Raw genomic sequence first — 144,179 nt, forward strand, 5'->3', positions numbered from 1 at the left:
TGAAGTCAATGGGTTAGAAGAGTGCCGCTCTGCTTAGGATTGCACTGCCCTTGCAAGAGTTGTGATGCTAAACAAGACAGGAAGAAAAACAAGGTGGAAATAATAAATTATGCCAGTTCGTTCCCCCCAGGAATAAACTGCTCCAGGAGATAGAAGGAAAGAGAATGCACACTGTCACTGATCCAGTCCACAGCTTCATCCATGTTTGTTTGTTTTTTGCTGATGAAAGAAACTTTGCTGAGGATTATGCTAAGACTTGATGTTCTAGTATCTGCTCTTCTTCAGTGCAGAACTCCCTACCAACATTTTTTCTACACCACATTCTTGGCTCTTGTGTTATTCTCAGCTCTAGTAATGCCATGACATTATTCAAAATAGATTAGTTCCCCATGTAGTCAAGGAGTGTGCACATATAAGAACAAGAGATGGTTTGGATACTGGAGTATAGGTCCTGGGTCACTGCCACAAGGCAGTAAACTCTTCAGCTAACAGATATCCAGTCTTTTCTTGAAAGCTGCCAAGGGAAGAACAGTCCTCCTTAGGACACTCTCTTCTTCCTCTCATAAAAAAGAGAGAAAGGGTGAGATGGAGACCACTAGCTTCTAAGAATGTTGTTTCTGCATCAATCAAGTGTGCTGTATCCAGTTCTTCAACATGTTTACACTGACAGACAAAATAGGAATTCTGGAGATCACTGAGCAGCTACCATTCCATATATTTGCAATTCCCCGAACAGCTATATGATCAACAGTAGGAATATACTTTGTAGTATTATTAGTTGATCCCAGTAATAACATTGTTCATGTTTAATTTGTAGAGTGAGTAATTATATTCAGGTTTATATTTAAAGCCGGGGGATCCACATATCAAGAAATCTGTTACACCTAATTAGGGTGAAAATAATATGCCCCTACTCTCCTATGCACAAATCCACCTTGGAAAAATAACGAATGTTTGAGCTGTCATTTGCATCCCAGTTATATATGCACGTATATCCAGAAATAATTCCCATCAAGTTCAATGGTTTACAAGTCATAGGACTGCAGCCTTAATGTCCTATCTATAATTCCACTTCTGATCCTTTTGAGAAAAAGTCAATGTTAATGTGAATTTTAGTTTCTCTTTATGGCTGAGTGGAATGTTTTTCCTTTGATGTGGCAACTTTCACAGTCATAACTTTCCCAGACCTCTTTAGTGGGAATTTTTTTCTTTGCCAGGGATCACATACTAGACATGATGATGTCACAACAATATGCAGCCAAACAGATTTGGGATCATCTAACTTTTGGATACTTTTGCAGCCTGTTCAGTCCTGTGAAGAGTTTTGCAAAATGATTTTTCTCACTTTCATTTCATCCCCAGTTACTATAGTAACTATTTATGATTAAGGAATGTAAGGATAGGAGCAGTACTTTGTACTAACTTGTGGGTGTATTTACATGTTCTGAATTTCTTCTGTTGCTGGTTGATTAAACTATAATAGGCCTGAGGTTGGGGCCTCTTCATGATAGTTTTATCATGATATCCATGAAATACTGTTTCTATTGGCAGTCATTCAGATCTGCTAATCTGAAGACACAGCAAAAAACTCAGTTCTGTTCAAAAGAACAGAAGTTAATAATGTTAGTTTTGTTTATTTTGTGAAATAAATGTTTATTTTGTGAAATAAATGCAGCATTCCAAGAAAAAATAAACCAGCAAAACGCAGGAAGAAAGCTCCATTGCAGGTTACAATGCAGTATTGTCTGTCTGTAGGATGAAGGAAAACAAAGCTGGGTTTGCAGTAAAGCACCAAAGTTTGCACCAAAGTAATACTGGGAGATTAACATTGTAGTTGGTAACTGTGGAAGTAAAAGAGTTGAATTATTCTGGAAAACAGGAAGGCGATAATAATGGTTATTAAAAGGAGCAGCAGTGGCGTAGGAGGTTAAGAGCTCATGTATCTAATCTGGAGGAACCGGGTTTGATTCCCAGCTCTGCCACCTGAGCTGTGGAGGCTTATCTGGGGAATTCAGATTAGCCTGTACACTCCCACACACGCCAGCTGGGTGACCTTGGGCTAGTCACAGCTTCTCGGAGCTCTCTCAGCCCCACCTACCTCACAGGGTGTTTGTTGTGAGGGGGGAAGGGCAAGGAGATTGCAAGCCCCTTTGAGTCTCCTACAGGAGAGAAAGGGGGGATATAAATCCAAACTCCTCCTCCTCCTCCTCCTCCTCCTCCTCCTCCTCTTCTTCTTCTATTTTCTACTTTCAAAGTTGTCTTAAATATGTGGCACAGCATCATCCTCACATTGTAGCTGGATATTTTTCTGAAGAATACACAGTTGTCTGAAAGGGATGAAGATGGCCATCATGGCCAACATTGTTTCCAAGCTCTCACCCAGAAAAAGCACATCTGACATTGGCCATAATTATTCAGACTTGATGCATCTACTTCTGGTTTCTGGCCTCATCCTCAGGTTACACAAACTGAAACAAATCCATAGAAATCTGTCCAGTTGAATCCTCTGCAGGTAACATAGAATCCATGTGTTTTATATTCTTTTTGCTGGTTAAGTTTTGGGCACAGGAACTGAAATATTTCTCCTTAAGACAAGGCCTGTGTTATTCTGCTTTATGTATAAACTCTTTTGCTTTTACCACATACTACAATGCTTTTACTACATGATGCTGATCTCCATGACAGCTCCTGTACAGGGTTCAGTAGAAAAATCATTTGCAGAATAAAAGTCTCGCTTTTCTACTAGTGGCTGAATACAAAGAAAATTTCCTGCTCCTTGTCATGAGATTGAATCGGAAAATGTTGCAATCATGCTTATTAGTGAATTTCAATGATGAGGAAATGCTCAGAACACTAAGCTTTGTTTGCCAAATGTCCAATATTTAATTATTCCTTTGCTTAGTAACTCAGGACAGAGCTGCTCCCAACCATTACTGAGATACTCCCTACCTTAACTGCTTCACAATTCTGTAGCTCCACTAGATGGCACCTCTCCTTTTCATCATCTTTTCATTGCTCATCAGATGATGGAAGGAAAATAATTAGCCCAGGAAGTATTGGAAAGTGGAAGACCCATTTATTATGCAATCCTTGGGCAGTCATGAAGCAAGGCAATACAAATCTTTCTGATTTGGTGTTTTGTGCAAACTCTTCTGTAAATGCTGTGAACAGTAGCCAGGGGCTATTACAGTGGTGGGATTCAAATAATTTAACAGCCGGTTCTGGTGGTGGGATTAAAATAATTTAACAACTGGTTGTTTACAAGCACCATTTTAACAACCAATTCTGCCGAAGTGGTGTGAACCTGCTGAATCCCACCACTGGGCTATTATACTTATTTAAGACAAAATTGTTATCCTGCTTGATTTCATAACCAACGTGATTTAAAATTTTTTAATGTTATTAGAAAGTTCAGATATACCCTTATGTTACTAGAAACTTCAGTGATTAAAAAGTTACCTGGCAAAGTTGCAGCACATTTAAAAATACACTTAGAGGTCATTTCAGGTAGCCAACTATGTTGGTCTGCAGAAGAGCAAGTTCAGTAGCACCTTAAAGAGCAACATGACTTCCAGGATATTTGAGAGATCTTGCAAGTAGAGCTCTTTCAAGAGCTTTAACCCTCAATAGAGTATGCCCTGAAAATGTTTTTGGCTACTGGACTCAATCTTGCTCTATTCCCTTTCTGATCTACATGTTATAGATTACTCAGTCTGGCTGTGGGTTCTCCACCCTGCATTAGATATGAGTCAAATGAAACTTATGGGATTTCTCCCAAATTCCTGTGTGCATGTGCCGTCCCGGAACAACCATCCTCAGTACGTTTCGCCACACACCTGCTTTACTACAATCTTTTAAGAAATAATGCATTTAATGCACATAAGCATGCTATGTGGAAGGAATGGTGTACGTTTTCCTACTCAGTAAAGGCCCCATTCATGTTGGTGCCATCTTTCTCTCAACAGCCCCTCATGCCTGCAGTTTCCCCACTGTACCATCAGAGGGCTCTAAAAATGGTAATTTGTATTGCTATAGCAGTTACTTTTGTGGCTTTTTAAGCCCTCAAAAAGCCCTGTAGTGGCATGGCAGGGTCAAAATGCAAGGAAAATGGCAGCTGCAAAGAGCTAATAGGTTTGCCAAAAACTCTGGGCAGGAGCTCTTCTTCATTACACGTGCTTTTACATTTGCATTGGCGATGAAAGCAACAGAGTGAATCCTCACCATGTGAAAGGAACCCCTTAATAAATATTATCTTAGCCCACAAGGGCCTAGCACTGTGAACTGCATGGGGAGGATGGGGGGATAAGGCTAACAACAGTGGTGGGATACAACAGGTTGGCACCACTTCAGCAGAACCGGTTGTTAAAATGGTGCTTGTAAACAACCAGTTGTTAAATTATTTGAATCCCACCACTGGAACAGGTTGTTAAATTATTTTAATCCCACCACTGGCTAACAACCAAGAAGCCTGTCCCAGGATCTCATCACTTTAATCCCATAAAAATACCATAAACACACAGGAAAACTTATAATTAAATGTACAAAAGAATGTAAACCTCCAATAGTTATACTTAACTCCTTAACTCAACAGTATCTGACAAATTATTCTAGCAACAGCAGAAAACTTTGGAGTATGAACCTTGACTTTTGAGTTTGCATCTACAAGAAGCATCTTAACAATCACCATACCTGAACAGCCAGGATAACTGTTTAGCAAAGGAGTCATAAACTTAAAAACTTTTGATAAACGGGGCAATGGAATAGAACATGTTCCAAACTTCCAATTTCCCCCTATTTACTGATACATACCCTACCTTCTATGGGGAACCTTTTCATAATGTCCATTCAGGACTGCAGACAGGAGTGCCTGGCATGCTCCAAGGGTGAATGCCTCATCTTGAAAAAGATCAGCGACAGGGGAGACTACATATCTGGTATTGTCTAGAGATAGGAAAGCAGGTGATTTCGCTAAATATGCCTGCTGCTCAAGATCCATCGCCCTTTGCTTAGAGTTTGCTTTGCTTGCTCCAACCCCGCTGACAGGGTAGAATGGGAGGAGAAGCCCAAACTTGTCAGCTTGCCTCGGACTGCTTTTAGCTGTACGGACTGAGAATTATCTGAAAGAATTCAAGCCTTGAGGATTGTAATTTAGCTTAAGCCAGAGACTGATAGAGACAAGAAACACTCTGGCCTCTACTTTGACCATGCCGGTTTCCAGGCACAACATGGCATTTGACACACATCAGGGAAGTTGAAGAGCAGCTCTCAAAAATTTTGATTGAACCTTCTTGAGTGGAGCAAAGCAAAATGATGGCGGCCCAATCATGGTCCCATATGGAAGTTAGGCCATTGTTTTTGCTTGGAATAATTTCAGAAGAAGAAGAGGAGGAGCTTGGAATAATTTGAGAGCTGCTGAAATGTATTGTCCACTCTTTCCCCATCGGCTAACTGGGTACAAGGGGTTCCCTAGAACCATAGACCTGCATAACAACCCTGTGACTTGAAACTGGCCACCTGCTCAATCTTGTGGCCACTTATGCACCATGTCCTGGTGTTTGATTTCTTGCCAAATGCCATTATTTTGGTTTTTTGATAGTTGACTGTAAGATGATCCTCCCTGAAGTAATGGACCAATGCCCTTAACGCTCCTTTAAAACCTATTGGAGTCTTTTGATGGAATTACCTGGTTATCCGCATACAGCAACACGGAATGTTGCATTAGCTTGGGAAAATGGAAGTTACAGCTGATTGGGTGGCTAACAGTGCTGCTGATATAAAAGATAGAAAGTGAAGGGGCCTTGTTTTATTCCCCTTGAGGTTCTGATTAAATTTGCAAGTTGTTCTTGCCTGCTGCACCCGATTTTAATTCTAGCAATATTTAGAAGAATTTTGGGGTAATTACTGCATCTTGCATTTGATCATTAGAGATATATGAGGATTGCTTTTGGCTATTTTCTACTATGCCATGTCCCATGAAAATTTGCACACACATTTTTCTATTCTTAACCTGGCTGGGATCACAGTTTCTGTAACTCCTATAGGTGATTCTGTTGCAGTATGATCAACCATGTAGGACAACTGCTGTGATAGAAGAATGCCTGATTTAATAGAGCAGACTGATGGCAGGCTGATCGAAGCACTATTTGACAGTGTTAATCTGCATTATGTAGGATTAGTCAGACACAGTAATTAAATTGCATAAGATATTTAGCAACATTGAGCACTTGGAACTGCTATGCGTTCTTTATATTATGATTTAATGAGTATATAAAAGCAGTATGCTGAGGTATAAGAATGAAAATGAAGATTAAATTTCCACCAGGAGAGAAGAAGCGCATTAGATTCTATGGGCAAAACAGATAATAACTGATAATAGCAGATTAACAGATTCAGATATTTCCTGTTTGCGAAATCAACCCTTCCTGACTCTGCTTTCCATCTGATGAGCTTGTGCCTCCTGAACCTAAAACTTAGCGCATTCCACTTCATGCTGATTTAATCCAAATATATGTGATGTTGAAAGAAGTATTTTATAAATAGTAAATTAATTGGTTGTACTGTAGAAAGAATGGGCCAAGTTCTTGCAAGTTTCCCAAGCATTACAGAATGAGGCCATTTGATCCCCAGAGCATTCATTTACAGTTAATAGGGAAAAAACCATACTTAAATTCACAAGATAAATTGCACTGTTTGCTTATGAACTCTCACAGAACTTTGTCTCAGAAGTAAACACAAGTCCATTCTATGTAAGTACCACTGAGAGGCCTTTTTCTGATTTTTTTAAAAAATATACCACATCTAACTCCAAAGAACCTTGTGAACATATCCTCCTGACAATCTCAGACCTTAGGCATATCATGGTTGTGACCATGCTATTATGAAGAGAACCAAAATTCAGGATGAGAACACTTACGAAAAACAAACCAATCTAAAAAAAAATTAACTCCCAAACGAATCTAAAAACCAAATTAAAAGCACATTTTTCTAAAACAAAAGTGTTTAAATTCTCTCCCACTCCCTCCCTCCCTCACTCACACACACACATGCACTCATACACAATGAGATTGGCTCATACAGTATACAACACAGAAGAACTACTCTGTGTTTACACAATCTTTCCAGGTAAATCTTCAAATGAAGATTTAATTATGCACATTCTTCTTACTTTTTATTACTATGCAATATGAACATCTGCATGGGCTTCACCTAATGATTTTCTCTCTCTTAGAACCACCATTACTTTCTTTGATTCTCTGTTCACAGTAGAAAGAGGAACTGCTTGTAACAGATGAAAGTTACCAGGAACAGTCAGAGCTTAAGAAATTTCGCAGAGTTCTGGGGAAACATCTCATGCATGTTCACTGTCAGTTTTGGCTGAAATACTATGAACTCTTTGCTGGGAGTAAGCCCCACTGAATAGATGGGATGTTTAGAATTGCCCTTTTAGAGTACCAGTATAATATTGTAGGAATTCTAGCAAAACATGTTCTATATTTTTGCCATTATCTGTTATGGCAAAAATTTGTACCATATTTGCTGTTAGCATTCTTCTGTATAACCATTCACAAACACTGAGTAGAATAAAGATTGTGTACTGAATGTCTTTAACCAATGAAATGAAAAGGCTCAGTGGGCTGATAGTCTGGGAGAAGAAGCAGACAGCTGTTCCCTAAGAGAGCATACAGCTGTTTCTAAAGTTGCATGGACTAATAGTATTCATATGTGGTTTTAAAAAAACCCTACTTCTGTGTGTAATTTATAACTGCTATATGTTTCTGAGAGCCAATGTGATGTAGAGGTTAAGGTGTCGAACTTGGACCTGGATAACCCAGGTTCAAATCGCCTCTCACCCCCTGAAAGCTTGCTAGGTCACCATGGGCCAGTCACATTCTCTGAGCTCTGACTGTGGCTAGTATTTGGTTAGGAGATCTTCAAGGAATAGCAGAATTATGACATGGAAGTAGGCAGTGGAAAACTACTTCCAAACTTCTCTTGTCTTGAAAACCCCATCAGGGGTTGCCATAAGTTAGCTGTGACTTGGCACCTAAAATAAAAGTTTCTGAATTCTATCCCCATTCCCACCTGCTGCAAGATCCAACACTTCTCCTGTCTTCTGAAAATAAATCATATTACAAAACATTAGAAATGGTTCTTAACTGCAGCTCAAACACCATGGCTGTGTGATCCAAAGTTTTAAGACATGCACCAAAATGTCAGGGGGAAAGAGTAAGATCCGATTCCTTCTTTCTCACATCATAAGAAGCCTTCTGCTAGCATTGGAGGCTGCACTTACACAAGAGTGGGGTAAGTTCAACCACTTCCTCCTCCTTACTGCAGTTTTCTCTTTTGCATGGTTTTTTAGTGCACGCAAGCTTCTTCCTGCCCCCCAAAACACCCAAATCTCTTTTTTCAATGCTTACAGGCAACTTCTTAGAGAAAGTGATGGTAGGAAAACTTTTCCTTCATCAGCACCTTCTGCTAGTGGCACACAGGATCCAACCCTGTGAGATCAGATTTGACTTATGAAAAGTACAAATGTACTTCCAGCATGCCCCATTCATACATTCAAGAATAATTTTAATATTGTCTCTGTGGTATTTTAGACTCATCAGTAAGAGACCAGCAGCATAAGTAAAACACAGCATTCTTACATGTTATACACTGATTAAAAATCAGTTTTACAGACAAATTCAAATCAGGTTTGATCAAAAGATATTCCCATTCATTATTTTAAAGTGATTGTTCATTGTTATTCAACAACTTTTAGCATGAACATATGAAACTGCTTTATACTGAATCAGACCCCTTCCGCACTTGCAGAATAGCGCACGTTCAATCTACTTTCACAATTGTTTTTAAAAAGTGGATTTTGCTATTCTACACGGTAAAATCCAGCTTCAAAGTGCCCTGAAAGTGCATTATTCTGCATGTGTGGAAGGGGCCAAAGTCAGTATTGTCTACTCAGATTGGCAGCGGCCCTTCAGGTTCTTGGACAGAGGTCTTTTGAATTCCCTACTGCTTGGTCCTTTTGGCTGGAGATGTCAGGGACTGAAACTGGGACTTTCTGCATGTCAAGTGGATGCTCTACTAGGAGGGAGTCTCAAAATGACTTACAATCTTTTTCCCTTCCCCTCCTCACACCTTGTGAGGTAGGTGGTGCTGAGAGAGTTCTGAGAAAACTATAAATAGCCCAAGGTCACTCAGCAGGTTTTATGTGTAGGAGTGGGCAATTAAACCTTGTTCTCCAGATTAGAGTTCACCCTCTTAACCACTAGACCACACTGGAGTAAGAAGCTGATGAACTGCAGGCCAATAATAATTTAAAAAAAAACAGTGTTCAATTCAGTCTGGTTTATTTTTAATAATGATTTTAATGCTCACATTTCTCCTAACAGAAAGAATATGGCACCATGAGAAATGGTAAAGTGGGAAATTGTATTAACCAATATTGTTTGAATGTTAGTATAATTAGGGATTTGAGGTTCAGTGAGAAATGTAGTGTTTTAGGTCTTTAGTTGATTTTTTTTGGTTCCACGTATAAATAACTAATTAGCAAGAGCTGTACCCGCATGATGGCTCAGCGCTCCAAGCCAGGGTGGGGAGATCTTAGCTTTCTTTCCATTATAGCTTTCTTTCCATTACTAAGGATACATTTTCCATAATCTGGTCAGTTTTAGAATAACTAGTTTGTCAACTGCAAAGTAATTTAATAGTTCACTGTGTGCCATTACAAACTATGCTGAGGTTTAGCATAGTTTCCTAATCTCATGGGGCAGGGGAATAATGTAAAACAAGCATGCAGAGAAACTTTGCAACAGATGAGTGGACTTCCGTGTCATGGGCGTTTTGCTAGTATAAATGAAACACACAAAGCTTTTTTAAATTAAATGTGAAACCCATCCCTCTGCAAACAGCATATGGAGCAGTTCAGTAAGAAAAGAATTATTACATAATCACACAGTTGACCACATGGTTTCTGTTTTTGCAGTTGGTGATATCACCTGGCTGTATTCAGGAAAACAGCAATACCAGAACTTTCACTATAGAAATACGGGCATATTCAGACATGCCCTTTATTATGCTGTTCCGGGAATATGCTCTGGGCTATGATGAACTATTCTGCAACTCCTGTAATAATGACAGGGAAATTAAGGAAGGAAGAGGCAGCGTGTTTCATACTGAAATAGTTTGAATGCTTTAACCCAAAGTGGTGGAAGAAATTTTCTGTCCTTGCTAAAGATAAGTATTGGTAAAACAAGTTGCAAAATGCACAGTGACATAAAAATTAAAGACCTGAATATTTGATTTTAATTTCCATTAGGCCACTGGCACCTGTTTACTGAGATTCTAACAACTGAAGACCTCTTGATCTAGCACAGTAGGGCAAAGTGGGCCATAATCCAGCAAAGGGCCCATCATTGATCAGATGGGCTTGGCCTCCCAGTAATGGAAGATTGCCCTGGGAGGCCTTCATAATTCTTGAGCGATCGCCCAGGAAAGGCTCCTGGAGGGAATGAAGCACAGCCCATTTATATTCCTTTTGCTGTCTTCAATGAGACTTAAAGGAGCATGAAAAAGTTATATTATGTTCCTCACTCTAGGAGGAAGTGTGTATGTGCATGTGAGAACTTAGTGAGAACGGCTTCTAACTCAAGAGTCTTTAAAACCTGGAGCTAGCACTGTCAATGGCTTGGATCTAGAAGTATTTACAGAAACAGCATCTGTTTGGGGCAATGTTTGGGGCAATGTTTCACATGCCACTGATGATAAATAAACATTTAATTGCTGTGATTATGATGTACCTACATAAGAACACAAGAACAAGCCAGCTGGATCAGACCAGAGTCCATCTAGTCCAGCTCTCTGCTACTCGCAGTGGCCCACCAGGTGCCTTTGGGAGCTCACATGCAGGATGTGAAAGCAATGGCCTTCTGTGGCTGTTGCTCCCGAGCACCTGGACTGTTAAGGCATTTGCAATCTCAGATCAAAGAGGATCAAGATTGGTAGCCAGAAATCGACTTCTCCTCCATAAATCTGTCCAAGCCCCTTTTAAAGCTATCCAGGTTAGTGGCCATCACCATCTCCTGTGGCAGCATATTCCAAATACCAATCACACGTTGCGTGAAGAAGTGTTTCCTTTTATTAGTCCTAATTCTTCCACCCAGCATTTTCAATGAATGCCCCCTAGTTCTAGTATTGTGAGAATGTACCTGTTCAGTACATTTTTGTCACCCTTCCCCCAAGAAGCTCAGGGTAACATACAATGTTGTAAAGGGGCTATGGTTCAGGGTGGGTCCCTGGCTCAGAGGTAGAATATCTGCATTGCATGCAGAAGGCTCCAGTTAGAGGCCCTGGCATCTCTGGTTAAAAGCCTTACATAGTAAGTAATACAAAAGACCTCTACTATCACTCTTGAGAACTGCTGCTAGTCAAAGCAGAGAATACTGACTTTGAGAAGTCAAATGTCCGACTCAAAATAAGGCAACATCATGTATTCATGTGTGTTCGTCCTTCCCCATTTTATTCTCACAAAAAACCTGAATTTGTTAGATTGAGAGCGACTGTACCAAGATTATTCAGTGCTAGGGTTGGCAAGTCCCCTCCAGCCACTGGAATGGTTGGGGGGGTAGGGTTGCTAGATCCAGGTTGGGAAACACCTGAATATTTTGGGGTGAATCCTGGGGAGGACAAGCAATTCGATTGAAAAAGAGGCACTTAATTAGCAGAGATACAGAAGCAGCCTCCAGTAGGAAAGAAGAGAGCCAGATATACTTTGAGTTGCTTTATATAAAAAGTTTATTAACTTAAAAGGGAGGGTTGCATGAGATAAAAACAAATAAATGCTGTACTCCTCTGTTACATATTTACAGTACTAACTATACATTTAAGACTACATCTTGCTTTATTCTCACATGTTCTCCTATCTGTCCATGTGTTCTTCTGTCCTGTTCTTCTGTCCTATTCGTCTGAAACAAAGAAAATAAGTTAACTTTATAGGTTCTGATGTACATGCTCACTAATATGCAAGAAATGGCTACCTGACTGACCAATAGGTAATCAATAGGTCATCTCGTTACAATATCTTATTACAATATCACCTCAGCATCCTGTTTACATACAAACAGTTAACCCTTTTAATAAACAATCAAAGGGAACAAAGGCCAGACTACTTCTATTCTGATGCCCTCATTTATTGACCTTGCTATCTCCATTGTTATTCACATGCTACACTTCATTGTTACTCGCTTGCCAAGCCACTCCTATTCAGATGCCCTCACCTATTGACCTTTACTCACAGGTATATATACTCCACTTGCTTTCCTTTCCTACTATCAGAACCTCTGAAGATGCCAGCCACAGATGCAGGCAAAATGTCATGAGAGAATGCTGCTAAAACACGGCCATACAGCCCGGAAACCACACAGCACCCCAGTTAACCCTTTTATGACTGAGTGTGGCAGACACTTGCAAATGCCAACAACTCTCAGTCGCATCCATTTTCTCCAGGGAAACTGATCTCTGTAGTCTGGAGAAGAACTGTAATTCAGGGAGATCCCCAGCTCCCACCTGGTTGCTGGCAATCCTACTCAGAGTAAGGATTGGATCCCAGATCCTAGTCCAACACTCTAAATCCCACATGGCATTGCACCTGTAACAGCAGCCCAGTCTCATCCCTATTATCCCCATCCCTATGTTCCTCTTTCACACTGAATTCTATCCTCTCCTACTCATTCTTCTTCATTGTGCTGCATAACATAGTTACCTTAACTAGCTTCCGCCAATCAGTCTAAACAGGCACAGTCAACATAGCACCACCCACAGTTCTTTTTTTTCCTGTTAGATGATTTAGGGATTATATCTGTCGCACCTTCAATATTATTTTGTGGTAGTGGAAATTACTGTGGCACAATCAGTACCTTTGGTAGAAATGTCTCACAGTAATACACAGTTGGCTTTCTGCCACATTAGGGATCACTGTGTGCACATATTTTTTTTCAACTAATGGAATATAATTATAACTCCAGTTCTTACTGTACAGTTGCCAAATTTTATACCAGGATAAGCCATATTTATATATAACTCAAGATTTATTAGCATACTTTTTTAAAACCCTGTTTTTGGAAGATTTTTCTACCAATGGAAAATGTGAAGTTTAAATAAATTGGGTGATCTTGGACTGATCATACACACTCAGCCTAACCTACCACACAACCTTGTTATGAACATTAAATGGAGAGAACAATGTAAGTCATTCTGGGTCCCCACTAGGAAGAAAGGCAGGGTATAAATGAAGTGAAGAAACAAATTAAATAATCTCTCCTGTGGAACACTAATGTCTACACTACAGGAGAGGTCCCACAATCATATGCTTGTTATATTGTCTGCTCTTCTCCATCCAACTTGTCTCCTCTTCTCCATCCATCTTGCTCTTCCACCTAGTAAATAGGATGATTTAGTGATGAATAGTTATACAGCATAGATTTAAAGTAGCTACTGGATGGTGGATAGTTGTAGGTGAAAAACTAGGCTGATCACTCTCAGGATTACTCACCAACTGATGCTATCTTGATAAAGCCTGAATCAAACCAATAGTTCATCAACTCCAGCATGTTCTTTTCTCACAGTGACCAGCCAATGGCTCCTAGGGACACTGCACTTAGGGCAAAAGGCAACAACATCCCTAGCTGTAGACCCAAAACTGGTATTCCCTGGCAATACTGTCTCTGAATGCATAATTTAGCCATGATGGCTAACGGCAACTGATAGTCTTTGAATACTTCACCAAATAAACATATTTTCAGCTACCACCAAAAGATTAGGAAAGGAGACATATGGTCTGCTATCAGGAGGGCATTGCAGGGATGGGTATAATATCAGTAAAGGTTCTGTCTCTTGTAGCAGTGATCATTACCTCACTCCAAGAAGGAACATGAGGGAAAACATGCAGTGATGACCAATGTTCTCAACAGGCTTTCTATAGTTGCCAGATGAATGTCATGAAATCTGCCCTTTGGCATTTTCTGTGAAGCTAACCTCAAGTTGGTTTTAACTATGTGACAAATTATATCCTGTGGCAGCAGTAATTATAACTGTGTGGCATTGAGTGTTCTAAATTATGCAGCAGTGCAGTTTGTAAGAAAGTAGGATTGTATGCTACAGATTCTCTTTCTAAAAAGATGTGATTTATAAAGGGGATTAAACCACATGTGATGCTCAGTCATATGAATGTTTTCTTCGACATCTGTTTGTGTATCCAAAGTAGTTGTGGTGCTTTACAGTCTTGAGTAGAAGTTCAAACTGTGGAAGAATGATTACATTTTTTTTCTAGAGGACAATTTTTTCATATAAAATTTTCCCTTCTAATATGTTTTTTGCCCTGTGGAGGAAATTCTAGAGAATATATACTTTTTTTCTTGCTGGGCAAAAAAGAGGGAGCAATTTTGACAAGAAAAGCCACCTGCAAGGGAAAAGATCATCACCTCCTCCCCCTGAACAAACTATGATTGCAGCTACCCATAACGGCTTTGGATTAAAAACATGGGCAAAACATTCCCACAAGTGAAGTGTCAGGTGTACTTTGATCTGTACGATCCCATTTTAAAGGGCAGGAGGTGCGGGGGGGGGGGGGGGGGGGAGTTCATGCTGGCTGTTTTGTTTACAGTATGTTCCCATGATACAAAGTTTGGACAGAGATTTCTCACAGAGCAAAGTTTCTGTGCATTTTCAGTTCTATTGTGCTGGCTCAGTTTATCATAGCAGCTTTAGGATCAATGTCCAGATCTGGGCACAGAGATTTTGCTTCTGCCCTGAAAAGTGGAGGAATGACAGTCAGCTTGGTTCAAGGCTGTGGTTCCAAAATGAAGTTCCATTCCCATCACCCTTGTGTTGCCAGTCAAACATATTACCAACACACCTTCATCAGCTGCCACAGAATACAAATAGAAAAGCAAAACACCCCTCCCCCCGCCCTTTAGGTAGAATCTTAAATGCAGGGCACTTCCTTCATATTGGCATATATATTCTTTCTACCATCACTGATCAGATATTATCTTGGTAGAACCAAATATCTTGGAAAAATATTATGTGGACTGTGCATGTAGTTGAATTTTTATCATATATTGCATCATACTTTTTCTGTTTTTGTGGGTTCTCAACATTTTTTGGTTTTTCTTATTTTTTGTTTGTTTGGGTGTTTCTCCTTTTTTGTGGTGATCCACTTAACATACTCTGCTCAGTCAAACACAAATCTCGTGTGACGTACCATACATGGGGTTGAATCCATGGTTAACTGAAGGGATTTCCTTCAGCAGAACAGAACTTTCTCTCTTTCTCTGCCCTGCTGTAGCCTAAAATACTCACCAAAATGCTGCTGCCAGGGGTCAGAGATCCACATGTTTGGCATTTTGTTATTATATACTTTAATTATGTATCTAATTAAGCTGCCTTGAGCCATGGGAAAAGGCAGGACGTAAAGGCTTTAGTAACATAAATGTTAAAAAGTAACTGAATGAAGAATGGACTAAGGGCCTGAGGGAAGGAAGGGTGATCTCCCTCCTTTCATCAGTGGAACACTACTGCTGTACCTAACCCATAGGGTTGTATCCGCATTGAACTGGAAATTTCTCCCAATTCCCCTTTCCCGTTATGTCATTCCTCAGGACATACTAACTGCTAGGAACAACATTTTGTGGAGATCAGTGGGATGCAGTAGAAGGTAAAAGGGAGGAAAATTCTATTCTGCCATTGGCAAATTTAATCTGAATCCAGCCCATGGATAGGAGTTGGCATAATGATTCACAATATCTGCCCACCATTGTGTTTCATATTCAAATCCCAGTAGGTAAAAGATTCCTAGTTAAAATGAACAGCATAATTTAATACCTGTCTTACTCGGAATCAGTCAATTTCAATTACATCAAATCAGATACATAGTATTATAGATGAGTCATTGTAAGAAAGAGTAAAGAAATAGAGTACAATTAGCGAGGTTGACTAATACCTATCAGAAAATTTTTAGGACCAAAATAATATGTGTATTGTAAAGCCCCAACCTGGATAATGCAGGCTAACCAGAGTTCACCAGATCACAGAAGCTAAACAGAGTCAGTCCTGGACTGTATTTCTATGGGAGACCATCGAGGAAGTCCAGGACAGTTATGAAGAGGCAGGTAATGGCGAACCACCTCTTGCCTGGAATGATAAGTGGGCTACGATTTGTTGGCACTTTTGACCACCACCAAAGGACAGAAATGTTGACGTGTGTTTGTAAATCAACTTTCATGCTGGCCTTCAACCAATCACAACAATGCAAAAGCGCATTGAAAATTTACTTGTTTTCACACATACACACCAACAGTGAAAGAAGGGCTGCAATCATGTTAAATAGAATGAGTAAATGCAGCATAATGATTGTTTATCCTATTTCAGAATTATGTTTTTAAAGCACCAGCACAATACACAGACCTGAATGGAGATGGAATATAGACAGCACAGAGAGATAGAACAACATATTGCCATAAGCCCACCTTGTGTGTGCTTACATCTGTGTTGCATGTTTGTGTGCATGCAAAGCATGTTCCTCTTCATTGTGCCACCACCCCAAGTTAAAAACCCAGACTCTGACACTACCAGTGGTTTGGGAACCCAGGTAATGGTTGCCTTTAAGTGAGCAAAAGGGCAAAACTTTCCAGTTAATTCAGCCTGTCTCATGAGCAAGCATGTGCGCAAGAGTAAGCGATCTAAGGTATATATGAGAAGCTGAATCACAGTATGCTTTCTTAAACAGAAAAAGAGTTTATTGCTAGAGATTAAGCTATGAGAACACATAGAGGAAATAGTTATCATGCCTAATGGTTACAGATTTCTGAAAAGAACAGAAGTAACTCTAACTTCAACAATTAGAGAACAGTTAGCACCGACATTCCCTTCTGGATGTCTGTGGAACAAATACACCTCCAGACATCCTGCAGAGGTGTCTGGCCCCAAGCATTTGGACAAAGCATTTGGAGAAAGACTAATGGAAGTTACAGCCCTTTATTTCTTCTTGCCTTTTGTTGGTGGAAGCCTCTCTTACACCATGATCACACATGGTGTAAGTCTGTTTCCTTATTGGAGTTGTCTGGGTTGCAGCGAGGGATTTTTTTTAAAAAAACCTCCGCTGCTTTCTGTGCCACCAAGACCTCCATTGGAGGTGGCATGGTGGTGCCTTCCCTGCACTGTCCCAAGCCACCACTGAGCTCCCCCCTCCATTTGGATTGGGCTTTTAGAAATTGTTCTTACTTTTCAAAAATTAAAAATATTGGTGAGAGGTCTGAAGGTGAAGTGAAGAGCAAGGAGGCTTCCCACAGTAGGACAAAATTCCAAGGGAGTGAGCCACATTATTCTGCATCATCTCATCAAATGGACTCTGACTTAAGAAACTTTGTACCACAGTAAAATTTTTAATCATTAAATTTGTTGATTATCAAGGTGTCCTTGGCATTCCCCCCCCTTTGTTCAAGACTTCAGTCTAAGAACAGCAGGTTGGGGGGAAAGTGTGGTATTCCTCCCTACAAATTTGTCTTTGGTTGCTTTATTTTAAAATTACAGCAACTACAATAATTGGATTTATATTTCACCTTCCACCTGCCAAAGCGGTTTGAGGAGGGGAGGGATTTCAGTCATGTATACTATACAGTCCATCCTCCAGGTCATTTTCTCCAGGGGAATGGATCTTTGTTGCCTGGAGATTGGTTGCAATAGCAGGAGACCTCCAGCCATCACCTGGATGTTGGCAACCTTCTCCAGTAGGGCCTGCATCTCTTTGGACAAACAGTTCCACCAGGCAGGGGTCACAGGCAAAAAAGCTGTGGCCCTGGCTGAGGACAACTGGATGGTCTTTGGGCCAGGGATCACCAAGAGATTGTCCGTGGCAGAGTGCAACACTATAGGAGGGGGAGATAATGGAAGAGGAGGTCCCACAAAAAAATAGCTCATCTGGTAAGCCCCTAATTTTGGTGTGACACAGAACCACTTTTTTATTTAAAAACCTTTTTTAAAGGAATAATCTTATGTCATTGCAATTTTTTAAACATCTAAGAATGTGATCACATATGCATATGCCTGTCTGTCTGCCCATTCATCCGTCCATCATCTTCCCTTACCCACATCCTGCCCATGGCTAGAATTGTCCAGTTTCTTCCTTTTTCGGCAACATATTTACTTTTGAAAACTGTGTCCTGTCAATCCCAAGATTTCCAAAAGTAATGAACCGGGCAATCCTTAGAATGCTTTCCTGGAAGTAAGCCCCACTAAATAGGAGGGTGGGTTTCTGAGTAGACCTGCTTTGGAGGGCACTGTTAAGTCACCTTGGTGTATCTCCTCTTTATCCCAACATCCCATTACTGCCTCTTCCTGTCCCAGCTTGGTCAGGTGATTGTCAGAGAACTCTTCTCTGATCACGCCAGGATTTGTTCTTTGTAATTACAGATAACAAAACAGTGCCTTACAAACAGACCACTGACAAAAGGGCAATAGATAACACCAGCTCAGAACTGCCTGGCAAGTGTTACTTAATCTATTGACTTTGCTGTGTCTGCTCATTTTATGCTCTCTGTAGACTTTACCCTGTCTGCTGATCTTTTCCCTATCTATTACACATTACCAAACCTTTTGGCTGGCTTTTCCTCTGCATTAGTTGCCTCTTCCTATCCCCTTTCCCCCAAATGGAGAAACATTGTGTCAAAAGAGTCATTTTAGCTCCAGTCCTGCTTGGAAAATCTGAAGTATCTCAGCTTTGGCAGGATCCTTTTTACAATGGACTTGGCGGTGTATGTGTGTGTGTGTGTGTTGGTGCTGCAACATCTTTCTTCAAGAGCGCGTTTATCTCTGGTTATGGTTGTTACAATGGTGCAATTCTTTTTAGGAGCAATATAATGGACCTTTGTACTACTAGATCTATGCAGGTGAAAGAGCAAATTCCCTTTACTCCCTCCTCTCTCAAAGAAGTGTTTGACCTGTATTGATATCAGGTATTGAACAGCCAAAATAATACCTAAAGTTAATGTCCATCAACTGTTGTTTTTTGCAAGATCGTCTTTATTTATTTATTTATTTAAGATGTTTGCATCCTGCCTTTCCTCAAGGTTTGAAGCAAAGGAAAACATTTTTAGTTTAAAACAAAAAATAAAATAGCAAACCTCAAATCTCTCCTCCCTTGGATAAATCTTGAATAAATTCAAGAATGAATCTTCAAACTTTGCTTTAAACCCATCCCATCCATTCTCCCAAAAGTCTGAAATGGTGCCTTTGTGTATTAGGTAAGGGCCATGACTCACAAGGAGTTATGGCCCTCACAAATATCCTCTTTGCATACAGAAGATCTTAAGTTCAGTCCTTGGCATGTCTATTTAGAGGATCTCAAGAGTAGACCCTGGACTTGGTCTGCCCAGGACCCTAGAGAGGGACTGTCAGTCTGATAAAGGAACTTCATCTACTTTGCTGTTCAATGTGCTCCCAGGATAGAAAAGACACTGTAGTAGCCTTTCTTTATTCTCTCAGCCACATGAAACTATACATGTTTTTCTGAATCTGTCAGCTTCTTGGTATTCATGAAGAAGTCAGGGACATTGGTGGAAAAACAGAAACACACAGGGAAGGATTTTTCTTCTGATGAATAAATGAATTTAATGTCCAAATGAGTCCATTTGTTATACGTACCTATGATGGCACTATTTTAAAATTTTGAACACTTATTGTGCAGCACAGACTTGAATCCTTATTGTTGTATACACGGTTATTTAACTACTATTCAGAATAATTGATTTGTTTTTTTACTAAGCACACACTACCTATGCAAGACAAAAGGCGTGAGATTAGAGATATTTCTGAGAATAAACAGTGCAGGCTACCACCATGCCTTGTTTTGTCACAGCCAAAATCTTACCAATTCTTATCGATAAGAAACAACTTTAGTAAGAACCTAGCAGGGACTCCAAGCGTCTTTGAAATCTTAACAATGACATCTCCTTGTTCCATGGAATATGCAACTGTTTGACTTCAGTTCACAAATTTCTGGTGTAGCTTCTGAGAAGCCTCATGAACTTCTATGGTAGTTCTTCACTGTTATGCCAATTCAGTCTCTTCCTTTCCCCACAACAGTTTGTAATATATAATCCACTGTAACAAACATGTCTGAATTTAAGGCAACATGTGTTGAGTGGAACTGAAAAGAGAAACTGCTGGAGGTCTGATGGTTCCTGCTAGGCTTATCCAGGGTTGGCAGCTCAATCTTGGAAAATTCCTGGAGATCTGAGGACAGTGCTTAGGGAGGGTGGAGATTAGAAATGAGCAGGGACTCAGTGGGGATGTGACACCATACAGCAGACCTGGGCATTATACGGCCCGAGGGCCACATCTGGCCCGCCGGATGACCCTGACTGGCCCCCCTGCCGTGCTGGGGAGCGAGGCGCCTTTGAAAGCCCCGAAGAAGCCGGCAGGTTTTACTTGGCTGCACGGCTTCTCGCGAGGTTTTCAGCGCCTGCCCTATGCACTGAGGGAAGCGGCGCTTTTGAAAGCCCGCCCGCGAGAAGCCGGGAAAGAAGCATAGTGAGCTGAAGCCCCATATTGCCAGGGGAAGCTGAGGCGTCTTCTACGCTTCATGAGGCTTTCAAAAGCCAGACTTGCCTTGGCTTCCCGGGCTGCAGCGCCTTATACAGCCACTGGCCCTCCACAATATTATCTGTTTCTTATGCGGCCCCATGGAAAAAAAATTGCCCACCCCTGCCATACAGTCTGTTCTCTATAGCAGGGGTCCCCAACATGGTGCCAGTGAATGCCAGGGTACCCATTGACAATTCCCTGCCACCTGCCAAGTGTTGTAAGAAAGTGAGTGAGACCAGGTATGGCTTCTGATCACTTTACTTTGGCAGCAGCTGCCACTACAGCAAAGGGCTCTTCACTGGATGGCTGAATGTAATCTAGTTCTTTTATAGGTTTTAGAATTGTTGTTTTCATAATGTTTTATTTATATCATACACCTTCTTGCGTTCCAGAAAGGCAAATGGTTTCTTTCTTTTATCTACTTAATTAACAAATTTATCTAACAAATGGTTTATCTATTTTATTAAACTTTTATGCTGCCTTTCCCCTTGCAGGCTCAGGGTGGCAGAAAATAAACAAAATAAGGAAATGTAAGCTGCAGCAGCCATTACGAGGGTGGTGGCAGCCACTTTGTGTTTGTGCCTATCACGCGGTGCCAGAATTCCATAGGTGCTCAAAAGTACTAGCGACCTCTGCTCTAAAGCTACCTTTTTCTGCAGGGGAACTAATCTCTGTAGTCTGGAGATCAGTAATTCTAGAACTCCAGTCCCCAAACCCAGGGCTGGTAATTCTACCTGTGGCTGTATTGCTTGGTGGACTAGTAAAGGAGAATTCTAGTCTTTCTTGCTCCTTTTGGAAAATGTCACATTTCAAACATGATTTGCGTGCAGAAGATCCCAGGTCAAGTGCCTGCTATCTCCAGGTAAAGGATTTCAGGTAGTGGGAAAGTCCTTTCTTGGCTTGATACTATGAAGAGCTACTGGCAATCGTGATAGACAATGATGATCTATGCAGGGGTCTGCAACCTGTGGCTCTCCAGATGTTCATGGACTACAATTCCCATCAGCCTGGCAGGGGCTGATGGGAATTGTAGTCCATGGACATCTGGAGAGCCACAGGTTGCAGACCCCTGCTAGAAGAACAAATGGGCAGACTCCAAGTAAGACAGCTTCACATATTCGTATTGTTTGTCAGTTGTAATTTCAACATTGTGAAAAGTAGAAATATATATCAGGGAGACCATTATTAACAAATTAACGGGTAGAACACAGTTCTAAAATATCCAGTGTTTTCTTATGAACTTGAAGAAGAACTGACCAGGCATCTCTGAAGACCTTGTGAGGCTTTTTCAGTGTTGCATCTTCGCTAGATATATCAGGCCTTCCATTATTAACAGGTTTACACATCAACAGAATTTGAGCATAGTTACTGTAAGGTGTGTGATGCAATGGAAGTGTTAAGATTTTGTGCTAGCACATACATACTTACCTCAGTGTATAACAGCCACAGAATGAAAGAGAGGCTAGACTCAAAAAAGTGAAGAACTTAAAATGAAATCAGTTGTAGAAAATCTCTACAAATCAATGTACTATTGAAGACTTCCACAACCAGCTGTTGTCGGTTTTCTGGACTGTGTGGCCATGGTCTGGTAATTTTTGCTCCTGATGTTTCGCCCGCATCTATGGCAGGCATCTTTACATAAACATATCTTAGTGTGACATGCCCCTGAAGATGCCAGATGTAAATGCAGGCATAACATTAGGAGCAAAAACGACCTACAGCCTGGAAAACCCACAAACAGCCTCTACAAATCCTTCAAAATGTGTAAAGGATACTGAGACTGGCTCTCACTTCACCTGATGATTGTGTTTGCTGCTGATACACTTGCCATTTCAGCAGAAGCATATAAATACAAATTATAGGTGCTTATCTTTATACACTCACTTATATGTGCTTGGAACAGCTGGAGTTCTATTAGGCTTCCAGGCATGTTTCAGGATATTCACCTGTAATCCACGTGCTGTTGCAAGACTTGTGGCAAATAACCTGCCATGTGGAGTTGCTCTAGGCAGCAGAGCGGCAAGTATGAATTCATATCCACAGGCAGCAGCTTCCTGTGTTGCTTATATGGGGCTTTAGTGCAAAACTGAAAAGGTAGGAAAAATATTTGCAAAGGAAGTTGCCTATTCCATGACCATTTGCGCAGTGTTCCATAACAGACTGGGACAATGAGACTGATGCAATTGATCTGCATCTAATGAAACCATCTTGCAGAGCCTTGTGAAGATCTATTAGTACTTATTGCCAGATGTTTGCAACTTATATGGGACCTGCACAGTTGCCCTGCAGTTTGTAAAGTCTGGCTGTGTGAAAAGCATGCAACTCTTGAACAAAGCATATTCTATTGAAAGCAAAGATTGTGGGGCTTCCTGCTTGTTGCTAGAAGTTAATTCCTTTTTAAAACAGCAATCTTCATTTTTAGTTCAGTACATTTAAGGATATGCTTGGCTGCTGAAATCCTACTGAGTTACACATCCAGAAGTTTAGAATGGCATAACTCTTTGGGACAGAATTAGAAATTGTAACATTAATGACAATAATCTTTGGGACAGAATTAGAAATTGTAACATTAATGATAATAATAAGTGATAAATAAGAATATGGGAGGGGGAGAAAATGCCCTTCCTTATTTGAAAAATTATGTTTTCTAAACGAGTTAAAACGTCAACGTGTGATTTTACGTGCTCCATTCAACTTTTTCCAGCAGGATGCAAAAGGGTTTAGATAGCATTTGGGATTATGTTATTACGTAATAAATAATAACCTGGTGAGATTTTGGAGTTAAACGACGGCGGGTCACCAGCCAGCCATACTGATTTGCATAATGAGAAGCACATCAGCGCTTGAATGTACTTCCAAAATAATAAAGCCCTGCAATAATCCCAGCGCAGCATATAGTTAGTGGGAGCTGATGAGGATGCTGGATTTATGTAAGTACGAAGATATCTACCTCTCTACCATCAGCACTCGGAGCTTCTTTCATGTTATTTCCTCCCTGCAGCCCTCGCCCACTGTCTCTTGCGAGATCCACAGCCTCCGCCTTCGCCTGTGACCCGGACCGGCGTCTGACCGATAGTAACCCTTGTACAGCTCGCGCACACGCTTCCTCTCCCCCCGCCCTCCCCGCAGTCACAGCCGTTTAGAACGTAGCAGGGCCAGTCCCTCGCGCGCCACTCGGCGCGGGCCAATGAGGAGGCGCCGCTCCTGCATACGGAATGAGGATGCTAGGCGGTGGAAGCGAGGAGCGCGAGCTGGGAGGGGACAGCGGGGAGGGAGGGGTCAGGACGGGAGGGGGGGACACCAGCCACCGGGGCCCGCTATTGGCTGCGCGGCGCTGGCCCGCATGACGTGAAGGCTGCGCTTCGCCAGGCCGAGGTCTCTGGGCGCACGCGCCGGCTTGGCTCCCCTCTGGCCGTGGCGGTGAGTGTGGCGGAGGTCCCCGGGGGGTGAAAGCCTGCGGGGGAACCCGAGCGGTGGCTGAGTAGGAGGGAAGGAAGCTGGGAGGGGATCCTCCAGGTTCTGGATGGGGGGCAAGCCCGTAGACCCGCCCGGAATTGAGGTGGGGGAGAGATCTCGGTTGCACGTGGGAGCGGGAGGGTGGCTGCACACTGTGGGTGCAAGCAGTAGCGGGGCTGTGATGTCCAGCCGGCGTGATTTTGTTTCGACTTGATTGATCCTGAATAATCGTACCCTGAAGTACACGTAGGCAGTTTTATTTTTCTTGGGGTCGGTCGATTCGCTCATGCACCAGTTCGATGTTGAATATGTGATCTCCAGCATGTCAGCAGGCTTGTGCTGGATTAAGGGTGGCGCTTTTAGGTGTCTCTCACAGGACAGCCCTAAACAGAATGGCCCCCTTCTAAGTATGCTGAAGTAAATTAGTTTATAAAAGCTGTAACTGTTTAGGACCGCTCTCCAAACTAATCCAGGAATCAGTAGGCAAGTGTGAACCTGCATCTATCTACCCCTTGATGATCTTTCGCTTGCTTGTTTGTCACAGGACGGTGAAAGGGTGGGGATTCTCCACCCTGTCTTCTAATGTAGATTCAGATCTGTTACAGAACCAGGAATGAAAGTGGCAAAGCTGCATGAATGTGTGTGAAGCGCTGGTGCAATACACACCCAGACTGGTTCTGTAGTCGTAGTCATGTTCATTAATGTAAATTTGATTTTCAGTTCCATATACAGAGTGGTAACGCTCTGTATACATGCCATATCACCAGCGGGAACCTTGACTGAGAAACGGGAATTCTAGTTCAGTATATAATGAGGTGCTGAATGTGAACAAAAGGTCTGCAACTAAATGCAAACATGCTCAGAAGGAATACGGTATGTGTTTGCTTTCCCTAGCACAAAAGGTTGACTAAAGTATTCTGTATTTGAATGAGTTCAACTCTCACACAAACCATACTTACTCAGGAGTATGCACATCTGTCAATATACAGTGATGAGCGTCAATAGCTCATAGGCAGTAAATGCAGATGCGGTCCAATAAACTTAAGAAGAGTTTGCAGGAACTTGTGGGTGTTACTTCTACAGGATCCTTAGACTGTGATGGTCTTACACAGCATTGAAGCCAGAAGGTGGCAGTACAAGAAGGACAGGGTAAATATGTCTTCTTTGCTTAGGCAGTGATTGTAATCTGTGCTGCTTCTACCAGACGCCAGTAAGTGGAACTAAGAATCAGTTCATCATCATTATTTAATTTTGCTTACTATCACAGCTACCAGTTCTTTAGCTGGTTGTTGGCCTTTCATTACAATTCAAGCCCCACCCGGATGCAAAAGACATAAGATATCAACCTAGTATTTTTGTGGATTCTGGCAGGGCTGCTTTTGAATCTGACAGATGTTGATTTTGTCAATTTGAAGGGTGTTTTAAGTGTTTTTTAATGGCCCAGGGTGCCAATTACCACTGGAACGACCTCAGCTGGTTCGTGCCATAGATGCTGAATCTCAGTCTTCAAATCATGATATTTAGTGACATTCTGATATTCTTTTTCATCAACCCTGCTGTCACCAGGTATTGCCATATTGATGAGGGTCACTTTCTTTGCCTCAATCACTGTGTGGTCCAGGGTGTTATGCACCAACTCTTGGTCTGTTTTGGACTTGAAAGTCCCACAAGATCTTGACCTTCTCATTTTCTCTGGATGATGTTCCCACCAGTTTTTAGCCATCCTGGTGTAAATTCTGGCGGCTCATCTTGGCCCCTGAATTGTGCCTCTGTTTGAACTCAGTCTGGGAGATCTTTATGCAGCAACTGAGGATGTCATCTACACTTTTGTCAGTTTCCTTGCACAATCTGCACTTTGCATCATCTGAGGCCTTGAATTCCAAAGAAAGGGGCTTTTGACAACAAAACTTTATATTGTTCATTTGGAAATTTCCTCTGAATATGCTGCGGTTTAAAAGCCTATTAATGCTAGTTGTCCAGAAAACAACTAGTTGCATCAGGTCCCTGGCACTAAACCAATCTGACTGTCCTTGTCCAGAGCCTTTTTCACTCTAGTCCAGGTGTGGTGGAACTCTTTTCAAGTAAGACCCAGGCCTTGTGGGGCCTGGTGGAGTTCTGCAGGGTTTGCAAGACTGAGTTCTTCTGCTAGGTCTATGACTGAGGGCAGTGATAATTTCCACCTTGCTGGCTTCCCCTCTCCCTCTCCTTATTACTGGAATATCCCAATTTCATTACCTCATTCCCTTCTTTATGAGTGGGCTTGGCACCCTTGCTTGGCACCGTTTAGTTTTTAGCTTTTATTACTGGTATTTTAATGTATTTGCACACTTAAATTCTGTTTACTGTATTGATGAAAGCTCAACTTGTTGGAAAAATAAATAAATAAAGTAAGCAAAGGTGATAGTTTCCACTGACTGATAAGATATTCATTGAATCTGTGTGGCCAAGCTGACTCTTATGGCTATATAAACCCTTTCTTCTGGTTCAGTATTAGTTTCTTGAGAAGTGAAGTTGCAGCTCATTAATATTTTGAAATACCAGGCTAATTTAACAGCAGTTTGGATTGTAAAACGCTATCATATAATTGTCATTCAAAATTTAGCTGCAATTTCTTTATGTGATTCACATCATGATTGTGTTCCATCTGTAACATTTCTTTATCAGGAAATAATTCAGGCATGTTGAATACCATGATGAATCCTATTTGAACTTGCTGAATTTTTTTTGCAGATAGGTAACTTTATGCCTTGCTGTTATCAATCCCAAATACACACATTAATGAGTAACTATGTTGATATGGACTTCTGAATCATGAGACTTCAGAGCAAAAGGCCACCAACATCTATGGGGGAAGGAATACACCATAATTTCTCCCCCACTGTTTTGGCTTTTCTCCCTGACAACAAGGAGAACTGGAAAGCATCAAAGAAAATAAAATGAGAATACTAGTATTATTATGGGCATCAATAAGCATTTTTAAAAGGAAAAATGCACTGTAATTGTCTATTAAACATTTGTGTAATTCTTTAGACTATTTGGAAAAGAAACTGTAGCTTGTTAAGATTATCACACACATAACTATGCTAAAGTTTTCTTTTACTCAAAAAAGAAAATTTTTAAAGGTGGAAGAACTCCATGAGTGACTAGGAGCTGCTATACCTGCAAAGGCTTTCTCAGTTGGAGCATGTGTTAAAACAGTGTTTGTTTTTCAGGTTTTCTGTTCTCAGGAGGCACTCTCACTATCAGCTTGTCTATTTAGGAACCCTATCATGCTGCAAAGATTTCTTGGAAGTACTTTAGATCATTTTCTGTGGTCAGGTCTGTTGGATTTCACTGTCAGCCCACATAACTTTGGAAGGCATCCTAGAATTCTCCACCACCAGCTATGCATCATAGAGGAAGATGCTTAGTGGTAGGAAAGTAATTTGAAAATTCATGTACCTGAAAGATGAGGGAATAGTATACATAGTTCCGATATAATATACATATTAACTGATTCATAATAGCTCACTTGTCAGAAATTGGCTGTGAGAAGCAATATTTTGTTTTATTGTATTACTTTGCTTTCACTTCAGTTGTTTCAATCAAAATAACTTATAGTATATATGAGCCAATAAAAATTCATACCAAATCACTTAAAAACTTTAGCAGTGTATACTTTCTTTAGCAGCTTATACTTCCTTAAAATAAGTTCACCCAGCTTCAACCAACTTCTCTTTCATTTATTAACTAGACTAGAAATGACCCATACAAATTCTAGTAAGAATGATTGTTCAGAAATTAATGGTTCTATTTCATTTACTAGAATATACCATCTCTATTGCATTGTTTTAAATTTTGTAATCTACCCTGAGTCTCACTGGGAAAGGCAGAGTATAAATAAAGTAAATAACGTAAAGGAGTACGGTTGGAATATAGTGACAAGTAGCAATACAAATAAACAGTTCATATTGAAACATGAAACATAGTTTTCAGAACTTAGCTGTTAGGAAATACAGCAGTTACTTTTAGATATTCTTTGCACTTTGGTATTGGTAAAGTTATTAGACACTAGCTTTAACTCTCCTACCCCCAAAAAGCACACTATTACTTACAAATCATGATATGCTTTTCTCTTAGGCCGTTTCCGCACGACAGTGTTGAAGTGGCCGAGTCGGCGCCATTTACTGACGCCTGACCCAAGACAGCTGGGACCGGTCCTCGCTTACGGATCGCAGTCCTGGAAGCACTAGCCGGGCAGCGAGCTGCGGTCGCCGGCGCCCGGCTGACCCGACATCCCCGAGCCTCCAGCGCGTGCCGGAGGCCCGGGACAGCGGGGTGGGGGTGCCGGTGGGAAAGGCGTTAGCGGCTAGGCGGCGTTTCCCCAAAATATGAACTGGGGAAACGCCGGTTTTGCGACGGGCGGGTGGCGCAAGGGCGGCGCGGCTGCGATGCAGCTGCGCCCCCTGTGCGAATGGCGGCCTGGAGACGGCATTTTTACTGTCTCCAGGCCGCCATTCATTGCCCATGCGGAAACGGCCTTAGTAATTTGAATACAATGGACAGAGGGGTATTACAGGCAGAAGGCTTGCTGTGTTAACCCAAGCCAGCAACAGTGCTACTATGCAAGGAAGAGGGTACAAGGGAAGAAGATTCAAGTTTTATCTTTCATTGCTGCTGTTCTAGTTTCCTTCAGGCATGTCTTTCAGCTGAAGGTTTAAGTATTTTTCTAAACATAACATGGTCTGAATCCAGATCAAGTTGGGAGTTTCCACAATTCCCCCTCTCTGCTGCAGACACCCTCCATATTGTTCCTTGGGATCCCCTGTACCCCAGAAATGGTACTTCAAGGAGTGGAGACAGGTGGGAAAGTTCTTTGTGCTGTTGAAAAAACAATGTTGGGTCCTATACAATATCTGGGAAAATCCATTGTCAAATCTCCTGATAGCTCACATTTTATTTGAAGTGGGGTAAGAGTCCAAATTAAATTGGGATTCTAGTGCTGAGAAGCTAAGCAGGATTAGTATTTGGATGGGAAACCACCAATGAGTGAGCAGGCTATGTCAAACCACTTCTGAATGTCTCTTGCCTTGAAAAGTCAAGGTTCACCATAACTCAGCTGCAACTTGATGGCCCTTTCTACCACCACCAAGTTGTTACCATGGTAGACAACAGCAAGGAGGTACATTCATGTATTCCTTCTTTCAGCAGTTTTGGACCTTCTGTGGTTGCTTTAGTTAAAGGTGCTAGGAGTCTTGGACACTGTGTCTTATAGCTATACTTTGACTGGTATACCAGTGGGGGTGGGATAGGAGAGAATGATTACAAGGCAAAATTTCAGTTGTGAGAAATATACTTCAACGAGTTATGTGAGAGTTTTTATATATATCTAGAATACATTTCCCTGGCATGCATGGGTAACCACTAAGCTCCTGACATTGTTTTTGAGATACTTTAAAAGTAGAAATTAAGTTAATATTTTAAAGGTCAATTTTCTTTGAAATTATTTTTTCTAAGGATAGGTAACTTTTTTAAAAAATTTAATTTAATATACCGCCCCATCCCCGAAGGGCTCTGGGCGGTGTACAACATAAAACCACAGATAAAAACATAACAGACTGCCAAAATTATAACAAAACAACGGTTGTGTCCTAAGATGGCCTCTTACTTAAAACCTAGTCCTCCTAGGAGGGGGTAGGAGGGGTAGCGGGTCCTGGTAATAGTGAGGACCCATACATCCCAGTAACGGGTCCCGATGGTATAGGGGAGGGGGCACACTCAGCGGCTGGTTTTGAATACACCCTAACCCATTCCCTGAGACCATGTAGAACATTGTGTACATTGATACCACTACATCTAAATAATGATACCTATGCATTTATGTTAGACTTTCCCAGACTTTTTGAATTTAGTGTAGTGGCACATACATACTAATTATTTCTGTCTCTCCATCCCTATATAATCTGTAGCTTGAGGCTAGCTGCAGTTAAAGGGCAAGGGGATCCACAGAAATGAGAAGATATGTGGACTGCAACACCTAACAGCTGCTCATAAGGTCTTGGAGAGGCTTCTCCCTATTTATAGACTTGTAAATATAGATGCAGGAAAGTGCATAGGTGGCTCTTCATATGGCTGCAGATGGTTTTTTTTCTCCAGAAGTCGTGCATGTCAGTCCTGTTTAGCATCAAGATCTGTTCTATAAGTAATAAGATGACAAATTATCCTAGCTGTAAATGAATCTTGTTTCTAAAAAAAATGTATTCATGTTTGCATTAAATGGGATTGCAGCCCACATTTTTAGTGTATGGGGATTTGAGCCTGATAAACTAACTATTTGCTGAATCATGGGCTACTCTGTGTGCTGGACAGGCAACATGCCTTTTTTGTTTGCCTTATGTTACAAAATTTAGGATTCAAAATTGGCGCTATAATGTGGATTCAAAATTGGCGCTATTACGTGGATTCAAGATTGGCGCTACTACCATGCATAAGGTAGGATCTATCTTGTCTCAATTTGTTAATTAGGAAAATAATTATACCTCAGCTTAGGCCAGAGGCATGTCCTCTGAAGGCAACACTATACACTGAATTCAAATGAGATATACAAGATTACTTCATTTCATCAGTTTGGCATATGCAGTATCCTCATGCTGCCTCTGAACCTGGCATTAGGAAGCAAGGTGCAGACACAAACCCTCATTCACTGGCATGCGATCTGAGATTGAAGGAGAGCAATCAGCAACGCCTGCTTTGCGTGGTCATAAAGCCCAAGTTATTCACCATGTAGGATTGTCCACATTGTGAGGGGTAAATCAAATGTGTGTCATGCTGTAGGAAACTGCTTTTCAGATCTTCATCATCAGAGCGACTGACCCACATTCACAGACATTGGCTTTCATTGAGACAAATTAGATTGTTGCAACATAATTCAAACTTGTACAGATACTGTTTAAAATCTCTAAAACCCAACAGACACCTTCAGACCTTTAGAAAAATGACTCAACCTCCTCCTAATTTAAAAGAATTTTACAACATGTAAATGTAAAAGCAGAACTTTTCTAAGAAAGAATCTGAAGAATCCTTCACTATCCAGTTATGTATAGTTAATACCGTGGGATCTTTTTTTAGATTGCTGTTTTAGGTGTGACTCAGTCAGAGGATGACAAAATTCAGAATTACTGCATAATGTTCTCCTCTTCATAACGATCACAGAATCATAATGTAATATTCATTACTAATCTAAAAGTTCTAAAGTATGTCATCATCTTCCTTATGTTCATCTATAATCACTGATTGACAAAAGATATTATTATAATTCATTCAGATATGGTATCTAATTTCCTAATTCAGATATGGTATGTTCACTAGGTCAAAGGTTTTAATCATGTTAGGGCATATAACTCTCTAAGATGCCACAGGGAGGGAATTCCAAGTTGTAATGTCAGATGATTATAACCATCAGAATTTGCCTTTATCTCCTGCACACTGTCCTCTATATCTAAATTTTCTTCAGGATTTAAAACTTATGATGAAATGAAAATGTCATAGTACCAGTTTTCATCAGTACTCACAATCCTGATGCCATTTGTTTAATTTAATTCCTTGAAGCAAATAGGCATAGGGAGGAAGTCAGCATGCTTGGTCATGAGTGGGACTAAAACACTAATTCTTGCTCCCCTTTACAGACTCTAACTTTGTATCTATGTATGTTATATGTATATTGGACTACTTCTAAGTTAATGTTATATAGACTGGGTTAAAGAATCCCTTAAATAAGAGAGATTATTGTCTCGGAAAAGAGATGAAGATAGTCTTTTCTGATCTGTTGGCTAGATAATATTTTAAGGTAATTGTGGATTACTGCAGACATTTTAAAATAAACTTCTTGTGACATGGAATTGTCAGGAAAAATAAAAAATGCATTAGTGAAACCATTGTGTAACCCAAATATTAGGTAGGACTGTCCCATGATTCCGTATCTCATTAAAACAACCTATGTCTAGACTGTATCATTCCAAATTGCTATAGGAATGTTCCACACCCTTCCCACCCCTCCTGCTAACTGGCACATTAGGCAAAAAAGGCTGTACTAAATCCCTCTCTCTGTCTTGCTGGTTTATTTTATTTATTTATTGAAAAATATTTAAACTCACCTTATACCAAATCTCTAGGCAAATTATACAATAAAATATCACAATAAAACATCATAATGTATAGCAATTAAAAGAAATAAAAAACATATAACAATTAATCCCTCTCTCCATGACCCTCCCCCACTCCTCAGACCAGCAGTTCCAGAGGGGGTTTCCAGGGAAGCTAGCACAATGCCTAGATGAAGAGAATGGTCTTTGCCATTCGCCTAAACCCATAAAAGGTAGGTGCATAACTAATTTCCGATTGGAGGCTTTTCCAGAGCCTGGAGACAATCACAGGAGAAAGCCCTCCCCTTCGCCCCCTCCCCCATTTTTGTTGGAAGGCGTTATGTCACACTTCATCTGGATATTAAACTGTGCCTTCACTTCCCCAAACTAATCTTAGAACTGCTACCTGATAAAATGACACTCATTCTGTAGACAAAGGATACCTGCTGTGTATTGTTGAAGGCTTTCATGGCTGGAATCAGCTGACTGTTGCGCATTGTCTGGCCTGTGTGGCGGTAGTCTGGTAGTTTTTGCTCCTGTTTTGCCCGCATCCACGGTTGGCATTTTTAGAGGCATGCCACAGCAAGATGTATTTCTGTGGCACAAGATGTCAGCTATAGATGGGGGTGAAATGTTAGGTGCAAAAACTACCAGACCACAGCCACACAGCCCCAAAAAACCATAACAGCCAGATATCTACTGTACCCAAAGTACACAATGTAATCTTTTGCCTTTGAGGATGTTTTAAAAGTTTATTAATCACAACCAAAATGACAATAGGATACACTGTTCCTAAAAATGCATCCAGGAACTATGGTTTAGCAGTGGTTTCCAGATAATTATCCTGTTTTCAAGACACTCAGATGCTCTTCAAACAAAACATAAGAAAGAGAAGGTCTTTTTATAGTGATGTGTAATGAACAGCTTAGTTTTGAAGTGTGCAACCACCATCTTTATGGATTAGGGGAAGGTACTGTAAGGCCAGACCTGAATAATAAATATTGTGATGAACAGTGACAGTTATGCTATTGTGGTGGCTCTCCTTGATTTGGCTGAGAAGATCTGCAGGCTCCCTTCCTTCTTCCTCTCACTCATTTCTCTTATGCATGTAGGTTCCTTCTTCTACTTCCTGGTTCAGGGTAACCATATTTTGTCATTGCTGAAGCTGGCAAACAAACAAAGGCTACCATAAGCAGGAAGCAGAGAAAGGAATTTATGTGCAAGGGGAGGAAGGGGTGTATACAGTTACATTACTTTTCTTGCAGTGACATCATTCAGCTAAAATTTCATTGCTTTTTAACAATCTAAAGTTAAAATGCATAGCAAGTTCCTATCTAAGTGCAACCCTGTGCACTGATTTATTTATTTTTTTGGACAGGGTTGCACTATAAAACGTTCATTTTTATTTTATACATCATCCTACCTACAAATTTGTCTTAAAAATGCATACTAATTCATTAATTCATTCATTATGGCATAGTTGAAAAGAGAAAAGAAAAAGATTTTTTTTACACATTTGGGTTCATAAAATAGAAAAACGGAGTTGCATAGCTTGTGTGTATACTGATTAAAAATAATTTTGTCAATCATTTTGAAAAGTAAACATCAATAATTTGGTTATGTAAATATTATCTGTCTAAATCGATCTATAAATTGATTAGGTACTTATAATAATTACAAGTATCATTAGACTATTAATTCATGTATGCAAAAGTATTTAATGATAGCAGCAATGTAAATAATATAATTACAGTATTTTCTCAAAATGTAACATTAACCCGGCATGTAGTCAGATAAGTATGTTAATAAATCATTTCATCAGAGTTTGTTATCTAGACAATGTTGCATAATACCCAACAGCATAATTTTTAGCTCCATTTGGAATTTAACTTTCATTTTTTAAAATTTCTGTATGAATTTCTTTCCAGTACTTTTTTACTTTTTTGCAAGTCCACCACATATGATAAAATTCTATTTCTTCTTGACATTTCCAGTATATTCCCTTGTACTTTTTGTCTCTCTTAATATCTTTTGGGGTGAGATGCCATCTGAGATGCCATTTTGTACAAGTTTTACTTCAGGGATTGACTTGTAAATTTTGTACCTCTTAGTCCACAATAATTCCTGTTATTGAAAACTAATTTCTTCTTGAAGATTTTGCATCAGCTTTATCATGCAGACATTAACTTGTTCTGTTTCAGTGTCATATTTTAAGTAGTAATTTATGAATTCTTCCTAATTAGTGTTGTTTCTGCTGAGTAATTTTCTTTTCAAATACCGACATTTCTCTTAAAGTACTTCCTGTTGTTTTTAGATTTCTTTTAAGTCTTGATAATATTTGAAAATACATCATCCACTGTATAGTCTTTCTGTCTTTGATATCCTGCCAAGATTTGATTTTTCCTTGATTGTTTATTATTTCTTTATATGTTATTATTCTTTTGGTTGGCAACATCGTAGTAAGCTTCAAATTGAGAACATTAAAGGCAAAGTTGATACGCTTACTCTTTGATATGTTTTTGCCCAAATTCCTAAGAGACCACTTCTTATTACATATATGTCTTTTCGATTTATGGCTCTCATCTGTAACATCTTTTTTGATCATACATAATTATGTATTCCCACACTCAAGTCCACTGTTTCCATTCTGTAATCCACACCAAGCCTGCTGCCTGGTAATATAACTTAATATTAGGCACAGCAAGACAACTTCTCTTCTTTTGTAAGACTTTAAATCTAATTCTAGGTTTTATATTGTCCCAGATAAATTTGTTTATTTAAGTTTGTTAGTCTTTCAAAGTATTGTCTAGTTTATAGACTGGTATCATTTGAAACAAAAAGTTTAATTTTGGTAAAATATTAATTTTAACTGTTGTTATTCCCAAACCATGGCCGTTTCCGCACGGCCGTAAGGGCGCCTCCACGCCGGCAGGAATTCCGCTGGCGTGGAGGCGGAGGCCGTTCGCGTGCAGGCATGCGGACGGCCTCTGGAGAGGCCGGCAGACGGCAGGCGGCTCCGCATGGAGCCGCCTCTTCCCCCCTTCCCTTTCCCATGTACCTCTCGTGTCGCCGTCCTGCTGGCCTCCTCAGCCCCGCCCATCGCTGTTCCCTCCTCCCACTTCAGGGTCGGAGGACAGCGAAAGGGAGGGACTTAGGAGGCCAGCAGGACAGCGACACGAGAGGTACATGGGAAAGGGAAGGGGAAACAGCGTGTTCCCGGTGGCGCGGTTCGCACCGCGCTGCCGGGAAGACGCTTTCCCCTCAACAACAACCCTGACGCCGCCCTGGGGGAGGGGGAACACAGTCAGGTCGGCGCTGCTGCGTTGCGAACAGCGGCCTGGGGGCGGCGTTTTTACCGCCCCCAGGCCGTCGTTTTTGGCCCGTGCGGAAAGGGCCCATGATAGTTTTAACTTGGTCCCTCTTAATAAATATTCCTGTATTTTTTTTCCATGTGACTGGGTAATTATTTTTGAATAATGTTTCATTTTGTCCATTCAAGCTTATACATAAATATTTCATGCTTTTGGAATAAGCATTGCAGTTCATAGCTTCCCTCCTTTCCAGTACTTCTTGTTGTGTTAAAGAATTTAAAATAATATTTGTTTTCCCATGTCTCAACGTTTTTAGCATAAAGTCTCAAGAAATATTGGCAAATGCTTTATCAGTATCCAAGAATATAAAGGTTGCTTTTTTTCCCTTTGATTTAACCCAGTGGTTCTCAACCTTCCTAATGCCGTGACCCTTTAATACAGTTCCTCATGTTGTGGTGACCCCCAACCCTAACGTTTATCCATTTTACAGATGGAGAACACTGATGCAGAGAGTCTTAGGCGACCCCTGTGAAAGGGTCATTCGACCTCCAAGGGGGTCCTGACCCCCAGATTGAGAATTACTGATTTAACCACTTCTGGAATTTTGAAAATGGCTAGTGGGCACCATTATAAAATGGCTGCCATAGGGGCAATCACAACATGTTTGGAGGTTGGGAAATTCTGGAGATTTGGAGGTGGAGCCATGGGAGGGTGAGGTTTGGGGAGGGAAGTGACCTCAATGAGGTATAATGTCATAGTGTCCACCCTCCAAAGCAGCCATTTTCTCTTAGGGAAATTATCTATCATCTGGAGATCAGCTGTAATACTGGGTGATCTCCTAACCCACCTGGAAGTTGGCAACCTTAGTTACTCCAGAGGAAGTGGCTGCTTTGGAGGGTTGTGTCTGTGATATTACACCCTTCAGAGGTTCTTCCTTTTCTCAAATTGCACCATCCTCAGGCTCCACTCCCAAAATATCCATGTTTTCCTAACCTGGAGTTGGCAGCCCTATTTCCTTCCCATTCAACAGCCAACTTGCCTTTACCTGTCCCCTGCCTTATGCCCTCCCCAACCCTGGGCAGCCTCTACCAAAACAAAAAAAAAGGATCCCAGCTGTGTGATGCAGGCTGCTGGACCAGACTTACTTGCATCATAGGGAACCTTTCAGGGCTGGTGGGATGGCACCTCACTTTCCCTGTATCCCCCAATCCCACTGGTTCCTCTTTCCTTCCTCCTGGCAACTCCCATTACCAACCTACCTTTTATCTGCCTCCCCATCTTCAGCTATATTTATTATTCATTTTATTTGTACCCCACTTTTCTCCATAGTGGGGACCAAAGAAGCTTACATTATTCTCTCTTCTCTTCCTTTTTTCTCCCTGCAACAGCCATGCAAGGGATTTGTGACTGGTTTAAAATCACCCATGAGCTTCCACAGAAAAATCAGGATCCAAACCTGGGTCTGGGTCTCCTAGAACCTATTCTGAAGCTCTGTTACATCACACTGGCTTTCACAGGGTGGCTGCTGTTGAACAGCAAGCAGCCAGGTCTAGTTGAGTCATGGAAGTCAGACTATATCAAGTCATTCAAAAGCTGCTTCCAGATCTAGTCTCCAGGTAGCATCTGGAGAGCTCCCTGAATTACAACTGTACTTTAGATGACAAGGATCTGTCCCCTTAGATAAAATAACTGCTTTAGAGTGTGAGCTCCTTGGCATTATATCCAGTTGAAGCCTCTCCCCATCTCAAACTCTGCCCTCCTCAGATTTCGCCACAAAATCTCCAGGAGTTTCCCAGCCTGGAGTTGGCAACCCTAGACCTGGCCCTGGTAAATTCTCCCTCAAATTCAAAACGGGCTGGAAAGGGTACATTTCCTCCCCTTGCCTTTTATTCACAGAAGGTGAAGCCTGGAATGCTGAGGTTGCCTAGTAACAGCCACTGAGGAAATCCTTTGCTTAAAGCTACAGATTCTCTTTTTATCATTTTTGTGTTTTTTAAACCCCACAATGTATGTTTATTTTTTAAGATTTTACATTTTTTCTGCAAACGTTGGGGCCCTTTTCAGATTTGTAGAAAGGTCTGTCTTGCCTGTTCACAGCTCCAGTTAACACAGTTAAATGTCCAAAGATTTGGTCAACTTTACTATTAAAGTATGAGATAGCTTTATAAAATAATTGGGAATGTTTCATCCCAATCCTTCATGTGTTAGTGATACAGTCTGCCAAGATAATGAGAAGGAATTCTGCATGTGAAATAAAGATGCCAGTGGGCACATTTTCCAAGGCTGAATTCAGACATTTCAAATTGTGTTGGATCAACATTATGTTCTACTACTGGTGGCCACTGTTTCTGACAGTGCAAACAGGGATGCTAGGCTGCCTTCGAGCACCCAAGAAGTTTTGAAAATGGGGCAAGGGGTGGTATAATATCACCAGACATGTTATGACATCAGCACATCAGCTAACACTTTGGTGTTGCCGTAGTTTCCAAATCAGCAGCTAACACATCATCTCTGGGTTTTCACCTAGATGGTGATGCATAGCACAGAGTCATTTATTTACCACCGCCACACACCCCTTGCTGGACTGGATACAGGGGTGGGAGATTGCTTGCCTGAAATAGGCACATGGCCTGCCTATTCTTGAAGCAGGAGACTTGCGACCATTTTTTTACACTGTCAATAGCTGTATGGATAGCCGCAGGTAGAGCTCTTTCACACATGAGTTACAGCAGTGATTCTCAGGCCCCTTCCGCACACGCAAAATAATGTGTTTTCAAACCACTTTCACAAATGTTTGCAAGTGGATTTTGCTATTCTGCACAGCTTCAAAGAGCACTGAAAGCAGTTTGAGAGTGCATTATTCTGCATGTGCGGAATGAGCCTCAGACTTGAAGTGGGACCCTCTTCTAAACTCACTGTATTTTCAAGGCAGTGAGAACCCTGGGATGGGAAAGAATGACTGGCTCGAGGCCACCCAATAAGTTCTTGGCATTGGTGATTTGAACCTGAATCTCTCTGCTCCTAGTTCAGCACTCTAAGCACTATACCAAATTGGAGCTAGATTCAGTAAGCACTTGTTGGTTCATTTGGAATTACTGGTATTTAATTCCTGCTGTGATTGTGATGTGATGCAGAATGGAATGGTACAGTATAGCCCAATCTCATCAGATCTTGAAACCTTATCTGTGTCAGTACTTGGATGGGAGACCACCGAGGAAGACTTTGCAGAGGAAGGCAATGGCAAAACTATCTCTACTTAATCCCTAGCCTTGAAAGCTCAGGACAGCTGCACCTTGATGACATTTTACACATACCATTTGATAAAAAGCTTCAAAGTTCAAGTCTAAAACCTAAACCAATTATGATGAAAGGGACCAGCAGCTAGAGTAGCGTTCCCGTCTAGGATTTTATGAGCGCAATGTATTTCCCGTTGACTTGACACTAATTTTATTATTTCATTACCGAAATAAACTTTGAACCGCAATAAACATTCAGTTCTAAAGACGGCTTATCTATATAGTAGACGTTGCAAAGTACAGCCTAGTCAGGAATCCTTTCCCTCCTTGGCCGATTCTCAACATTTGATTAAGAACTGAGAGATTGTACATACAGACTCCGTCTGGAGTGTTTGATGCCGACTGGAGAAATCTCCCGAGTGTGCCCAGAAATCAATGCAGCGGATGTCCGTCGCTTCCTTGAATGAGAAGTTGAGCATACCCCAAACCCAGTTCGGAACGAAATTGTTGCAGAGTGAAGGGAAGTCCCCGAGCTGCTTTCCCTTAGCGCTCCCATGCCCACCTGACAGCTGTGCCTAGAAGCACTGTTGGAGCTCACTGACCTCGAGGTAGCTGGTCGGTGTAGCACCTCCCGGAGTGCGCAGCCGGGGCGGGCTACTGGAGAGAGACCCGCCACCACCTTAGAGCTGGTGGGAAAAGCGCGAGCTTCCCCTCTTTGTCGGGGGTCACAGGTGGGGGGCGGAGAGCGGCGGGCGGCGCGTCACAAAGCGGATTTGCGGTTTCCAAGGGAACGCCTCCCACTCGGCGGCTGCTTTTAACCCCCGATCGCGAAGAACCGCATGGCAGTGGGCGCCGCCTGGTACACCTAGCGGTAGGGCGGGCGGGGGGGACAGGACAAGCCCTGGCCGCCCAGCCAGGCGAACCGCAGGTAAGCTTTTGAAAAGGGCCTGCCGGCTGCACGGTCTCCACAGTAGCGGGGCTGCCGGGAGCGCAGTCATCCTTGCATACTTTCGTCCAACTTACTTGCACAGTTTCCGAGGCAATGCATATACTGCAGGACCTAAGCAAATTGACTTTCTCATCAGTTAGAAATGTACGCTAGAGGGTGCATTTTCTCCGTTTGACTCTAGGGGTGTGTGCGCGCTTAATGCTTATTTCTAGGATTTTTTTTTTTTTTTGCTTCCTAGAACGTTTGCAAGTATTCAGCCATCATTTGGAATAGTATTTCAAGTCCTACGTCACCAGCAAGGTGGATCGGGTTAATAAATGGAGATATAAGTTTTAAAGTTGCATCTGCACCTATCCAGTTTTAAACCTAGACTTGCTAGATAATGGTGTTCCAGTGGTTCTGTTTTCTGGCACAATCTTGCACATTTAACACTTTCCCAGTTTCCCCTCATTCATTTCAGAATGAGGTTGGGGGGAGACTTTTGATTGGTAGAGGTATTATCAGTTCCTTCAGTATCTGCTGTTGCTGGTCATCTTTGCCTAAATGTGGACTGCAGCAACCATAGGGTGTATGCAGGTACCACAGATCAGTATTGTGTGTGTTCTGTCCACTTGGAACAAATAATCTGCACATTTTCTGAGAAGCAAATGTGCATTTCTGATTAGCTTAAGTAACTGTATAAAGTTCCCATTCCCCTCTTTTGTTTGCAGTAGCGTCCTGAAGTGCATCTGAGTAATACATAATTATAAAAATTTATCAGGCATTAAAATTAAGGTTTGAGTGATAGATTTGGTTAAAGGTCACCTAGCAAGCTTCCTTGATGTTGCTGGTCAGTAACTTGGTGTAGGTCACTTGGGTGACTCAGATCCTAGTCTGTCTCTTTAACCATTAGACCTTAGTACCATTTTTGGGGGGAGAAATATATAATTATTGTTATATTTTTATCCCACATTTTTTCCATCATGAAATTCAAGGCTGCTTATGTAGTGCTTTTAAGAAGTGTCCCTCCCAGCTTGGCCTCAGCAAGGCTTGCTTTTAATCATATAGGCTATTATGACTTTAAGTGTCTCTCTGTGATTGCTGATGGTGTGGTGGCGTGGGAAAATTACTTGGAAGTCTTGCCAGTGCCAGCACCCAGCCCATGGGCACTTGTATGTATCTACCACCAGAAAGAAGGATTCAGCTTTTAGCAAGCTAGCAAAAAGAGCTGTTGTGTTGTAGCATTGTGAACACTGAGATCTGCATGTGGCCATCTGAGGCTCTCAAGCATAAGTGATTGCTACAAGGGTCAGCAGCAATTGTATGAAGTGGTTGAATGTGAAATTGGTATGTGGTACAGCGTACTTAGGCAGGGGTTCCTTCCGCACATGCATAATAATGCACTTTCAGTCCACTTTCAATGCACTTTGCAGCTGAATTTTACTGTGTGAAATAGCAAAATCCACTTGCAAACAATTGTGAAAGTGGATTGAAAGTGCATTATTCTGCATGTGTGGAAGGGGCCAGGGAGAAGTAAATGTTTAACTAGCTGTGTGTGTCTCAGAATGCTTGTTGAATCATATTACTGGGATACGTACCCAAAGAAGTAAAGTGCCTACTGGATATACAGTAGAACCTTGGTTTTCATTTCCTTTGGTTTTCATTGGTTTTGGTTTTCATAGATTTTTTCAGTGAAAAATTTGTCTCAGTTTTCATCGATTTGCCTCGGTTTTCATCGATTTGCAGTAAGGTGCAGGGGTATGTGGAGAAAAATCACCCGGACAAAGCTGTTGCAGGCCATGTCTGCAACTTGTTTAATGACAATGTCTTGCCCCATTTCAGACAAATCTTAAAGAGGCGTCAGAAACAGACCTCTTTGGACCGCTTTCTGGTGCAACATTGGTCCACTGGCTCTGAAGCTGGTCCTAGTGTTATTGTTTGTTACTGTTTTCAGCATTAAACACTATGTTTATTCACCAAAAATGTGTTTTTGGTATGTTTTTTGGTGTGCCTAGAATGGATTAATTGGATTTACATTGATTCCTATGGAAAAGTTTGCCTCAATTTTCATCGGTTTCGGTTTTCATTGATTCTTTTTGGACGGCTTACCAACGAAAACCGAGGTCTCAGTGTAATCTTTTTGAACTGGCCTGATAAAGACTGTTTCTCTTCTGTATGTGACTGTCAGGATACTGCATTTGTTTAGGTAAAAAGAAGCTAGCTCTTAGTTACCTTTTTATGATTACTCTTTTTATCTTTCAGATTTTGACCAGTTCTACCTGTGGCAAATACAGCTGAGACGGAAAGATCTGAAGCTGTGGCCTCATCAATACCAACTACAACAATGAGAAGTCATTTAAGGTTTCGTTGACTAGACACTTTGTTGGTTTTTTGTTTGTCACAAGATTATCAGATCAGTTGGTGCACACTTTTGTGATGACCCCCCCTTTCCGAAATAACAAGTGGACTTCTGAAAGAAATGGGTAAAAATCAAAGATTATATTGGATAATAGGGATTAGCTCTAGCAATAATCAGGCTGTTTCTCAGAACTCCTGACTAAATTTCAACTGGTTTGATCTGTAGAGACGACTAAGAACATGAGGATTTTTTCCTCTCCCCACCTTCCTTTTTCGAACCTTGTTTCTACCAGAAACTTCAATGCATTTTCTCTTGCACTAAGTTTTACTGACTTTTGTGGAACTAAAGTTCGTTTAGTGTTGGAGATTTCATTAACATGTTACCAGAGAATGTACTGTTCACAGTGATGAAATGCAAAGCATACAGTTTTTAATTTACTTGCTTAGCACAGCAATCCTGTGATGTAACACCAGCCTCTTTAATTAAAGCAGAAAAATTGCATACTAATAGAGAAATCATGCAATGGGTGGTGTCTGTGTGGCCCCTGAGGTGGTGGCCTCCCTAAGGTTCAGTCCACCTGTGACCACTCTCCATGAGCACTAGTAACCCTAGTTTCTTTGAAACATATAGTGGTAATCCCAACAATGTTGTTAAAATACTTTGCTTTGTTGCAGTTTGATTTCGGATATATTCAAGAATGGGTGTTTCAGATAGCGAGGCTTTAAAGAAGAAGAGTTTGGATTTATATCCTCCTTTTTCTCGTGTAAGGAGACTCAAAGGGACTTACAATCTCCTTTCCTTCCCCTCCCCCCCCCCCAACACCCTGTGAGGTAGTTGGGACTGAGAGAGCTCTAAAGAACTAACCCAAGGTCACCCAGCGGGCATGTGTTGGAGTGCACAAGCTAATCTGGTTTACCAGATAAGCCTCCACAGCTCAAGTGGCAGAGCAGGGACTCAAACCCGGTTCTCCAGGTTAGAGTGCACCTGCTCTTAACCCTACACCATGCTGTTTCATGCCATGACATTATGCTACTGAACATGTACAGGCACTCCAGGGTGGAATTCTTTTGTGTTTTTGTGTGTGTCAAAAGTGATTTAGACCACGTAGACTGATGGCAGGCTTCTTAGAATTCAGTTCCAGTGTAGTGCAGTGGTTAGAGTTTCAGATTCGGATCTGGGAAAGCCGATTTCAAATCTCAACTCTGCAGTGAAGCTCGCTGTATGACTTTGGGCTGGCCAGTTTCTCTCAGCCTGATTTGTCCCACAGGACTCTTGTGAGGATACAGTGGGGTAGGGAGAACAATATACAATGCCCTGAGTATCTTGTAGAAAGGACAGGATAAAAGTTTACTAAATGAAAAATGCAGCTGGTCTTTCCATCTGTGCTCCAGAGCAAGTTACTTGAGAACTGAGCTAGTCTAAAGTTACAGGCCACAACAATACAGGTGAAGCAGATTTAAGCTTCTAATGTCTACAAAGAACTAACAGTTAATTCCTAACTCTGTGTTGGATTGTGGTTGCAGATTACAAACTATAGGCCAGTGTGCAGACTTTTAAGTTGCACATCCAAGAAAATTATCAAGTCTTTCATTCTACTCATAGAATTGAATTGCAACAGTTGGGACTAGATAAGGAAGCAATTTGCCAACTTATTTCAGGCTGAAATTTAATCGTGCAGTTTTTAGAATTCTTCATTTAAAAAGAAAATTTGCATAATAACTGGTTGTAGCTTCTATTTTTTTGTCTCAGATATGCAAGAAAAGCTTTATTTATTTACAGTTACTTATGACATTTATAGCTCACCTTTCTCAGTGAAACTGAAGGTGGATTACATAGTATAAGTCAATACTATCAACAGAATGAGACATCCAGTAAACAGTGAAATACCGTTTGGATTGCAGAAATCTGAACCACAGCTGAAATAAAGCATAAGCACTTGAACATTGAAATTGAATCCTTGAAAGAGGATTTGGAAACGAAATTGTCGGATGCCATTTTACAAATTAATTTTAACTATTATATTTAGTCTCTCATTTTACCGCTGCTTTTAAAGGTTTTATCTGTTTTATTTGTATATGATGGCTATTATGTTGTACACCGCCCAGAGCCCTCAGGGGATGGGGCAGTCTATAAAACTGAAAAATAAATAAATAAATAAATAAATAAACATTGCATGTTACACAATGCAGAAATTACATAGTAAGAGGGGCAGTAGTATAGTCCACAGTCCCCATCCCTTTACTAAAGCATCTTCAATTATTTCATTAGGGTACATTCCTATTGTTTTTGTGAAAGTGCTGCCAAGCCACAGCTGACATGACAATCCAGTAGGGTTGTCCAGGCAAGAGTCTAACAAAGGCGGCTTGCCACTGCCTTCCTCTGCATCGCTGCCCAGAAAAGTTCTTGGTGATCTCCCATCTAAGCACTCATCAAGGTTGACTCTGCTTAGTTTCTGATATCTGAGGAGACCAGGCTAACCTGGACAAAGACCTAAATCATTAAATTTGGCATAATTTGTAGAAAGCCAAAAGAACAGGAGCCTCCTTAACCTCATCAGGCAGACCATTCCATAAGAGAGGAGCTACAACTGAGAATGCACTTGATGATTTTGCCTGTTTGGAGGTAGCACTTGCTGAAAGGCCTGCCTCTGATGAGTGAAGCAGTTGTGAGTATAGGGAGAGAGAGAGGCAGTTCTCCTGATAGAAAGGGCTAATGCAAGTGCTTTTTATGTGATAGCCAATACTTGGCAATGCTCTTAGATCCTGATCTCACCCCTTACCACTACACCAGATACCCTTGCATTTGCTAAATGGCGTTGTGGATTTTGTATTGTACTGAAATTTCTATTTATTTACACTTATTACCCACCCTTTACCACAGCCTCATGTAATATTACAGTAATGTAATATTGTGTATCATCTGGATTTACAGCATATTCTTGATTATTCATTATATTTACGTTCTATTTCATAGACATCTTGTAAAATGGCTCACATTATTGAAAAAGACTTTTGTCCTCCAGTTTTCAGACTAAATTATAAGACATGCCCGGGGAAATGAGTAGAGGGGTAGCAAGGGTAGAAGAGTGGAGATCGGCTAGATAGTATCAAAATGAGATGGGCAGTTATATTCCATTGGGAGCAATCTCATTTTCTGTCAATGGGGTTCTTCCTAGTAGGGTAGAAGTATAGCCTCATGAGCCCTTGGGTAGGCTGTTGGCAGAGTTATTTATAAAAGTTTTATCCCACCAAATTATATCTGCTGTTTGCAATAACATTTGTTTTTAACACTTTTGAAGGGACAGCATTTTCTTCCAACAGATGAGTGTTTACAGGTTGGATTACTTTTCTAAAACATGGTGTTTTGTTGTTGTTGTTTTTAAGTACAGCTACTAGAGAAGGTGGCAATGCAAGTTCTGCCAATGAACAAAACAGACATTAAATAACTGCATCGGATAGCAAAATATGGCTTGGTAACCAAGGTGAACAAGATCTTTAAATACTATTAATTTTGCTGGGTTTGAGTAATTTCCTTGTGTAATAATCTTAGTATATATATTACAAACCAAGTCCTCCTGATCAAGCTTTGGGAGTAAGACATAAATTTACATGCTCCCCTGCCCCCTGACTCATAAGGGTTTCTTACTGTTCCCTTGTTTTGTTTCTACTAACACTGTAATAATTTCTAACTGTAGTTCTCCATATTGTCTGAATTGGCAAACTGGTTAAAATTAATTCAAACATCAGTTAGCAGAGAGACCCACCCATGAGAAGAGATAAAAGATTAGGTGAGGCCAAGACTTGTTATGCACCTATGAATATGAATTTTAAACAAGGTTGCACCCTTATAAGTTTGTTGACTTCAGTGGCATTACGGGGGCACAGCTCTGCTTAGGATTGCACTGCCATTCATAGTTTGGAGAACTAGGCTGTGATGTTCTGGACTGTCTTCTAATGGTTCAGCCACCCAGCTGGTCCCTAACCCTGATCTAAAGGGGATCTAGAAAAGTTTTGTCCTAGTCCTGTACTTAATATCTCTGAAGAAAGATGTGGGTCATGGCCCCAGATCTGGAAAAAAATGCTGAAATGTTTAATAGTAGTCCTCTTTTACCATTTGGCTTTCTTTTTATATTTTATATTTATGTTTTCCTTAAAATAAATGTGATTTCTTTCACCTGTATGTATGTGACTGGAGATGATCAAATAAGTGCTTTCAGTACATGCAAATATATTTTCTTTGTGTCTTTTCTGTTTCAGGACTTTGATCTTTATGTGATATATTTTTCCAAGCTGTTCTTTGTAGCTTATATTCTTCAAGAATGGACACGATGAAGCTAAAGCATAGTATCAACCCTTTTCTGCATCATCTTATAAAGTTTGTAGTCCTGATTTATACAATCATAACCTATATCCCATGGTATATATTTTCTGGATCAAGATATGCCATCGCCAAATCAAGGCAAATTAAAGCTAAACCAGTGAATGACAAGCCAGGTAGTGCATACAGATCTGTTAACAGTTTGCATTGTTTAGCATCTGTATTATATCCTGGATGTGATACTCTTGACAAAGTTTTCAAGTATGCCACAAACAAACTTAAGAATAAGAAACTCTTGGGAACACGGGAAGTCTTAAAGGAAGAAGATGAAATCCAGCCATCTGGAAAAGTTTTTAAAAAGGTACATTACTCCTCTTGTTTATTTTTATTTTACTCTAAAATGAAAAAAAACTTAAAGTTTCAAAGCATTGGCATTGTAGTGAATTAAAAGATCCTTTACCGCATACACAATGTAGGTGTAATGGATTTGTACTGTGCTGGAAGGACACAGGCGTGTTAATTTTCCAAGCTGTTTTGTAAATATGAAGCTGTGTTCTTTGGAAAGATCATCTGAGGGAAGCCTGCCTGAACTGGAAGTCTCAGAAGGCTTGGCTGTACATTGCACATTCTTGCAAGTATGAAAGGATGGAATTTCTTTCAAATGCTGTTCACAGTTGAACAATTTAATAGGTTACACTGTACACAAATTAGGTGTATTAACAAAAGAAAATGTATATTTTAGGATGTTTTCATGTTTACATGCTTAGGTTAAGAACAGATAATTTGCAATGCTTCTTTACTTGGATGTAGTAGCTGTCTCCAAGGCTTCCCATTTGGTGTTCCAATTCTCTGTTTCCCATTTTTATAGGGGTAGCTATAATAATGACTGATCAACTCCTTCCCTTGTCACTTACAAGGGTCTCTCAGGTACTGTAGAACATCTTCCCAGCCAGACACTTGCAAATTATATTCCTGTCTCTTGGTCTTACAAGAGGTTTGTCAGGCTGGAAGGGCAGGAACCAAAGAGTATCAGTGGCAGTAATATCTCAGATGATCACTTTGTCCATATATCCCATTGCAATTTTTATGAAAAGGAAAAGTATTGTGGGAACGGTTTTTCAGTTATACTTCAGTTTTGCTTCTACTTAAAAAAATAGAATCTGTGACTCTGATGAATGGCTGAACTGGGTTCCATCTTGCTTTCATAAGCAGTAATTCACATATCACCTGGAGCAACTATTCTTCCTTTGCCAGTGTCCCTGGCCAGTACAAAGATCCCCTCCCCCTAATTCTCCATGCATTACTGTAACCTTTAGAGAAGATCTCTGTTCTGCGTGTGAGAGACCAAACCTTCCCTTCTCTAAATCCTCTGACCTTTTCTCATACAACATTTTAAAAAAAGCAAGAAGTGGCAAAAATTGCTTGCCTTGCTTCTCTTCTTGTAAAAAACATGACTATTAAACTCCATATTTGCCCCTAGCAGGTACCTGATAGCATCTCCCTAAGTTTGCAGAGGTGGTGGGTGGTTGGGTAGGTCAGAGCCAGGGGAATGCCTAGGAATTAATATAAAAAGTTGACGTGTCAGCAACAGAAGCTTCTCCTCTCCTGTTTATTTTAAAGTGTTTTGAAATAATAGTCTCTCTACTAAAAACAAAACAGAATGTGATTTTTCTTCTCTGGCAGCCTTTATACCTTTTAATGTGGTAGGGCTTGTGTACATAAATGTCATGACAAGTGGAATTCCAGTAAACACAGATGCTGTAATGAAAGAGGCTGTTCAGTTTGACCCTTTCTTGTTTTTTAAGGCACAGGAATAACTGGTAATTATAAAACCTGTAAAAGAATAATGAATATACAGAATATAAAGTAGAAAACAGAACTAAACATGGTTGAACATTCAGAGATGGGGAGGAGAAAAATTCCTGTGTGACTAAAAGATCAGTGAGGTTCAGAAATTCAACATGGACATTCCTTTCCTTCATAGAGAGACAGAAGCAGGAGAGGTTTCACCTGTTGAATTACTGCTCGTTAGTTCTAGAGGCTCAGAAGCTGAAGCTTAGCACTGTGCTTCTGGTTGTTGATGCATTTGCTGCCTGCTTTAAAATCTTTTGTTCAATAGTAGTGACAGTGCAGACATTCATCATAGACCCTAAAATTTCTGTGGATTGTCGTAGAGCAAGAGGCCGCAGTTACCACAGTGTCTTTGTCAAGAATTATGTCTAGACCAATCAAATTAACCTTCAGAATGAAAGGAAACTTGGGACTTCTGCTGTCTTCTTCCAATCTGTACTCACCAACAATTCGTGGATGCTCACAGGTATCATCTAGTGAGCAAAAGAGCTTTTATTTGTAGAGGGTGCTGCAGTGGAAGTGAGTCTATATCTTCCCTCCTCTGTTAAATTTTCTACACTGTTGATTCTATGCTGAGACAATAGTGGCTCAAATAGGATCTGGAAGACCTCCTTTCTCAAATCAGTTTTCTCCTGTGAAGTTCACTGAATGACCATGAACCTGTGAAACATTCTCAGACAAGCCTACCTGAAGGGTTTGTTGCAAGGATAAATGGAGACGAGAAAGCCACTCTGAACTCCTTGAGGAAGCGTGGGTTAAAAAACATGCTTCATAGGTACTTCAATTTGCCACTGCTCTAGTTCTTCATTTGGAGGATCCTGATTGCAAGCTGAAGTGAGGTTGCATGAAGAGTTTGGCACAAAGGAGAGAAATGGCTGCTGTGAGTTCTCTTCTGCCGTCAGTGGATTTGTGGGAGCGCAAGAGCCAGTGGTAATGGTGGGCAAACACAATTAATGGCTTGCCACTGTGCCAAGCCAAAATTTGTGGACCATTATTCATGAACTTCTAAGTGCACATGACCCTTAAATGTTCATAGCATTGACCCTGGTTAGTTTGAAGAGTAAATGAAAAGAGATTTTTGATGCTTACAAATTAGGCTTTTCAGGATAGATTAGCATTTTTGTTAGTAAATTTCTTTTGTAATTCTAATTAGCAGACTGAATGCTTAGTATTAGGAACCTCTAGGTCATTCCATTACGCAAGTTGTTAAACAATTTGCTTATTTTTTCTTAAGAGAGAAAAAATGGGCTGATTGGAGACTTTAGGCTTATTCACTAAAGAGCTTTTTCCAGAGGGGAAAAAAAGCACACAGAATCATTTTGTTTCTTTGGGCATAAAGTTCAGTCCAAACTTTTAGCACACCTATGAACATTTAACAGTTGTCATTGTGCTTGTGGGGCGGGGGGGGGGGGGGGGGGGGGGGGGAATATTGTATCCAGAAGAATGCTATAGGGTGGCTGTATAGTTCTGGAAGCAGCTGTCTGCTGCTGTTATGGTTTCTCTGTGAGCTTCTGTGTAGAAACAGTGAAGAAGCAAGAGAAGGTTCTTTGCTCCTTGTCCTCTGTAACCATATGAAGGGTCAGGCCTCGCTTTGGCAATCACTCTGAGTCCAAAGAACAGACCTTGTCCTTCCCATGGGGTGTGGATGTGGGGGGAATGACTATTAGAGCTCTTCCACTCATTTTGTCCAGTCTGCTGCTGTGGGGCTGGGGCAAAGGACAGGAGCCTCCCACTCATACCAGCTTTGACTTGGACTGCATTCAGACATTATGTTAAGGCCTCATTCTAAGCCTGAATGCTGATGAACCTAGCTTTCCCCCCAGGTTCTTCTGTCTGGCTTTTCTCTTTTTCTCTCTAAAGGAGCACCAGGAAACCTGGTGCAAAGCTAACTCGTCACCTGTGCTGTGCAAATGGCAGGCATTCTAAAGTTTACTCAGATCTCTGAGTAAACCACAATTATTGCATTCACACATCACAAGTAAAATAAACTAATTTTAAACCAAGATTCATTCATTGAATGAGGAGGGAGGAGCGAGGCATATGCACCGGTCTAGCAGTGGCCCTGATTAATATTCAGGCTCCATGTTGACCTGATGACTGCATGTAGCCTTGGAGTTCATGTGGGCAGCTGCAGTGGGAAGAACGATCTGGTTGGCAGCATTACAGATCACACACACATTTCCAAAAGCCAAGTCCTACCACTATCACCAAAAAAACACTACTCCACTGAAATTGCAGGCTCTGGTCTAGCAATTTGAACTAAGGGATGTCAGATTCTAAAATATATATGACGATAAACCCCAGACAGAGCCAGTGATTTGACCGTATTGCAAACAACTGGCACTTTTGCTGCTATTCTGTTTTGTTCCATAGGATGGCAATGTTGGATATGCTTGCTAGTAGAATGGATATGCTATAGTGCCCTGCTCAATGTTAAAGTCTTCTTTGTAATGCCCCTGTGTAGATCTATGGTGCAGACTCATGTGCAGTTCTGGTCACTGTATCTTAACCAAGACACTGCAGAACCAGAAAAAGTACAGAAGAAGGCAACTGACATGATTAAGTGGCCTAATAGTCTGGGACTTTTCAGTTTAGAGAAGAGATGACTAAGGAGGCATGATAGATGTTTATAAAATTGTGCACCGAGTAGAAAGAGTGAACAGAGAACTTTTTCTCCCTCTCCCGAAATACTAGAATTTAAGGGCATCTAGTGAAATTAATGGGCAGTAGATTCAGGATTAACAAAAGGAAATACCTCTTTACACAACCAGTGGAGTTTGTTGCCAGAGAATGGCCTCAGGCATGGATGACTTGAAAAGGGGTATTAGTTTAATTGAGGGTATTTATATCATTGGGTACTAGCTTTGGCAATAAGCAAGTGCTAGCAGGCAACATCGGGGGAACGCGTCATGGACTGTACACTTTGTTGCTGGCTGTTCGGAGTAACAGGTTGGACCATTGTGCGAGACAAGATGCTGGACTAGTTGGACCACTGGTGTGATCTAGCAGAGCTCTTATTTTCTCATTCAGTTCTCTGATTAATCAGATTTGTTTTGCTTTTTTCTTTCGGTATTTAAAATCATTATGAACTTTAAAAATGATTAAAATCTGCATTTATATAAAATCATTATGAACTTTTAAAATGATTACAATCTGCAGCAGTTAGGGTTTTTTTTTTTTTTTTTGGATTCTGAGAAGTACAAACAGGTCAGCATTTCCAGCAGACACAGCATATAAAGATTTCATTAAGTTGGCTTCTAAAATTGTATGCAGTCTTCAGTTCACAATAAATTTGTTTGATCTTTCCCACTATTTAAATGATGTTTGTGGTTCACAGTCTGAGTAAACATGTAATTTTGAAAAGTATGCATATTTTTACTGAAAGCTATCAGAATGTCATGTAGTACAATTCTGCACATTCTGTGGTAAGTTTCAACTGAGTTAAATGGAGCCTGTCCCCTAATAAGTGTGCTTGGGATTGCAGCTTTATAATGCAGTCATATGCAGGTACTCCAGTCTAAATCTGTTTATATTATTGAGCTTAGATGGGGTTAACTAAAGTCCATCTAAAGTTGGGTCATTTTCTTTTTCTTCTGCCTTCAACTTTCCCTGGCATTACTGTCTTTTTCAGAGATTCTTGTCGTCTCATAATGTGGCCAAAACATGATAGCCTCAGTTTGGTCATTTTAGCTTCTAGAGAGAGTTCAGGCTTGATGTGCTCTAGAACCTGCTTACTGGTCTTTTTGGTGGTCCATGGTCTCTGTAAATCTCTCCTCCAACACCACATTTAAAGGAATCAATTTTCTTCCTGTTAGCTTCCTTCATTCTTCAACTTCACACCTATACATAGTAATGGAGAATGCTGTGGTATGAATTATCTTGATCTTGGACACCAGCAACACATCCTTAAGAATATTTTCTAGCTCCTTCATGGTTGATCTTCCCAGTATCAATCTCCTGATTTTCTGGGTGTGGTCTCCTGTCCTGGGATGGCAGTGGACCATGCCCCCACCAGCAGATCAGCCGCCTGGGAGTCACCACCAAGGCTGCTCCCCCTAGCAACTGACTGTGATGGGGAACCAGCAATGTGCCCCCTCCCGCTGTGGCAGAGAATGGGAGAAGCAGCAGCCCCCTGCAGTCACCCCGACAGGTTGGAGTTGCCAAGATGCACTAACCTGGGAGAATGAGTAATCTGATGGTGGCAGGTGGGAGGAGGCGGAGCTTGCAGGTACAGTGGTGGGCAACCATGAAACCTGGCTGCAGTAGGCCAGGAAGTTGCTCTGCTCCCCAGAAAGAATGCCTCTGAGACCAGTGGGCCGACGGGGGCCAGGTGTGCGTGAGGTGTGGCCTGACCTGACCAGACCCTTGAATGTGATTGCCAGGGGGAGGGATTAGAGGAGGGTTAAGAGGGAGGTGGGATTAGGGCAGGACAGGTAGGGGAAGTGACTAGTGAGGCCAGGGAGAGGTGGGCTCGCTTCTGGCTCCTAAGCCTTGATTGGGGGAGGGCAGACATGTGGAGGAGGAGGGACAATAAGGAGCGAGGGAATGAGAGACCTGGGTGGAAGGGTCTAGCTGCAAGTCCCAGAGATGGGAACTGTTATATGCCAGGGGAGAGAGGCAGTGCATGAGACGTGCTCCCTCGCTTCTGAGGCCTGTGGAACCCCCAGTCAGCTGGGAAACTGCTGGAGTTGAGAGCAACAAGGCAATCCTAGAGCAGGGGCTCACAATATCAACCTTAAAGTTGTGTCATTTCACAGTAGTCATTACTTTTGTCTTCTTGATGTTCGTCTGTGCTTTGGCACTTCCTGCTTTAACCTTCATCAGTTGTCGTTTCAAGTCTTCATTATTTTTTGCTGGTAATGTGGTATTGTCTTGTGTATCTCAGATTGTTAATGTTCCTTCTAATAAATTTATCTCCCATCTTCATCCAAGTCTAATCCAGCTTTCCTTTCTAGTTGCACTCTAGAGGGCAGTATTTATCTTTTTATGCTAACTTTATGTCAAGAATTTACCAAGATTTTGTAAATGGCAATATTTGCTGTTATCTGCTGTTTATACAATGCAATTTTAGATGCACAGATAGCAAACTTGAATAAACAAGGCTCTCAGATGAACCTTTTGGAACACTTTTCTCTTTAAAGCCTCTAGTGATCCATAATTGGTTGCTGGTTGTCTAGAAAACACATAACTAGCTTTGACATTACTGACCATGGTGGTTTAAAATGGAAAAAGAGTTTTCCCCCTTTAGTGATCTGGCAACTTTACTGTTCATGCGTGTCAACAGAAGTATCAATGTACTTATTAGTTGCTCGTTTTTGTGATCTTTTGTTCCCCACCACAAAACAAAATAAATTTTAAATTGCTTTTCAACCCTGAAATTGAGACATATGCATCTTAAGTAGTTGTGATGACATCCAGGAGAATGCCAAATACATTTAAGACAAGTTTAAATAAGATTTCAGTAGAATATAAGTACTCCTGATTTCTGCAGATGGCGCAACATCACAATAATGTTAATATCAGTTTCCCCAAAATAGAGCAGTTAAGTGGAAAATTGTGGCTCTACGTCCTTTCACAGCAGAAAGTGAATGTCTCTGCAGGCACTCAGTAGAATGTCTCCCTTCCATAGTCGAATTATTCCATATCTCTACAGGCCATAAATATCTAATAGTAAAGTGAATAGGTTTCATGGCTACTGAGTTTCTTGAAAGAATGGAACAGGCCTCACCCCACTTGATTCCATGGACGGCAAGAGTCTTTGCTTCTTGTGTTTTGGAGTGAGAGGGGGGATTTTGCATCATGGCCTCCAGCACGAAGTTATTGAATCATTATTCTTAACAAGCCTGCATAGACCATTTAATTTTTCTTTTGCAATCCAGAATTCCTTTGACTTGTGGACACAGGAAGGAACAAAATATAAATGTCCTTAGAAATCCTTCATTTTTCCTCTGCATTTTTTATTGTTAGTTTTTATTATTCGCATTGCACTATACATGTGCATAAGACTTTACAGATTAGCATGATCGAAAAAAGTCCTTGCCTGAAGGGCCTTACATTTTAATGTCGACCAGTAGGAAAGGAAAAGGTGAAAAGACCAGGACAGTTGTGCTGTGTGCAAGCAGCTGATTGCTTAGGGTTAATTTCTGAATAAAAGTCTATATTATTTCTATAGGTCATCCTTGGAAAATATAACTGGCTTTCATATGAAGATGTTTACAATAAAGCCAGTAACTTTGGCAAAGGATTGGCAGTGTTAGGCCAGCAACCAAAGACAACCATCGCCATCTTCTGTGAGACTCGAGCAGAGTGGATGATCACTGCACAGGCGTGTTTCATGAACAACTATCAGCGTAGGTATTTTCTATGGCAGTGTTGTTCATTCATTTGTTTGTTATGTTTATATTTTGTTTTCAAATAGTGATTTCCCAAATAGGTTATGTCAGTCAAGAGACATAAGTCACTATTCTCGGATAGATAAGGCCAGTTAGGTAAGGGGAATGAAACGAGAACGCAAACAAAACAAAACAGAACCCTGGAAATCAATCTTTTTAGCATTTGTATTTGGTTAAAGTCAAGATGACCTTTCCTTAGTAGCATTCTTTCTGGGATGGAGGTATAGCTTCCCTGTGGGCTTTGGGTCAGTGGCAGCAGCTGTTGTTCTGTCTTACTTGCTTTTGCAGTCCCCGTGAGGCTGACAGAGAGGAATTCTTCCTAGCAGAGGATGACTGCGAAGCAAACTCCCAGCAGTTGCTCACTCTTTGGTTGAAGGCTAGAGGCAATCTGGTCTTCTGCACTCCAAAGTTTTCCTGGGAGGGATATCAATTTTTGTATACTAATGAAATTTTCAGACCACTTGAATGGCTATATTCACTAACAACAGAGGCATATTTTGGTTGGGGCCATCCTCAGCTGCTCAGCCTCTTCCCTCTCTGCCTTGAACTCTGCCTCCCCAGATGGGTCCAGCTTTAAACTGGACTTCAAGGATGGTGTCCACAGTTCAACACTGGGATTGACCTGGCTGGGTCTAGCTTTATACTGCTGGCTCCAGCTCTCTGTCTCTGAGGTCACATGGACTGGTGGAGCCAGCAGAATAAAGCTGGATCCGGCCAGGCCGAGCCTGCAGTTCAACGCTGAGCTTGGTGTGATTGGGTCCAGCTTTAAACTGTGGGCTCAGCCTGAGCAGGTCTAGTGTTGAACTGGGTACCTTCTCCAAAGTCCATGTGAACTTCAGAGGCAGAGCCCACAGTTGAACACCTGGCCGAGTTCAATGTTGAACTGTGGTCTCTGCCTACGAAGTCCACATGGACTTTGCAGGTGGAGCACATAGTTCAGTGCTGGATCTGGCCAGACTGCAGGTAAGGAAAGGTTGGAGATATGCCATTGACTAACAAAGATGTTAACATTACTAAATTAATGCAAAGAACTCCTAATTTTGAAGGCTCTTCCCCTATTCCCTTCCCACTTACACTTGGTAAGAGGCAAAGAGCAATGGAATTGGTGTGAAACAGCAATCATGTTGGGGTGCTGTGTGGTTTCCGGGCTGTATGGCTGTGTTCTAGAACACGGAAACCACTACAGCCCGGAAACCACACAGCACCCCAGTGATTCCGACTGTGAAAGCCTTCGACAATACAGCAATCATATTACTTCAAGATCTTTATATCCTTATTTCTTGCATTCTCACCAACAGTACGATTCAAATACTAATGAAAATATAGTTTTCACAGCATTGTCATCTTTTAACATTCTGCAAGTCACTGTTAGGAAGGGACTGACGCTGCAGTCTTAAACAGAACTATGCCTTTATAAGTCCACTGAAGTCAAGAAATGTGTAATTCCATTTAGGATTGGACTGTAAATTAGGTTGGCATAATAGGATATTTAGAGGAACTGCAGAAAGTATTTTGGATTCAGCCTCTCTTTCCTGGCAAATTCATTGTTATCAATGTTAATGGAAATGTTGCTGTTTCTGTCTCTTGCCCCTCTCTCCAGTCCTTTCTCAGTTTTGCCTTGGGATTATTGCTGTCAGAAAAGTAGAACAGACATGGATTTTAAGTAATTATATAAATATAATTGTTATCCTTACTGTGTCATCAGTTTTAGACATTTGCAGGGCTTGTGCATATTGGCAGTAGAAGTTCATAAACATAATGGCCAGTATCCTCTTTTACCAGCATAATACCAGAGTTGAGCTAATGTCAGGAACGGTTTGCTGAGGCTGGTGCAAGTTGGTATAGCCATGTTATTTCTAGGTTAGAAAATCAGAATAAAGCTAGTAACCCTGTTGTACAAGCTTAGTGGTGGTAGTTCGATCACCTAGAAAGTAAGGGGAGGTGAACTGGCTAGACAGCCAAACCTATTTTTTGGATAAAGGTTGTAATTTTTGCCACTGGGCATAGCCACAGTGAACGGGATTTTTGAAGTGAATCTGTTCTCTATTTCCGGGGAAACAGTGAGTGAGCTTGTTAAAAAAAATTGCATCTCATTTGCATCTCATTGACAATTATAGATACAGTCACATGGAAGCTATGGTACATGTTGTCTAGCATCTACAGGAAAAATTCCTGTGCTGTAGGAACAGATAGTAAATATTTGGTGCATTTAAGTAGCATTGCTCTTGCTTCAGAGTCTCAAGTATTTCCATGGAATGCACACATCTCAGTGCTAAAGTATCTCTGAATAAATGCAACATCTGATTTAGTATCATAGGTGATGCAGAAATTGTACAAGCAATCCAGAACTGCTCACATTAGCCTTTTGAAACTGTTACTCCTTGTTGTATTGTTATATATTACATTGTCAAGTCACTCTCAGGGCCACCTTTTGCATCTTTATGAAGAGGCAGGGGAAATTTTAAAAAAATCCTGCCCCAATGACTTGCTTACTAGCATAACATGTCAAATCAGGGATAGCCCTGGGCCGAGGATCATGTGTTCAATCCCGCCTCCCAGTGGGAATCGCCGTTGCTCTACTGTGTTTCTGGGAACAAGGATCGTTTGTGGGGCAGAAGCTGCAGTGAGGACACTGAAACCGTGCTGAAAAGATCCCGTTTTTTCCCGAACCGGTTTGTATCTACATTCATTTTTTTTGGTGGGGAATCGACCACCATCTCTTTCAGTAGCCGTACTGTGGCAGCCATTTTGTTGCTGCATTCACAATTCTGTGTCAGAATTCCCAGTGTGCCTGCAGGCTCAAAAAGGTTAGGAACTCCTGGTCTGAAGCAATTACGTGAACCTTGTTGCTAGGCAGCAGTAGCAGGCAAGCATGAGGAGGTGAGGCTTGTAGCAATGATGCTAAAATATACTATCCCAATTTACAGATTCTCAGATGTAATAGGGGGATGTAAGTTTCTGTTTGTGAGAGTCTCCACGCATTCATCTGCCCAACATACAATTAGTATAAGGAGGGGTTGGGGGAATCCCGGAAGGTGCACTAAGTTTCAAAGGAATCCTGAATTCAAAGTTTTGTGATACAAAATGCAGTTTTGTTTCTGAGTTCTCCGCACAACAAACATTATATTGTTCATTTTAGACACATAATTTTGTTTGCTGTCCATTTCCTCCCATATGTTTTACATACCTATGTACATTGTAGCCCATTTTATAATCTGATTCAGTCAGAATTCTTGGCCTTAGGGTGACTTAGTCCAGGAAGAACTGAAGTGACTAGATTGGTTTACATTTTTGTATCCAGTTTGACAGGTCTAAACTCTAGCTCTGTGCTTGGTAATTCATATATTCTTTATTAGTATATGAATTAAAATCAGGTATTTGAACCTACATTTCCCAAATAATCCAAGGAAGGTTTTGTGTACTAACTAAATAATACAGTGGGGTTTTTTTTATTGTTGTTCTTCAGTAATTTAGACATACACATTTTTGGTATCTTTGGAAATACTGGAAATCTGATATCTCTGCTTTGCTAAAATCTAGTTCAACTTTGAAGTGACTCCTATAGAGGAAGAGAATCTCCATGGGAGTATTTCAGGATAGCACCATGAGCAGAAGTGGATAGTAGTTTCGTGCCATCTTGATCTTTTCTAAAAAAATCTCCATGGATTTTCAGTGTGACATAGTGATTTTCATATGTCCTCCACAATGACATTCTGTGCAGAAACACAGCTTTAAAGAAATAAAATACACTGAGGAATGCCTGCAGGAACGCAGAATCTATGGACAGTTCTGTGTATTTCTCAGTTCTTATGAAATTATAATTAAGAACCAGAAGTGTCAAAACTATTATATCTCTGAAGAATCTTCAGAAATACCAAGAAACAAAACTGTTCACTTTTCAAGAAGAGGCTTTCATTTGTTACATAAAAATATAGCAAAACATTGAAACATCTGTTGTAGAGAAGTTTGCATCTGAATCAGGACATCAGGCGGGATGGTTGGGATTTAGCTGGACGTCTCAAGTTCTTGAGACGTGCCTCAGCTCACAGCATGACACATCACTTCGTGATCTCAAATGAATGAACTTGGCTGACTTTTTTTCTGGCAGATGGTAACATGGTCATATGATTTTCACGTAGACATTTCTAAACATTGACTTGCAGTCAAGGAAATAGCATGAATTGGATTTTTTCAAGGAAAGATGTTAGCTGTTCCAGTTTTGGACAAGTAATTTTCTTTGTATGTTCATCAGCTAGGCTGAATCTTGCTAGGTTTATTTTTGTGCATATTAATTAATAATCTCCTGTGGCTTTTTCTTGTACCATCTACGTGCATCAGTGTAAACTGAGTACCAAGGTTTTAACTTTATCCTTATTTTAATATTTTAACCTAGTGCTTTTAAACAGTGATATCTTATTTAGCAAAAAGTAAAAAAAAATCTGAATTTCTCTTATGTTGTCTCTGTTAATACCTACTAAGGCACAGGTGTCAAACTCGTGGCCCTCCAGATATTATGGACTACAGTTCCCATCATCCCCTGCCAGCATGATGCTGGCAGGGGATGATGGGAACTGTAGTCCATAACATCTGGAGGGCCACGAGTTTGACACCTATGTAAGGAGACAAAAGTCCTGCTGGATTGTACTGAAAGTCCAGCATCCTGTTTTCAGGAGTGGTCAGTCAGATGTTTCAACCCTTGAGGAGAGAATGAAGGCAGTTGCTTCTAGCCACAGTGACAAAAGGAATCTCCATATTCAGAAGCAGAAAACCTCTACATGCCAGTACCTGGGGGCAACATCAGGAAAAAGTCTTGATCTCTATGCCCTGTTTGTCAGCTCTTCAATGCACCTGGGCAGCCTCTGTGTAAGATGGGATACTGGATTAGATGGGTCACTGGTCTGATCCATCAGGGCTCTTCTTGTGATATCACAGTAATGGTTGCTGTATAAAGTTGAATCCTGTGGGAGAGATCCAGGCATGCAAGGGGGACATAGGTGATTTTCACCTATTTCTGCTCTCCCTCTGCCTCCGCAGTGGCAGCCCTCCAACAACGGCTCTAACTGCTCTGACGCAGATTCCACATGGGCCAAAAACAGCAGTGTGAAAATGGTGTAAAACCTTTTACACCTTTTAAAACCATTTTACACCGTTTTCACACCACTGTTTTTGGCCCATGCGGAATCTTCCTAAGAATCCCTCAGGAGTATTTTGGGAGGCATTAGGCTGCAGCATAAGGGAAGATTGTGCTTCCATACATAGCATTTAGTTGAGAACCAACCATAGTATTTTCCTAATGTCAATGTTACAAACACTAGTGTCAACTATCCTAGTGTCAGCTATTCTTTCAGTGGTCATTTATGCATGCACTACTTATCCAGTGGCTGCTTGCTTTGCAGTGGGGTTTGCTTAATGGACTTTGTTTGCACAGGAATTCTTTTCCCACAAAGTGTCCCAAGTCGAGCCGCTTTTTTCCCTGCCCACCACTTCCTTTTTGTTTTTTGCAGCCTCCATTTGGGGAGTTGAAATGGTGGACCCAAGAAACTGCTGTCGTATGGGTGGAAAAAGGCAGGGATGAGCAAGGAAACTCAAAGCAGGCTTAACATTCACTGTGCTTGCTTTCCCTGCAAAGGGAGAGAAAAAGCCGCAATGCAACAACTTTTGGAATCTGTGGGGATTCTCTCATCCGACAGCGGAATGCGTTCCAAAAAGGGGGAAACATGTGCTTAATCAAGAATTAAACCTGAAGGGAATATACGCTCAATTCGAAGGGGACCACTAATGTGTAAATGGGCAGTGTTTGCTTTAAAATGCATTGGACAATTAACAGTTCAATTGTAAAGAGAGTTACTCCAGCCCATCCATTTCAATGAGTTTAGACTGGGGTAACTATGCATAGGATTGCGTTTTAAATGTGCTATTTTTTTTGAAATCAGTTTTGCACTTGGCAGAATTGTCTTTGAAGGCTTTTTTCCCCCGGCTTGGATCACTGCAACCGGACATTTTTTTACTTCAGAGTTGTTTGTAACATTTAATCATGTTCCATGTGTGCATGAGGATGTGTTGCGTATTTTGGCTGATCAGTGGTAACTGGTCAGATCAGGCTGCATGATAATGATTTGCAGCTGCTAGAGCTCGCTTCATTTCTTTCTCCATGACGTCAGTACATTACGTTGTAAACAGGACGGCCTTCTTGCCTTCTAACTACTGAATGATTTTTTAGTTCATTTTTTCACACTCTTAAGATTGGATGAAAGAACAAATGTATCAGCTATTGTTCAAGGGATTATACTTCCCCCTGCTCACATCTTGCACAAAGTTGGCCCAGGGAATCTGATGTTTACATAACGGGGGTCACTGCACTAAACAGAAAGAGCTCATGGGAACTAATAAAGCCAATCTTTTGTACTTTGCTCCCACCAAATTAAAGAAAACAATGTGCATGTGTATTTTCTCTGCAACGATTTGGAACTGTGGTCCATTGTTAAATAGTCCTTTTTTGTTTTTCAGTCCAAAAGCTCACTTTTGAGGAAAAGAGGTTTTAAGGCATTAGTTGCAAGAGCTGCCTTCTGCCCCTCATATAATCTCCAAACTTTGCATAGCAGCGTTAATTTAATGTCTGATTTCAGTGCATAGTATTGGGCCAAATGGCTCCAGACTTGTGAATGTTTACGTGATTCCAGGAGGGCATTGCACTGAATTCATTTTCGGGTAGTTTTGGGTTGCTATGGAGTTCAGTTCTGTGAAAATTGCTTTATGATTATGCTACCAACATTTTCCATCAGTTTTGGTTGTGAGATGTTTTTATATGATCTGTATGTAATAGACGTTAAGCTGTCTTTAAGAAGGACCACATTCCTTTAACATGTATACTAATTACAGCTGATGTATGCAGCAGCATAAACATAGTAGCTTAGAAGTATGTAGTGGATTGTAATTTCCACCCAAAGACAGAGGGACACCACTATTGGAAGTTCTAAGCTTCCAAGATACCCAAGATACCCTCATCCTCAGAACAAGAACCAAACCTTGGAAACTTACTGTGAGGATTCCTTCTACACTGAGATAAGGAGACATATTGCCCCCCCCCCTTCCCCCGGAAAGTGACTAGAGCATGGTGGAAGAAACAAGATTCTACTCGCTGCAGAAATCAAAAGAAGGAAAAAACGTAGACATCCAATGAATTGTTGTGTGTTTGGGAACAGTTATTGTTGTGTGTTTGGGAATCATTAGGAAAGGAAATGAGTTCACTGATCTTCTCTCTCAACACCTGTTCTTCTGATCACTGTTCTATGCTCTTTGTTGCTCTTCCTGTCTTGTTTGTGAGCTTGGAGAGAATTTAAACTGATCCATGAATTCCCGACTAGAAGACAGGTAGTGGAAAGTTTTAGTCCTGCTTCCCTGAGCAGCCAGTGGAAAACACTTTTGCAGAAGAACAGCCAAATATGCATCCAATGACCAAAATAATTTCTGCCTTTTCTGCTTCACAGAAAGTTTCAAATACTGTATCTGAAGCAGCTATACCGAGGTAGTGTTTTCAGCAGGCAGTGTTTATTCTGAGGTCTGGCACATCTCTAATAGAAATACATTATTCATTTTTTCCAGTTGTTACACTATATGCCACTCTGGGCGGCCCTGCAATAGTACATGGATTAAATGAAACTGCAGTGACAACCATTATTACTAGCAGAGAACTGATGCAAACAAAATTGAAGGTAAGGAATAATCTTGCATGAATTAATTAAATGCCCCATATACATGGGTTTTATTTGCTTAATAGTGTGGAAGGAAATGCTATATGAATTATGCAGGAGTTAATATCCTCTTACCTCATCTATAGATTTCCTTTAACTATAATGTAAGACCATAGAAATATGAACTCTACATTCAACTCAGCTTGTTTAGCTTGTTGAATGTGTTAATGCATAGCTGTCTGATACTTATGCACTACGGGATGGGTCTAAACTTTCAGTATTGTCCCTTCTGCTTATTTCATGGGCACTGAATGTAACTTTAGCTTCTGCAGTTATCAGTTTTCTAGTATGTTGCATTCATCAAGTCGATATTTATACAACATAAGTACTTTTAACTAGAGTTGAGTGAAAGGCCAATAATTTTTTAAAAAGAAGTATGAAAATTATGTAGTTACATATGGCAATTATGACCAGTCTCAGTGTTCCCCTATAAGAGATCCATTAAATGCTTTTTGAAAAATAGGAGCTTCATAAGCTGAAATCTTGATGCAGACCACTTTTGAAGCACACTCATGGCATACTAAGGCCTTTTCTGCACGGCCCCCCAGGCGCCTCCACGCCGGCAAGAATTCTGCCGGCGTGGAGGCGGAGGCCGTTCGCACGCACGCGTGCAGGCGGCCTCCGGAGAGGCCGGCAGATGGCAGGCGGCTCCGCATGGAGCCGCCTCTGCACTACTCCCTGTCCGACTCACCGTGTCAGCCCGTCATTAGAGCCTGCTGGCCATCGAAGCCCATGCCTTTGCGCCCACTGACCTCCAGGGTGAGGAGGACAGCGTGAAGGCTTCGATAATGCTGGCGGCACGACGAGTATTTCTATGACGTAATCCCAGCGAAGGGAAACCGTCAGCTGTTCCTGGCTGATTGCTGCTGTTAGCGCAGCTATCCGCCGGGAACACACTGTTGAGGGAAAAACAACCCTTTAAAGGGTTGTTTTTCAGGGCGGCTTGATGCCGCCCTGGGGGAGGGGGAGCGACGCCAGGTCAGCGCTGCTGCTTAGCAGCAGCGCCGCCTGTGCGAATGGCTCCCTGGGAACGGCGTTTTTACCATTCCCAGGGCGCCATACAAAGGCCGTGCGGAAACGGCCAAAGATATACTTCACAGACCATCGTTCCATCTTTCTTAAGAAGCCTGCCATTTACTAAAGGATTTTGTAGTGCTAGTGAGGCCTCTGGTACCTAATGGCAGAGGAGATATTGTAGAATGCTTATGGATATTCTTTCTGATAGGAGAAGTTTTTCAACAACATTAATTTGAAATACTCTTATTTTTGTGAGTTGAAGTGGATGAGTAGATGGCTTGAGAAAACTCCAAGCAGCAATAGACAGATTAGATCCATACCTTTAGGAGGGTGCCTGTTCCAAGTGTTGTGTTTGATCAAAGTTTGAACCCTTTAAAAAGTTGTGTATGTGAACAACTAAAAAATGTGTATGTATCCTTCTCCACAGAGTATTGCATCTCAGGTCCCGCTGCTACGTCATATTATTACTGTGGATGGCAAACCAACAACATGGGCAGAATTCCCCAAAGGTGTAATTGTTCATACTATGGCATCTGTTGAAGCTATGGGAGTGAAAGCAGAAAATAGTATGTACAGGTTTTTTTACTTGCTTGATCATCTTTTTGTCTGTTCTGTAATGGTAACGTTTTTGTGTTAGGGGGTTGGGGGAGAAAGTAGAAAGCAAAGAAGTTCAAAGGCATGGCAACATTCTCAGCTTAGAGGGTAGGTGAATATCTACTGTTCTGCTACTGTTCTGGGGAATTCAGATTAGCCTCTGCAGTCCAGGTCACGCCAGATGGGTGACCTTGGGCTAGTCACAGTTCTTCTGAGCTCTCTCAGCCCCACCTACCTCACAGGGTGTTTGTTGTGAGGGGGGAAGGGAAAGGAGTTTGTAAGCTCCCTTGAGTCTCCTACAGGAGAGAAAGGGGGGATATAAATCCAACTCTTCTTCTTCTTCTATATGTGTGGTTCCATATTGCTGCTGATGGTTTTCATATCTGAAGTTTAAAAGTGCACATAAGCTCTCTTACCAACAGAATTTAAGCTCCCACTTGTATATGTTATGAAGCTTTGTGACTAAAATATGAGAAAGATAAAGGTCTGAAAATGGTAAGTTTTATGGATGTGTTGAATAATACTCTGTGAATCTACTTCCCTATCCACCTCCCGGATATCCAGAGTACATTTTCCTTTTGTATGTACAACTTCTCTTTTCTGTTATTGATATGATGAGCAATGGTCAAACTAATTTAAAAAATTAGACACCACAGAGATAGAACTTCCTGCAATAAGCTACAGAATAACACTTCAGAAAGTCACAGAATGTTGTAGTGTTTTTATTGCTAGGTGTCACCTGCGTGGTTGGTTGGTTTAGGTTAGCTGAATTCAGTTCTTGAGGTGGGAAGGTTATTGGGGAACCCCTTGAGATTGCAGCTAGCAATGTATTTTAGCTTGCCTACATTGAATGAAGGATAATCCTTTCATGATGGACATATTTGGTTAGGATTCCTGTTTCTGGCAGGTGATGGGACTTAATCCATAATAGCTTGTTTAGCAGCGTCCCCATGGTTGGCATAAATTAAAAGTCAAATAAATATATATATAGGAAGATTTGAATAAATTTGGTGTAATTCAAAATAAGAATTATTAAAGAGTACTTAGGTCGTTCCTTCTCTTTAAAAATTCAGAATTCTATTTTTTCCCAAAAGCCTTTGAAAATCAAAGACAATTTTGAAACATGGTTTAAAATAACAGAACAGTCATTCTCATAAATTAGTTATTCATCATTATAGTATCTTAATCATTCTTGCAATGCCACTTTTATGTTTAGTTGCTTTTACACCCTTCCTGATTATTTTGTTTTAAAGTGTCACTCAACAAACAGAAGATGAAACCAGTTCCTTCAGATACTGCAGTCATTATGTACACAAGTGGTTCTACAGGAATTCCCAAAGGAGTTATGATTTCACATTCTAACCTTATTTCTGGTATCACTGGAATGGCTGAAAGGATTCCTCATCTGGGGTACGTACGAAATCTTGCCCTGCATGCGTGGCCTCTTATTTTGTTTTGCACAGTCCTAGAATCATTGAAATAATTCATATGTTAACACAGGAGCAGATACATTTACACTACACTTGGAGAATATGTATTTTATTTACTTACAAGTATTGGTTAGCCCACCTTTCTCCTAGGCCATTGGGACCCCATGCTCAGTTTAATGAATATTTTATTCTAGAACTGAAAAAATAAGCTAACACACTCATATAGACATAAAATGTTTGTATGTGATTAGAATTTTGATGTATTTATATTTAGTTTTGGTTATTCAGTAAAGATCATCACTCTTAATAGTTTGCTCGCTAAATAAAGGAACCATGACTTTCAGGTAGATCTTCAGAAATGATTTATCAGTGAAAGGTAAACCCTAGTGTAGAAGTATTTTGTCTAGAGTAACTTGAAAATCTGGTTGAAAGCCTCAACCACATGAGATGAAGCTCTTTCTCAAGTTTTCTATTTGCCTTAACCAACACTCTCTAATGTGACACAAACCTGATTCATGTTTCAAATAAAACTGCATTCTTTAAGGATTCTTAAATCCCAGATAAAGAAAAGTGTGCGACAACTTAACATTAGTACAAACAAGCTACTATACAACACTGGAGGAGGTTTGTTCCAAAGAAAAGAGGGCTTGTGGGAAGGAAGTATCCAATCTGGTAATTAACAGGAGCCGCTTGGTTGTAGTTAATAGGAGCCAGCATTATTCATTGTCACCATCTTACTTTGTCTGCATAAGACAATATGTCTGCACAGCGGTGTTCTATCACAAAATGACACTCACAAAAACTCCCCACCAAAATCCCTCTGCTGCACAGGATAGGTAAGAGAGTTAGCAGATAGCACAACCTCCTTCCCTCCCTCCCAGCTTTCTCCCTGGCTTACTGGAAGTATTCTTCTGGTAATCTGGGGAGGAAGCTAGGAAGGAGGGAGGCTGAACCGCTTACTTGCTTGCCTGCCCTGGGCCACTCCCCACTTACCTCTTCTGATTGCAACCCCGCAGCGACCCCGCGTAGAAAAGCCTCCGTGGCTTTTGACCACAGAGACATTTGTTTCCCACACTGTTCAGGCTCCCTGGCTTAGGCGAGAGGGGCGCCGAGGGAGAAGCGCTCCCCCAGACCTGCTCTTGCGGCCAAGGCTGGCCACTCCCAGCCCGGGCCCCGTCTCCCGCACTGCCCTCTGCGCGCACGGCTACCACTGCAGCCCCTCACCCGACCTGCCAGGCCGTTGTAGCAGTCGGCCTCTGCTCGTTGCTGAGTCCGGCTGTGGCGGCGGCGGCGCGGCACTCCTCCTGGGCCAGCAGCAGCAGCAGCCCCTTCAGCTCCAGCAGCGCCCGGTGGTACTTGCCGTGGGGTTTTTGAAAATGCTGCTCTTTCTTGAGGACCTAATTTGCCGCGCTGCAAGGAGGTGGGAGAGCAGCAAATTCCGGGCAGCTGCGCAGTGGGCACTGGTGACGTGGGGAACGTCCAGGATCCCCGTGTCTTTTAAAGAGGTGACCCCGCGGCTTATGGTGAGTGGGGAGTGGCCCCCTGCTTGCCTTGGAGCGAGTCAGAAGCACTCTGAGTGCAGTTGGTGAGACTCAGTGGGACAAGCCTTGTTGCATAGGACTTTGCCTCCTGCGCTCAGAGGGCAAGTGAACAAGCAAGCAGCATAGCCTCTTTTCCTACTTCTAGCAAGCCAGGGAGGAAGCTGAGGGGGAGGGAGGCCATGCTGCTTGCTTGCTCTTTCACCTGCCTTGCGTGCCTTGGTGAGACCCATAGGCACTCTGAGCACAGCAGGCGAGGCTGGGGGTGGGGATGGGGATGCTGAGAGTGCTTCTGACTCGCTCCATGGCATGCAGGGCAGGTGAGTGAACAAGCCAGCAGTGTGGCCTCTCTGAGCTTCCTCCCTGACTTACTGGAAGGCAAGGGGACCAGGAATATGCCCTGGAGAGGCTTTTTTTTTTTTGCTGCAGTAGGGGGAGTTTGATGGGGTTTGCAATGGGGAGTTCAGCCAGGAGGTGGGTGTAAGGGGGAGGGGGGCAAAATGCAACCCCACGTGACCCAGACAGATGGCACCTGGGTCAGATGGCCTCCCTGCCCCCTAGATACATGTCTGTATTGAAAAGGTGCTATATTAGGGTATGTTTTGCTTTATGATGCTACAGTTTTGGCAGTGGAATGGCAACCCTTGGACAATGGAGGTATAGTACTTAGAGTTCCAGGCTTGGATTGTGGAAACCTGGGTTCGTGTGCAGTCAGCCTTAAAGTTCACTGTCCCAGTTACGCTCTTTCAGCCATACCTACCTCAGAATAAAAATGAGAGGTTAAAATGAAGGAAGGAAATACTTTTTATACCCTTTGAACTGATTGGAAAGAGGGTGTTTATTTTTTTAATGGAGGGAAATGGGATAATTAACATGGCACATGCCTTATTATTTTTCAGAGAGAAAGATGTTTACATTGGATACCTGCCTCTTGCTCATGTTCTGGAGTTGAGTGCTGAGCTTGTTTGCTTGGCCCATGGATGCTGTATTGGCTACTCATCACCTCAGACTCTAAGTGATCAGGTAGGTTAGTTGCATAAATCAGCATACCAGTGAAAGTACATACTATTCTCCCCCCCCCCAAAAAAAAAACTTAGAATATGAATGTAAACATTTTTATTTTTATTTAAAATGCTATCAGTGTTTTGATATTTGTGTTAAATTATTCCTTAGATATTTATTATCTAATTAGATGTGAAACATGATGTTTTAAACTTGCATCCTATTATGTAAAAGGCTGTTGTGGCGGCGATGACTCACTTCCAGCCAATTGCCATGCACACACGGCTTGGGGGCATGGCTAACACAGAATGGGTAAACAAAACAAACAAAACAGTGGTTACTCACTCTCTTGAGCGCTTGCCTTTCTCCCCCACTGCTGAATAATTATAGTCACTGTATTGTCTGCAGCTGCCTGAGGAAGAGCAGGTGCAGGCATCAGCTGCTCCCCATGGGAAGGTTGCACTGCTGGAGCCTGCAGCTATGCTGTTAACTGTTGCATGGATATACAGGCATCCAGAAAGAAAAACAGGCATCTGGAAACAGGAAGGAAAGGAGGAGGGAACTGGTGACATGGGACTAAGGTGGGGAGGAAAGAGAGGAGGATAGTGGTGGGCAATGTCAACCCTTGCATGCTGATACAGGCATTTGGGAAGAGGATGAGGATGAGGATGAGGAGAGAGCTGGTGACACAGGGCCAAGGATGGAGGAAAGGCAGGTGGGGTTGGACATCCTTAAGCCACCAACAGTTTTCTAGAGCCCATTGCAATTGTTCATAAAATGGGCTTTACTGCTAGTCTTTTGTATACACCCAATTATGGGATTTGTGATGTGGGCCAAATTAAAAGTTACTTTACTTTCTTTTAGTCATCTAAAATAAAGAAAGGCAGTAAAGGTGATGTTTCTACCCTGAAGCCAACTCTGATGGCTGCTGTGCCGGTAAGCTTCATTTTTGAGTTCACATTTTTAAAATATAAAAGAACAACCTTTTGAGAGCAGTTCCCAGGTACTGCGTACTTCTTCTGTGGCTGATACACATAGAAAAGGACAGGTGTGGGCAAATAGTAAATCAGAAGTAACCCTCGATTGCCGAAATAACCTGAACATCTTTAAGAAAATTATGTTGAAAAATAGAGTCATGAATATCTTACCAATAATAAAGTGCTAAGGGATGGAATGTCTGACGATGAACCCTCCATCCTTGCCCCAGAGCAGCGGTGCCTTGCCAGTGCTGCTCCGAGGTTCCAAAAGCCCTCTTGCCCTTCCCCCCACCCCAGCAACCTCTCCCAGTGTTTACTGATAAAGCAAAGACAAGAGTGGGTTTGTGAGTTTTGATCATGTCAGTATTTGTCCCCAGACTTTCAAAGGCTGGCACAAATCTAGATTTAGGATTAATAATATTTCAGTTTTGAGATTTATTTCTTATGATTAAGTTTTTTAAAAAATGTTATCCTTTCTTTAATTGACCTTGAGCATTTTGGAAACATGCAGTCTAGCGATAATGTAATCTCACAGTCTTACCCAGTAAATAAATTTTATTGTACAGTTATCTTACTTAGTTGATGGCGGCAATCCGTTTCTTTAACCAGGAAATCATGGATCGAATCTATAAAAACGTAATGAATAGAGTTAATGAAATGTCCAATTTCCAGCGTAATCTGTTTATATTGGCTTACAATTACAAGATGGAACAGATTTCAAAAGGCTACACAACTCCACTCTGTGACAGGTAAGTAAATGAGTTTTCTTAAGAGCCAAAGAATTTAGAAAAGGAGATTGACTAATGCAGTAGCAGGTATTGGTCCCAAGGTCAGAGCAGAAGGCGTATGATACAGTACCCTTATTAAATCTAAGCTGGTATGGGTCTAGTCCAGTGGTGGCGAACCAATGGCACTCCAGATGTTCACGAACTACAATTCCCATCAGCCTCTGCCAGCATGGCCAATTGACCATGCTGGCAGGGGTGATGGGAATTGTAGTCCATGAACATCTGGAGTGCTATAGGTTCGCCACCACGGGTCTAGTAATTGCCTAGATGCAGAATAAATGTTGGGAAAGAAGCTTGTGATAGCCAGCAGTGGCACAGTAAGGCCCCTTCCACACACGCAAAATAACGCGTTTTCAAACCACTTTCACAACTGTTTGCAAGTGGATTTTGCTATTCCGCACAGCTTCAAAGAGCACTGAAAGCAGTTTGAAAGAGCATTATTCTGCATGTGTGGAATGAGCCTAAGTGAGAGTTAGGCAGCCTGTGATTACTATGGAGGGAGGATTATTCCTTCATCCCAAATTTGCTAGATGGAAAGTCTCTCTTAAAAGTTATTAACTAGCTGAAATGCTAAGCAAGAGGAATATTCTTGTCTCTATGAACTCCTCTGTATTTCTTTTTTGCAACCCCCCCCCTCCAATTAGTGCTAGCAACCCATTTGAATGGGAATAGGTTTTGCAAGTGGGTGGTGCAGGCTGTCCAATTCCCTTTGTTTTGTCTTGCTAGTAATAAATACATACTCTGCCTTTTTATCTTGTAAGACTTATTTTCCGGAAAGTCCGAATGCTCCTAGGTGGGAAGATTCGGGTCTTGTTGTGTGGAGGAGCTCCACTTTCTGCAGCAACACAAAGATTTATGAACATCTGTTTCTGCTGCCCTGTGGGGCAGGGTTATGGCCTGACAGAATCCTCTGGGGCTGGAACAATAACTGAAGGTTAGTCGAATGTGATGAATGGAATGCCAACTAGGTTGAGGCCTGTGGGATTAATAATAATTAGCATAGTTCTGCATATCTGAAGATGTGAGATGATAGTATTTTTAAATACTGAGAAGGAACAGTGAAGTTGATACTTGTTCTAAAGAAAGTATTTTGCATTACCGTCTGGTCTGAAACTTCTCCTTTTTTGATTCTTTGCAAGCAAACCTCTAGGAGAAAACATAAATTACTTGTACCTTTTCTGTAGATTACTGCAGATTTACCTTTTATGTGGTGGTAATGGCAAGTGATTGCATGAGCCCAATTTTTGAACGAGGTCAAGTGGGAAATAGAAGAAGGAAATACTCAGAAATCATAGCTCCTCTTTTTATTCACATATATGTTAAATAATTTCAATGGGAATTTTGAATGAAAATGTATTTTTAAGTCACCCATGAAGCATATTTATCAGAATTGTAAGAACAGTGAAACGTCATTCAGTCTCAGATTTAGTTTTTCCTCAAACAATAGACCAAGATAACTCCATGACAGACTGCTTTTGAAATTATTAGGAATTATGATAACAGTTTGTGAAATTTTTATGGTTGGCTTTGGCATTTTTATCCTGTAGTGCTCACCTCCTTATGGCTTACAAAGTTAAAGAAAACAGTACTTAAAAATATTAAGACTGCATTTAAAATGTCCTACTGATACAATTCCTTAAGTTACCACAGACCAGTATTCACTCTTAAGTTTTTAAAATGGCAGATACTTAACCACTCAAGATATGTCAGTGTGGGGAAGCTATTTAGGTATCAACTCACCTCCTTGGAGAAAAAGTTTCAGCCACCCCAAAGTGATGCCACTAACCAGTGACATTGTGTCTCTACATGTTAAAAAAAACAACGACCCTCCCCTGAAGATCTTCTTTAACTAAACTTTCTTTAAATTTCAGTTTGGGACTATACAACAGGCAGAGTGGGAGCTCCCTTGGTGTGCTGTGAAATCAAACTAGTGAACTGGGAAGAAGGTAGGAAGGTTTTCTTTTTCCCCAGAAAAACTGTAATAAATGGGAGGTGATCCTTATCTTCCATTCAGGACAGACTTCAAAAGATACTTTGTGGGTTGTTTGTTTTTTTAAATTGTGATTGCATGACCCTTTTTTTCAGTATCATCAGAGGCTTGCATGTGTTACTTATTAGTAATTAATTCATTTACCACCCTGCTTTTCTCTGCAATGGAGACACAAAGTTGTTTGTATCTTTCTTCTCTCCTCCATTTTCTCCTCACAACAACCCTTTGATAGTGTAGGCTGAGAGAGTGTGACTGGCCCAGCGAGCTTCCATGACACAAATTGGAATTCAAACTCAGGTCTTCCGTTATTAGTCTGATACGTTTAACCACTGCAGCACACTGGCTGGCTCTCACACTGGCTTTCTGTGTTCAGATATACTTTTTAAGAGAGGGCTATTATGTCATATAATTTTAAAATCTATTTGCTATGTTTTAAAAAAGTAGGAATGAAAATTCGAGGTACCCTGTTTCCCCAAATATAAGACATCCCCTGAAAATAAGACGTAGTACAGGTTTTGCTGAAGTGTGAAATATAAGGCATCCCCCGAAAGTAAGACGTAGCAAAGTTTTTGTTTGGAAGCATGCCCGACGAACAGAACATAGAAAAATAAGACATCCCCTGAAAATAAGACATAGTGCATCTTTGGGAGCAAAAATTAATATAAGACACTGTCTTATTTTCGGGGAAACACGGTAGATAGCAAGGAGAAGAGTGCTTTGTAATCTGCTGGCCCTCATCCCCGAATAGTGACTCTCTTTTCTTTGCCAAGCCACAGTGAAGGAATAATATACTCAAAGAACTTCTACTCTCTCAATTATGCAACAACTTCCTGTGGCTTCTGAGATATGTGAACTACTTCAGAAGACTTGAAATGGGCTATATAAATGCAAAGTCCTGTTACTGAAATTTTCAGAGAAATCATGCAGGAAATATTTTTAAGTGAAATTTCTATAGAAATATTGGATCTTCTGCTGTATTGTAACACCTATACTTAACATGTTCACTTGATAAAATGTTTGTTGTAGGTGGATACTTTAACACTGATAAACCATATCCTAGAGGTGAGATTCTTATTGGAGGCCAAAATGTGACAATGGGCTACTACAAAAATGAAGATCGGACCAAAGCTGATTTTATGGTAGATGAGAATGGACAGAGGTGGCTCTATACTGGAGACATTGGGGAATTTCATGCAGATGGGTGCCTAAAAATTATTGGTGAGTTAGCCCTGTGGTCCTTTGATTACACAAATTATCCTTAATGTCCTTTTACTTGTCTGGATGTCATGGGGGTCACAGTTCTTCTATAATGTGTTTGAAAGTGTTTCATATTTCAGATATATAGTTTCCTCAGGTAAATGTTACTTGATCAGTACCCTTCTCTTTTCATTTCTTTTGAAATGTGCTTTCGGAGAAGGAAACAATTAGCTGTACATTTTATTTTGCTAGCCTGTAACAGCAATAAATGATTGATTGATTGAACAATTTGCGTTAGTTCGCTCTGCATGACTTAATGACAGCATTTATACACTTGCCTGTGAGTTGAATGGCATTTAAAAATCCTTGACTGTAGCAAGATCACACCATCGATCGTTCTCCCTGTTCAGGTACTATGTATTAAAATTTAGCTATCCAGGTTAAGATGAGAAAGGCCTCGTAAAAAAGTCACCTTTTGAACAAATTGAGTTCATTGGGGTTTCATCCCAACAAAACATGCAGCGGATCAGACTGTTGCTTTTTGATTTTTTTTCCAACATACGATAGCAAATAGAGCTCCCTATAATGTTCCCCTTGCTCTCCCCACCCTCTTCCCTCACATCAGCAAGAAAACAAGGTGACAGCTGCATACTCAGGCATCTAAGAGCAGGAGTGTGGAGGGGAGGAGTGATTTTAATATTTGAGATTAGTAGGTTAACTTATGTTTGCGTGTGGGCACGTGTGAATCAAGATGCAATTGATATTTAATACAAGACTCTGCATTTACTAGACAGAAGATTTAATACAAAGTAAATGCATGATATTTCTAATGCTACGTGCAGTGTCGTGAAAGCCAGTTGTATTGTTTAAAAAGGATTAAGCAAATAGCAAGACTTTGAGTGTTAAACCTCTGATGACCTTAGTGTGGCAGTAAACAATAAGACTATACTGAGTCTCATCTAGTATGTCTTTATTTAGAGTATGCCAAATCTTGTTATGAATAGCTTTCATTTTATTATGCTTTCTCTAGATCGTAAAAAAGATCTTGTAAAACTTCAAGCAGGAGAATATGTTTCTCTTGGTAAAGTTGAAGCAGCTTTGAAGAATTTTCCACTAGTGGATAATATTTGTATTTATGCAAACAGGTAAGATAGTTGGAGTACCTGTTAGTGTTTGTGCTAAAATGACAAAGTATTCAAGATCTTTTTTCCCCTATTTTTACGTAACACTTAAAAAAATTGTGTAGGCTTTCTGCAAGATTTGACAGAAGTATAGATTCCTTCTAACTCTATCATGAAAAGACATTGAGGATGCATTTTTCAAAAATTATCGGTGACCCTTCAGAGATCTCCATTCTACATTTAGTACAGCAGACAATGGAACTTTTCATTATTGTCATTTGTTTAATATTGAATCTGATTTGTTAGCTGCATTGAACCCCTCATTCGGGATGCCAGAAATTTCTCAGTGAACCTGTTTGGCAGTCAGAACATATCTGATCAGACATTCACAATTCTACTGTGAGCTGGTCAGAAATGTGTTTGCATTGAGCAACTCTTAATGGCTACCAAGCAAGTTTGCACTTTGCTTTTGGTGAGAAGACAACTCTCAGTTGATTGGCGGCGGGGGGTGGGAGCAGCTGGAAGTCTGCCTCTTTGTGGAATAGCTACAGAGTGAAATTGCAAAAAGGAGAGGAGAAAGAGATTGTTGTGGGATCAGAAACGATGCTTGCAGCTCTGCATTGAGAAAGGGAGAGGAGACAGAGTTCATTTCTCTCCTTCTCTTTGCAGCCCAAGCTGACACCTTGGGTTGGGGAGAAGAGAACGGAATTCAGATGGACTTCTGATCAACCACACAGACACACACAGATTAAATTCACTGTATTTTAACAAGTTTGGGAGGTGGCAAAGTTTCCAGGATAGGGAGACCAGAAGAAACAGACTTCATGTGATCAGCAGGGAATGGGCTCCTGATTTTCCCACAAAAACTTTTGGGGGGTTCACAGCAAAATTTCTCCAGCAGGAAATCAAAAATTGACTCCCAGTTTTTCCCCTGTGAGTCACAAGTTGGCTTCTAGAGGTTGTATGTCTTCTGTTCCTGCAGTTACACATGAACATGTTGTGAACAGCTCACCAGTTTGTTGGCTGTCTGATTACCACCAGCAAAAGGGAAGTGAACTGAACTGACAATTGCTGAAGTGTCCCTCTGCTTCATGAAAGAAACAGTGCAGAATGTAAATGTTTAAACAAATAATAGCGCCATCCTAAGCAGAGTTCAACCTTAGAAGCCTATAGACTTAGAATAAATTATCTTTGTTTAGGATGGCACCATAAATTTTTCAGCACATTTCTGATGAGGAGTAGCTTATGAGTTTTTTTTAATTCCAAGATCACTCAGTCAGTTCTCAGAACTCTTATAGGGCTCCTCGATTTACATCCTGGCTGCTTTGATGGGAAGCTAATTGCTGAGAATCCCCAAGTCTCCCCTCCTACTAGCTCAGGGGTAGGGAACCTGCGGCTCTCCAGTTGTTCAGGAACTACAATTCCCATCAGCCCCTGCCAGCATGGCCAATTGGCCATGCTGACTGGGGCTGACGGGAATTGTAGTTCCTGAACATCTGGAGAGCCGCAGGTTCCCTACCCCTGTACTAGCTGAATGGGCAGGGGATTCTGGAACTGTTTGCAGCTTTTATTCAGCCATGGTATTTCCCTGTCCTATCAGAAGTAGGGAATTGTTCCTTGCCTACACGAAGGATTCATGTTTGACCTGCAGATTATTATTATGAGGAGAGAGCTGTTAATTTTCACATTATGAATCTTCCCCTGATAAATCTCATTCATGACCTTTTTTTACATGATAAGTAGTGCTGTTGTGAGGATGCCACTTGTGCTCTTCCCCATGATAAACAGCGTATTAGGTGGATATCTTGGAATGTGAAGCTCAGATCAGGAGGCAGATGTGGAATTACTCCTTGTAGAATGGTCGCATAGGCCTATCGTAAGAGCTGGTAAAAAGGAGGAACGTGAGAGCGTGGTGAACTTGATAGAGGGACACTGGTTTCAGCAACGTCGCTGTGTCAGGATTAACGTTTGCTTGATTCTCAGATTTGTATTTTATATTCTAGGACAAAAAAAATCAGGAAAAATGTGATAAAGTGTTATAGAAGTTTATAGTTTCATAAAGCAAATAACATAAATATATCCTTGTTTATATATCCTTGTCTATCAACTCAGTTTCCAGTCTTACATCATTGGATTTGTTGTGCCAAACCATAAAGAACTTACAGAGCTAGCAAGAAAAAAAGGATTTAAAGGAACTTGGGAAGAGATATGCCACTCTGCTGAAATGGAAAAAGAAGTACAAAAGGTTTTAACAGATGCTGCTCACATAGGTAAGCAAAGCCACCTACTGGTGTTCATGAAAACAACATTAAAAATGTAGAACTACTGCATTGAAAGCAACAACTAGAAACACAGAACAATCTTCCTAAAATTAAATTTGTTTTCATTATCACAAGTTTCATGGTATACGTGTATGTAGGGGGAGGTGTATGGCTAAAACAAATCCAGTACTGAAGCATCTAGAAAACCAGCAATTGAACTGAAAATACTGTGGAATGTTCAGGGCAGAGACAATGGAAGAAAGAACCCAATTCTAGACAGATAGTATGGTATCATTTTTTGGAAACAGATCCGTAGCAGTCATTTTCTCCCTACTATCACATACCAAAGTCAGGGATCTAGGATTTGTGGCTACATGGTAACTTGGGAGTCAATTCTCCTTTAAAGTAGAAGAAGAAGAGTTTGGATTTATATCCCCCCTTTCTCTCCTGTAGGAGACTCAAAGGGGCTGACAATCTCCTTGTCCTTTCCCCCTCACAACAAACACCCTGTGAGGTAGGTGGGGCTGAGAGAGCTCCGAGAAGCTGTGACTAGCCCAAGGTCACCCAGCTGGCATGTGTGGGAGTGCACAGGCTAATCTGAATTCCCCAGATAAGCCTCCAGAACTCAAGTGACAGAGCTGGGAATCAAACCCGGTTCCTCCAGATCAGAGTGCATCTGCACTTAGCCACTACGCTACTGCTGCTCATATCATATCAAAGTATCATATCATAGTAACATCATATCATATCATATCAAAGTAACATCAAGAACAAGGGAATGAGAATATTATGGCACCAGGGGCTATAATGAGCCCATTAAATTGACCTTTTTCTGTCATTGCAGCAAATCTGGAGAAATTTGAAATTCCACTGAAAATTCGTTTGTGTCCTGACCCTTGGACTCCAGAGACTGGTTTGGTGACGGATGCCTTCAAATTAAAACGTAAAGAGCTTACTGCGCACTACCAGGCAGATATTAATCAAATGTATGGAACAAAAGTAAAATAATCCCTATTTTCTTGTACCAGTTTGCTATGGTGAGCTCAGATCAAATAGGAAATACTTGAATCACATGCCTCATCACTTGGGACCAACATAAAAACATCTTCCATCACATTCAGCATCAGCTGTTACATCTGATAATATCAACATCTTTAAACTGGCAGGATTAGTAAAATTTTAAGGCAGCAAATTTGTGTCTGTCTCCTTTTTCCCCCAGTTTTCCTTTGCTACCTTGTCAGTGTGTGACTTTTCCTAAAAGTCCTTTTGGACTAACATGATTTTGAAGCCTCAAGTTTTTAAACCTGATTTATAAATCCTGTACAATGTTTTGTTTGTAACTTTTTGAAGTTTGGATATATAGAGGGATAACTTGGCTATATGATTAGTTTGGGGGGTCTTTTTTACACAAATATTTAAATATTAAAGAGAGATCAATGTGAAATTATGTAAATGACTTATAGGTAAAAAAAATCATTGTTGGCCAGAAGACCTGATTATTTGTTGCTGTGCAATTGTTGTTGTTTTTTTTGTATAAAATTGCAAGAGGAAATGGTCTGACATTATAGAACAACAGCTGAATTATGTGCCTGGCAGTTTCCTCCTACATATATATTTTATTTTTTATCTGAAATAAGGAAAAATGGTCATGGCAAAACACTGTATATAAGCAGATATACCTGCAGAACAAGCTATTTTGAGTTTTTATTCATGCAGTTTTCTCTTTAACACAGCAGATGTTACATCTAAGATCAAACTGTCTAACAGAAGTAGTTACTTTTTCAAATGTATTGAGGCCGTTTTATAAAGAAATTGAATTTTTTAAAATAGTGAGAACTCAGTTCAAAAAAGAAGTGCATCAGGATGTTCGACAATGTCTTTTTCAAAAGGTGAGATTTTTATTTGTGTTTTACCAGCTTTACAGTTCAGGCTTGTTTTGCACAAATCAACAGTTATAGTCCAGTTCAATGCTAGACAAAGCCCTGAAAAATGCAGTCCTGTAAAAATTTTCCTGCAAATTCCCAGGTGCAATGGGTTGAAGTTGTACTCCTAAAATCTGTCATGTTAGTGAGACTTGAAGAAAAATTGATGGTGAATTGTGCTCTTTGTGAAGGGAACATTTCAGATATACTTGTAGTGGTTCATGAATGCTGCTGGAAAGGGCCATTTTAATTATCTGGTTGGTAGAATCTTGTTTTAAAGACTTTAACAGCGCAATCCAGAAGGGGGGACTGAAAACTCTCAGGAGGTGGCACTGGCACCAGCATAAATGCCACTTAGGTTGGTGCTGGGGAGCCACATAGCAGTGCAATGCCTGGGCACCAACGCAGGCACAGTGGCAGTGCTCCTGCAGTGCAGGAGGTGCTTCTGGGGCAAACCAAGCTTTAGTAAGCTTGAAAATAAGTTTCATTTAAAATTCTATGATGAAGGCACTCAAGCACACGCTGGCCTCCATAAAAGTAGAAACTAACTGCAGAAATCTTTACACAGGTAATTGGGTATGAATATAAAAGTGGTTTTCTTGACATTCAAGAGAAAAGTGCAGTCCCTGTTCGCCCAGAGTTCTGTATGTGCAGCTGAGAACTCCAGATTGGTATGTTGAGTTGAAAATTCTGGGTACTACTTTGATCTATATTTGGACAGCCTTTCACCAGCATATTTTTTTCATTATGATATTAAAATATATATATTCTCATTGGCAACTTGATGTTATGAAGAGCACCCATTAGTGAACTTTATGTAAGAATTCTTTCTTTCCTCAAAAAATATATGATTTTGGATCTTCATATTGGTAATGGGGCTTTAGATGCATAAAAGATTTTTGATACATTCTAACCCAAGTTAATCACTTTTTATGTCCTGTTGCCTGCAATGAGAGAGTTACAGTGCTGCCCTGTACAGTGTGTGGGGTGTAAACGTAACTGTTTTGGATGGCGCTGTGAAGCAGTTACTCTTCTCTCACTGGAGCCAATGTGATTGAAAAGTGCTTATTCAGGACTGGATTATGCCCATCCTGTACTTGAAACAATCCATGACTGCTGTTCAGTACTTTTGGAAAGTTTTATCTTGAATCGGGAAACAAATTTACAGTTGTGCTTTAATTAAAAAATAAATTTTGAAACATAAAGACAGTGATACGAGGTTTTCTCCTGTTTCAGAGTTTTGTTTCAGATTGACAAGCAGATGTTTTATAATAGCTAAAGTACATTTTGAATCACAGCTAAGCAAGTGGAGATACCTTGCGTTGATATCACTCTCAAGGATTTTATTTATTTGGCATCATATAATGAAATTCCAGGGAATTTATTAAAATCTTTTAAAAGTAGGAACACTCATAGCCACACATCTGTAAGTTAAACATTTGTATTGAAATCTATGGCTCTTACATGGCTTCTGCAGGTAGAGATTCAATTGCAAAATGACATACGTGGCCTTTGCAAGTTTTTTGTTTAATGTTCGGGTTTCCAATATAGCGGGCTCCTTTTATGTTAAGAAGATATGAAGCTCTTTTTTAATAATCCAGGGGTGACATTTGTGAGGGTTTTTGTATCACAGTGCAAAACAAAGCAATCCTTTTTAAATAAATGTTAAGTTCCATGTTTACTGGGAAATGTTAAGTTCCATGGGATCAATCCCGACCAATTGCTAGAGTTTTTAGGAATGAGAAACCAATTTAGCTTTTTTGTCCATTACTATGTTCTCTCTATTGAAGGACTTTTGTAAATGACAATTCATATGGAAGCTGTTCGGTGTTCATAAGGAAGGAGCCAAACAGTCTAATGTTTGGTTACTTGTAGTGTCTCGTGACTTCTGTTGAACTGTTTCAATAAGTGTGGGTTCCTTTCTTCTTTTAAGATTCAGATAGTAAAACCAAACCAACCAATATGAAATGCTCACTCCTCTTTTGATTGCTAACAGTACAATCCAGATGTCCCATAGCGACCAGAGCCTCATGGCAAAGGTGACTCCAACAGGCTTTCTGGAGCTGTGAAAAGGTGAAAAAAAACAAAAACCCTCCCCACCCCCAGAAAGCCCTCCATGGGACCCAGTGGACTTATGCCACTCAAATGGCATAAGTCCACGGCACAACTGGAGGCAAACCTGGGGTGGAAGCCTATAAATATCCCAGCCTGCCCCCCTACAAACCAGCATCTGTTCTGGATGGCAGCGCAGCTCCACAGCCTCCCTGACTTCCAGGACTGAGCAGGCCCTGCGCTGCTCCCTGTTGTGTTGGTTCTCTCCCCCCCCCCCCACCAATATCTGGATTGGACTTCCCAAAAGTAATGCAGACATTCCTTGTAGTTATATTTTAGTTTTCCTTAATTGTCAAACTGTATTCCGTTTTCTTAATCCTCTAGTTATATACCATGATGACTGCATGGCCAAGGGACAGAGGAGAGTGTAGGTAGTCTTTCAGAAATTAAACCTGGAAGCATATTCTGAAACTTTAAAAATGTAAACACTTGCTACTGGAAGAGAGCCTCCTATAAATGAGTCAGGTTAGCTTAACTCATTTGGCATCTTTCCTTTCTCGTCACAGACATTATGAAAGATAGATTGCTGCATTAAAGATTATAGCCTCTTCATAACTTGGAAATCGTCTCTCCAAGGTGTGAATCCAGGTGGTTGCGGTATTTGGGGAGGGCTGACTATGTGAGTCTTTCCAACACAGCTGCTCCTGCAACACGGAAGTAGCTCCCGTGTCACTGGACAAGTAAAGGAGCTTTCCATCATCTGAGATTGTGCACAGAATGTGCACAGAAACGAACTATGAGAGTGGCAATGACTCTCTCATTTTAAGCATTTTAAAATTCTGCAGGGTTTAAATATAAGCCATTTCAGCCCAGTCATTGCATGGATCTTATAACAAGGATAAGCAAGGCTTATGTGCAGGAGAAGATTTTGACTGAGCAACTGCTTCTGCCCAAAACTCATTCATTTTACCAAGAGTTATGCAAGTTTCACTGAAAGGAATATTGCAGCAGTGATGGATTGTTCCTGAGTATGTCAGGAAAAACCTTGGACGGTTTTACTGATGCTGCTGCTATTGCAGTTTACAGAAATCACATCTATTTACCTCAAGGGGAAGCTGTCTTTTTAGCAGTACAACGTTTTGCTGAAGTTAAAGCTAAAAGCAGTGTGCAATTGAAATTCATGATGAAGCCTGTAAATTTACTATAGGATATCATTTTCAGTAATGATAAGGAATTTTTTTTGGAGTTGACACGTTAATATGACTCATCTGTGAGAATTTATACAGCAAATTCAATATAACAGAAAATAACTGTTGGTTGCCAACATGTGCAAGGTTTCCTTTTCCTCTACTTTAGACTTCCTCATTGGACTCATGTTTAACTTGTTTTATTTTTGGTATGTGATATGTGTGTTCCTCTGGACTTGTAAAAAAATTGTATGAATCTGTTGTCTCTTAAACTGGCAAAAGGAAAAAAAATTATAAACATTGGGCCAAGCTGAAAATGTAACTGGGTGACCAGTTGTTTTGTTATAATAATTGATTATTTAATGTAAATTCATTAATCTTGGTTGTTCTGAATTGCCTGAAAATGTGTCTATCATAATTCAGTTATATTGTATGAATTATTTATTTGTAATTGGACATTTACACTTCAAAAATAAAATTGAGTTTCACAAGTTAATCTGTTTCCAGCTTTTCAATCAAGGGGTCTCAGACCCAATCATGACCTCACAGAAGATTAATTAGCAAAGCGAGTCATAGTGCCAAATGGGAAGGTTATCTGTAGCTTGAGGGAAAGTGAGGGTGTAAACATAGAAATATGCCTCTTTTTGAAAGGGTAGTCTCTATGAGCAACCCCAACTTGAGTAAGTTTTTGACTTTTTACCAGAAGATCACGTTAAAATGTTCCTGGACAGCATTTTTTTTCACATGACAGGTGAAGGAATCACATAACTGAATGTTTCCTTGTGATGTCCCCCCTTCCCCCCCAAATCAGCTAGTCTTGAATATCTGAATGTAAACTGGGCCAGACAGTTGTATGGCAACTTTTTTTGTTTACTACAGTTTTAGAGGGCAGCTGTGTTGGTCTCCAGTAGATTTGAGTCTGGTAGCATCTTAGAGACCAACAAAATTTTGAGGATATAAGGTTCCAAAAGTCAAAGCTCACTTTGTTAGATACAAACAGGAAAGGATATCCCTGAGCCCTTATATCGTAGTCTAAGGATGGGAGGGTTGTTGTAAACAGGGAAGTCAGGACGCAAGTGTTCAATGCAAAATGTAAGAAACTTGATTGAGCAGGGCAGAAAGTTAGCATCTGTAGAGGGATAAGAATCCTATTACTCTAGCTCTTTAAAAGGTGGCTTACCTTTCTACTTGGTCAATAAAAATCCTTCACACGCTTTAATGACTGGCACTAAGAACTCACCTGCTATGCCTTTTTAACAGAACTGCTTCCTTCTATCATTCTGTTTTCAAATTTTGGCACATGTGCAAATCTCCTCAAATGACCCTGACCTAATATGACATTGTTACTCCCACGCTGTCAATAGTTAGGAGAATTTAATTGTTTTCATCTGTTTCTTTTCAAATTCTTTCCAAATATTTCCACAAGTGAACACAGTCTATTTTTTTTAAATAACATGTGAGCAAGTATGTTAAGTTTGTTCTGGGGAGCCTTATTTTTTCGGCAGGAATATTTATCCCATATGAATGATTCATTCATTCCTAAACTGAAATACTTGCTGTACTTGAAGGCATTTAAGGTTTAGAATGATTTGACAGATGTGGAGAAATTAACAGCCAAAGCATGGCCTCCTAAACTTCAAAAATGATGTACCCGGGGTTAGACTATTCCTGACTATAGAGAAAGAGGATGATAGTAGAAGACAATGAACAAAATACAGGCCAGGGCCCACATTTTGCTCAGCTTCTCTGACTCCTGGCTGTTCAGCTTCCAAATACCCTCTGTTGTGGTGTTAGTCCTTTCCCTCTCTACAAGTGAGTTATTAACACTTTGCAGCATTTAAAGTAAGCAAAATGTTTGCTAGCGCACATTTGTCTTTCAATCATTGCATCATCTCTTAATTTGTGTTTGTTGAACAGCTATAGAGAGCTGTAGAATGAGGTGTAGTGGTTAAAGTGTGGGATTAGGATCTAGGAAACCCCATTCAAATCCCCACACTGCCATGAAAACTTGCTGGGAGACTTTGGGCCAGTCACACACAGTCAGCCTCATTCAGAGGTAATATTTGGATTGGAGTCCTCCAAGGAATACCAGGGGAATCACCAGGAGGCAGGCAATGGCAAACCCACCTCAGAATATCTTGTGCCTTGAGAGTCTAAAGGGTTGACATAAGTGAATTACAGTTGTGACATTGTGGCAAAAAATAATAATAGCCATAGCAGGAAAGTTTTGCCTCTGTGAAGTTTGTTCTGTCATCTGGTGTTAATGTCAGTTGTTAAAAAAAATGATTTTGATTACTATGATTAGACAAGAGTTTTTTAGTGGTGAGAAATGGTCAGTGAGCATGTATATGAGAATCATTCCTAAAGCAATTATCGTCAGATTAAAAAGGGGCTTGCAGAAGCGTAGCTGGGCCAAACCGCCCGGAGCGCATACTATATTTTCCGCCCCCCCCCGCAGCGCCTCCCCCCCTTCTCAAACATACCTTAGTTCCTTTCCTTTTTGATAACTTTTTCAGGCTGCAAAAGGCCTGTTCTCAGTAAAAATGGTCTGATGGGAATTATACTTCCCAGGATACCTTTTGAGCCCCAAGGTCTCCTGGGAACTGTAGTTCCTCAGGCCGTTTTTACTGTGAACAGGCCTTTTGCAGCCTGAAAAAGTTCTCAAAAAGGAAAGGAACTAAGGGTGGTGGGTGGGCGGATTCTCACAGGACAGTGGACAGCACCACACTTAAATGGATGGGAGAAAAATAAGGCAAATCCTGCCTGTTGTGTTCACGCAGGTGTGTCTCCAACCTGGGATTATGCAAAAGGACCACTGGTTTAGCAATTTTGAAAATCCTAAATTGAGGGGAATAAAATGGCCCTAACTTGCTTTGGGAAAGGGACCTGTGTGAAATCCCTCCCTCAAATGATTTATATAAAGTCATACACTCATTTTATTTGGCCTGTGTGAAATCCACCTAGTTTGTGCCAGTGAAGTAATTTGCTTTAACTGTGAAAGGAGGCGACATGTGGCTAAATATTGTCATGAAAGCAAATCAGCTATGAGAAGCAAAGAGGAAGAACCAAGTAATGCTTATAAAAGAGGTGATATTAATAAAACTTTTGCTGTAAAGAAACAAAAAAGATAAAGTCACTTCAGTTACAGAAACAGGGCAAACAAAGAGAAGATGTACATACAAATGACTGCAACAGTAAAGTGAATTTATTTCTTTTGGACTCTGGATCTTTCCCCCATGTTTGCAATAATGAAAAATATTTCACTGAATTGAAAAAAAAAGTGAACAAAAGAATTTTTTGCAAGCTGATAGTAAACCACTGAAGGCATATGGAAAAGGTATTGTGAGAATTGCTGTTTTGAGTTCTACTGGAGAGACAGTACAGCATGACCAAATAGAGACACTGTATGCACCTGATGCTAGTAAAAATGTAATACCAGTGCCTAGATTGCCGAATGGTGGAAACAAGATTATAGTGGATAGAGAAATATGTTGCATCTATAATGCAAAACTTGATATGGAGTTCAAAGCTGCAAAGATTGGAACTTTTTTCTAACTAAGAGATATTGAAAGTGCTGAGAGAGCCATTTATCACATAAAAAAGGGAGGCTGCTCTCAATCCAGTTGTATTGCTCTCAATCCAGTTGTATCCAGTTGGCATGTAAAATTAGGCCACAGAAATATAGACTTAGTGAGAAAACTTATAATAGACTGTGACTTAAAATTAATTGAATGCAGCGAAAGTACTGTATGCTGTGAAATATGCATTAAGGGCAAATGCACTGCTCCTCAGTATTCAGGGCATCAAGGAGCAGGAGAAAAGTGCTAAGTACACTCAGACCTAATTGGACCTCTAGCACCTTCTGTTGGTGGAAACAAATATGTGTTGACTTTTATTAAAGTGATAAGAACAGATTCCTTTACAGAGAATGCTTTCCCAGCCAAAAGGCCAAGAAGCAGTGTGTGTGTTGACATTTACTGATGCAGCAAGCAAATTTGCCCATGTGTATTTTCTCAAATAAAAAATATCAAGTATTGAATAAGTTCAAAACTTATGTAGCAGCTGTTAAAAACAAGCATGGAAGAGCTCCAGAAATTTTATTCTCAAATTATGGTACTGAATCCAGTGCTAGTGGATTCCAAGATTACCTAGAACAAGAAGGTACGCAACATCAGTGTTAGACTCACCTCCTCAAAATGGTCTAGTAGAATGCTTTAATAATATTTTACTTGAAACTGCATGTTGTTAATGCAGGCTGGACAACTTGACACCTGTTGGGCTGAAACTGTCAATATAGCTGTATATCTCTATAACAGAACATCATGCAAAACTATTGGAATGACTCCTTTTGAAATATGGCATAAGAAAACAACCAAATTTAAAATACTGGAAGCTATTTGGAGCAAAAGCATATGTACAAGTTTCCTTACTTCTTAGGTGATGAGTGGATAATCAGTGATGAAATATGCAAGCAGTACTTACACGGGCCTTTGTATTTCCAGCGACTATAAAATCTACATCAGTTTAAAAGGCTGATCTCCAATTTTTATACTTCACTAACTACATCTAGAATGTTCTTGTTAAAAGTACATTTGTGTGCATGTATTTAAGGAGCAATATTTGAAATGTGCAGCATTTAATCCAGTAGATGTAACAATGAAACTTAAAATCATTACATATTTATTTCATACTTCATTACATCTCTAAAAAGCATGTGCTTTCCAGATGACTTCTCCAGAACTCCCTGATTCGACTAGCTGACTGAGCCTTCCTGTCCTCCTTGAGGCAAGAGGCTTGCCAAGAGTTTTCCATGATTATATCAAATGTCAGTGTTGGAACCTAGGACATTTTGTATCTCTGCAGTCAATACCAGCTGTACACTAATAACAAAGAGCAGTTTCCACAGTAAAGATCCTTCTCAATAAACTAGACAATGTTTAGTATGTTGAAGTACAAAAGATGGCCGTATCTAAAGTATAATCTGACTGCCCAGTGAGAGAAGTAATGTTTTATTAGAGTAAGGCAGGGGGTGGCCAACCTATGGTACTCCAGATGTTCACGGGCTACAATTTCCATCAGCCCCTGCCAATTGGCCATCCTGGCAGGGGCTGATAGGAATTGTAGTCCATGAGCATCTGGAGCACCGTTGACCACCCATGGAGTAAGGTATCAATACAGAAATCATCTTGAGGTTAAAATGGCTGTTGATATAGATTTCCAAGGGTAGTAAACAGAAAATCTCAGTGGTATCAACAGATCATTTGGGCTGATTTCCTGAAGTGCTTCCATCATCTCAAAGGAACATATTTAAATTATTCAGATCTCAGTTCTTGAAACTGTATGACATTTAATTAGATGGAAAATATAACAGAAAAAAGCAGTCTTTAAACCAGTGGAAATCGAAGAAGACAAAATATGCTTGCTTGCTTGGCCTCAAACTGCTTATAATGGGTCCTTATTTGCATATATAAAGATGCTTTGAATCTGATTTGCTGATTAAGGTATCAAACTGATTGAAATGCATGCCCATCAGAAAGCTGAAATTTGGAATTCACATAGTCAAACACACTCAGGTTCCTGAAAACTGGATTCTGAGCAGTGTGATCTTGTGATAGAAGATAGTTGGATGAATTCGGTTTGAGGGCCAAACTCAGAGATGGGATCCAGCAGATTCTCACAGGTTCCCGAGAGTAGGTTGCTAATTATTTGTGTGTGCTGAGAGGGGGTTACTAATTGGTGATTTTGCCACGTGATTTTTGCCTTAATTACGCCCCTCCTCTCAGCAGTAGCACACAGAACTTGAAGCAGTCTAGCAGGAGGTGCACTGGCGTGCGTGGCAGCCTGCGCCTGCATGCATCCGTTTCCTGCCCAAGGACCGGCGCAACGGCTGCATCTTTGCCACAGCCCCGCCCAGGAATGCCCCACCCCGGAATGCCTGGCCACGTACCCGTCGTGCCCCGCCCAGCCCCATTGGCGCTACACCACAGTTTGAATCCCACCACCATGGGGGGGGGGGGCACTTCGCACAGATCCCGCCCCTAAAGCAAGTCTGCCCTGTGTTATTTCTCCCAGGTGTTTTGAGAATCCCACTATTTGCAAGTCTTTTGAAAAATCCTGGGTTGCAGCCACTTGTGAGCAAACAGCTGAGCAGGAGGCACTTTATTAGGCTGCACTTTCTTAAAAAAAAATCGTAGCTTATCTGCATAGCCATGCAAGTGCTGTTGTATCGTGAGATATCAGCATTGCTGTGGGGGTTAATTTGTGCATGCCTGCATAGGCACACATCTTCGGAAGTAATTAAAAAAAGATGCACCTCCATGCAAAGGCATGACAGCAACCAGCATTGTTTCCGTGGACTCCAATCACTGCCTGCACGGATGCATGCGAAACCACAAACAGGAAAGTGGGTTACTTTATCCCAACTGCAACCCGCTATACATTTGCTGTGCGGAGGTGGCCTTAGGCTTCTTTTCTAGAATAGCCTACAATTCTTTCACTATCAGCTAGCAAGCCAAGTAGGTTTCTTCTGTTTCCTATCCAGTTGTTTAGTTCTACAAATAAAGTCTTTGTTACTGTTAATCAGACCAGTGTCCTGATTGTGGCACAGCATTCTGCCAACAAATTCAAGTAGTGTACATGAGTGTAGGCAATATAGGAAAGACCACAGAGCCTGCTAAAAGCCAGTACACTGCCATGAACAGGAAAAAGTGCAGAATGTAAACAGTTAACTGATAATATTGACATTTATTTACTTTTGCCATTCTTTGTTTTGTTCTTAATGGTCTGTGGGGTGGATCTATAGAATAAGATGGGGAACCATGCTCCCCATTTATTTATTCTTTTAAGCACTGGAAGGCAAACATACTTTACCAAAGATCTATGTGAACTGAGTATTTGACTCAAATCCCAGAATCTAAAACATGCTGTGTCTCCCCAGCAGATGCATACGACTTCTTCAGCGTATGAGTCAGAGTGGAAAGTGTTCCCTGACTTAATATTTTGGAACTATTGATGTAAGGTTTTTGCCGCACGCTTGGGTTTTAAGAGCTGGCTAAAAACTAGGGTGAGTGTGAATTTTGTACAGTTTGAAGGACTATCACCTTCAAAGGAGTCTGAATAATCGTTTGTGTTGGAAAATAACCTCATATGTGCCGCTCTTTCCACAAAGCTCTGGGAAACAGTACTTCAAAGAGAAAAATGAGTGCTACCATGGAAAGTTAAACAAGGGGAAGTTTTTTTTTTATTTAGAGAATTAAACCGTAGCGCAATACAGACATTGACTCATTCAAATGTGTGTGCCTGCAAGAAGTGACGGGAGCCAGTTGACGGAATGACCTCACATTTGTACTGAGTTCTCATCCTGCAATGCCAACATATGATTGTGGGCAGCGACGTGACAACAGTACAGCAGTTGGCATGTCAAATGTAAACTGGATTGCCAGCCGGGGGGGGGGGGGGCTAGAATTACAGCTGATCTCCAGAGAACAGAGATCAGTTGTCTTGAAGGAAATGACTGCTTTGGATGGTGTGTTCTATGACATTATACCTTGCTTAGGTCCCTCTCCATTGCAAACCCTGCCCTCCCCAGGCTGTACTTTTTTCAGATTTTTCTGTAACATGGTGCTTTTCTCAGGTGGATCTGGCTTGGCTGTTCATGGTCCCAGTCTCTGGATTTAAGTATCCACAGATGGGACCATTTTGAGAATCAGATATATTGATGATTGGCAGCCAAAGCTTTTCATGGCTTGGAGGTAAACAACATCATCTGGTAAATCACTAGGGTTGCTAGCCTCCAGGTGGTGACTGGTTTCCTACTACTGTACCTGATCTCCAGAGATCAATTCACCTCGAGAAAATGGCCAACTCTTTAAATCACATTCCATTAAATCTCTTTTAAAGGGACAAGACATTTTTTCTCCAGGTAGCTAGCAACATTGTGTGTGTGTGTGTGGGGGGGATTGCATGCCTTTAATGCCTGCACACAGTGGCGTAGCACCAAGGGGACAGGGGGGTGCATGACACACTGGGTGTGAGCTCCTGCGGGGGCATGGCGAGGGCATTCCGGGGGTGTGGCGTGGCAGACGGGTGTGTGGCAGGGGTGCAGGGTGCACGCGTGCCCCGGGAGCATTTCCCCCTCGCTCCGCTTCTGCCTGCACAACCATATAAAATGCAATAGCTTTTTCCATCACTGTATTTCCATGTCACAAGAGACCTTACCTCTTTAATTTCTATCAGTCATGAAACCATTAAAGGGCACAGGGGCCCTGCCAGCAAAACCGTCAGGATCTGTAGTTTTCTGGGAAAGTGAGAGAGTCCCACTTTATCATGTTTACCAAAACAAACACAAAAAGGATGGTTTGAAAGGTTGCTTCGTCTTCTCCTAAAGGCAAATCGTAATCATATCAGCAGCATGATGGAATATCTACATTAGTCTTGCTCATTGTGTATAACCCAGCTATTGTTTCATTACCCAGATCTGCCAGCTGTGCAGCACTTCAGGCTATAATGTTCAAGCAATGATCTGGTAACCATTTCCCAATCAGCAGAGCTCTCCAGGTGCCTGGCTTTCCTGGCAGGAATGAAGTCTTTTTTCACAGCTCTTACTTTTAAATCTGGGAGAGAAAAGTGAAGACACCTAAAATGTATGTCCCACAAACATGCAGTCAAGTCCTCATTAACATATAATGAGGAAGAGCAATTGGGGTAATCAGAAAATGACTTACGAGAAGTCATTGCAGTTTTGCATTTTTCTCTGCTGTCTCTTCTTATGATTTTTGTTACATAGGAAAACTCAGGGTGGCAAACTCATCTTGGCTCGTCCTAGTGAAGTAATAAAAGAGTATTGGATTAGGTCTAGGCAAAGTCTGGCTCACATTCTCCATTTGCCATAAACCCCCACTGAATAATCTTGGGCCAGTCAGTCTAATCTACTTTACAGGATTGTAGTGAGAATGAAATGTATGAGGAGAGAACTGTGAGTGCAGCTTGGAGCCACAGATGGTGGTGGTGGGAATAAATTGTATTAAATAATTTTAAAGCTGTTTGGAACAAATACAGACTGTACCTTTGGTTTGTATGTAAAATGCAAAGATGTAATTTGGTTATGTCTAAGTAAATGAATTGTTGGATTGTTTATGATTGCATACATTTTAGAAGAGCTGAGGCAAGCATCTTGTTCTGTACGAATTTTATCAAAGACATGCATGAGTAGACCAAGGGAGAGGGATTGCCATATGTATTGATTATTAAATTCATTAGAATATTATGTAGCCCCTGAAATATAATATTCCTACAGTATCCAGATGTCAGCAATTTAATTTCCATAGCAGTCTGTTGTTTATGCATGGGGTTTTTTTTTTGGCTTGTAGGTAACTATGGCAACAAGCATTCCACCAGTGAGGTCTAACCATGCCACTGGATAATGCAATGACTTATTTAAGAAAATTACAGCTACTTTCGAAAGAACGCGAGCATGTTCTGCAAATGTTATTATATTTCTAAACTGCGTAAATAGGCACCACATTGTGAGAACAAGGATGAAAATATCAGTAACTGGAAACTTAATCATGCTGGTCTCTATTTTCAGGTTGTTAATACATCTAAACCTGATGTGTGGCAGTTGTGCACAATTGGGAATAACATGCCAATGCCTGAAGATCAATTGTTTGGTGTAATTGGCTGAAGTAGTATAGTCCAGGGCAAGTATTATTCTTTCCTCCTTTTTCTTGGACTTTGGTTGGAGCAAAGTGCTGTGTTTTATGCTTAAAGCCCTACTTGTAGGCCGGAACAGTTGGGGGCATCCTGGGGGTTTCCTCCTACCAGGCTTTCACCCCTGGAATGCTGATGTTGCAGAAGACAGACTTACCCCACCCTTTTGGGTTGCACAACTCCATTTTCAGCTATGGAGGGCTTTTGGGTGACCAAGGAGGCTTTTTGCTTCTTCCGCGTCCTCACACTGCCTAAAAGCCCTCTGGAGGGGTGGGGGGCTTGGCAGTGGCTTGTGAATGACACCATCCCCAGCCACCTCCAGGATCTGGATTGCACTGTAATTTAGGACTAGATCAATAAGACCATGGAGGGCTACATATGGTGGAGTACAATAAGACAATGGAGGGCAGGCTAGTCACTTCCATGAACATCTGGTATACTTGCCCAACCTCCCAGGTTCCTAGCTGTTTGTGCAAGGTACTAGTATTCAAATGGGTTTTACAAATGTACAATGAGAGGTGGAAGAGAACTTCACATGATCAGTTTTCAGATTTTAGTACCAGCTTAAGCAGGGAAGTAGGAACTACTTTGCTATCAACTACAGGGCAACAACCAATGAATTTAAGTGAGTGATTCCCTAAGACATGGACATATTGGTTAATCTGTCTCAGTAAGTTTATTTGTTTCAATAAATTTCATGCCAAGATCTCAGACCAGTACAGATAGAAAACAACTAGGGACCGACCTGGATAAGGATGGAGATGGTAAAGACTAACGTATGAATACATGACCCTCCTGAACCAGTGGAGAGTTGCCTCCTTTGGTTTTTTTCTCCAAATCACAAGAAACTAAACATTCTCCATGTGTGGGAGATATTGTATGCTTTAAAATGTTGTGGGTTTTAAAAAATATTTTAAAAACTCTACTTTTTCAGCTAGTTCTGTTCTTCTCTTGAATCTCTCTTTGTGGGTCTTTTTGTTTTATTGCTTTCATTTTGAAACAGTGAAGTTTTTAACTCAACGGTAGTATTTTATGAACATTGCAAGCTGCTTGAGGGACTCCAGTCGAAAAGGAGAAGACAAATCAAGTTAGTAAATACATACCAGTCAGTTTTTAGCTTTACTGTGTGGGTCTTATGAGCTTTAAACAAATTTGTGATTAGCGATTAGCACATATTTTAATCTGTGGCGTGAACTCCATAAAATATAGCGATGCTTTAATGAAGGAAATTTGCTTTCTTGCACATCCCATGTAACAAAGATAAAATTGTTATATCTGGAATAGAAACAAGTATTTAGTTTCCACAACAGTTTCCAAACTAAACATTATTTTCAGATGTCCATAATTTTTTTGACGTGGTCTATGGCTGCCAACTTCTGAATAGCCAAAGGAGCCATATTTAATTTTCTCCCTCTGAGCATGCAGTCTCCACTGATGCTCGCAATTTTTTTAAAAAACTGCGTTAGATATTATTATCACTTCATTTGTCTTAGAAATATTCTAATTGGGACACGTCTAGCATAGTGACAAAAAGCTTAGATCTTCTAAAAACGCCAATTTAGAAAATTTAGCAATGTTTATTTGCATTTATTTGCAAAGAAGCTGTGGTCTTGTGATTAAATCTACTCTGATCCAGAGGACCAAATCAAATTTACAGCCTCATCCAAAGAAGGGGTGTGTGAATCCGCTCGCGAGAGTGGTGCAAGGCCGTGCCAGCAGATTCATCCTTTTGTGGGCACTTGCTTCACGGAGGGGCAATTCTGCTGGCGTGCAGCCGCTGGGCCCTCCTTGGCACTGGGACATTGCTCTGGACACTGTGCCAGTGTCCCAGGGCCTCTGCCACAGCAACCAGTGTAGGAGGGGGTGGGCCAGGGACATGGCCAGGGGAGGCCCTGATGTTAGTCGGCTCCCTCTTGGTCTTTATCGGCATTACACCAGCAGCCTGGGCTTCAGACTTATGCCTTCAAAAAGGTGGTGTAAGTACATTCAGCTTAATGAGGGCTTCTTGGTGGTGAGGAGGCTTTTTTACTGTTCCACCCTCCCCATGTCTCCAGGAAGCCTCCATGAAAGCAGTGGGGAAAACTCTGCATAGGAGCCATGGCCTGCCACCATTGGCTGCCCATGTTGTAGCAATATGGGCAAGGGCTATCTTGCAACATTTGCTTTTACATTAATGACCAGTAATAATGTTTAAAGAAATCTCAGTGAAGATATGTGGTAGATTTATGCCAGGTAAAACACATTTGGAGGCCTTCCTATGTTGATGTTATCCAGTGGAATCTGTTATAAAGTGAAATGCACTCCAGCATTAGTTTTACGCACTTATGCTGCATCCATCCCTAGAGAATATAGGGAAACAGTTTTTGTATATAGTGAAAGCAGCTAGGCTAACATTGTCAAAATCAAGGAACAGAAAAAAAATCACTCTAATGGGAAAGTAATAGATTTTTATGTTTTAACTCATAACTTTGCAGTCAAAAATAGTGAAGTTAGAAACCTGGAATTACAGTGGAAAGCTATTATCCAGTACCTGAAGTCACCCTCTAAAGAGATGTAGAGCAACTGAATTAGATTCATGAAAATGTTGGTAACTTATTGAATGTTTTATGGAATATCTTTATCAAGAGGGCCCCCACAATACTTGTGTGTATGTGGGGAGGGGGGGGGGAGAAATCCCATGTTCTCCGCCCATTGCTGAGCTGGTGTGATCACACACCTTTGAGTTCCATTGTGGTGGCAGCAGTGTCTAGGAGCCTCTCTGGGCCAGGACAGGAGCAGCTCCTGGCATGTGCTGCTGCCACCACAGCTGGGCCCAGAGCAACTCTCAGCTCCATTGCCATGGCCAAGTCTGGAGTAGTTCTCTGCACACACTGCGGTCAGGCCCAGAGCAGCTCTTGGAATCCACCGCTGCTGCTAGGCCAAGAATGGATCCCTATAGTGGCTGCTGCCACCAGTTCAAGAGACAAGAGTAGTGTCTGGGCACGTGCAGACAAAGCTATTTTTAAATCAGGGGTGTTTAAACACCCAGTACTCTGTTGTAAATTTTCAGGAGTGCCCCAAGTTTGCAGAAATATCTGTATAGCACTGGTGTGGTCCTAATCTGCACATTCAGGCAGATGGGGGGGGGGGTGTCTCATGTTGCTATTAGTTATATTGTTAGTTATATTGTATAATGGCATTTCTGTTTTGTATTCTAGTTTCTTGTAATAATTCTTATTTTTTGTAATAATTTTTTTTAAAAAAGAAATAAATACAATTTTAGGTGACTGTGTATTAATTCAAGGGCGCACAGAACAAAAGTATCTGCATTATAGGTACAGGAGAGAGGTCAGAAGTCCAATCTAGAGTGGGGGCAAATCCCACGCTGGGTGTGGTGTGGGATTACGCTGGTGGAAATGCCCTCCCCAAGGCACTTACCCCAAAAGAGAATCAAATCCATTGGCGCCCAGCTGCTGCGGGGCCTTGGGACTCTCAGCCACAATGCCCATCTCTGCATCCCCACCACCCCAAGCAGCATCAGCATGGGGTCTGTGCACTAGCTAACTTAGTCCTTGTAAGGGCAGAACGTGGGATAAACATTTTGGAAATAATAATAAACACTTCAGGGGTTAATTTATGTATTGTGCAGCATCCAGAATTTACTGTGCATTGCTCCCATTTTCTTCTTACTGCACTTTCACTTGTATGGCTTATTTCCCCGCCCCTTTGTTTCCCTATGCTGAGAAAACTCTGCTTTCCCTTGAGGTTCATGGGCAGGCTTTGCGCCCCCCCCCCTGTTAGATCACTCAACCTTTATTAAAAATAGTCTGGACAATAGAATGGACAAGATGGTGAAAACATGATAGGTTCAGTCTGGAGGTAGCAATCATGATGGTTTAAGTTCTTTGCTGCTCTTTTTATAATACTGAAGGGAGAAATTTGCCCTTTTCCTAAACTGATATAATTTTAAATGCTCTGACATTTATCCAAGAGCTATTCCAAGATGTCATCTATGCCGAGGAGGGCAAAAGAGATGCATGCTACAGTCACCTGAAATCATCAGAGGTTGTGATAATTAGGTACTGCAGACAACACAAAAAGAAAATAAAACTCAAAGGTCATTTCCTCTATTAGAGTTCAGCTACACAGAGGAAAATGTTACCCTTAGAATCAGTTGCTACCCATGTGTTCTTCAAACTACTGTTGTTATCAGACTGAAGTGCTTCCTTTTAGGGAGAGGGCAGGGTTTAGTGGCTGACATGTTTTGCATGCAGAAGGTCCCTGGCTCAATTCCAGCCGTCTCCATTTACAAGGATCTCACTAGTATTTGTTGACCTGACCTGGGTAGTCCAGCCTAGCCCGATGTCTTCAGATCTCAGAAACTTAGCAGGGTTGGCCCTGCTCAGTATTTGGATGGGAGACCATCAAGAAAGGGAGACCGTCAAGGGTTTCTATTTAGAAGCAGGCAACAACAAATCACCTCTGAACATCCCTTGCTTTGAAAATCCTACTGGGTTGCCATACGTTGCCTATAACTTGACTTGATGGCAAAAAAGAGAAAAGAAAAAGCAGGTGTTAGCAAAAAAAGAAGAAATGCCTTCCCTCCCTTGTTCAGCAATAGCAGGGGTTGCTGAGAAGACAATGGACCAATAGTCTGATTCAATACATGACCGCTTCATATGTTCATTAAATTATTCTGCTAACATTAATAATGAGCATCCAAGGAAGAAGCCAAACTTAAGCAATATTTTACAATTTTTTGTAATTAATCTCCATGTCATTTACACCTTTTGTTTATGTGCCAATTGCCAATGTGCAAAGTAATTTTTCTGGAAATACAAAGCCATGAAGCAATAACATTTGTTTAATTGGTTTAGAAGAAATGATCATATCAAGCATTTACTGTGTTCCCCATTCCCTGTATCCTTATAGATATTTGAGGGAAAAGGCCCAAATATAGCAATAGGACCACACACATTTATGCACAACAGCTGTTCATTTGTTTACTCTGAAAGCCTAATTGCATGTCATTAGAAGATCTCTGGATATAATTTAAAACCTCACAAATGAACCCGCAATGTTCCTCTGGATTAGTAATAATCTTTATTTTAGTTTTAACTGCATTGGGTTTCTCCCTCCTTTAGAATGACCAGAAAAATGATACTTCCTGTAAGGGAGGGAAAAATCTAATGCTGTTAATCAGCTGAGATACATCAAAAATCCAGTGTGGAAAAACCCAAAGTGTGGGAGGATGGACTGTACCTTATATTCATTTCACACTGGTTCATTTATTACACAATGTCACACAAAAGTTGTACATTGACTCTGTTAAGCAATGTGTGTATGTATAAAGAGACATCAAGTCACGGTCAATGCATGGTGACCCCAGCAAGGGGTTTTCAAGGCTAGTGATTAAGCAGAGGAGGTTTGCCATTGCCTTCCTTTGCAAAGTCTTCCTAGGAGATCTCCCTTCCAAACACCCACCCTGCTTACCTTCCAAGATCTGATGAGATCAGACTACCCCATGATGCCTTCCCTGCCCTGTTAAGCAATAGCAAATCAGAAATGGATCTGTAGTTTGCACATCACTGAACTAGCATACTCCAGGAATTCTTTTCCCCAGTCCAGAATAATTTGCCACCCACTCCCCCCACCCCCAAAATAAGATGAGAGAGAACGAAAGAGAAGAAACCAAAGCCAAATCAGATCAGCTCAAAAATCTCAGCAACTATTATCAGTCATTCTAATTCAAATAAGATATGTGCCTGGAACAGGCTTCCAAATGGGCATCATTTTCAGAGTCAGACAGCGTAGGCATCAAGCCTAGCCAATAAAGGAAAACAGGATTTTCTGGGCCTAGTACAAAAATTGTAATCAGTCCTTTCCCATGCTGTGCAGATTAACTTTTAGCATAATAAAAACTTTAATAAGCCACAGAAAAGAGGACCGAGGAAAGAAACCCAAACATTCTTGAACAGGTCCGAATCTGAGCCACATCCCAACTCCCCCTCCCTATCCCTAGTTGCTATGCCATCTCAGCCACACAAAGTTTTAAAAAAACACACTTTCTATGATGAGAAAGAGGGCATCAGAGAAGAGTGAGCCCATCATGGGTAGTGCAATCCTGAGGCCAGAGAATTGCTCCAAAGCTAAATGTTGGCTGCTCCCAATGGAGAAACTTACACAATGGTCAGAAGAGGAAAGGGGGTGGGTTAATTTCCCCCCTGACTTTGGAGAGCCAATGTGGTGTGGTGGTTAAGAGCAGGTAGACTCTAGGAGAAATGGCTTACTTACAGAGAATTGTTGACATGCCAGAATGAGAAATGGGTGCTTAAACCAGAGGCGTATGGGGAGAAAATGGAGTCCAGAGACAACTCCTTCGCCGGGTCCCCCCCCCCCCCGGCTCCCTACAGCCCTGAGCCAGCCTCCAGGAACATGCTTTTAAAAGCACGAAGGCCTGGGGCGTGGCTCAGGGGTGAGGCCACACCCCAAGCCCCACCCTGGCTGCTGTGCTTTTAAAAGCATGTCCCTGGAGGCTGGATTGACTCCTACTCTCCACAGGCTTTGGGGGCGGCAGAAGACGGGCTGCAGGGATCCCGAGGGGGATGACGCCCCCAGCCTCTGTGCTCTTAAAAGCATATCTGTGAAGGCTGGCTTGGCCCCTGCTCACCCCAGGCTCTGGGGAGGGCAGATGCCCAGCCTGGCTGCAGGGGGAGGGGGAAGTGGACAGTGCTCCCCCACACATCCCTGGAGGCTGGCTGCTGCTCTCCCCACAATCATGGTTTGTCACATGGGGGGCATCTGGTGCCCCCTCATATAACCGAAAGGCATGTGCCCGGGGACATGGGTATCCCCATGTCCCCAGGCTGGTATGCCCCTGGCTTAAACCATTGGATGAATTAAAAGATATAGTGAAAAACTGGTTCCGTTCTTATCAATTACTAGAAACATTGAAAGCAGACAACAAAAATACAGGTTTTGTCAACAGATGACAGAGTTTGAAAGTAACCTATGTATAAATGATGATAAACTGATTGCTAAAATGTACAAGATGTTACTAAGTGGGATATGGAGGAAGACGGGATAAAATCAAAGATGGTAAAATGGGCTAGAAATGGGGAGGGGGGGAGAAACATATGAATGGAACAATGGAAAAGATTATGCAAAAAAGATTTGAAATCTACAGCTTGTTATAATCTGAAAGAAAATTACTATAAAATGATATATAGAAGGTATTTAACACCAAAAGGAGCAGCAGTGGCGTAGGAGGTTAAGAGCTCGTGTGTCTAATCTGGAGGAACTGGGTTTGATTACCAGCTCTGCCGCCTGAGCTGTGGAGGCTTATCTGGGGAATTCAGATTAGCTTGTACACTCCCACACACGCCAGCTGGGTGACCTTGGGCTAGTCACAGCTTCTCGGAGCTCTCTCAGCCCCACCTACCTCACAGGGTGTTTGTTGTGAGGGGGGAAGGGCAAGGAGATTGTAAGCCCCTTTGAGTCTCCTGCAGGAGAGAAAGGGGGGATATAAATCCAAACTCCTCCTCCTCCTCCTCCTCCAAAACAATTGTCTAATTATTAAACAAATGTTGGAAATGTCAACAACAGGATGGTTCTTTTTCATATGTGCTGGACATGTAAAGAAGCAAAATTGTTTTAGAATATGATTTTAAAAGAAATTCAAAAGTTCATGAAAATAACAATAGAAACAAAACCTTTTATTGGGGTTGATGGGGGACGATATTCCAGATCAACATAGAACACTTTTTATGTACATGACAAATGCAGCAAGGCTTTTATATGCATATAAATGGGGGGGACAATAAAATTCCAACAAAACAAGACTGGGTTTTAAAAGACACAGACTATGCAGAGATGGCAAGATTGATGGTATTTACAAGAGACAAGAGCATGGACAATTTCCTTAAAGACCCCTTGGGGACTACCTACTGAAAACATATACAAACAGAGAAATAATGGCAGGATTTGAGATCTAAATGAAATCAGTGGATTGGACTAAAATATTTTTATAAGAAGGAATAAAAGTGGAGGAAATGCTGGAAGCAAAAAACTAAATTTGAGTTTGGATCCATAATAAGGTAGCTGGAAATCACCATATATGTAATGATGTATTTTTGTTGTTGTTGTTATAGTGGGGGATTGGATTTTTTTGGTTTTGTGGGGTTTTTTTGTTTTTGTCTGTGTTGTCTACATGTGTAATATATATATACACTCTAATCTGGAGAACTGGGTTTGATTCCCCACTCCTCTACATGAGCGACAGAGTCTTATCTGGTGAACCAGATTTGTTTCCCCACTCCTCCACATTCTTGCTTGGGCTAGTCACAGTTCTTTGGAACACTCTCAGCCCCACCTACCTCACAAAATGTCCGTTGTGGGAAGAGGAAAGGAGTTTGTAAGCCCCTTTGAGTCTCCTTACAGGACAGCAAGGGTGGGTATAAATCCAAACTCTTATTATTTATTATTTAACACTGCTGTCATGCTGGCTTGTTTCAGTAGCATGGTGGTGATCCACTGTGGTGTTGGGGGGGGCAGTGGGGAGACCCTGACAGACAGAGAATCCACAGCCAATCAGGGGGCTGGAGGCAGGGAGCAGAACTAGGCAACTGAACCAACCAAGAAGAGGGGAGGGGCAGATGTGCTGCCAGTTGATGTCTAAACTGCTTAAGAGCCTGTGGGCGAGGCATTTTTTTTAAAAAACTTATAATAGTATCCTATGGGCTACACCACCTCTTTTGGCAGTGCAACTTTGAGCTTGAAAAAGTCAGTTTTGCCCCCTGAACCATTCTTTTTTATATCAGTGCAGAACCCAAGTTTAGCTACACCACAAATACATTCATACAAAAGTAAGGCATGTGAGCTATGGCTCCGCATGGGCATAAGTGGGCTTTTTGCCAGCATTTCTGCCAGATACTCTGGCAAAGAGGTCAGTCCACCCCCTATGATCCTTTGCCTCCCTCCTTTAGGATTGCGGTATAAATTCCCTATAAAACTAGCCCTTCTATAAGCCTAAACAGAAACTCAGAAACACGCTCTGTTCTCATGTAGCTTCTGACAAGCCCAAAGGTTGTGCAGAGTTATATGAACAAACTGCCCTCTTGCACGTATTTTTCAATTGTTGAAAAATGATTGGTAGTGTTAAAAAAGCTGTCCTCACTATTTCACATTCATCACAGAAGAGCATCCTAGGTCAGTGTGACCTTAATAGCACAGCAGATGTTTTATTTTCACATGGATAGCAGATGCCTGAACTGCATTTCAAATGCACCCAGACCTTCCTCGAACATAAGGCACACACATCTCATATACATGCAATGTTTTCCTCTGCACGTTCTTGCAAGTGTTCACAGTATGCCAGCTTTTTTTTTGTAAGAAAAATGCCATTCATCATTAATGTCTAGGTCTCCTGCTGTCTTACACTATGCGTGTACATACTGAACAAGTTTCTCAGGACATACTCTCACTTTCTTTTTTAACATAAGTTTCCTTCATACCTCAGAGCTATTCTTTTGGTCTCAGGGTCAAGACTCAGACAGCATAGGGGTTGTGAAGCGGTGAGAGTCATTACAGGGCCATATTTGCCATGTTGTTTGAGGCACAATGGCATTTTCAAGGGATCTCAGTGCAAATTTGGAAGGCAGATAGAAACTCTATATGAACCTATGATGTTGTTTCATAAAATTGGGAAACCAATCACAAAGTACCATCTACCAAAGAGCAATATAAGCAGTTAAACCACTGATTTTCTACTGATTTCAGTGGAGGCTCCAAGTGGCTGACAGTATTGTAGGCATAGACCACGTCTGATGTACAAAGAAAAAAAAAGAAGACGACCCTACAGGGGCAGAAGAGGATAGTTAGATAGAACCGTGAAGTCAACACCTTTTCTCCTAAGTGTCATTCCTTGTCTGTCTCCAGTCTGTTACTATTAGAGCAATATCCTCCTTCTTGGAATTTCCACAGTCATTCTCTCTCAGCTAGTGATGTAGCTAGAAGCCTGTCCCTATACTCTTTACCATCAAGTATGTTACTTCCTGAATAAAGCTTTGCCTATACTTCAATCAATTTGTGCACCTCTGTTGTATTAATTACTCTGTCAACCAATATCATTCTTCCATCCTCCATTTTATCTATGCAATGTCAACCTAGTTTGGAAAACTCTCTGAAGATTTGGGAGTGGTAACTGGGGAAAGTGGAGTTTTGTGCAGGGAAGCCATAGAGTCCACCCTCCTCCAAAGCTGCCATTTCCTCCATGAAAATTGATCCCTGTAGTCTGGAGACCATTTGTAATTCCAGGAGAACTTTTTCCAGAATTAACAAGATACCTTTCTTGGTCTTTGCTTGCTGATCATCCTTTTGTAGCGATACACAGGCATTCACAATCACTGAACAACTATAGGCGCATAAATGTAGGCGTGCAGTCAACAAGCATGATTCCACTCTCCCCTACCCACGTACAGGATATGCCATTTTGAATTTCTGGATAGGGTTTTCTAGATTTTATTATGATCTCATGGACAGGGCTGCTGCTTTACAATGTGTGCACAGGGATGGGTTTGGGAGCCACTTTACTGTTCTCACTTCTACTAGTAATTACTACAATTAATATTCAGTTTAGTAAGTACTTGGGTAGTTACTATACTAAAAGCACAGTCCTATTGGGGGACTGAATCTTGTGGATTCGGCATAGAACTGCACTGACATGTTTGCCCCCTTTGCCTGCACAGTGGGCACCCTTGCCAAAGGAGGGGGCAAAGATGTCAACAGCCAGCTACCCGAAGCTGGGGCCACCATGAAGCTTTGCTGGCATCCAATTGGATAGCAGAGTGTGGGCAGGACAGGCCGGGGTGTTCCTGGAGGTGAAGCTGACATTAGTAGGTTGCCATCCTGGCTTTGTGGGAAGATGAGCCATGGCCCAGGACTTGGACTTATGCCACCTGAAATCCATTTAGCACTTAAAACTCTGGCTCCCTGAACTGCTGGAAAGGTCTCAGGGCAGCAGGATGGGGGTTGGGCTGTGAATGCAGAATCCTCTTCAGAAACTCTTTCTAAACACAGTGCAGGTATATTACAACTGTTGGGAGACAATGGTGCCATACTGGTTTTCCCACAGCAAACATTCCATTTAATGAACCTACAAATGATTCCAAAAGTGTGTACCTACCATTTAAAGGTGGCAATATGCCGTCTACACAGGTGTGTTTGTTGTGAGAAACATTTGTGAATCAAGGTATGTGCTATCAACCTCAACAGAATATTAGAATATTAAAAATGTCATAGAATGTCTTTGTTCCACACACCAGAACATTTAATGCCTGGAATGAGTACAGGGTTTAATCTGTCAGCTTTACTTAAAACTAAGAAGGTTTTCCAATGTTAAGAGTATTTGATTTCCCTGCTGTTCAATTTCCTTTTTTGACGAGGAGGGCTAGGGCGTGAGAAATTCCACCATATCGTTCCTACCGAGAGTAGTACAACTCTAAAATTGTGAGTTCCAGAACTTTTGTTCTGCTTGGTTTATTGCTTGAGTGAGAAGCACAGTTCAGAACATGCCCAAACTCTGTTTCAGTTTTTGTTCATTTCTGATGTCTGTATTTTTTGTTAAAAAAGAGAGAGAGAGAGAGAGAGAGAGAGAGAGAGAGAGAGCTAAAAACTAAAGCCTTGGGCTAATGTTTTCAGAATTGTCAAAACTGACCTGAGCTACTTACTGCTCGAGAAGTTTATGTTGCCATCTGAACACACTCTGCAAAACAATGGATGTGAACTAGTGTAATTTATCAGGCTGAGTATTACAGTATAATTCAGGAACCCCATTTATGAAATTAGAAACAATGATCTGCCAGTTAGGAGCTGTTTCCTAATATGTTCTGACTCTGGAGAGTCCCCGTATGCTAGTTAAACATTTAGCCATTATGCACAGATCTACATATATCTGGCCTTCCCCTCCTCTCCTTCTACAGCAGTGATGGCGAACCTATGGCACGGGTGCCAGAGGTGGCACTCAGAGCCCTCTCTGTGGGCACGCGCAAACAGAGTCACCCCCTCACACATCTAGGCCGGCCTGGGCCGCTGGGCTCGATTATTAGCATTAAACCTAAAACCTAGTTTTGGGGAAGCAGTGTAGGTAACCCTGTAAGCGCTGTTAAACCCCACTGATTTTCATGTAAAGAACTAAAGCATGATCCTTTACCTGGGAGTAAGCTCAGTTGCTGGCAATGGGGCTTGCTTCTGAGTAAACCCTCCTAGGGTCATGATTCACCCGTTGGAAGAGTTGCACGGTTGCTTCAAAGCAAAGCCAACAACTACCACCAAGCTTACTCCAAAGTAATGCACGCCTCGGAGCCAACAGTTTTTTCTAAACTAAAACCTCGGTATTCAGGTTAAATGGCCATGTTGGCACTTTGCGATAAATAAGTGGGTTTTGGGTTGCAGTTTGGGCACTCGGTCTCAAAAAGGTTCGCCATCACTGTTCTACAGAATATGTAATTAGACCAATGGAAAATGAATAGCAGCATAAGGTTTTAGAATGTCAAGGAAGCTCTTTATTAATTTTACTTATTTATTTTAAATGTTTCTTAACCGCCTTTCCATTTTGCAGAACTCAAGGCGTCTTACAGTGTAAATAAAATGTATATTTTTTAAAGTATGTTTTGAGTATGAAGTAAGCAATTCAATGATTGTGTACAGAAATTGGTATATGATTTCAGTAACAATCTTGTGACAGGATTTTTTTTTGTTATACTTTGCCTTTTGATCTGTTTTGCATCAACATAGTTATGTTATATCTGTTTAATAAATCAAATAAAAATACATTGTTCCCATATTTTAATACACATTTTTCTTTTTCACTAGTAAAACTTTGCTTTGGAAAGAGGGGATGGGATTTCCTGGCATCTCCCTACTCCCTTGTCCCTTCCTTTCACACTGATCTTAAACAGATTGCTTCAGAAAAGGATAAGAAAATTGTATACACTCAGCTACATGTACAGGGTTGTAGAGCCAGTGGGAATTGAATGGAACCCAGAATCCCAAGGATCACAAAAACCCAGAGGGTTGATGTCATTAATCCTTTCTGACTCATAAGACATAGTCTAGCTGATAAACATAGCAGGAAGAGGAGGGTCGTTCCCAAAGGGTTAATGCTGCAATTTTCACGGAAACTTGCAGGAGCTAGTATTGCAGGTCATTGGGAGGAATGTTTGCTTTAGCACAGGTTATATAGCAATGATGAATGTTGTGGTCATTTCCTCTTTGGAAACATAGTATTCCTGTTTCTCTGGAAACTGATGAAGAATACAAGAGAGAACACAAATGGTGGCAAAAGTGAAGCAAGTTAGCCATAAGGGAGGCAAAAAAGGATTATGAGGAACGCATGGCTGCGAACATCAAGACCAGCAACAAACAGTTCTTCAAGTATATCAAAAGCAGGAAGCCAGCTAGGGAAGCGGTAGGCCCGTTAGATGACAAAGGAACAAAGGGTGTGCTAAAAGATGACAGATTGCAGAGAAGCTGAATGAATTCTTTGCATCTGTCTTCACCCAAGAGGAGGTGAGGAAAATTCCTGCACCTGAACCAAGCTTCTTAGGAGGTGAATCCGAGGAACTAGTGAAGATAGTGGTAGACAAGGAAGAAGTTCTGGCAGCCATTGGTAAACTAAATGCTACAAATCCCCTGAACCAGATTACATTCAACCAAGAGTTCATAAAGAGCTCAAGCATTAAATTGCTGATCTTCTCACTTTAATATGCAACTTATCCCTGAAATCAGCCTCCATCCCTAAAGACTGGAAGATGGCCAATGTCACACCAATCTTTAAGAAAGGATCTAGGGGGAACCCAGAAAATTACAGGCCAGTCAGTTTGACATCTGTTCCTGGTAAATTAGTGGGATCTATCATTAACGATAAAATTATAAAACATGTAGTAAAGCAAGACCTGCTAAGGAAGAGTCAGCATGGCTTTTGCAGAGGCAAAACTTACAAACTTTGCAGAGGCAAGTCTTACAAACTTACTAGAGTTCTTTGAGGGTGTAAACAGGCATGTGGATAAGGGGGAACCAGTGGACCTTGTCTACTTGGATTTCCAAAAGGCTTTTGGCAAAGTTCCTCACTGCGAGTAGCAGAGTACTGGACTAGATGGACTCTGGTCTGATCCAGCAGGCTCTTTCTTATGTTCTTAGTAGGTTGGGGAAATGTATATATTATATAGATGTACAGGGAGGGAAAAGATAGTATGTGTTTCAATCTTCCTTGGGGTAGCAGTTTAGTCTAAAGAAATTTTTGGTTGAAAAACATAAAATGGCTCTAGAACAGCTGCTGTATTCCTTCCATGTCTCATTGTATGAAATGGAGCAAACCATTGGTTCTTTCCTATATACCTTACAGATGCCCACCTAGGTGCTTTTTGTGAGCATTGTAGGTGGAACAAAGACTTGTTTAGTTTCTTTATATAGATAAATCCAGTAGTGTCCAACCTTTTCAGCATGTGGACCACAAGTCAAACTCAGAATACAAGAAAGTGGTACTATAGTGCATTCAGCAATGCACTTGACTGTTTGATGTTCTTTATACTGAACAAGACCATTGGTCTGTCTCAGTTGGTATTGTTCCTTCCAACTGGCAGTGGCTCTCCAGAGTCTCAGACAGAGGTCTTTCATCTCATGAGATTCTTACAAATGGAGATTGAACCTGGAGCCTTCTGTGTCCAAAGCAGGTGCTTTATCACTGATCCATTCCTGTTTCCCATGCCTTAGTGTCACTCTGGCTGTTCTGCTGAAACATATATCAGTGCAGCAGACTGGAATGGAGACTTAACTCTATGCCCAACCTATTGGGTTATTGTATTTCTTCCCAGGATGTCACAAACTCCGACTGTAGAGGCCACTGCAGTATGTCCTTAGTCACATTTCATCAAGAATGAGTGAACATATGATGGCATATGAAGCATTTGTGGAACAATTACTATCACTGTTGAGAAACAGGCCCTCTTATATTCTGTGAATCAGGTTTTAGTGCCAAATGGTGCCAAAAAATGGCAACGTTGTTTTGTCTCCTGTGTTTTATAACATGTCATGTCGTGTATAAATCTGTGGTGCAGAGTAAGAGGAAAGGAATATTTCCAACAGATCTATAGCTATATGGATAATATTGATGAGTTCTCATAGTTGCATACTTTGAGTTTTGCAGAAAAATGACGGGGCAATCCCTAGTCTTCAGGCTGAAAAGCATGTGTTTGGGGTGCTGTTTGATTGTCATTTATCCAGGGTTTGGCAGCAAAGAGGGCCTGAACTTGGATTTTGCCTTGGGCCAACTAGTTTCCAGAAAGCTGTAATGAATCAAGGAATCCTTTGGTATTCAAGTTAGATTGATAAAAGTCTTTATGGATCTCTTCTCATCTCTCTCCCTCCCTCTCTCTCTGGGGGAGGTGGTAGTAAAAAGCCAGATGTGATATACTTAAGTCAACATTAAATATATTATTAAGAGACAGAGAGAAAAAAACATACAGACTTGGCAAAGCACTGCTACAGACAGATATTTTGTCATGTTAAATCTCAGTGGACTTTAATCCAATATCAGTGACCCCTGAGCTATTGTATGAGAATGGAATAAAATCAACATCCTATAAGAACAAAGCCACATGGGTCAAGAGAAGACGGGAAGTCAACCATTACAACCTCCTGGTCTCTAATTTTTTGTTTTAAGTATAACGTGAAAGTTTCTGATTGTGCAATTCCATGCTTGTTTAACCTCTTAAAAAGAGGCAAGATCTGACTGGGAAACATTCAGATTGCAGAACAGAAAGAGTTGTCAATTCCCATGAAGAAGCTGAAATATCTTTTAACATAAACATCCCTGGAAGTTATTCAGTGGAGATAACATTTATACTCTATACTCTGAGCATAGCTGACTTGGATAATTTTCACATGTAGGCTGCAGAGCAGCCTAGTCCATTTGCTTCTAAAATGGATTATGTGACATGTAATTGCAGTACAAAGGAAGACAGCAGCACTGCAGAGAGTGAATGGTTCAGCTTATTCTGCAAAAACAACATGAATAGAAACATCTGCCAACATACTACCCAGATTTATTTTATACCTGATTATTTGTCTTCCCAAATCATCTACATCTTTAAAGCAGCCAACAAGACAGTCATAAAACATAGAAAGGGAACTGTGTAAAAAAGATAAAAAGTAGAATTTAGCACAAATAAAAAGTAGAATTTAGGAGGCTGCCACTGAAGCAGACTCTCCCACTGCAATCCTATTTGCAATCCTATTTGCCAGCAATGAATCCAGGTTCCATAATTTTGAAGAGCGAGTCTGAAAAGAACTGCAAAGTTTTACCTATTTTTACATTATTTACTTATTTATTTAAATTTTAATTCCACCCCTTCCCCAGAATGAGGCTTGGGGGGGGTGGGGTGGGAATAATGTGATAGCAATGCAGCAGTACTTATGCAGCAATACTTAGGAGAAGGTTGCAGCAGTAGCCACAACAACAGCCATGCTCCTATTCTTTTCAAGTCCAATATGTATTTGCTCTCCCTGTCCCTCCACAGGGTGATGGGCAGCCCAGTCTGGGGGAGAGAGGTTAATCCCCTGCTGGAGCCAGTGTACTTCTATGCCGGAGTGCCCATTCTGCCAGCACAAGGAGTGAACATATGGGTGAAGAGGCAATTTACTCGGACTCCCTCATCATGTAGAAAACATCTGTCTAGTTTTCACTTGTACAAGAATATCTACCGATGCAGCATTCATATATATAATCACACCAAGAAAACGCGTTGCATCAACCGCTGTTTATATCATACCATGCGCAACAAACAACAGTGACATATAGCAGTGCAAAGTTACCATAGTCCTATTAAAATACAATTCAAGAATTACTGTAAATCCTTCTTAAAGTGATAGCATATCTCAGACTGTTCTTAAAGAACTAATGTCTTTAGAAGCCTTGCATTCCAGTTAATTGGATTTCTTGAGAATCATGCAGGTCCGTATGAACGGAATACGCGTTATATGCTGTTTTCGAAATTGATCTTCTTCAGATAAGATTCTCCTATATATCAATCAGTCATCTCAGGTGTAAGAATTCAAAGTGAGCCTTTCACATCTCTACAGATCCCCATTCAGGAGATTTTAACTTGTCTTTTTCTACTAGAAAGTCTGTTATTATATTTTCTCCCTCAAACAGCAAAATGGCTGAGAGAGAGAGAGAGAGAGAGAGGCCTAAGCTCGCCCAGTGAGCATGATCAGGTTTAAAACCAGGCTTCCCCAGTCTGCCAAACTACTCTGTTACCAATTGTTCTCCAACTTCCAGATGATTGCAGAAGAGCAAAAACTTGGCAGTATTACAGGCCCTGATTGGAAGGGGCCAACGCCAAGATTCTCTGGATAGTGAAAAGGACTCCAGTTTGGAGGGGCATTGGTGGAACACTCACTTCCACACTGCATGGCACCTATTGCACTTGCACTGATCCAGCAGTTCTTTTGGCCAAAGTATGCTACATGTTTTAATCTCAGTCAGTTTGTGACTTAGTGAGCCAAAGAATTCCTCAATTGTTCCTCAATTGTTCCTACAATTACAAAATTACTACTGACTGATTTTATTTTTTGAAATCTGAACTTGAACCCCACAAAAATCCCAGTCATTCCATTTCTTCCTTTTCCCACTGCCCAGCACTCTAAATCTGCAAACTGAATTTCGTTAATGCAACATTAACAGAACACAAGAAAGGAGAAGCCTCTCAACAGCAGGTCCCTCCCTTCAGACAGTGAAAATACAGTAACATATATTTATTCAACAATTTGATCACTGTTTTTTCCTGCACAATACAGGTGCAAGCCACAGTTAACTGGTAAAGATGACTAGCTGTCAAGGGCTGCCCAGCAGTCTGGCCATGTCTCCCGGAAAAAGGTTGGCACCTTGCAAATCCTGCTTGATGCACTCTGCTAACTGGTTTTTCTCCCCTTGGCTTCTGCATCTGGGAATGTGGTTATCTCATCCTCTGACCTTGGAGATTGCTATGTCCAGTAGCAGTTTCACTTTTGGCTGGAGGAGCAAGGGAAGGGGGAGAGCAGTAGCTTACTTAGCCTTATATTCATTGCTATGCATATTTAATATTAATTCTGGCAATAGCCAGTTGTGAGATCCATCACAATATCTCTATCACTAAACTCAGATTTTGTTAACCCTCAGTGTCATCTAGGCCATGGCCATGACACTAACAGGGACCCCTGCATGCATCATTCAAGCTTATCCTGTATTTTTTATTCCAGATAAAAACTGCTAACCCTTCAGCACAGTTGTAACAAAGGGCTCACCATATCTACTACCTGCACTGAAGAAAAATGTATTTTCAAGGCTTCCAGTAAAGTAGCTTCCCCCACCCCCCAATCAGATCTGCAACATGACTCATCTAGTTCCAGGCTGCAGCCAGACACAACGAATGTTTGGCAGGCTGTTCAGTATTAATTTAGCACAGTATCTATCTATCTATCTATCTATCTATCTATCTATCTATCTATCTATCTATCTATCTATCTATCTATCTATCTATCTATCTATCTATCTATCTATCTATCTATCTATCTATCTATCTATCTATCTATCTATCTATCTATCTATCTATCTATCTATCTATCTATCTATCTATCTATCCATCCATCCATCCATCCATCCATCCATCCATCCATCCATCCATCCATCCATCCATCCATCCCTCCCTCCCTCCCTCCCTCCCTCCCTCCCTGCCTGCCTGCCTGCCTGCCTGCCTGCCTGCCTGCCTGCCTGCCTACAGACATACTGATAAATAACTATTTGTTTATATGTTGTATTTATTTATTGATATTTCTCTTGTCTCCTGGGGGGGGGGGGGATCCTAAGTGTCCTACAGCATAAAAAATATTATAGAAACAAACTGAAGAATGGTGAAAAAGGTATTTAAACACAAAACAGGTTTTCTCTTTCTCTCTTCTACCAGATCTTCTGCCCAGCTCTACAGAGGTGTGGGGGGGGATGGCACCCAGGGCAACACCTGCTCCAGGCGTGCCCCACTTACCTTAGCCAGTGGGAGCCTGCTGTGGGCCAAAGGGCGCCCAGCGGCAATTCTCTGCCCCATGTGACCAGCTGGCATGCGCCCGGGGACATGTGACCCCACATGTCCCCGTGAGCACTCTGCCCCTGCAGCTCTAGGCGATCACTCTCAGGCTAAGAGAGGGACTGTGTGTGTGCACATGCTTTAAGTGCCAGCAGGCAGAGGAGAAAGAAATTCAGCAAGATCTTACTCAAATGCTGTTACATACCTAATAGAGTCTTTTCCACTATCTCCCCTGCCAGGAAGAGTAAATGATGGAGACCAAATGATGTTCAGTATACAAATGACTTTTTAACGGTTTTTGAATAGCTTCATTGTAGTCTATCGACCCAGTTTGTAAAAAAAATACAAAGTTATGGGATACAAATTAAAATGTATTAAAGAAAGGTAAAAGCATATTGAACAAATTAAAATGTATAAGAAGTAAATGCAATAAAAATTACAGTTACAGTGTCAGAAAGAGAATGACATTCAGCCTATATTAGGAACTGACAGCAGACCTTACCACTGCTGAGAGGAATTTTGCCACTGACAAGGTAATCCTAAAATTTTTATTTTCAAGGACAGTAGTTCTCAGCTTGGGGTATGTACCAGAGCATTTGGGAGTATGTGAAAAAAAATTACATAATGGGTTTGCTAATCTGGCGGTATATTTTAGGGTTCTAGAAGAACTGTTCTAGAAGAACCTGGCCAGATGACCTGAAAACTGGTAGGCCAATGTCTTCATTAATAGTCATATTCTAATTTGCTGCTCGCTTGCATGGAATTAATGCAAGATATGTTTTTTTCAATATCCAAATACCTTTTATTGGCATTATGAAAAAGCTTATCATACAAAACAATACATAATATAGTAACAAAACTTATAAAACTATATAATCTAAAATACAATATTGTCTCAGTGTGATTTGAACCAATAATCCATTGTCTGGTGAGTATACACATCAGGCTATTGTATTTCATTGTGAATGTTGTTTCCATTGCAAAACACAAGAACCTTGCGACCTAGAATATGTTTTATTGTCTCTGGTTCATTATTTATTTGATGTAATGTAGATGCAAATGAATTTAAACTGGCTCTGGTGAATAACCATCAATATAGTTGGATTGGTAAAGTGTTTAGACTCTTCTCTGGACAATTCAAGGCAGGCTTACTGGACAGCTAATACCACTGAAATTTGCAGGACTTTCTTCTAACAAATATTCAAAGAATCAGGCTGCAAGGATATTCCTGATGGCACTGCCTTGGCCACAGCTATTGCCCAGATGACACTGAGCGGCAAGGTGAAGGGTTGTACATCTTGTGAAAAAGAGAAAGTGGTGGAGGCAAAATCACAATGGGCTCAGTTCAATACAGATGACTTATGGACAATCTGAACAGGAGTCACAATAAACTTTTGCCTGCCTCCATACCACCATAAACTGTAACTCCCCTATACAGCTGCAAAGTCAACTAAGGGAATAAGGGCATCCCGAGGAACCATGAAGCTGAGCAAATAACATGATGGCACAATTTTGCCTCAGAAAAAGTGAACATCTCAGCCTGAAAGGGCTCAAGGATTGCCCCCTTTCATGCTGATGCAAGACCCTGTGCTGGAGGTGCACTGCCACCACATCTGTGCAAGCACCCATGTGTCATGCTGCTGCACCATTTCCTGGCTCTGGTGTAAGTGCCCCTTAGACCAGCACAAATGGCACTGATGATGGTACTTGGGTCCTTTTGTCGTTGGAGTGTTTTTGCCCCCTCCCATTTGTATTACACTGAAACAGTTGCATTCTGAAGCCAGGCGAGGAGATGCCCTCCTCCTCCTCCTCCTCCTCCTCCTCCTCCTCCTCCTTTCTTCTTTCTTCTTCTTCAACAGATTTTACTACGTTCCAACACTTCTAGAGGCCTCCATATTACATTGTAGCCTGGTCATTTTCCTTATAGGTCCCCTCTCCCGCCCCAACAGATCTGTTGGAGGTTTTCCCAAACTATCTTTGGTTTGACCTCTTCTAAAAGATTATACCCAAAGTGGTTTTGTGGAAAGTGTGGAGGGAAAGATGTGGATTTCTGGTGTTATTTTCCCTCCATCCCTGCCATACAAAAGGGTTTTAAAAATTTACCTATAGTTGCTATATTGCTATGGTGTCAGACAAAACAATGACCCGCAAATTATCAAATATTTTTAAAAGACCAAAAAAAAAAATCCTACCGGGGTGGAGGGGAGAAATTATTCATCATTTATTTTATTACATTTATACCCCACCTAATTCCTGATCGAAGTCAGGCTCAGGGCAGTTTACAATAGAAAAATGGTGGGAATGGTGCATGGGAATGCAAAGAGTAGGAATCACCCAATATGAAGGCTCCATTCCCCTGTGAGCAGCTTTCATTCACAGTGACAATGAGATAAAACTACCCAGAATTTGCGTTAAATCTGGGGGCTCCTTGTGAACTTTGGCAATCTTTTTGCCCCAGGAAGAAACCAGAATCTTCTTTATAGCCACGAAAGGGGTTTTCTACGGATTGCTTTCTCACTTTACTAAACTGCCTGGCCAAGCCATTAGCACGGCTTGCATACACAAAACAGCTTTCAGAACAAGTTAGCATAACTCATCATTGGACTGTGAGTGGATGTACATTGTGCCTGCCCAAACTCTCTGGCACCAGCCTTTGTTACGGAAAACGTGACTCAGAATTCTCACCCCTTTGCGTTTTACAGAGGTGTCTGGAGTTCAGCAGTTGAACCTCAGGCCTTGGAGTTCATTCGTTGACTCCGGCATGAAACTGTTGTAAACGCAAAGTCACATGATGAAACATTTCTACAGAGACTATTAATTCTGGCCTCAGCTGGGAAAAGTTCTCAGAGCACAGGAATTTGGTACAGGAACAGACTTCTCTGGAGCTTTGCGAAGAAAGAAATAATTTGCCGGCTCACGTAAGTTGCTCAAATCATTTCTTTTTCTTGGCTTCACTGCACTTTTCTGTTGCTATTTCCCTTAGAACAATGCTATTTGAGATAAATTTACAAAGTTTTCAGTCAATAAGCCTGTCAGCCTTTCCCATTTATTTACTGTATTTGAGAATTCCTTTTTATTGGTCATTGGTTCATTCACAGTCTTGTTCCATGCATGCCTTAATTTTTTTTAAGCGCCACTCATGGGAAAGTCAGTTGATGAAATTAGATATATATTCATTTGGACAGTATATTTACAGGAAACAAACAATATGGGATGCTAGAGTTACATGGTAATAACAGTACTTAGTACTCAGAGTTCAAATAACTTCCTATAAGATTATCTCAGTAATTTTTCAAATAAACCGGCACAGCAGGCAAGCATCAATATCCCATTGTTGCCATGGGAGATTAAGAATAAGAGAATGGCCTGCCTGAGGCTACCCATGCAGCTTCTGGCTAAAATACAACTTGAACCCAATATTTCTCAGACCATGCTCTTCGCTACACCAGCTGTCACACAACAGCATTACACAAATGTTATTGAGTCTGATCTTCTAAACCTGTCCCCCTCGAAATATTCCTGCTTTGCTAAGCCCTATACTCACTACGTATTCACAAGTTGCTGCCTGAGAAACAGCACAAAGCTGGCACTCCCCTACCCCTCCTCCAAATGTTTAAGTACCCCTTGCATGCACATTGTGTCACTTCCATCCTTCTTCACCCCAGGGAACAGATAATCCTCCCTTGTCCTCCTTCTCCCTAGATTTCTTTTTAAAATCACAACAAGCCACACAGGCTCAGTAGGACTCCCCGAACTCCTGGTTGGTTTGTGGCACCTGCAATTTCCACTTCCTCAGTTTGCCGGTAGAGCTGATTGAGTACTTCCATTCATATTTCCCCAAGATAATGTTTGTTTTTGGAGAATGTTGGTTTTAATTCCTAAATCAATCTGCTGTTCCAGGTTCCTCCCCAGAGAACTTTGATGTTTGTGATGGATCATCCCAACATGACTCACCCTGTGCTTGCTGCTTTCAGTCGTAGCACTGAAACGTCCACTACTGAGAAGAGCGGAGGGAATGGAAACGAATACTTCTATATCCTGATTGTTATGTCCTTCTATGGAATCTTTCTCATGGGAATAATGCTGGGCTACATGAAATCCAAGAGGAAAGAAGAGAAATCCAACTTGCTGCTGCTTTACAGAGATGAAGAGAGGGAATGGGGTCAAGCTGTCAAACCTCACTCAGCCATCTCAGAGCTGAAGTCCATTCAGATCCCAATGATGCTGAACATGCTGCACGAGAGCATGGGACCAGCTCTCTCCTGTACCCTCTGCTCTATGGAAGGGAGCAGTGTGAGCGAGTCTTCGTTGCCAGATGTTCACCTCACAATCCAAGAAGAAGCAGCTGATGGTGAACTGGAGGAAACAGCTGAAGTGCACTTTCTGAATGGCAGTAGTGAAGGGTCTTCAGAAAGCATCCACCAACATTCCTAGCATTTGCAGGTACTCAGGAGGCACCATGTTTTGAAAGAACGAATTGAAAGGTTCCCAGTTTTGCCTCCTACTTTAATAATTTCTCCACCAAAGCATAAGGAGTGGCCTGTATGATGCTGGAAGCAGGAAGAAGTATCAAACATAAATGCTACTGAGCAAGCATTGAAATATATAAGGGACTGCCTTTTATTAAGGAAAGGATGGAAAGTTCTTTCAAAGAAAACAGTAGTTTACCTTGCGTTTGTTTAGTCTAGAATCCTGCAAGTGTCTGGGTGACAGATGCAAGCACCCAGCTGCCAGCCTGCCTGCCCACTGCAGTCATGCTGTCCAAGTGTTGCGCCTTGCTCCACCCGCTGTCCAGTGGGCGTCAGTGTTTGCCATAGGTGCTATTTTCTGTAGCCATGACTCGACAAGCACCAGAATATCAGCAGCTAGCCCAATGGAATTGTGATTGTATTTCACTGCAGGAAATAACAGTATTCTTTGAAGAGGACTCACAGACAGAAAGTGACACCATGGTGCTGTGATCATCAAGGGCAGGAGTTATGAAATGCAATGGACTAGCCATGTGTGGCTGTAGGGCATGTGTAGACACCAGGTTTGTAAAAAAAAAATAACAGTAGAATTTGCTTTTTTGGAGGTAAGAAATGAAGCTGCATCTACTGACACTAGCAGAAACTGGGCTCACAATTCATGCCTACTCTGCCTACTTTTATTTTAACAGAGCTGCTTAGGAGCAAACTCAGTAAAATGAAGGGAGGTTTTATTTTGTGCTAGCTTTGCATCACTCATCTTGCATGTGATGCACGTGTTCTATATATTAATTTTTGGGTGGGGACTTTTGCCCCTTTTCATTTGCTTTTGCAATTCCTTTTTGCTCAGCACTCCTGTTGGGTGGGGCTGGAGACTCAGAAGGTACAATTACAGCTATAGCTATGGCTTACCAATTCAGATAGTGGGTTGGTTCCAGTGGAAATCTTGCATTGACCAGGGGGAAGGTCACTAATTCCTCCCTCTGACATCCCCCCCCAAAGCTGTTCCTGGAGCCCCCCCCCTTCCCAGGAACAGCATTTAGGGGCCATTGTGTGCTGAAGAAGGAGGTAGAGGTGTTCTGCATATGGATATCCCTTCTTTCAGCCAAAAAAATTAGGATTAAAAAAAAGCACGATCCAGCCAGTTTGTGGATTGTCAGTAGGCTTGGAAACTGCCTGGAGAAAAATGGCCTGTCCCTTTAATAGTGCCTTCACAGAATATGATTGACCAAGTGATATTATTTACCTCCATGTGGAAAAAACCTTCAGCTGCTCATTTCCTCCCATTAAGCCTCTTAACGTGCATTGCTACTTAAACTACTGCACAATTATCATAAAAGTTGCAACACTGAACCAGAAAATGATTACTTCCACCCTGCCATGCATTTGACAAAAACGTCAGCATTTGGATTGCTTTTGCAAGCATGAGAACAGAAATGCTGCCAAAATGCCTGAGTTTTCTAAGCTAACATAGCCTGGGGACATACCCATTGCCATTAAAGTTTGGAATATAGTCTGGGAAAATGGCATGGGCAGTGCCGAGGCAAATGTTCTGTTTCCACTTTGCATTTTAAGGCCTCTGTGCCAAGTTCCACCCAAATGAGGCTATTCTAATGTCGTGAAGAGAACTGTCACTTTATTTTTCTGATATCACAGAGATTATTACTGTATCTGGTAGGAAGGCTTGATTGTTCTCTGAGGATCAACTGCAAATCCCATTGGAGAAAATGGGACTGAGCACAAGCTGTGGGTTACTTTTTTTTTAACAAGAGGGGTTTTTTTAGTTTTCCAAGACGCCAAATTTCTGCTTGGCGTTTTGCCTGGAGTCACTTGAATCCTGAAACTTTCCAACCGAGACTGGCATGTGACCTGACAGACTGTTCCGTTTTCTTTTTCTTTCTTTTATTTTGATACAAAAGGCTGATGATTCTTTTTTTTCCTTTCAAAGACAGTCAGTTTTGCATATACCTTTGATACCAAGCTGTATATTTGTCTGATGTATTTAATGTTAACTATTTCTTTCTGATGACACTGAATTTTATTTAAATAAAGTGATCACTGTTTTGTGAGCTGTGCCACGGCGTTTTTTTTTGCTTGTTACTCCTCAGAGTTTGCTGAAGTTAGGACTGACCTTTGAATAACAGAACTGAGAAAGCGGCATGGCAAATGGCTCACTGAGCTGATGGGCCAGTTGTTCAAGTCAGGTTTGTATATCATAGTTTTATAAAATCCTTGCCAGACGTTGTTCCCATTTACTTATGTGCATCTGAGCACAAAACAAAGAAAAGAATGAGCAGGCCAGTATTTTAAGCATTCTGCAAAAATAAATTTCTTTGACATGAACATGGATTGCTGCCCTTCTTGAGCACACAAAAGATTTAGGCTGTGTGTGTGTGTATGCGCGCGCGCGCACGCGCACGTGTGTGCATATGTGGATTTGTTCTATCAGGCAGGTTAAATTATCTGCCACTTTGAGATCGAAATCCTTGTAGAGTTGGATCTCTGCAGCTCTTGACACTGTGCTAGGCTTCTTGTTTGGGGCTTGGGCATTGCTGGGTTTGGAACTGGGCACAGAGTCCTGCAATACTGTGCCAACAAGAATCCATACAAATCAGAGTTGCCAGTGTTGAAACTGGCCCCTGCAGCTATGCCTTTTATAGCCATTCACTCTGAAATAATTAGCAATGGCTATGCTTAAGAAAAACTTGTCTTGCTAATTGTGCAGAAAAATGGTGTGCCAAACACAATAGGTGGCCAGCTAGCAATCATTGAAATGAGCTGGGTGGCTTATGGTTACAGCTTTCAGGCAATAGCTTGACCAGAGCACCCTCCCTGGTGGTTTAGAAAAAGCACACTGAGCTACTCAGATAAAGAGCGCAAATGCGTCACTGAACTTGCTTAGCAACCGAGGTTGAAACTAATATAAGCCAGATAAGTTTCTGGCTATGACAAGATCAGATGCCTTCCATTGTTGAGTTTCTGCAGCTTGAATGCTTTTGATAAGACTGAGCAAGCAGGTAGACAGTGACATCTGCCGCCTTCCAAGAAGGGAGAAAGTATGTAACCCTCCCAATCTTGAATGCTTACCTATCTCTGGAGATATTTGACATTGAGTATCATCACAGGAAAGGGCTAGGACTGCAAAGGTTTTTTATTGTGGACTCCATATTGCCACCTCATTTATTTGTTTGTTTGTTTGTTTATTTATTTATTTATTTATTTATTTATTTATTTATTTATTTAGTTAGTTAGTTAGTTAGTTAGTTAATTAGTTAATTAATTAATTAATTAGTTAGTTAATTAATTAGATTTTTATACCGCCCCATCCCCGAAGGGCTCTGGGCGGTGTACAACATATAAAAACAGTACAATTAAATAGCATTTAAAATAACATGTAAAAGCAGCAATAAAATCTCCTAATACATTTATCAGATATAAACCCAGATTTAAATTTAATTTAAGATTCAAGATGCAAGTTAGTTGGCGTCCAGCGTTCCAATAATATAAAATCCCTCCCTCCCTACAATAAAGGGAGGCGTGGCGAGTCTCAGTGATGGATTAGCGGCCCAGATGTTAAGGGCCAATAACGGGGCACTATTAGCGGCTGGAGGGCACATCCTCCAAAGGTCTGCCGGGCGGAACAGGCTCCGTCCTGTACAGGCTCCCATGGAACTCCCCAGCATCCCCGCCAAGAGGTGTCCCGGACAGCTGGAGGGAGAGCGTTCCACCAGGCCGGGGCCAGGGCTGTAAAGGTCCTGGCTCGCGTGGAGGCCAGCAGCATTGTCGAGGGGCCAGGGACCACCAGTAAATTGGCCTCCGCCGATCGGACCCCACTAACCTCACATAAGACCCCACTAACCTCACACATCTCCCCATCCCCTTTCAGCCCTAGAACAGGTGTGGACCTTAACTGGTTGCAACCATTCTGGTCAGGGGATTCCAACTAAGGTGGTTCCAGAGTACCCCCCTCCCAGTGGTGGGATTCAGCAGGTTCGCACCACTTTGGCAGAACCGGTTGTTAAAATGGTGCTTGTAAACAACCAATTGTTAAATAATTTGAACCCACCACTGCCTCCTCCCCTTTCGAACAGCCCTCCTCTACTGGTGAAAATGCTGCCATGTGAAAGTTCCAGTTTGAGATGTGAGGACTTAGGCAAAATAAACTGTTTTGTTAAACAACAAGGGTAATAACAAAAAAGATGGCTAAAGAGACACTTGTTAACAGTCAACAGCTTTAAGAAAAGATACAAACAGGGAAAAATTAACACACAAAGAGCCGGAGAAACAACAAAGAAGAAGAATTTAGATTTATACCCTGCCTTTCTGTCCTGTAAGGACTCTTAAGGCTGTTTACAAACTCCTTCCCTTCCTCTCCCCAAACAGACACCTTATGAGATAGGTGGGGCTGGAAGAGTTCTGAGAGAACTGTGACGCAGCATGAGTAGGAGCAGGGAAACAAATCCAGTTCACCAGATAAGACTCTGCCACATGTGGAGGAGTGGGGAATCAAACCCGATATGTTGTGTGCTGCTGAAGGGATTCTCCTTGACTCCATTTGCTGAAGGTTTCCCCAACTGATTCCAGCAATATACAGTTTTCCTTGTTTAAAGTTTTCAATGCAGACATGCTATCAGAATCTTAGCCACTGGGAGGACTGGTCTGCAACCCATTGAGAAGCATTGGGTAGACCTGTCCTTGGGGATCCAAATGTTTTTCAATGGGTGGTAGATCAGTCCTCTGAGCAGCTAAGATTCTCATAGTGTGTGCATTGCTTTGCAGACACCTCATCGAAAATTGAAAAGGGAAAATTGTATATTGCCAGAATTGGCAGGGTGAGCTGAATGCAACCATGCCCTTTTTGGGAATGAAAAGGTATCCAGGGGGAAGGCTTTTTTTTTGCTTCCTTTGTCCTAAATCCTCCTCTTGCCTTCATTTTCCCACTTCTTCTCCTTACCCTCTCCTTCAAACCTCCCTCCCTTGCCTCTTTCCCTTTTCAAAATAAAGCCCCTGCAAGTTCGAGATGGATGGAATATTCCAAGTCTGTTTTAACTGTGAAATCCTGGCTTAATTTTGGGAAGATTTACAGTCATCATTTCCTTTTTCCATGCTCTAACTCTTCTTTCAATGTCCTCAGCTTTTCAAAAAAAAATAAAAACCCTGGCAGCTTCTTCTTTAAGCATGTACGTTTTGGAAATAGGAAAGAGTGATGCAGGGGCACAAGATGTTTTGGCAAGAGCGTAATGTCAGTGCTTGCCATAGGTTCTATTTTCTGTAGATGCACTCTTTCCTTCTTTCACCCAGGTCCTGGAAAAAACCTCACTCCTCCTGAGGAGGTGTTTTAAATTATTGCCCTGCTCCTTGGTAATAATTGACCTTCCTTTTCCTTTCAGTTTCTAATTTCATCAGGGCCTACAGCAGGTTTGGAGGGTGCTTATGAAAGGTAGTCCCAGAGGGAAAATCTCATAAAGACTCCAAGCCTCCACCTGGGAGAAACACACAGCTGTTTCACCAGCCAGCCTTGGGACTAACAGAAGGGACTTAGTGTATGACTGTAGCACAGATTCCCCAATTCACAACATCAGGGAAGAGGATAAAAGGAATTAGAGGAAGAATGAGAATTGTTTATAATCCTGGGGTTGCCCACTCTTCCAGTTGGGGCAGGATTTTCCTGTTCCTAGCTGGCGTTTCCCACCACTGCTCCAAACAGCCAACCTTCTGTCAAGGTTAGGGTTGCCAGGCCTGGCTTGTTATCTTGTGGGAAACTGGGAGGAGTGTGAGGACATGGGGTTGACCATCAGCCATTAATGTGACATTACTTCTGGGAAAACTTGGAAGTGATCTCATATCTCTCTATGAGGTCGAATCCCCACTACTGTCTAAGCCAGGTTTCAGAACACAAACTAACCAGGTTTGAGGGACGACCTCCCCATTACTTGCGTGGCAGATTCCGTTTCTGGCGCTCGTTCTTCCCGTTAATCTGTGTTCCGGCAAGACCTGGTTGCAAATGGCACAGACCCCATTGACACGGTTCAGGGCTGATCCGAGGGGAGGGATGAGGGTTGAAACCCTGACTCGTTTCCCACCCTGGAGTGTGACAGAATTCGGGCAACCAATCAGCACTGCGATGCACATGCAGCCTTTCCTTGGTTTCATTTCCGCTTTTGCGATCAGCCAGCAGAAGGGACACAAACATTAAACAGTCAAACGTGTAACTTTGAATGGTTAATGGTTTAAACAGGTAACGATTAACTGTCTGCACAGTTAAATGTTAAGCTTTTACACGCTGGTTTTTTTGATCACGCCCCTACAATATACGTTTCCACAGTGGGAAAAGGTCCCGCCCCATCAAGGCACGCCAGCCAATCAGGGGAGACCGGTGAAGCGAGCTCGCCTGGTAGTGGGGATTGCTAAGAGTTCTGCAACTGGGTGTGTCTGCTGTGTGCTCGCTGTGGTGGGGAGGGAGAAACTCCGATGAAGAGGACACCATTTCACAACAAACAGGTTTGGATCTGTGTGCAAATTTCAAGTGGGGATTCGACCTGGTCACAACTCAATGGTAGAATTATAATTGGAGGGGGGGGGATTCCTAGAGTGGTCTGGCTTTGCTTATGGGTTTTTCCCAGAAATGACATCACACCAATAGCTGACACCCCATCCTTCATGTCCCTACCCCCACGTCTTTTTCTAGGCATGGCAAAAGTAATTCTTGAGAGAAGACAGACAGCTTTACATATTTTTTTGCAGAATAGAGAGGATTCTGCTGCTGAGAGGACAGCTGGGGTGTGGTGGGGCCACCAGGGCATGGGAGGGTACGTCTGGGAACATATCACATGGCCAATAACCTGGAAAAAATAATTAAGGACTTCCTGACAATGAGGCTAAGGCAAAGATCTTCTGCTGTGTATCGCTATCTATCCTCCCTGATGCTTCCTGTTCATTTCACCAATTGCTTCCTCCCTCAAGAACCTAAGTCTGTTAATTCAGTTCCATTAGTCATTATGCATGATCATGCATTTAGAACCACAGTGCATTATGAACAGTGTAAGTGAAACTTCTTGAGATCACCAGCAGATCATGTGTAAAAAGGCTGATATCAAAGCAGGTGAGAAATCCAAAGTGAAACCAAGTAGCTAGTTAGCCAGCCTTGTAGGCAGTAGTTTTCCACTCCACTTCTGCTAGGGTAAAATGGTTTATAGTTGAAAACAATTGTTTCCTTTGTGTATTTGTGGACTAAAATCTGCCTCTTCTTTCTGTATTTTCCAATCACGTTTACCACAAATGATGTGAGTCGGTGGGAATTCTAAAAATCATAGTTCATGTACTGCTGTTGTGTGTTTTGGCCTGTGATTGATGGGACCAATTGACTTCCAACTCAAACAGTGACCTTTAGCAATACTGGGATAATACTAAGAAATTCGGTTGAGCTGTGCAAAAACTCTGCATTATTTGGCCAATCTTGAAATATAATTTTAATGAAGGATATAAACTGATGGTCAGAGATATAGAGAATGTAGAGTAAGTCTCAAACAAGATGAAAAGTACACAATATGTCTTTGCTAACCAGGGGTCTCTTTTGCTCTGACTATATGCAAAAAAAAGATAAGGGTAGGAAACCGTGTTCCTGTAGCCTAGTTTTTTCATTTGCTATTTTGGCTTGGCACACATGCAAGACATGTTCACATTTGGCCAGGGTAAAAATAACAAATAAATGCCTTAGCTTAAATAGCTGACTGGCAATGGCAGGAAAAGCCGAGCTGTTGCTTGGATTGCTTGCTGGCCTGAATGCCACCCATCAGTGTTCCTTTCAGAATCAAGGGATGCAAAGCAAGAGGAGATGGAACTCAAGCCCATTTCCAATTAAGGAGGTAAGCATAGTGTTTGTGGCTTCAGAATTCAAAAGGGGATTCCTGTGATGCAATGCTCCAGCAAATGAAAAAAGGGATTGTTACAACAGTGGGAGGAAGGCTATGCATCTTCCTGGGATCCCACTTTTTGATAGGCAAAGCCACTAAATGGGAGGGAACCCCACTTGTAGAAGAAATACTTTACAAACGCTTTTTTTGCCTTTCCAATTTGCAAAACCAAATATATTACCAGAGCTATATTAATTCATATATCAAATCCATGCATATTATGTTTTTTCACCAGGGGAGTAAAATGACACTAACACAGTACATAAAAAAATAGCCATGACTTGGATGGCTCGGGCTAGCCTAATCTCCTCAAACCGTAGAAGCTAAGTAGGGTCAGCCCTGATTAATACTTGGATGAGAGATTGCCAAGGATTTCCAAGGTTGCTAAGCAGAGGCAAGCAATGGCAGGCCACCTCTGGAAACTCTAATGCCGTGGTGGCGAACCTAGGCACTCCAGATGTTCATGGACCACAATTCCCATCAGCCCCTGCCAATTTGCCATGCTGGCAGGGGCTGATGGGAATTGTAGTCCATGAACATCTAGAGTGCCATAGGTTTGCCACCTCTGGAAACTCTATGGGATCACTATTTATTTATTTATTTATTTATTTATTTATTTATTTATTTATTTATTTATTTATTTATTTATTAAATTTATAGGCTGCCTCATCCCTGAAGGGCTCGAGGAGGCTCACAACATAGCTGTTTCCCACAGCAATTGATACAGTATAAAATTAACCCATTAAAATCAGCAGCAGTTAGTAACAATAAATAAATTAAAATAACAAGATTGTGTAAAACACATATACACATACATATACACAAGATTGTGTAAAACACATATACTATAAATTGGCTACAACTTTACAACAAAAAAAAAAGTGGGGTTAATTTAGGGTGACCAGATTTTCACCTTTTTAAAGTGCGCGCCCGCAAGAGCACACTGCCTTTTGGGGCGATCCCCGGTTTCCTGCCCTGTCACAGGGCGGGAAACAGGGGAGCGCCCCAGAAGGCAGTGCGCCAACCTTCCAAAAATTGGGAGATTTAAAAAACCCTGCGGGACGCGGCACAAATTGCTTAAAAACAGGACTGTCCCACCAAAAGTGGGACATCTGGTCACACTAGGTTAAATTAACATTCAACCTTTTCAGGACTGCCACTCATCTCAAAAAATGGACTGATGGAACTATGTAATAATGCTTAACCTTTATAAGGTGCTTTTTGAAAGAAAACGTCTTTATATATACATACATTATACACTCTTCAACAACTTTGTAAGGCAGATCGATATTATCACTTTATTGCGCATAGGAAGGAGAAGGAAAAGGCTTAGTCAGAGAGAACGTGTGGCCCTGCCAAGAGACCAGCAGCACACATGACTTAGCAGGGCCAGGCACGTGAGGAATAGTTGTGGTGTAGAGCAGCCCAGAACCTTAATGTGCTGGCACCAGCTGGGGATAGGCAGGGTAGCCATTTGAAGGAGGTGGAGAGTGTGGCTGGAGGACAGCCTAGGCCAGTCATAATCAATCAGCAACAGCTCCTGCCAATCAACTCAGGGAGGCAATAAAAAGGAAGGAGCAGGTATACCCCACAGCTTGTAGAACAGCACATATTTTTTTTCATATCCCAGGTTCAGTCTTTTTGGCTGAAGTATACAAGACAGTACTAGGAAACATCTTAGGAAGTTGGGGGTGCTGTGTGGTTTCCGGGCTGTTTGGCCGTGTTCTGATCAGATCTTCTGAAGATGCCAGCCACAGATGCAGGCGAGACGTCAGGAGAGAATGCTGCTAGAACACGGCCAGACAGCCCGGAAACCACACAGCACCCCAGTGATTCCAGCCATGAAAGCCTTTGACAATACATCTCAGGAAGTGTTTATTTTAGTTGAGTAAGTGACACTGAGGAAAAAATCCTCAGCAGTTCTGCTCAGAAGTTCCATTTTTTTCAACGGTTCTTAGTTGGGTCTCCTATTTACCTGTCAGGGTGGGAAACTACCTGCCCACAGAGCCGGTTTTCTGCCTGCAGGAACTGAGTAGTAGGAGGGAAAAAAAGCCTTCCCATGTTGATGTTCTATGAATTTCAGTCTAGATCATCATCTGCAACATTTTATGCTGATTGGAATGGATGGACATAGTGGTTTGACCCTCTGCATCTAACCAATCACAAGGCACAATATTAGGAAGGATGAGGTAATACTTTGCACAGCCACATCCTTCATGTTCTTATGGCATCCCAAATCCATTATTGAGGAATGTAGCTATACTGCATTCCGTTAGTTTTGAATTCTGTTACAAATGCAAATGCTCCTTCAAGCGTGCTGGGCCTGCATTGCCTGGTGCCCTTGAACAGATTGTTAGTCATAGAATAAATTATGAAAGTATACAAAATCCATAGGGAAATGAAATTTTTCATCACAAAGAAATAAATTAAATATAATGTTTTGCTGCGAAACATCACTAATTCCATTTTTTAAAAAATCACTATAACAAACGTTTTTGTTTTAAAAATGCAGATGGCTTAGTTGAAAACACAGTTTCACAGCTTTTAGTAACTCACAATCGGAGAAAACATTTCTGAATGTGAATCAGAGCATTTTCTCCACCCAAGCATGCTGCATATGCATTTCCCCCCCTTTGGTTGTAGGTTGCTGTATCAAAAACATAAAACAAAACACGCCCCTCCCTTTTTTTGGGGGGGGGGGGAGGGGAGAAATGAACTGCTTACATTTGTTTAGGAGAAGCTGCCAACATTTCTGTATATGTAATTCTGTCCTGCTATCAGCTGTTTTTTTATTTATCACCTTTAGATAGCTTTATCTGCTGTAGATAAATCTAAAGCTACCAAAAACTATCTCAAGCAAAGATTATTTTTAACCCCCCTCACTATGATTCCCAACTTTGGGATAAGAAATTCCTGGATATTTGGACCTTGGGCTTGGAGAGGGCATAGTCTGAGGAAGGAAGGGAACTCAACAGGGATGGAATAACATAGAATCCACCCTCTGAAGCTGCCTAATAGAGTTGCCAGCTCTGAGTTGGGGAATACCTGGATATTCTGGGGATGGAGTCTGAGAAGGTTTGGGGAGGGGAGGGGCTTTAATAGGGCATAATGCCCTAGAGCCGTGGTGGCGAACCTTTGGCACTCCAGATGTTATGGACTACAATTCCCATCAGCCCCTGCCAGCATGGCCAATTGTAGTCCATAACATCTGGAGTGCCAAAGGTTTGCCACCACGGCCCTAGAGTATACTTTTCCATTATCTCCAGAAGAACTGATCTCTATTGCCTGGAGTTTAGTTATAATAGCATGAGATCTCCAGCTACCACCTGGAGGTTGTCAGCCATAAACCCCAAGGAACTATGGGAAGACTTGTATTTTTAATGGCTATAAAATTTGCCAATGTAATTTCACCATTTTACATATCCATATGAAACTATTGTGACAATATGAAACTATTGCAATTTATTGTTCTGAGAAAATATAATTAAAAATTTCACATAAAATGGGTTTACTTATTCAACAGTTTTCACTCCTGTCAGAGTTAGATAATGTCCCAGGACTTTGTGGTGATTGGACAGAGATTCATATTCTTGCTGCCATTTTTTTTTACAGAAGTTCTCTTATACCTGAAACTTCCATCCTTAGAGAGCTATAAAATAATTAGATCCCATCTCTTGCAGGTTGCAAAATAATTCAGTGTCAAGAAAAAAACCACTTTAATCAAAGTGGCTTCTATAATGAAAGTGGGTTTTTTTTTCTTGAATTTCTGGCAATATATCTAGAATGGCAATGTTTCAATCCATTTCCTGTCATTTTTCTACTAATAACTAATACATGTGAGCTTGTACACTTTCCATCATCAACCACTTCTGTCTCTAGCTTTGTTCAACAAGTAGATAATTAGAAAGGGACCACAACAATGGCTGTAGTTTGAATCAGTCTCCAGGACAAGAGTAGGAGAAAGGGCAGGTATGCATAAAATGATTTCCAAGAAGCAGCCATTTTGTATACACCTATCTTTATACCCTTGTCAGTAAATATTTAATGGATCTGAGATCTTCTTTTCGCCCTAGCAAGCATTGACCTTATTGCCACAGAACCTAAATATGCAACATTCTCTAGAAATGGGTCCAAGCATCATAACTGTGATAATAATACTTTTTGGTTGGTATCATAATTAATATAATAAAACTTCAGAATATAGAAGGAACTAACTCCCACCCCCCTTGGGCTATGGAAAGTTACACATTATTTCCTTGAGTTCTATCACGGAGATTAATAGTTTGAAAGAACATTTGGGATTTAGATTGTCATCAAGAGACTCGTAAAGGAAACATGTTAAAAAGTCTTCTGGAAACATAGCTTGAGTCCCTCGGAGTTTTGACGTATGAATGCCAAGCTGAATCTAGTGCTGGTATAAAGAAGAGCCTTATATTTCTCCTATAAAAGCCTGGATGGTGGAGCTGACAACACGCTGTCAGTAATCATTACAAACTCACTGGAAACAAATTGGATTCCTTGTGATGTAAATTTCTTGGAAAGATTTCGTTAGCTTAAACTCTTGACTTTTTTCCCTATGCAATATGCTGTATGTGCTTCATGCGTCAGTAGAAAGATATAGGCAATGACTGGGGAACATTTTTGAAAATAACAAAATCACCATGGATTGCTTCTCTAAGATCAAGTTTGAAATGCAGTCTGGAAAATGATTAATTTTCATGGGTGGTACGTACCACAGGATGTGATTGAATAGATCCACTTTGTCTGCACAGTGTGCTGGTTTCAAGCCATTTTTTTTTGTTTTTCTCCAGTGGAACAGTACCTTAGAAATGCTACACATAGTTTACTCTTCAAGAAAGAGGGAAACCCAGTTTTTATAAATATCATTCCACTTGAGAGGGCTTGAAAATCTCCATTACATTACATTTCTGTTAAAGATTGTCTCTGTATAAGATGTGTACCTCAAAAAATTGCATAAAGTTGCATGCAGGATATAGTATATTTCCACAGGGTTTGTAACATAGAGATGTTCCACTAGGCCTACAGTTGATGTAGCCACGGTTCTACCATCTTGAGTGGTTTCCTGTTCTCCCCTTCCCGTTCTACTCTCCCTCCCCCTTTCTTCCGTGCCCCTTTTCGCCTTCCCTTCCCTTTCGATTTAAATAGGGTAGGTTCGGGGGGGAGGGAGGAATTAGTTTTTAGGGTGTTTTTTTTAATTACTACATGATTTCCCCCTGTTGGAAAATTTACTTGGGAATTTTACTGGCACCAATACTTTAAAATTTTATTTTAAGAGTTGCTTCTAATTTTTGTTGGGCTGAATTTTATTGTATTATATTGTTTGTATGTAAGCTGTCCCAAGCCTGGCCTTTGGATGAGGTAGGGCTAGCTAGATATAAGCCCAAAATAAAGTAAAATAAAGTAAAGCTCTGTCCTTTCCCTTTTAAAATTTAAAAAACCTTGACAGGAGACAATAACTACCTGTTAACGGGCATCTTTCTGTGACTAAAACCTGTTTCCCAGATGGTTTCTTTCCCATCCCCCTCCTGTACCTCCTCTGAAACCCCAAAACATTTGCAGAATTTCAGGTGTTTTGCATCATTTCAGGTGTCACTGAACTTACCCCAAACAGCTATTTTCAGATATAATTTCAGCTCAGGTATGTCCAAATCCATATCCCTATGTCTTATACCTCAACCGAAAAGCGGCATTTGAAAATTGTAAGTAATACAAATAATATAAATAACATGCATGTAAGCTATGTCAGTTATACATTTATAAGCAGCCAGGGTGGCTACTAACTTGCTGTAAAGTTTGGAGTCACCACAGTATTTCTGTTGGGATTTGCAAGTGTCTGTCACAATTTAGATAGAAAGGGGTTAACTATGTGCATGCTAATTAGATACTGAGGTCAGAGTTTTATGGCCAGTTCATTGATTAAGCTATTGGTCAGCTAACCCCGGCATTGCCTACGTAAGACACATCGACAGAATGTATAAAGTTAAGTATGTTTCTTTGCCTCACTCAGATCACGTACAAGAGGACCCACTCTCTAGCACAATGCCACATTGTTGAGATCATCACAAGAGGTGAATCTCTGCCTTGCTAGATAGGCACCCTGAGAGACCACATGGTGCTAAGCAATGTAACCAAGTTTGTACTAGGATAGAAAGCTATTCTTTATTTTCTTCCATGTAAACCCATCCTATTAGTAAGTAAACTCATTTACATAAAGCCAGCAACAGTCTCATGATCTCTTATTCCGCTCTCTGCTAAATATTAAGTTTTAATAATCCAATAATTTCCTATAACAATAGGATAAATCCAAAACTAACCGAACCTTATGTATGTAATAAACTCTCTTAACAAGAACAGAGACATTCTTTATTTTGCAACAAAATTATCAACAGGAGTTTGGACCAATGATATACATTTGTAAACATTCTAAGTGTAACCTGTCTCACAGTGTTACTGTGAGGATAAATTGGAGGAATCATTACTCTTTTCTTAGCTCCTTGGATAAAGCTCAGGGCAATAAAAATGTAATCATAAATCAATAAATGTAATAAAATGATGGCAATCTTACTAGACACCATTAAGCCATAATTGCTAAGATAGCATTTAACCCCCCCCCCCCCATTAATATATTTGACCATCACAGCTATATGATGGCTGGTCCTATTGTCTTGATTGCCAAGCCTGAACATAGCACAGTTATTGCACTGGATGTCCCCCTGAACCTTAGCTTGGAGGTGATTTAAGTCCCAGTGAGCTATTAAAACAGGAAATGACACCCTTAAGCTAACGCTGAGGCCCTGATGGGGAAGGGGTTTTTTTCCCCCTCCATTCCTAGATGGACAAAGGATGCTGGGATGTGTGTGTGTGTGGATAGGGTTTCTGTCTGCCCCAGAGAGATGTGGGAGGAGGGGTATGTTGCTTTCCAAGAAATGAATTGAGGGGATCAAGATGCCAGAGCCAGACAGAGAAAAGAGAAGGATCTTTTTTTTAAAGTGAAATTTAAACCTCTCTGTGTGTGTATATATAGTGGGGTGGTGGGGGGTGGGGGTGGGGGTGGGGATTAAATGCTATCTTAGCAATTATAGCTTAATGGTGTCTAGTGTATATGTGTATGCCAGACTTCTGGAGGATGTGCCAATATGGTCTCAAGTTCTTTGATACTGATGCCAGTTCATCAGCTTTTACTGCAAATGTAACCCTAATTGTGCAAACCTGAAGCTAATGTGCAATGGGGCCCAAACAACAAACAAGAGTTCTCTGAGTTCTTTCCACTAGGTGGCAGAAGAGAGCTTACCTTCAATGCAGGATGTGCTGCATATATGAAAAATCAATTCCGTAGCAACACCGTCCTTAATAATACCATTCTAGAATCTTTTGCTGTGAAAATAACAGCAATCGTAATTAACTGCTGTACCTCGTAACATAGACTTCGTAATCTATCAGTTTGAGACTTTTCCTGACCACTAGAACAGGGACTTTTTCACTACTGCCAACTACAGCTTTGATTGACTCTGCCTAGGAACAATCATCTGGCACACCAATTTAATTCATCGTAGGAAGGTTATTAGTTTCTTTATTCTGCCAGCGTTCCAGGCCACGTGGGATAATAAAGTTAAATAGCCAGCTTTTGAATCATGCGTAGAAAAAAATGAGCAACCACCAAAAACTGTTTTAACAATGATGACCAGATATGTATCTTACAGTTTACACAAGTCAGTGATCTTGCTGCCATATTGTGTTTGCGTTGAAGCTTCTAAACAGTTTTCACAGAAAGCTCTGCATACAGCTGGTTGCAGTATTCTAACCTGGATATAATCAGAGAATGGATAAACATGGTCAAATCATCTTTCCTGAATGAATACTGCAACCATTGAAGCAACTCAAATTGGCTACAGTTGTTATAAAGTGCTGAAAACCCTTTATCTTTAGACAGAGATCTAAGAACACCCCTAAGTTGCAAATATGCTAATTTAGGGAAATAATAACTTTGTGTAAAACTCCTCAACTTTTATATAGGTATTGATCAACAACAACTCCAGGATTGGGTTTTTTTTGCAGGGGGTGGGGATACTCATCTGTCCCTCACCACCTCCAGGCACTTGTAGCTGGAGGAGAACCAGAGTTCCATGTCACCAACACACAAAAGACACTTTACTTTAAATACCCAGACAACCTCTCAAAGCAGTTTCATTAAGATGTTAAACAGATCAGACTCACTGCATGACTCACTGTCATAAGTGCTCACAGCAGCTATTCTTCAGCAACTTTCCATACTGGTAAGCCAAGACCATAGCCTTTGGAGCACCTTGCCACCAGTTTCCATTGCTGTCAAAAGGTCTGGTCTTAGTGATTCTAGAGCTCCAGGCAAAAGACAAGAATTGGCCCACCAATACCTCTTTATTCCCACCCGCTCTGAACAATAATAAAATGCCCTGATTTCATAATGCCTTTCAAAATGTGCTTAAATTCGTGTTTTGTCTTTCCTCTTTATTCCATCACCATGTTCTGTCACCTCTACTGGCCATTGGGGGCCACATTGCTAGACTGGGGAATGGATCAGGCTGCCTCAAAAGTAACACCATTCTTAGAGAAAGTATACCATGGTATCAAAAGCCACCAAGAGGTTTAGGTGAGTGAACAGGGTTACATAACCTCCTCACTGCTGGTAAAGATCATCAGGGCAACCAAAGCAGTCTCAGTCCCCAAACTAGGCACAAAGCAGGGTTGAAATCTATTCTGTGACCTAACAAACAGCATTATTGGTTAGGTCACATAATATTGACATTAGTATTACTGAATACATTAACAGACAACTAGATAGGCTGCATAGTGCAGTGCTTCTTTCACAACAAAATGCCAGGAAATTGGGATGAATCAGGTAGCTAGCTGCATTTAAAAAAAATGGTTCAGTGTGTAACCACTGATAACATAATGGGCAAAGTGAGCACCATACATATGCTGGGGGGGGGGGCAGAGTTCTCCCCCAGATCAACAACTAGAACAGACAGAGAACTAGACAGGGACTGTGCTTGGATCAACTCACTATCAAGGTTAAACTACCAGGGTAACAATAAAGCTAAGCTGAAACCAAGGTAAAGAGTGATCTCTTAACACTGCTTGCAGAATTAGCAAGGAAGGAAGATTTCAGATCATACAGTGAGCCAATGAGACAAGACATCTGTTGCCCATGAAGTGGTCACATTTTAAGCTGGTCCTGAGTGTGGCTCAAAATACGATTAGAATCTGAAAAGGTTTCAGCAGCATTTTGACTTAGGTGCTTAAAACAGTTAGGAAAAAAAGATAAAACTGATGAATGTCCTTTTTGTAGCAAATTCTTTTAAAGAGATGCTTTTCACTGATTTTCATAGTGGGTCAAAATGGGTTTGCGAATTGCATGTGATGTTGCTAGAGGACATTTTATTTGAGAAAAGGATTCAATAACTTCATGAGCGAAAGAGTGATAAAAATATAAGGAAATATGGACAGGAGATCCATTTTTTACACTCTGAATGTTTATTTCAGGATTTGTGGAGGGAGCAGGGACCAACTGGAGAAAGATCTGGCCACTCCCGTTCTTTGGTTAAGATGCATACTGATTTCAAATACCCAACAGGGATCTGGCCTGTTTTGCGGTGGTTTTCTCCTCTCCAAAATTCCTAAGTGGCAAACCAATTTTGATATTTATGAGATTTTGCAAAAGGAGAAAAGTGAAAATCCACCTTTGACTGCTCATGCTCTTGGGCACACTTAAAGCAGGGTACTGTACAACCTCCATTCCTAATGAAGAATCTAACAACCGGGTCCTTCTTGAGTGCTTCTTCAGCACCAGAAACCAGCTTGCTAAAAAAATTCATGCCTGTTTTACAATCACTGGGATGTGCCCGGCATCTCTTCATACCAAACAGATGCTAAGAACAGCCAGACTTCCTTCCTTTACCACATTTCAGAGAGACGTGACTGCTTTGTGACAGCACGTGGGAGGCAATGGCTATCAAGAGCTAAAGTTGTAATGCGTGAGGAATGTGGAAGGCAGGTCATATTCTGTCTTAAAAATGATAAATCTTTGATGGGGATTAAGCAAATATTTAAATTTCAGTAACAAGGATTAATATGAATCCATTCTTGCTGCCAACTGCTGCATTGACCTCCAGATCATTGGCCAAGACTCCTACAACAGCAAAATAGGAGATCTGGTCATTGGCCAAGACTCTTCACCATCAGAGCTGGAAATCTGAATGTACTGCTATTAAAAAACAAACAAACAACAGGATGACAAAAGTTTTGAGGAGGTCAATGACTGCCTGATTACTGCTGTAATTCAGATTGGTGAAGCCATGTTCCATTTGTTGCTGTCCTACATGTATTGGTAAGATCAACTCAGGAGAAAGAGCTACTGTTGACCCAACAGACCAATGAAAGCCTTAAACTTGTAAAATATTTTCTTGATGTACTTCCAGTTTCCAGTTTTTATTTTTATTTACAAAATTTATATCCCACCTTTCTGTCCGTACAAGGGTCACCAAGGCAGCTAACAATGTAAAACATACACAATAAAATACACAATAAAATCATTAAAATAAAAGCATCCCCCACACATACCTCACTAAAATAAGTTTAAATATTGTTAGAAAACAGAGGCCCCTTCCGCACGGAGGCAGAAGGGGTTGGGTCGGCGTAATTTTCGCCGACCCAACGATGCTGGGACTGTCCGCATGGACGGTCCCAGAACCGGCTGGGACAACGGTGCCGCGGAGCGCTGTCGCCCGGCTGACCCGCCTCTTCCCCATCCCTCTCCCGTCACCTCCGTCGCCCTGATGGCCTCTGTAGACCCACCCACGCTGCCCTCCGACCTCCAGGGGTTGGAGGACAGCGAGGGAGGGCCTTCGGAGGCCAGCAGGGCAATGGAGGCGACGAGGTGAATGGGAGAGGGATGGGGACAACAGCACATTCCCGGCGGTGCCGTTCGCACCGCGCTGCCGGGAATGCGCTGTTGTGCCAAAAACCTCCCTCCAGGAGGGAGGTTTTTGGAGGCGGCCTGAGGCCGCCCTGGGGGAGTGGGAAGGGAGCCAGGTCGGCGCTACCAAAATGCCTGTGCGAACGGCTCCCTGGGGACAGCGTTTTTGCCGTCCCCAGGGCGTCGTTATTGGCCCATGCAGAAAGGGCCAGAGTTAAGATACATATAAAACTGTAAAAATGCTTGCTATGTATAAAGGATGGGTTAAGAAGGCAGGATCATGGAGGGAATGCCAAACAAAACAAAAAGGTTTTGTTAGTAGAAGTAAGACAGTTTTATAGGCACCCAAAGTAGAAGACGGCAACTGGGTACTTCTTGTCTTTTGGGAACTTGAGAAGCTGTGGCACAGAGAACTGAATATTTTTGGGTTTGGGTTTTTAACTCCCCCCCCCCCCCAAAAAAAAATTGGTAAAAAGCCAAATAGGTTTCAAAAATTTCTGGGTTTTTAAAACCCAAACATGCAATTGAAATTATCAGTCCTCACCCCATGTGGGTCTCCACAGGCCAGAGGTCAAGGGGCTCAGCAGCAGTCCGCAGCACCACCTTCTGAAACCTACCCTCCAGGTAGGACCCAAACCACCACAGAACAGTGCCTTCTAATCCCAGCCCAGATAGAAGGCCTGAAGGATACCATGATTAATGGTATCAAACACTGCTGAGAAGTTCCAGAGCATCAAGAGTATGCACTCCTTATGTCCATCTACCAGCACAAGTCATCCATCAGGGCATCCAAAACTGTTTCAGCCTCATAACCAGGCTTGAAACCTCATCCAGGAAGGCATGGTGTTGTCCAACCACCACCTGTTCTGTCATCCTGCTCAAGAAGTAGATGTGAGACTGCTTATGGTTGAAGAATTGTTGTAGAATATGTGCGTGTCTGTGTGTGCACACTCCTCTGGCTTAAATTCTGTTGGTTAATTCTCCGTGCTATTAGGTTTTTTTTAAAATTCAACCACACACTTATCACTGTTCATTTGTGAGAATCCACACACTTTATATGAGGTGTTGCCTAAGTCCTGAACTCAGGCAGATGGTTCCAACAATAATGGCCCTGGTTGCTTGTGTCCTCTGAGCACATTAAGGGGTTGGTCTCATAGCTGAGATATATACACAAGTAAGCCATCTGAGTAACATTAAATATGCCAAGGCTCATGCAGCATGCCTGGAACTCCTCATTTTACTGAAGTAAATGGAGAAAGATACTCATACTGATACTCTTCATTACCTACACAGAACTCTACATTGGACTATTAAATCATAATGAAATGAACTTCAAAATAAGATATTGAGAGGTCCCCTTTAGAAATGTCTCTTACAAAAAAAAGTAAAAGAGGAGGAGATGGGAAAAGCTTCTAACAGGAAAAATAATTATTATCTTGTTCTGAAATTTCTCTTTAGATCCCCTGAGTACTAAAAAAATTGGGCTTTGATGTTAGAGTGAATTGCTGAATATTTATATTCTGACATAATTCTGTGGAGGTCCTGAAATGTACATCTTCCTAACCAAACATGGTTGGGTTTTGTTCCTTAATCATAGGTGGTGGGCTGGAAAAACAATCCTCCAACAGAGATGGGAATTTGGCTTGCAGTTTAGCATCAATAAAACACACTTCTTATACCCTACTTAACTTCTTCTCCTGTTTGCACCAGCTCCAGTGATCTACTTTCTTTTGATTGCTACTTCGGGTGCCTATAAAACTGTCTTACTGGGTCTGGATTACAGTTAGGACTCCAATTAACTATATAACTTTTATAGAGTGTTAATATTAACAGCTTCAGTACTTTCTGTGAAACAAGTTTGAAAGCAAGCACATAAGGCATCTGGGAACATTTTATGAAAATGGAACAGATAGTTGTTCTTTGGTTCATTGTGACCTAGTGAATGAGTTGTACTCTATGAGCTGTGAGTGCAGCAGTGCTTGTGGGGCAGAATGTTCTCCCTCTTCCCTTCTGTGTAGTTTGTGGGCAGTGGCTACTCAAAGAAGTTGTGGGGTGCAACATCATGATTAACCAATTACAAACCAGAGAATCCACACCAAATCAAATTGAGGAAGGGCTATCCATTGCTAACCCAAACAAACCTATAAAATGGAAGACAAACAAGCCTGGCACCCCAAATATTCCTTGATAATTTGGGATTTTTTCAAGCCCCAGTTATTGGTATTCAAAAAAAAATCCAGATTGTGTTGGATATTTCTACCTATTAAAAAAAGATACTGAAAAAGTATTTTAGATATATTTCCAGATCGGAAATATTTGAAAGTATATCCCTAATAAAACAATTTAAAATAAAAAATAAACAAAGATAAGCAACTATTTCTGATCATGTCAATCCCTGTTGATCACTGAAAGCCATGGCACATGCTTTAAGGAACCACCATACGTTATCACCAGAAAATGACCGTGTGCAGGATTGTGGTGGGGGTAGGAAGCAGATATGCAAAGATTAGCTGTTCAGGCTTATTTTCTAGAAGAGTGCTACTACCGTGTTTCCCCGAATATAAGACAGTGTCTTATATTAATTTTTGCTCCCAAATATGCGCTATGTCTTATTTTCAGGGGATATCTTATATTTCTGTATTCTGTTCGTCAGGCATGCTTCCAAACAAAAACTTTGCTACGTCTTACTTTTGGGGGATGCCTTATATTTTGCACTTCAGCAAAACCTCTACTACGTCTTATTTTCCGGGGATGTCTTATATTTGGGGAAACAGGGTAGTTTACATTGCTCAACAGACTGTGGCACAACTGGTCTGGCTAGAAATGAATGAGAGGTACATAAACAGAAGCCTGAGGCAACATGAATTAGACAACCACAATCTGCCAGAGACTGATTCAGTATTTTGCACAGGTGAACAATTCTACAAAGGAACAACCTTATTTTACAAAGTAAAGTTTAGGAGAGTGAAGATGATTGGATCAGATTGTATAGCGACTGCCTGATATATACCTACAAGTTCTGCTGTGCTCCCTCACTCTGGACAACCTGGCACTGGTCATACCTATGAGCTCCCACCCCTGTGCTGCTAGACTGGCTGTGTCCAAGCAACTGTCCTGTTAACAGCATACCTGACTGATGTCACTTCTAGAATGACATTACCAGCACTTGGGGATAGCTTCTGAGAGTCATGCTAAAGCCTCAAGAGTGGCAAAGAAGATTGAAGGCCGTGTGGAAACATTCTAAGTTTGCATAGCCAACAACAACAAATTAATGAGTTAAAATTTGCAATCAGACCACTGTAAAAAGGTGTCACAAAGATCAATCTTTAACTAACTAAGGGGAATAAATTAAAGGAAAAGAAGGGAGAGAAAGGGAAATTGAAGAGGGAAAAGGGAGAAAGGAAAAGGAAGACCAGCTATGTTGAAATGCCGTTGCTGCCCTCAACTGTTGGACTTGCAGAACAGCTTCATCTCACAGGTCCCACAGAACAGTGAAAGGCCCCCCAGGGTCTGGGTCTCATACAATTCCATGAGGCTGGAGCCAGGACTGAAAAGGCCTTGGCCCTAGTTGAGGACAGCTGGATATTTTTCAGGCCAGGGATCACCATTAAAAGAGTCTGCTGAGAACCAAATCAGATATGACACTGGAAGACCCACAATTGGAGCTCCCATCCATTCCTTCCCTGGTTCATTTTTCAGTCATGCAAGGACCTAACTCCAATCAGGGCCATGCTAGAAGAGGAAAAGCACCTGTCAACTCTCCCCCCCTCCCCGCCGGCACATACCATTATCCTGACCTGAGATGGCCCTGGGGAGCTTCATTTTATTTATTTTCTCATGATCAAGAAGGTACCTGCATAGGTTCTGCGTCTTTGCCTCAAGAGGACAATTTGTATTGATCAGGGCCATTTTGAGTGAGGAAGACTGTTCAGGATGAGAAAGCTTAAATATACCCCCTCCCAATTCTTTCACTTCAAAGTTCGAACTGGAATCTGGCTGCCAAGGACCTGATAAAATAATAATAAAAACATGCTAGGAGTTCCATTCACAAAACCTGCAGTGTTTTGGCTTTGAGTGTGCTTTTGCGAAGTCCTCAAAATCCAGAAGGTGACTTGCTCAGCAGCCAGTCCAAATTTTCTCCTCATTCTGTAAACCAAACCCTTTCTTCCTTTTTAGATGCTTTCGTTTCCACTGACACCCTGCTGGCGTGCTGCTTGGAAGAATCCCGCATCTGCATGCCCATTAAAAACAGGAGGGATTCCAAACCAAGAATAGCATATTGATTGTTCCAGCAATCAGTGGGAAATGGTTATCAACCCTTAGCAGAGATAGAAGATGTCAGAAGGAGCTATCCAAATCATGATTGGACTGAAGAAGTGAAAGGTTTTGGACAGGAAAATAATTCAAAGAATTTGATGTGATGTATTGGTTGAAATTGTTGAACTAGAACCTGGGTTTAAATCCTCATTTGTGCCACAGAAGCTTTCTGGGTGACCTTGGGCCGGTCACACTATCTCCAGCTAAGCCACCTCACAGAGTTGTTGTGATGATAAAATGGAGGAGAGGAAAACTATATAAGCCACTTTGAGTTCCCTTTGAGAAGAAAGGCAAAGTACAAATGAGTTAAATAATTTACAAACTTATTTGCATTCCGATTTCACTTTGGCCTTATACTTTGTTTAAATGTGGGCAAGTCACATTTTGTAGCCTCGCTAGTTTGTTTTCTCTACAATGGATATTGTAGTCACATAAGGTGTTTTGCTTGCCTTGAGTTTGGCTTGAAATCTAGGGCAAGTCACATTCATTCACAAAATGAGCTGGTGATGACAAACACCCAAGCTGAATTTTGAATGTGTGTTAAACTGCCTTTTCAGGATTATGCGAGGAGGGGACAGAGAATTTAGCCTTGTACCATCCTTGACTTTGCCTATCAAAGCTACTCAGCACTGCTAGCCTTGGTAGGAAAACAAAATTGCGTTTCTGGAGTGGAACAAGAGTAGAAGGGCTGAGCCTTCTCCCATCCCTGTCCTGTAAACCTAAAATGTAGTTTTAGAAGACAGTGGGAGACCCTTGTTCTCCATCTTTGTCTCACCTGACCTTTCTTTTATTCACTGTAGCATGTTAAATGTCTCTGAACATTCAAAGGACACTTGGCCCTTAGTTTCTGGCATTCAGATTATTTTGCTGCCTCTGAACATAGATGCTCTGTTGACTGATAGGAGGGCAGAATCTCATGACCCAAGTGATATTGGTCACTTTGTACTGAGGAAAAGTGCAGTGATAGTGGCTTGGCAGATCAGGTGCAAATTGCACCTCCTATTTTTAGATGTACCAGCCTGCGCTGCTTTAGATTAGGTACTTGATTTGTACCCTTTGGTTTATTTATTTATTTTGCAACATTAAACATAAAAACAAGAGCAAATCAAAGGTCATAGTTGAGATTCATCAAGCCATTGAAACTGGTCTTGTATAATGATGCACAATAGCTCAATATCAAACCATTTAACTTTCTCTGCACAAAAAAGGAAGAAATCCTTTAGGTTCTGTTTTGAGATATCATTTCTGTTCAGTGTGAAAATATGCTTTGAAGGGAATGAGGCTAAATTGTTTACCAGTTCCAATGATCCATGTGCTGTACAGTCAATACTTAGTGACCTTCTTGGATCAAGCTAACTTTTCAGAAGTCTGCAATTACATGACTCATTCATTAGAAGTTGCAATGTACTTTCTGTGGTGTTTCTCAAGGGCTTCCAGAAACAATTCTGCTGGTGATTTGGCCATTTTACATAGACAGCTTTTGATTTTTAACATGCACAGGAATTAATTATCTTCACAGAGGCCTATCTGCTTGAATGCCAGCTTCTCAAGTCCCACCTTGTCAAGCTTTTTGGGAATTGCCTTATATGACAGAACTTATCATTTAGTGGTGCTTTGCTGACCTTGTTCCTTTCCTGAAATGAAGCTTGTAATGGGCCACAAAAATGGTAAGGTTGGTTCCCAACTAGCTCATCTAGAGATCATCCACAGCTTCAAAGTGAATTGTCATCATTGTGCAGATGACACTCAGCTTTATATGTCCCTAAATAAGCCACTAGATGCTGCCATTTCAGGTTTGGGACAGTGCCTGATTGCAGCGGCGTAGCGCCAAGGGGACAGTTGTGTGTGTGATGCACCGGGGGTGTGCCGGTGTGTGGCGGGGGCGTTCCAGGGCGTGGCGGGAGCGAAAAGCAGACGTGTGCCCCAGGCATAGTTCTCCCTGGCTCCAGCCCTGCCTGATTGCCATGATCAAGGGGCAAAAAGTGACTAATCTGAAACTTAATCCTGACAAGATTCCAGTTGTTTGGGAGAAAGATGAACTGACACATATTTTAAATAAATACTTTAAAAACAGGTGTGTAATCCTCAACTGTTCATTCAGTTTTAACACATAATCCAGACAACATCATCCCATTTAGTTAAAATGTTTTTTGGTATTATTTTTGTTCCCACCCCCAAATTCTTATTTGTTAAGATCATTAATAAACAGAACAAAATCCAGTTACTCCAGACTGTCCCATGTGGGAGAGAGACCAAACCAATTCTGAAGTTTCTTTGGGCAACTGTCCTTTTACATTCCCAACTCTTCTGTTTTCTTCCAACATAAATAATTAATTTCTTTTTTGGTGATAGCTGATTGGGTTTTTTTTGTAAATTATAAACTCTTGTTTTTATTTTTATTTATAATTTCATATTACACTGTCACATGGTTAATGAACAGCAATCACTTCAGTTGTCTACAAAATGGCAGGCAGTTTCCCTAAGGGAATAAGAACTAATAATTAACCATCGAGACATTAATTCCCTGAGAGAACTGACCAGTCCTGGGGGAGGGTGGGGGAAGGAAGCCAAAAAAATTTGGTGGAAAACAAGGAACAAAAGAAAACTGTAAAGAGATGCAGGATCTATGCTGCAAGAGACTGTAAATCCAAGTAGACATATGTTCCCTGTTTTCCCCAAAACAAGACAATGTCTTATATTAATTTTTGCTCCCAAAGATGCGCTGTCTTATTTTCAGGGGATGTCTTATTTTTCTGCTCCACAGCTGCATGCAGGGGCGTAATGAGGCAGCCCTGGGCAAACTGTAGCCCTGGGCAAAACCTGAGTTGGATGCCCCCCCCATGGGCGGCCACTCCACCACGACCAAATTTTTTTTGCACCAGGACATTGGTGCCTGCAGGGGGTGCATTTTTAGACAAGTCAGCACCAAAATTTCATCGTATCATCAGGAGACTGTCCTTATGCTACTCCCCAAGTTTGGTGAGGTTTGGTTCAAGGAGTCCAAAGGTATGGACTCCCAAAGGGGGTGCCTCATCCCCCATTGTTTCCAATGGGAGCTAATAGGAGATGGGGGCTACAGTTTTGAGGGTCCATAACTTTGCCCCCCTGAACCAAACTGCACCAAACTTGGGGGGTGCCATCATCTCCAGATGATACCCTGAAATTTTGGTGCCGATACATCCAAAAATGCACCCCCTGCAGGAACATCCTAGAAATTTGCCCAAGAATCTTTGTTCTGCATTGAGTTTTCTGCATTGCTGTCAATGGGGGTTGCATGCTGGGGAGGCACATTTCTGAAGGCACAGTCTCAAAACTTTCATGGTCTCACCAGGAGACTGCCCTACTGAACCCCCCCCCCCAAGTTTGGTGCAGTTTGGTTCAGGGGGGGCAAAGTTATGGACCCTCAAAACTGTAGCCCCCATCTCCTATTAGCTCCCATTGAAAACAATGGGGGATGGGGCACCCCCTTTGGGAGTCCATAACTTTGGACTCCTTGAATCAAACCTCACCAAACTTGGGGAGTAGCATAAGGACAGTCTCCTGATGATACGCTGAAATGTTGGTGCCACTAGCCTAAAAACTGCTCCCCTGCAGACCAAAAATGGAAAACCACTAAAAATACCCAAAAATGAACCCTGCATTTTGATGCCCCCCACAAGGTGATGCCCTGGGCAGCTGCCCACCTTGCCCAATGGGCATTACGCCCCTGGCTGTATGCACTGTTTGACAGGCATGCTTCCAAACAAAAACTTTGCTACGTCTTACTTTCGAGGGATGCTTTATATTTAGCACTTCAGCAAAACCTCTACTACATCTTATTTTCAAGGGATGTCTTATTTTCGGGGAAACAAGGTATATGTATGCATGGGGATACATTTTTAAGTGAAATATAGTACTATCAAGTTCTGTCTGAAACCATTGTTCTTCAGTGGGGCAAAATGTCTCAGATAAACTTAAAAAAATTACTCAGTTCATTTCTGTCTGAATTAAAATTGGAGGTGTACTTTGTATACATCTGATAAGATTTACTTTTGCGGTGTGAAAAAGGTAAAAATTGCCCATTCTGAGATAAACCTACCTGCTGTGTTTCAGCATGTTTTGGAATGTGCTTCCAGATTAGGTTGAGGCCAGTTGAGAGCTATAGCCCATGCAAAGGGTATGGACCAGCCACCTCTGAGAGGAATGGCTCGCATCTCTTCACTGGATGATACAATCTCACGTAACGCAAAGAGACCAGGAGAATTACCCAAGTTCAGCACCGGCTTGGAAACCAAGTTAGAATAGCGAACTATTCTTCTATGCTATTTTCTATGCTATCCAGTACTTCAATCTAAGCCCAAATGAAAGCAATGGGACTGTGATGGAGCAAATCTTCATAGGATTGCACAGTAGGGCTATTAGAATATAGAATGATTGTTATTGCTCCATCAACAGCAGTGCCAAGTAGGGATGTGTGCTGGGGGAAAATTAGTTATAGCTTCAGATCTGGGCTTGGGGAGTGATTTTTTACTGTGATTGCTTATTTTCAGATAAGACATTACTGGTTTGGAATTCATATCCATGTGGTTCTCGAATGTAGAGCATTATCTTCAAAGGAAAATGAATGTGGGACAGATAATATGGGACAGATAATGGCACCACATTTGTACGGAACACACCCCTCCATTTAATCTAAAGACCCTCTCCCAAGTTTTAAGTGAATTCAACAAAGGCCCTTAAAGTATATGCTTCTTAGCACAGACTCAGTTCTTTCCACTAATCTCTAAAATGGTAGTCAAGCAGCAGCCTAGCAAGAGAGCTCCAGTCAGCCAACCACTAAATCCTGTGGTTGTTCACCTAGTCTTTCAGTTACTGACTGACAATAAAAATGTATTACTTGCCACTGAAAAATCTGCATTTGCCATCCTTCCTTGCTGGGACCTGATATTTTCCTTTCACAAAATAAAAAATGACTTCCTTTGAAGAGCCCTCATTGTGTCATGAGCCCATCATGATATGATATTACGTAAAATCTTGGACTTCTCAACATTATTTTGCCCTGAGCACTTGCATGCATAGGCTTCTGACATGTTAAATGGGAATGGCCCACAGTTGAGGGAGCAAAATAGAGTGGCAGCTGTCAGCAGCTTGTCTCCAAAGTTGTTTGGCTGAGTATGTTCTGGCTTCCTCCTCCTTTGCAAGGCTCTGGTTTGAAGTGTGAATGTTGTTTTCCAATAAATTAGTGGAATCAAAGAAAAAATGAGCACATGGTGCATTGCTGGTAAGCATTTGAACTCAAAGAAGAAAATCAAGAGACATCCCCCACCCCTGTGCAACCCATTCATTATTCTTAAACAATGTAAACATGTGCGCTGTCTCCGTGGATCACTCTGACCAAAAACACGGAGTTTGGTTTAAGGCACCTTGGGCTGGATTCTGCAGGGGAAAACCCCACGGAAAGAGCTAGCAAAGAGGATCTTTTCCCTCTTCCATCTTCTCCCTGCAGCTTATTGCTTGTCTTGATCGGTGATCCTTTGGGTCAGAACGTACCACAACAAGGGGGTCCTGTGAGCATGAGAAATCAGGTGAAATGGGCCCCTCCTCATTTCTTCTGCTACTGTAGATTGTCAGTAGAAAAGGAGATGGAAGTGAAAATTGCTCTGGGTTGTAAAGGCCCTGTTCTTTTATTATGTCCTATTAATTATCCCCTCCCCCCAAATATGCATTGGTCTTTTACTGACAATTTCGCAAAGCTTTTGCCATTTCTAATTAGCAACTCTTGTCTTTCTGAATAAGACCAGAATTTAAGACAAAACAATTGGCTTTTCTCTCTCCAGTCAATTACTTACATTTCCCACACAATGAAAACATCTCTCCGTCTTAAGAGAAAGGCTTCAATATTTTGACACTGAAAAATGGCATCCCTTATTTTATGCTTCCCTCCACTGGAATGCATCATTCAAGCTCCACTCATCACAGAACCTTCAAAAGGGGGTGGGGGTGGGGGTGGTTCCGAGTCAATTTTTAAGACTTTTTTGTATAAACAAGAAAGGAATTTTTTCTCTGGTTGTGAATATATCCTTGCTTAAATTTTCCTAGAGTTTTAATATAGAAAGTTAAATCTTACTTTCAAATGTTCATAAATGCAGAACATTGTACTAATATTGACTCAATGTTTCAGTTGTTTGTTATTTATGGTGTACCTTTCCTTGATCAGATTAACATTCCTTCCGAAAACTATTTGTTCAGAGCTTCGAGGAGATCAGTCAGATAGCAGTAGGCTGCTTACTTAC

General features: G+C 41.3%; 2 protein-coding genes across 5 annotated transcripts; both read left to right on the forward strand.

Moving 5' to 3' along the window:
- Positions 1-23,978: 23,978 nt before the first annotated feature.
- On the forward strand, positions 23,979-81,933 carry ACSL3 (acyl-CoA synthetase long chain family member 3). Of its 4 annotated transcripts, none has more exons than XM_048505813.1 (17): positions 23,979-24,060; positions 41,954-42,174; positions 45,439-45,531; positions 46,307-46,728; positions 54,391-54,568; positions 62,213-62,322; positions 63,806-63,944; positions 65,226-65,382; positions 67,840-67,963; positions 68,807-68,878; positions 69,529-69,668; positions 70,469-70,641; positions 71,579-71,653; positions 72,724-72,915; positions 73,925-74,039; positions 76,128-76,285; positions 77,121-81,933. In XM_048505813.1, the coding sequence occupies exons 4-17, from the start codon at positions 46,369-46,371 to the stop codon at positions 77,282-77,284; spliced, it is 2,157 nt and encodes a 718-aa protein (XP_048361770.1). In that variant the 5' UTR covers positions 23,979-24,060; positions 41,954-42,174; positions 45,439-45,531; positions 46,307-46,368; the 3' UTR covers positions 77,285-81,933. The 4 variants fall into 4 exon arrangements, with proteins under 4 accessions (XP_048361770.1, XP_048361769.1, XP_048361771.1 ...); XM_048505812.1 differs by having other exon boundaries at positions 41,954-42,052; XM_048505814.1 differs by lacking the exon at positions 23,979-24,060 and adding an exon at positions 24,179-24,199 and having other exon boundaries at positions 41,954-42,052.
- A 30,598-nt stretch (positions 81,934-112,531) lies between these two features.
- KCNE4 (potassium voltage-gated channel subfamily E regulatory subunit 4) lies at positions 112,532-116,774 on the forward strand. The gene is made up of 3 exons (XM_048506914.1): positions 112,532-112,562; positions 113,048-113,157; positions 114,140-116,774. The coding sequence occupies exons 1-3, from the start codon at positions 112,532-112,534 to the stop codon at positions 114,671-114,673; spliced, it is 675 nt and encodes a 224-aa protein (XP_048362871.1). The 3' UTR covers positions 114,674-116,774.
- Positions 116,775-144,179: the final 27,405 nt, after the last annotated feature.

This window comes from Sphaerodactylus townsendi, linkage group LG08 (genome assembly GCF_021028975.2).
Source record: "Sphaerodactylus townsendi isolate TG3544 linkage group LG08, MPM_Stown_v2.3, whole genome shotgun sequence".
NCBI lineage: Eukaryota > Metazoa > Chordata > Lepidosauria > Squamata > Sphaerodactylidae > Sphaerodactylus > Sphaerodactylus townsendi.

Bases quoted from the DNA above. Each gene is read 5' to 3' on its own strand.
- ACSL3 (XM_048505813.1), top strand. From the start codon at position 46,369: ATGGACACGATGAAGCTAAAGCATAGTATCAACCCTTTTCTGCATCAT. The intron at 67,964-68,806 runs GTAGGTTAGTTG...ACTTTCTTTTAG, and splicing joins CTCAGACTCTAAGTGATCAG to TCATCTAAAATAAAGAAAGG. The intron at 76,286-77,120 runs GTAAGCAAAGCC...CTGTCATTGCAG, and splicing joins AACAGATGCTGCTCACATAG to CAAATCTGGAGAAATTTGAA.
- KCNE4 (XM_048506914.1), top strand. From the start codon at position 112,532: ATGGTGGGAATGGTGCATGGGAATGCAAAGA. The intron at 112,563-113,047 runs GTAGGAATCACC...ACATTTCTACAG, and splicing joins GGTGCATGGGAATGCAAAGA to AGACTATTAATTCTGGCCTC. The intron at 113,158-114,139 runs GTAAGTTGCTCA...CTGCTGTTCCAG, and splicing joins GAAATAATTTGCCGGCTCAC to GTTCCTCCCCAGAGAACTTT.